At 40.0% G+C, this 144,179-nt stretch overlaps 2 protein-coding genes, 1 non-coding gene and 1 pseudogene across 5 annotated transcripts; 2 read left to right on the top strand and 2 right to left on the bottom strand.

Moving 5' to 3' along the window:
* The first annotated feature begins 16,975 nt into the window (after window positions 1–16,975).
* Window positions 16,976–51,449, top strand: AGGF1 (angiogenic factor with G-patch and FHA domains 1). Of its 2 annotated transcripts, XR_008547951.2 has the most exons (15): window positions 16,976–19,689; window positions 23,131–23,233; window positions 24,255–24,457; window positions 25,269–25,433; window positions 28,239–28,427; window positions 32,541–32,871; window positions 34,360–34,471; window positions 35,139–35,190; window positions 38,908–39,009; window positions 40,168–40,333; window positions 41,734–41,816; window positions 45,836–45,963; window positions 47,923–48,022; window positions 48,990–49,112; window positions 49,289–51,449. XR_008547951.2 is itself a non-coding variant. In XM_526886.8 (14 exons), exons 1-14 carry the CDS (start codon window positions 19,489–19,491, stop codon window positions 49,487–49,489), a joined length of 2,136 nt encoding a protein of 711 aa, XP_526886.2. In that variant the 5' UTR covers window positions 16,976–19,488; the 3' UTR covers window positions 49,490–51,449. The 2 variants fall into 2 exon arrangements, 1 of the variants encoding a protein (XP_526886.2); XM_526886.8 differs by lacking the exon at window positions 48,990–49,112.
* An 8,221-nt stretch (window positions 51,450–59,670) lies between these two features.
* ZBED3 (zinc finger BED-type containing 3) lies at window positions 59,671–73,516 on the bottom strand. Of its 2 annotated transcripts, XM_016953114.4 has the most exons (3): window positions 73,261–73,507; window positions 64,705–64,839; window positions 59,671–64,005 (listed from the first exon to the last, which is right to left on the bottom strand). In XM_016953114.4, exon 3 carries the CDS (start codon window positions 63,986–63,988, stop codon window positions 63,284–63,286), a length of 705 nt encoding a protein of 234 aa, XP_016808603.1. In that variant the 5' UTR covers window positions 63,989–64,005; window positions 64,705–64,839; window positions 73,261–73,507; the 3' UTR covers window positions 59,671–63,283. The 2 variants fall into 2 exon arrangements, with proteins under 2 accessions (XP_016808603.1, XP_016808604.1); XM_016953115.4 differs by lacking the exon at window positions 64,705–64,839 and having other exon boundaries at window positions 73,261–73,516.
* On the bottom strand, window positions 66,545–66,682 carry LOC112209380 (small nucleolar RNA SNORA47). The gene has a single exon (XR_002944114.1). It is a non-coding gene; the product is annotated as a small nucleolar RNA SNORA47 (small nucleolar RNA).
* Window positions 73,517–73,623: 107 nt separating the features above from the next.
* LOC107974697 (high mobility group protein B1-like) lies at window positions 73,624–139,706 on the top strand (annotated as a pseudogene).
* Window positions 139,707–144,179: the final 4,473 nt, after the last annotated feature.

Here is a 144,179-nt window from a genome sequence, read left to right as displayed (position 1 = left end):
CATGTATAGATTCATGTAACTACTATTACAATCAAGATACAAATATGTGTCTTAAATACAATTAAGCATTGAAGTACTTAGCACAAGAGGTTGCACATAGAAGAAACTAGTGAAATGTTACCTACTAGTATTAATTAGATTAAATCAGATGATGTTGCTTATTCAATGCTTTCCAATTATATGAGTTACTTTGTTGGTTGACATAGACAGTATTTTAGAAGTTAGAAATAAGGCTTTTTGTATTAATCATGTTTAATTTATTTTTTAATTTTTTTATTTTATGAAGCTTTGTCATCTTGGGCCCTTGCTGACCTGAGGAGAAACTGTCCCTCACAGGGCGCAGCTGATTCCTATAGATGGCAAGCAACTTGCCTGTGAGAGCATACCTTTGATATGCAAACCAACCAATCCGGGCCCATACCCCACCCACCTCTTTATATCAGGCTTCTGCAGCCTGGGACACTATCCCCTTCTCCTCAGCCACCCCAGGCCCAGGTACTGGCTAACCAGAGATCACCCTGTAGTTTAGAGCCCGCCGAGATTCTTCAATGTATCCAGTGCGTGCCCAGCCTGCTCAGCTGCTCACCCTTCCTCACCCATTCCTTCCATGGAAACACAATACAAGCTTTTCCCTCCTTCCTTCTCTCTCCTGATCAACTCTGGTGCTTCCCTGTGTGGCTCGCCCCCTATTCTTGGGAGCTGTGAATTTTATTTATTCTTTTTTTTTTTTAAGACAGGGTCTCCCTCTGTCATTCAGGATGGAGTGCAGTGGCACGATAATATCTCACTGTAGTCTTGAATTCTTGGGCTCATGTGATCCTCCTGCCTCAGCCTTTCTAGTAGCTGGAACTGCAGGCACCACTATGTCCAGCTAAATTTTAATTATTATTATTATTATTTATGTAGAGATGGTGTCTCACTAGTTGCCCAGGCTGGTCTCAAAGTCTTAGGCTCAAGTTATCATCCCATCTCAGCCTCCCAAGAGCTGGAATTACAAGTGTGAGCCACTGCACCCCACCACAAGCTGTATTTTCAATGGCAATAGTCTTCTGATCTATTTGTCTCATCCTAACTAAACCAAAACAAAATCCCTGGTACATTAAAAAATATCCTTTGAGCCCCAATTAACTCTCTATTTTGGAAGGATATAAACTAGAACATTCAAAGTGAGCCAAATCTGTCTAACATGGATGTGTGCCTTCCCTCAGACTGAGAGGTCCCAGTTTAGAGCAAAAAATTCATCAAAGAAATAGGTGAAAGAATTTGGCACATGGTAAGTACCCAGGAAATGTTCAGTTCCTGACTTACCATCTCCCTCTTTGACCTTAACTCACAAAGCAAATTTCCATAGCATCAATGTCTACATGAGTAGGAGAGAACCTAATTCTTCTTAGCAAGTGTCCCTCATGAAACAAAAGAGCTTCATGCATGGCCCACTGATGCCTTTGCTTCTGCAAAGAAGACTTCACAGTCAACCTGTTTTCCAGGAAACTCATGCTGGACCTCTTCCTGTGGCAGTCCTCTGACTCAAGAGACTCAAGGTTCCTGGCCTCTGCTATGGGGCAACCTGCAGTCTGACTCACCTTGCAGCCTGCACCTTCCTGAGCCTCATCCTTATCATCCTATTAGACTTCCACTGCCTGCCAACCAGTTTGAGACTTCACTACATGGTGTTGCCAGATCTCACTCCTGCTCTTGAGTGATTCCATCCTGGAGCTTGGATCGGTCCTATCTTATTTCCCTTCTGAATGACCTCTCCATTTCAGCTTTGCTTTTTATGCTGATAACCATTCCTATTCTGGGTTCATAGATGGGCTTCAGGGGGTCAGTGAAGCAATGGGAAAGGTTGTTGAGTTTTTGAAAATTCAACTTACTATGCAAATATGTAGAATGATCATTTTATCCTGCCTTTTTGTGTGTCTCCAAATATATTCTTTACCCTGGTTGCCCATTGGAATTGCCTGGGCAGCTTTTGAAATGTAGTAGGCCATATCTCCAAAGTCCTGCTTCAATAGGTCAAGGTGAAACCACACATTGGTCATTTTAAAAGATTCTCAAGTGAATCCTGTAAGCATTTAAGGTGGAGCTTCATTTTCTTGGCTGGGTAGTGGGGGCGGGTGGGTAACCTCTTAGTCATGTCAAAAATCTCTGAGAGGGATCAAGCTGGAAGAATGGGAACATGTGCTTTTCCACAACCCTTTGGCCACCTCCAGGTCCTCAAATGATATGATCAACCCTGAGATATGCCCATTCAAGTGAGAATATTTGACTTCCTATAAATTGGTAGAGGCTTGCGTGCAGATTCAGTTTAGAATTCTGGGGCAGGACAAATTTGTAGGTATTGTTATAGGCCTCTGTCAAGAGACACATAATATCTGGTTTGCAGATATTGATGATTGATATTTAGGTCCATTAATTTATTAGGGGCTATGAAATGCTGATATTCTAATTCCACCATTCCTTCTTTACTTATCACTTGAAATCTTTCTATAAAGAGAAATTTCCCTTCATCTATCATTTGGTGAGCCAATGGCACGGTTCATATAGGAAGGGAGGATAAATTATACAAGTTACATGTTTTCAAATGAATTGGTTCACCGGTATCATCTGCTGTGATTAATTAAAGCTCCTTTGTCTGCTGTTTTGTAATTATTGTCTTTTGTCTGTGATATAATGCTGTAGCTAACATTATTCAATTTGACAAGTGAGCACAAGATGCAGACACAGCTTCACATACCACTTTTCTCTACATCAGTATGCGTTAATTCCTGAATTATCCAATATTACATTCACATTAGCCATCACTGAAAATGACACCTACAAGGCTGGGCATGATGGCTTACACCTGTAATCCCAGCACTTTTGGAGGCTGAGGTGGGAGGATCGCTTGAGCCCAGGAGTTTGAGACCAGATTGGACAACATAGCAAGACTCCATTTCTAAAAAAATAAAAAATAAAAAAATAAAGTTAGCCAGGCATGGTGGCATTCACCTGTGGTCCCAACTACTAGGTGGGCTGATGTGGGAAGATTGCTTGAGCCCAGAAGTTTGAGGCTGCAGTGAGCCATGATTGCACCACTGCACTCCAGTCTGGGCAACAAAGTAAGACCCCATCTCTAAAAAAAAAAGAAAAAAGAGAATGGCACCTACAAAGTTAATGACACAGAAAGAGTTTAATAAGCATGTGCCTACTTAAACCCCATAAAAACTTGAAGATACTTAGCACGTCTTTGTTCTGTGGTTTTTTTTTTTTTTTAAATAAGGGTCTTCAGAAGGCTATGGATTACTATTTAATTATATTTTAATCTTCCAGCTATTGTATCATCCTAGTTAGAACTGCTAAAGAGCTAAGGATTAACCTGGTTTTTGAAAGTCAGGGTGTAAGCCAGCCTACACGTCTCCCATAAACACGCTTGGTTCTTCAAGTTCCCAGCGAAAGCAACACAGCCATAACACAGGTGAGGTACATTGCTTATCAATATATACAGATTAATTGAAGTAAGAACTGTGCTGTTAAAGAGAAGTACCCAAACACATGTTCTTATAAGTTTATGCAAATAAATTCTCTAACAATTTTATATTGGAATAATATATATATGGCAAAATATACAAACATGCATATTCCCACTGAATCTCTGTGGCTGTCTAGCCACTTGGCAGAAGATCAAACCTCTGCCAGTTTATGAAGCAGATTCTGCATTAAATTAAGGTACTGTCCTGGGCAATAGGGCAAGTGCCCATCTGTAGTAAAAATACAAAAATTAGCCAGGCACAGTGGTGCTTCCCTATGATCCCAGCTACTCAGGAGGCTGAGGTGGTAGGATTGCTTGAGCCTGGGAGGTCGAGGCTGCAGTGAACCAAATTCACACCACTGCACCCCAGCGTGGGTGACAGAGCAAGACCCTGTCTCAAAAAAGAATAATAATAAAATAAGGTATTGATGCTCTCTGTACATTTGGACCTAACAAAGACTCTCTCCTTGACCAAACTTTAGTCAATCTCTCCTGAGCCCTATTCTCAACTAGGCCTCAACGTGCATAGCCCAGTTTTCACAAGAATCCCACAAAGTCAATTTAGAGAGAATCCCCCACCCTCAATATTTGATCGCTGTTGATGTCAATCAAATTCCTCATACCCTACCCTTGATGTCTCATCAGCCTTTCCTGCCCTCAGCAAGAGCCTTGTTTGGCCACTCTAGCAAGAATCCCCCGTCTTTGATTTCTCTTCTTAGTAAATTTCCATCCACCATTACTCCCAACCTGCTCCTTGGCTGTAAATCTCCACTTGTTCTTGTCGTATTCAGTGTTGAACCCAGTCTCTCTCCCCTATTGCAATGGTCTTGACACTTTTACCTATTGCAATAGTTCTGATTAGGATCCTCCTTACCATGTTAATAAGGGTCAGAATGATTTTTTCTCTAACAAACCTGGGCCCAGCCTACTCTATCCAGCACTAATGTCCACCTCCCAGAAGTAAGGGAGTCTTCTTAGGATCCTCTTCTTTGATTACCTGAGGTAGAAGGTGTGGGGGACCAAATCAAAGAGTACACCAGTTTCTCCCAACATTCTTTCCCATTCCTTAGATGAAGAACAAGAAGACATCACATTGCTAGATGCAGTAAAATGGGTACCTAGGAAAACTTCACCAAAGGATTAAAAATAACATAATTACACTATCACAATAATCATTCCACTTACACAATAAAGTTAACTCAAGTGGGGATTCTTAGTTTCATGTTAATTTCCTCCCATAATGCCCCAAGATGGGGACATACTCTTCAGATAAATAGTCCTGCTCCTGGAGCACCCTGAGCATTCCTGGAGCTCCCTGCGCATTCCTGGTACTGGCATTTATCTCACTACATTCAAGTCACCTCTTGTCTGGGCTCCTCCAGGGTAGGGACACCTGGGGTGATGGTGGGAAGGTGGGGAGTTGCTCCTCATAGTTGAACACAGGCCTCTAATTCCATAATCATCTGAAGAACATCAGGCCCAGAATGTGGACCATTAGAAGCTCCAGGCAACATTTTGGCTCTTTAGATAGACAATACCGTGTTAGTCCTTAAACTTGTGCCTGAAACCTTTTGAAAATGTCAATGCTTTATTGCCACCTTCTGGTCAATTGTGTTTTGTGTTACCTCTTCAAGACGTCATTTGGTCTCAGTAAAAAGGATCTGAGAGAAATGAAGTCCCTGTCAGAGCAGAAATCCCACTTCTCCAGCGGTAGCCAACATGGACAGGATGTTATATATCCCTTGAGAAATTTCCCAAGGATGTGAATGCATGTATATGTCACACAAATGAATACTGTTCTGAATCTTGTAGGGTATAAAAGACAGGTCATTATAGCTTACATTTCTACAGGGCTTTGTTTTTAAAAAACAGTTTACAAAGCGCTTTCACATTTGGTCATTATAATAACTTGAGAGGCAAGTAGGATGTATTAATAGAATGATCTGTTGGCCATCCTATAAAAAGACAGGGAACTGTCAATGAACTCTAACTTTCCTTGCAGATTTGTGCTCCTATTAATGTTTTTAAGCTTTCCAGAATGGTTCTATATCTACTTTTTCATTAGCAAGCCCACTTTTGCACTTAAAATGTAATTTAGTTTACAAGAATAATGTACGCATCATATTAAACCATCTATTGTGTAGATAAAACTTTAATAATCAATTAATAACATGTATACATTAATGCCTCATGCTGATGCATAAACCTGAATTTATGGTTCATGATGATGACGATGATGAGACAGTAACATGTGAATTAAGAGCACTGCCTCTGGAAGCAGACTGTCTGAATTTGAATCCCAGCTCTGACTCTTTCTGGCTGTATTATCTTAAGCAAGTTACTTAATCTCTGGACTTCATTTTTGTTCTCTGTGAAATGGAGGTGATGATGATGATGATGGTGATGATGATGATGATACCTATCCCACAAGACTGTTATGATAATTAAATGAGTTAATATCAATACAGTGCTTAAAACAGTGCCTAGCACATAAATAATTATTTTTGAAAAGTAATTAAACCAGCTCCTGGCATGTAGCAAACACTATTTATAAAACAGAACAACAATAATTAATATTCATTGCAAACTTGCTATGTGCTAGGTTCTAAATTTAGAGCTTTCCACACTATTATTTAATCTCCATCTGACATATGAGGAAACCTGAAACACAGAGCGCTTAAGTAACTTGCCTAAAGTCACACAGCTAATGTGGGTAACAGAACTGAGATTTAGTTAACGTGTCTCTGTCTAGAAGTTGTTATTTTACTACATAACACATGTCTGTGTTACAACTAAAGCATTTCACCCATTTATCAAGTTAATTCTGTACTATTTGGAATCCTCTGTAACCCTAATGAGCTACATAAGCATCCAACTTTGTCTTTCTCTTCTAGGGTTTTGGTACACATTCAGATGAATCTTAATTTGTTCATGGCTATTTTATATGCAGACATATTCAATGCCAAATGAAATGCCATGACTATATTTAATAAGTGTATGATGATAATAAAGAAGTTGTTAGGCTTACATTCTGTCCTTGCTCATCAGGAGACTGTTCCAAGAAACTAATCTATAACTTTGGTAATTAAATATTTACTCATCATGATCTCAGATTGAATCCTCATGAACTAACACACGGCGAGAAGTACATATCAATAAACGATGGGATCATGACCAGGATCTTCCTTGAAACAGCAAGAAGGTAAATATGTAGTTGTGGCATTCCAATGTTTCCTTTGAATCATTTTAATTTCCTTTCTTATATTTTTAAATATTTTTATATTATAAGAGAATTGTCAATAACTTGCTCCACCTCAGGGAAAAAAGGGAAGGGAGGAAAGGAGAAGACTCCTACAGAGTTAAATGCTTTCACATTTCTTGATTAATTCAGCACCCTACTCCACCCCCAAGTACAGGTGGGAGATGCTTCCTCACACCCACTCCACTGAGGGTCCAATCTAGGACTCCATCAGTCCTCTCCCTCTCCTTCGGTTCATGAGTGTCTTGGGGTATTATGTGCATTGGGTAGTGAAGCTGGCTCCCCAGCTTCACTAGGGATGAAGTGAGTGTTCCTATGAGTCAGTGGGGGAGGATGCTGGAGGAATGAAGTCCTCGTGGGCACCAAGGGAGGATGGTTACCAGAGTTCCCTGGTGCAGGCAGGGGTGACACTCCCATGAATGAAAGTAGAGCCAACTGCAGCTGATGGCCCAGCTCCCAAGCAGTTCCTGAGCACCAATAGCCCTCATGGTGGTCCCTTATCAGATCTGCCCACCCAGTTCTTCCTGGGCAATGCACTCTCTCTCTTCTTGAACACCTTTTCCTAATGCCCAACCCAGCCCCAAACCCTGTTTCCTCTTTACTGTATCCTCTTGTTTCCTTTTGGTCTTGGAAAAAATTCTTACTTCCTTTAGCTCCTAACCTTCTCTAGGGTACTTCTTGCTTTTCCTCAAACTCTAGTCTTTTGTTCTTTTCTGATAGGCTGATATTCATCAGACTCAGAACCCATTCCTTTCCTTTCAGACAGAATCTAAGGGAAAATGATACTATATTAATTATATGACATAATTGTTATATAACACACACATATATGTATGTATACACACACACACACACACACACACACACACACACACACACAGTGAGAGAGAGAGAGAGCCTTGCTTTGTCACCCAGGCTGGAGTGCAATGGGGTGATCATGGTTCACTGCAGCCTTGACCTCCCAGGCTCGGATGATCCTCCCAAGTAGCTGGGACCACAGGAGTGCAGCACCATACCTGGCTTATTTTTAAAATTTTTTAAATTATTATTTGTCTCCTTATGTTGCCCAGGCTGATTTCAAACTCCTGGGCTCAAGTGATCCTCCTACCTTGGCCTCCCAAAGTGTTGGGATTACAGGCATGAGCCACCATGCCTGGCCAACATATAATTATTGTCGTAATATTTTATAATATTTGGACATTATATTGTTAAATTATTATAATTGTTATAATATTATTATTATTATAACAGTATTCTATAACACTTGTTATAATATTGTAACATGTCATCACCTTATAAACTGTTTTAATATTTATTATATTATTATAATATTGTTATAATGTTATAAACATTAAAATATAAATTTACTTTAAAATCATATACCTAGTTATTATTATATTAAAATGGTTTGAACATTCCTATCTTTCTACTCTAACTTGTGTGAATGTAACTGCTCCAGGGAGATCGTCTGAGTGTGGGGGAATTGTGGAAAGGTTCTGAGCACATTTTGTTTACCTAGTAAGGAGAGGGTGTTTATTTTGTCCTGAAATAGATATTTCAGGTATCTATTTTGATCCTCTGAAAGAAAATTTGCATTGCTTTTTTTTACGTCTAGTTAGTATAACCAAAGAAATTGTTGCAAGACTTCACTTACTCTATTTTCTCTAATAATCTGTAGCATGTTTGTCCTTTAAACATAACTCCCATGACATTCTTAGACTTGTGCTTCTATAGAATAAATTGCATTCAATGGATGATATAGTTCTAATGCTGGTAATCTTATTTTACAATTGCACTTTTTGTGATTTCTTAATTTGTCTGTCTCTCCCACTAGACTTTAAATGACAAGGACCTAAACCTATTTTCACTCAACCTTGTACCCCTCCCTCTTAGAGCCTTGCACCAGGCCTAGCACACAGTTGGTGTTCCACAAATATTTGTTGAACAAATAAACATTTCTCTATTTTGCCTTCAAACCTTCTTGAAGATTTTATCTACACTTTAGAGATAAGCATGAACAAGAATATCGGTAGAACCATATTAAAGATGTAAGTTTGCTGTGCCACAACTCTCTAGGTCTTACCCAGATGACTTAAGGCTTCATCCCACATGACAGTTTCAGTGATTGGTTATAGCCACCTGGGGCAATTGTGTTGAGAAGGATTATGGAGCCAAGCCTGGGCTCAGAGGGAAAGAGCCAAGTACAGAATGGCTATATCCTTGCTGTGTATGTGCTAATCACACCTCACGTTGACATGATCACCCTGCTGAGAGAAGTGGGACCAAGGAATAATCACACATATCCAGGGTTTCACACAACTTTTTTTAGCTCATAAACTCTGTGAGTTCCACAGTCCTACACCACTTCAGACATCTGTCCATAAGTAACTCGGGTCTTCCTGTGCACCTAGTGGTCTTTCAACTTAATTCAGTAGCAGACGCTCAACACTTACTATCATGGGAATGTGTTGGTGGTGCTCAATACACAGGTATTCTGTTCAGTAATCATTTTAAAAATAAATTTTATTTCTAGGATAGTTTTAAGTTAAAAGCAAATTTTACTACTCATTTTGAAAAGTCTGACTCAAATGGTAATCTGCAAATGTAACCAATTGCAATTTGCATCAACCCATGTAGTATATATATCTGTGCATGCACATACACACACAACCAGTTACCCTCTTCTTTCCACTATCATTACAACTTCTTCTGTATATCACTTCTTGGTTAATAGTTGTCAAAGGGGAAGGAGAAAAGCCCAAAACTTCAAAACACACCAGGAGCATTTTTATGTCATACTGGTTGAAAAATATTCACAAACATTTCTTTCTTTCTTTCTTTCTTTTTTTTTTTTTTTGAGATGGAGTCTAACCCTGTCACCAGGCTGGAGTGCAGTGGCGGGATCTCAGCTCACCGCAATCTCCGCCTCCCGGATTCAAGTGCTTCTCCTGCCTCAGCCTCCCGAGTAGCTGGGATTACAGACACGCACCACTACGCCCGGCTAATTTTTGTATTTTTAGTAGAGACGTGGTTTCACAATGTTGGCCAGGATGGTCTGATCTCCTGACCTCGTGATCTGCCCGCCTTGGCCTCCCAAAGTGCTGGGATAACAGGAGTGAGCCACTGTGCCCGGCCCTTGTTTGTTTGTTTGTTTTTGAGACGGAGTTTCGCTCTTGTTGCCCAGGCTGGAGTGCAATGGTGCGATCTTGGCTCATGGCAACTTCCGCCTACCAGGTTCAAGCAATTCTCCTGCTTCTCAAGTAGCTGGGATTACAGGCACGCGGCACCACGCACGGCTAATTTTTGTATTTTTAGTAGCGACGGGGTTTCTCTATGCTGCTCAGGCTGGTCTGCAACTTCCGACCTCAGGTGATCTGCCAACCTCGGCCTCCCAAAGTGCTGAGATTACAGGCGTGAGCCACTGTGCCCAGTCTCACAAACATTTCTTTACCAAATTTCTGGTAAGTTTTAAGATATTAATTGCTGGAGACTTGTCAATTAATACAACTGTCTTGTGTGGCTTTACAATAGGGATACTGAGACATTCATCAGTTTTAGGCGATTTTGTCATTGTGTAAACATTATAGCGTGTACTTACACGAAGACTTACACAAATCTAGGTGGTATAGCCTACTACTACACACCAAGGCTACATGGTATAATCTGTTGCTCCTAAGCTATAAGCCTGTACATCATGTGACTGTACTGAATACTGTGTAAACATAGAAAAGTTAATGCATTGTGCTATGACATTACAGAGGCTACAACATCACTAGGTGATAGGAATTTTTCAGCTCCATTATAGTCTCATGGGATCACTGTCATATATATGGTCCATCATCAACTAAAATGTTATTTGGTGTATGACTGCACTTGACTTCTGGGGAAAAGGTTGGAGGACATAAAACTTTCACTCTGAGCCAACTGATATATTTCTTAACTGAAAGGTTTCCTAGGTCATCCACACAGAGGAAGAACAAAAGATGGTCAGGAAGAACCCTGCATGTTCTCAAATCTTCCACAGCTAATGGAAGTAGCACCAGGAAGCCAGAGGTTCTTAAACTTACTCTTATTTTATCATAATATCAGCAATTATTCCTTCAGTTGGAATTCTCTTAAAGTGTTCCTAGAGGACAGTACAGTAAATGCTTCACCTAAAAGTTAGGTTAGTAAAAATTACTAAGATGTTTAACAAAGTAGAGATGTTTAACAAAGTAGATAAACTACATTAAAAAAGACTATGTCATTTAGGCATTACATTAGGCTGAATGAAATAAAAACCCTGCTATGGTGACTTAATCAAGAGGAAGTTCAGAAACAGGTGGTTCACAGTGACATTAACATCCCAGGATCCTCCCATCCTTCTGGTTTGCTTTCTTTAGGGTGTGGTGTTCATCTCACAGTCAGGAAGTGGCTTCTCCACCTTGAGCATAATGTCCATCTTTCAGGTAGGGAGAAGAAGAAGAAAGAGAAGGGCAAAAACAAAAGACTGAATCTATCTTTTTTAAACAGGTGATATGGTTTGGCTCTGTGTCCCCACCCAAATCTTATCTTGTAGTTCCCATAATTCCCACGTGTTGTGGGAGGGACCTGGTGGGAGATTATTGAATCTGATCGTTTTAAAAATGGGAGTTTTCCTGCACGGTTTCTCTCTTTTGCCTGCTGACATCCATGTAAGATGTGACTTGCTCCTCCTTGCCTCCTCCCATGATTGTGAGGCTTTCCCAGCCACGTGGAACTGTAAGTCCAATTAAACCTCTTTCTATTGTAAATGGCCCAGTCTCTGCTATGTCTTTATCAGCAGTGAGAAAACGGACTAATACAACAGGAAACTATAGCTTTTCCAGAAACCTTGCCTGTAGTCTACTACTTATATACCTCATTGGCCAAAACTTTGACATATGGTCACCTAGCTGCAAACAAGAGTGAGAAATGTAGACTTTAGCTAGGTGCATTGCTACCCAAAACGAAATTCAGGTTCTCTTGTCAGAAAGAGGAAAATATGGCTGTTGGGTTGACAACTAGCGGTGCCTACCACAAAGACACTTTTTAAAATTGCAGCCAGAAAGGGCTTAACTCCCAGGAACCTTGGAGACTGTGAGAAAATGAAATAATTTAATATCTTGAACATAATTATTTACAGCCTCAGGCTCATGTTCAGGTTCAGGCTGAGGGCAAAGATATGACCTTTGCTCCCACCAGCAGGCAATTAGACATAGTTGAGCAAGGGCTAGCTTGAGTGATTTTTAAAGAACTAGGCAGGCACCTTCCTGCTTATGCTGTAGGATACCTGAAAGGCACCAGCAAGCAACGAACAACCTCAGAAGAATTTAACAATGATTGCTGATTTTTGTATTTTGTATCCAATTTTAACACTAAAAAATTCCTGTTGGAATGGGCCAGTTGCATTCAAAAAAGCACAGTTCAAATAGCCAAAAAAACTTTTTAAAATAAAAAATCCAAACTGACTTGGCATTTCTTGAGAACTATTAAAAGGGCACCATTTCGCACTGCCCAGTAACCCTTCTTACATCCCTTATTCTCTCCTCTCCCATTCACTCACGCATTTTGTTGTATCTTACAAAAATATTAATCCATAATGAACTAGAATTTTTAAAAACATCCTCACCACAAAGAGTTTAAGTACTGCTCTAGTATGAACCATTGATTTTGCCTTCTAAAGACCTAGAATTGGTCCAGTGGGACAGACTGTCCTTTGAGAGTTTGAATTCTTATTATTAAGGGAGAGTAGAAGGGAGGAGGACTTGGGAAGATTCGTAACACAGCAATGTTTTAACTCATTATACCATCATAAAAGGAAGGTACAAAATGTAAGAATTTTAGCTGGGGGTGGAGAATAGTGTCTTACTTAGCTTCCTCTGGCTTCCTTTACCATCACTCCAGTGTTTTAATGTTATATCCACCCATTTTTTTCTTGGGCCTCCAGGGGAGGAAACGGGTAATGGTCAATTGACCAAAAGTAATATGGGGCAATAAATCAGAACAATTGAAATGCTATGGTTCCCCCAGATATTCTCCTGTGGCATCAAAAAGTTGAATCAGGTAAGGAAAAGTTGGCTACCCACCATATCCAATATAAATTATGACAGGTGGATATTAATTAAATATAAATTGATGACAGTTTAAAAGAAATCGGATATAAATCAGCTTTTATTGAATTGACAATATTCCTCTGTTGTGGAATATTATAATATCTCAGGCATTTGAACTCCAGCCTGATTAAATTCATAGGCTCCTGGAATGGCTCTAGATCAGATTGAGTATCAATTAGCTATTGCTGCATACTAAACACCCCAAACCTCAGTGGCTTTAAACAACCATCCTTCATTATTTCTCACAAGCCTAGGGGTGATGTGTGGGCTGGCTGATCACCACCACCAGGATTGCTAATGTGTCTGAGGGTTTCCTGAAGTCTCTGCTCTAGCCTGGACTTAGCTGGAGCATCTAAGCTAGGAGAGGTCTGCTCCCTGTATTATTCATCTTTCTCCTGAGACCAGCACACATGCCTGGGTATGTTCTTCTTGTGGCAATGGCAGGAAATCCAGAGGGCAAGCAGAATCACTAAGGCCTTGGGACTTAGGCTTAGATGTGCCACTCTTCTGGCACATCACATCATTCTGCTGACCAAAGCAAATCACATGGCCAAACCAGCTCAAAGGTGAAGGGGAGATTCTTCCCTTTTAGTGAGGAAAACCACAAAATCACATGTCAAAGGATGAGGAAGAAGACCGATAAAGAACTGGGGCCATTCATGCAATTTCCAAAGTGTGATGGTTAATTTTATGTGTCAGCTTGATTGGGCCACAAGATGCTCATTTATCTCCTTCAATATTATTTCTGCTGTGTGTGTGAGGTTGTTTCCAGAAGACATTTGAATTGCCAAACTAGGTAAAGCAGATGGCCCTCCCCAATGTGGATGGGAATTCTCCAACCCACTGAAGGCCTGAATAGAAGAAAAAGACAGAGTAGAGTTGAATTCTTGCTCTGCCTGACTGCTTGAGCTGGAACATTGATCTTCTCCTGCCCTTGGCACTCCTGGTTGTCAGACCTTCAGACTTGGATTGGAATCTATACCATTGGCTCCCTGGCTCTCATGCCTTCAAATGACACCACGGGCTTTCCTAGGTATCCAGCTTGCAGACAACAGATTGTGGGACTTCTCAGCCTCTATAATCACTGAGCCAATTCCTTATGATAAATCATATGACAGCCAGGCACGGTGGCTCACACCTACAATCTCAGCACTTTGGGAGGCCGAGGCAGGTGGATTACCTGAGGTCAGGAGTTTGAGACCAGCCTGACCAACATGGTGAAACCGTGTCTCTACTAAAAATACAAAATTAATTGGGTGTGGTGACAGGTGCCTGTAATCCCAGCTACTCGGGAGGCTGAGGTGGGAGAATTATTTGAACCCGGGAGGCCGAGGTTGCAGTGAGCCGAGATCACACCACCGCATTCCAGCCTGGGAGACAGAGCGAGACTCCATCTCAAAAAACAAAACAAAACAAAATAAATCATATGACACTGAAGTTACAGAAATCACTTTTCTAATTTGAATCATTTTTTTAAAACAGAGAGATTTCACATAAAAATCCTGATTGATTTTTTTTTTTCGAAAAATCAGAAGCTTTGCAACACAGGGTCCACATTCCCATATGTCTCCACAGTTCGCAGGAGCTGAGTAGCAGCTGCCCTGTCCATTCATTTGCTTTATCTCCCTAGCCCTTGGAGCCATTTGAGTTTGCTTTACACAGTAGTAGTTCTACAGCCAGATCTGTTTCTCAAGCTTCAGATAGGCTTCTGCAGTGCTCACTATTTACTGAACACCTCAAATTCAATATAATTAACAAAATCGAAACTAAAGCGTCCCTTCCTCCTCATGCAACATACTCTTCTCCAATAGTCCCTATCTTCCTCGTCCAAGCTAGAAACCTATTCATCACTTTGACTTTTCTTTCCCTCTCTAATATACTTCAGTATACAATTTTATTCACAATAAAACTACGGTGTGTCTAGGAAATAACCTAAGAAAGAATACCCAAGACCTTTCCCGAAACAAGTGTTAAAATTGTACTAAAGTCCAAGAAAAATATTAAGCAAAAATGTATGTGAATTGACTATCTAAATAAAGTTTTATGTTAATTCCCCTAAATAAATCTATACATTCAATGTAATCTTAATAAAAATCCCATTGGATTGTTTGAGGAACTCAACGAACTCATTCTAAAATTTATATGGAAAAATAGAGGTTTATGAATAAGCTGATTTTGAAAAAGAAAAACAAAATAGGGCCTTGCCCTACCAGTTAAGGCATACTAAAGAACCTAAGTGATAAAAACAGAGTGGCTCTGGCATGGGAGCAGACTAATAGACAAGTGGAAAAGAATGGCGAGCTCAGAACTAGGCCCATATATAAAGATGGGAACCTGATGGAAGATGATGGTGGTACTACAAAGCAATGCAAAGGGGATGGTCTTGAGAAAACTAGGTCATGTCTGAATACCCCCAGCTGGAATAGAGAACAAATGTGAAAGTTCAAATTATAAGATCAATAGAAGAAAATATGACTTGGGGTAAGGAAAGTCTTCATGAAACCCTACACTGTAAAGCCAAATAAAATTTTAAAAAGTAAAATAAAATAAAGACTGATTTCACGACATACAAATTAAGAATTCCTGGCTAACAAAGAACACTGGACAAAGCTAACAAATATATGACAAACTGGGAGAAGATATCTGTAATATCTAAAACTGATAAAGAAGGAATACCTTGTTTATATAAAGAACTGCAAAATAACAAGAAAGAAATGGGCAAAAAGATATGGATAGGCAATTCACAGAAAGGAAAGGACATATAGCCATTTCAACATATATACATTTCAACAAATGTATGAGATTCTCTAGTAATCAGAGGAGTATCAATTAAAACAGCAAGGAAATAGCTCATTATATTCATAATGGCAAAAAGTACAAAAATGGTTCATATCATTTATTGGAGAGGATGTGGGAAAAAAACATTACAAAACAAAATCAAATCGTGAAGGGTGTCAAGTAGAATGCTTTTTTAGGGCAGCGCCTCTGCCCACTATGCTAAGTACCTCTTAGATCTGAAAACTAGGTGTGGCAAAGACTGCTATTTACATACTCAACATGAATTTTGCCCTTCTTCCTTACTTGTAGAACCCCTATATTATTAGGAGAATAATGCGTCTAGCTTAGAAAAACACACATATACACATAATTCCCAGCCCCACTTGCAGCAAGGGGTGGCTATTGATAGGTAGACAGGAACCATTGGGTGGGGCTTTGGGAAAGTCCTTTCATCCCTTGCCATCTTGCACCATGGATCGACCTGGAGGCTCTGGAAACATGCTCCGAGAATAGCAGAGCAGAAAGACATACCAAGCCTGGGTCCCTGAAGAACTGTGGAGTCACTGGCCATGGACTGCCCCTCTCTAGGCTTCTGTAATGTAACAGGATAACACCCTAATTTGTTTAATAAGCCACTATAGACCACCTCTGATACTAGCACCTTAATGCAATTCCTGATATTCAAGGCTTTTTCTAAAAAAAAAAGTCATTCTTTTCTAATGGTCAGAGGTAGGATACAGACTGGTATTACAAGGTAAAGATAACTTAGCCTTGAACAGATTAAGACAAATAAGAGGAGCACTGCTTCAAGTAGCAGTTAATAAGCTTATTTATTTATTCTCCAGTTAATTACTAAAAACTGAAATATCATCTTAAAGATACCTTTCAAATGGTATTTATGGAATTTCTTATCCCCTAAAGAAAATAGGTGGAGAAAGTAGAAAATAGCATCTTTTTAAAAGGACTTCAATATGTTCATTAATGGAGTCATAATGCATCAAGGGAAGTCAGAAATTTTTTGCAATACATCTTTTTTTTGCATCACACGGGACATACCATATCTTCTCACTAAACTTCCTTTGATGGCTTAAGATTACTCTTGACATGACAATAAGGTAGAATCTCTATGTTTCCAGATACAGTGCCTTGTGAAGAACTCTTCAGGCCTAAGGAGGAATGTGTACAGGCCCTAGAGAGGGCAGGTCTCTGCTGGAAAGCTCACTGTTTATGAATAATCTAGTGGGCAGTGCACAAGACAAAAATACATACAGAGCCATATTTTAAAATTTAGATTTTATTATTATTTATGTATGGTGAGGCCAACAGATCAGGAGATGGTCTGCTATCAAAAAGACAGTTTATTATTCACCCAGCCCAAGAGGAGGATGCACACCAAGCCACACAAGGCAATGTGGAGAAGCACTAAGGTCCAAAGGAGGCAGAAGGAGTGGGAGGAAACATGGCAAAAAACATTATGTGATTTTTGCAGGAAGGAATGGACAAATCAGGATAAGCAGGTTTAGTTTGCATAATTTCAGTGGGATCTGAGATGTAGGAGTTGTTCCTAGTTGTCTGGTACTTTGCCCTGGAGTGATTAGGGCAGGGGAATATTGGCATGGAGTGTAACAGCCTGATAAAGAAGGTAGATGATAAGTGAGTTGTTTGCTATGTCTAGGAATTAGCTAACCCTTGGAGGGGTTATCTCCCTGGTCAGGAAGACCCCAGATGCCAGAGCATCAAGAATACAAAAAATAAGAAAATATAGTTAATGGAAGTGGCCACTGATCTAAGACACCAAACAGGATTCTCTTGTTCAGCTGTGTTCAGCATTTACGGATACTGCTCTGTGACAGGCACTGTGCTGGGCCCTGAGAGAGGAGCATCTGCATGACACAGCTGCTGACCTCCACAAATCTCAGGCCCAGGACTCTGAGCTCATGATCTAATTCTAAATGACTTTGGCAAAGGAAGGAAGTGTGTTCCAAAGAAGGGCTCATCAGTTTAAATGTTGGCAAACCAATGCCAGGGTCATGCAGACAAAAGACCAAATAAATGCACCAAACCAGAGCATTTTTCTCCCCTTTTCCACAGAATATTGTCTCTCTCTTATTTTCCCACCAGGGATGCTCCTTTTTGCGACTCAGACCTAATGTACTTGCTCTATTTTCCCAGGGGGTCTAAACTCAGGAACCAGAAGAATGACTAAATGAGAAATAAAAGTAAACTTCTGAGCCCCTGAACTGACTGAATAGACCCATTGTTCACTACATAGAAAGCCAGTCATTGAGACAAGGAGTATTGCCAGGGAAGAAGGTTCTATTTGGGTGCTGCAGCCAAGGAGAATAGGAAATCAGTCTCAAATCCATCTCCTCAACCAACTAAAATTAGAGGTTTATATGGCAAGGGAGAAATGTGACTACATGTGAGAAAACAGGAATTAGTGAGCGGTAAGGATGAGGACTTGTTCAACAGGCAGCAGGTGGCTGGTTAGGCAATCATGATGGGTGAGGGGTATGGTGCCTCATTGTCCAGATGCAGTGATCTGGTAAGTTTCAATTCCTTGATACTATCTGGGAGGCCTCATGGTTGGTTTCCCAAGAAAGGAACTCAGATAAGAAAGATGTAACTTTCTGAAGTTTTAAGACTGGGAGGGTAAATTTCCAGGTTTATTCAAAAGAAACCATAAACATCAGTTCTATAGGACAGTTGGGCTGATTTCACACCAACCAGCATTCCTTCCTGATAAGAGACCACCAACCACAGAGAAGTTCTGGCCAATCTACCAGGGACTAACAGTGAGGGTTTTCATGTCCTCTGCTTTGCCATTTGACATCGGAGGGCTGAAAACTTCACACTGGGATCATGCTAACACCACCATTTTTTGAATATGGGTCCCATAGAGAGGCAGGAAGCTTAATTGTGCATGTGCATATTTCTCCTTTCATAAATATTCATGAATCCTCCTACAGCTCATTGAATATATTTGGCCACCCTGCTCAGCATAAATTTCTGTTCCCTTTGTCCTTCCTTCCAAGTGTCTGTTCTCAGCTTCTGACCAGAGGCTATGCTTCCAAGCCTGTCAGAAAGGCCACCCTGCAGGCTGTAACCCTTCATGAGAAATAAAGCCCTTTTCTAAATTTATTAACCTCCTCATTCTTCAGTTGACATAAGTAGAGCATCATAGTCCCCACAAATCATTTCTGGGATACTCTGTTCTTATTTGTAAAACAAGGAGATAGGAAATGCATGCTATACTAAAAGTTTGTTCAAAGAACATCAGCACGTGCAAATGTCTGGGACCACAGGCTGCAAGCCTCCCTATCGCTCTTAGGGCTTCGGTAGCCACATTGCCACAGCTCTCCACGCCCTCAGGTAACGCCCCTCCGCAGGCCGAGACGTCGGCACGTACACCGTCAGGTCTTCCCGCTTTCCGTCGCTTCCTGTTCCGTCTTGGTCCCGCCTGCCGCTGGCGCCGTTGTTTCCGGCTCAACTGGGGAGCTGCTGGAGCTCTTTTGGCCTCTGGTTTTCCGACTGCTTATCCGACGCTCCTCCCTCTGTCTCTGTAGCTGGAGGAGGTAGTTTCCAGGAAAGTTTTCCGGTTTGCAGGCCGCGCACATCGGGCAGGGGCCATCCTCGGTCCCCTTGCTCGCAGCCCCGTTCGGCTACAAGTGAGTTTCAGGGCGTCATGGCCAGGGGCCACCGCGGCCAGCCGGGTGTGAGGCTGCCTTTCGCTGCCCGCGCGCTCCAGTGGTCTCTGGGTCCGCCGGCGTCCGTTTCGGCCTGAACGCAGCCCCTCCGCGGCGACGAGCAGTCTCGCGCCGGAGCTCATGGCCTCGGAGGCGCCGCGGTCGCCGCCGCCGCCCACCTCCCCCGAGCCTGAGCTGGCCCAGCTAAGGCGGAAGGTGGAGAAGTTGGAACGTGAACTGCGGAGCTGCAAGCGGCAGGTGCGGGAGATCGAGAAGCTGCTGCATCACACAGAACGGCTGTACCAGAACGCAGAAAGCAACAACCAGGAGCTCCGCACGCAGGTGCGCGGTCCTCCTCAGCCCCGCGCCCCATCCAGCCCAGGCGAGGCCTTCGAAGCCCCTGATAGCCTCGGAAGGGGTCCCTGGCAGGGGCTCAGAACTACTGTAGAGTACTTGAAGTAAATAAGTAGAAGCTCAGCGCAGTTACAATTCCAAGTACCTTAGGAGCAAACCTGAGTTCAGGTTACTTGATTTAAATCAATGTCTCGCGGCTGGCGTGAATTGAACTTAAGTACTGTGGCTACATTGTCTTCATTCTCACTTGACCTAACATCCCATTGGCAGTAGGCGCATTTACTGTAGATCACATTTGAGTTTATTAAAATGCTGGACTTGAGTCAGAATCCCATCTCTGCTATTCACTGGATGTGTAAACTTATATACCGAGTCTCAGTTCCCCATTAAATGAGAATGATAGCTCACAGTTGTAAAGGTGAAGTAAAACAAACAATTTTACAAACTTTTGAACGCTATACCTGTGTAAGGTTGCTCTTCTGGGCGTTTATCATCTTCGGCTTTCTTGTGGAAGTAGGGACGATATATAACTGCTTTTGTTGGAGACGTTAAGCAGCTTATTTCGTTTCCAAGATAGATAGTAGGGGCAAATGTTAATACTTAAACTGTCACATTAAAAACAACCTTGGCTGGACGCGGTAGCTCACGCCTGTAATCCCAGCACTTTGGGAGGCCGAGGCGGGCAGATCACCAGGTCAGGAGTTCGAGAGCAGTCTGGCCAACATGGTGAAATACAAAATTTAGCCGGGCGTCTCTACTAAATGCAAAAATTAGCGGCGTGGCGGCGGGCACCTGGAATCGCAGCTAGTCGGGAGGCTGAGGCAGGAGAATTGCTTGAACCTAGGTGGTGGAGGTTGCAGTGAGCCGAGATCGTGCCACTACACTCCAGCCAGGGCGACAGAGTGCAACTCTGTCTCAAAATAAAAACCCAAAAACCAAGAGCATAGTATTTTTTTCTACCTTGTTGGCAGGCCCTCTCTGCCAACAGATTATTTCCACATAGTAACTAGTTTTAATTTGACCGTTGTCTAGTCCTTCATAATTTATTGGTGGTTTCCTAAAACCAGTATATAGGCTGAACACTGAAACGTCATCAGACTTCTTTGTTTTGTTACCAAATGGACTATGAAAATAACTGCTGAGTTGCAATGACTTTGTATGACCATTATATGGAGTTCCTGACATGACATTATTGGAAAGTTTTTGTTTAGTCAATTTAAACTCCTACAGTGTGTAATAACTATGCTAGGAAAATACAAATATGGTAAAAAAAAAAACAAACAAACAACAGGGAGAGGTGGCTGGGCGCGGTGGCTCACGCCTGTAATCCTAGCACTTTGGGAGGCCGAGGCGGGCGAATCACGAGGTCAGAAGATCGAGACCATCCTGGCTAACACAGTAAAACCCTGTCTCTACTAAAAATACAAAAAAAATTAGCCGGGCGTGGTGGCGGGCGCCTGTAGTCCCAGCTACAGGCTGAGGCAGGAGAATGGCCTGAACCCGGGAGGCGGAGCTTGCAGTGAGCCGAGATCGCGCCACTGCACTCCAGCCTGGGCGACAAAGCGAGACTCCGTCTCAAAAAAAAAAAAAAAAAAATATGGGGAGACGGGAGCAAAATATGACAGCCTTTTTTACATGACAGCCTTTTGAAAAGCTCCTTTATAATTCTAAATTGTTGAAGTACTGCTTGCATTAGAGATTCTAAAAGAAAACGTTTTTTGCTAATCTTCAGAGAGCCAGCATTTTGGTGTTACTGTTAATTTGATAAATCAGACTAAATGATGGGACTTTGTGAACAGATCCTTTATTTCTTACAGAAAAGAATGTTTTTATGCTAATATTTTGAGAGGTCAGCAATTCTCCCTAAATAATTAGAAAATTTAAGAGCTATCAATTCCCATTCATGTTATCTAATATCATTCAATGTTCACGTGGATTTAGTTATTAAATGTTAATGCCTCTTATAAGCTTTAATACACTTTTAAAAAATAGTAGTTCTGTGACTAAACTGCAGCAGAAGCGAACAGAAGGTAATTGCCTGAGAGGATCATCTGTCCTCTACATGCCTCCATTTTAGTCCAATATTAAAAATTTAATCTCATAGAAAGTCTTGACTCTACTTTGGATAGTGATAACTCCTTACTCTCCTAGTCAGCCTCCCTTGGTTGGGGAGAGGGTGGATTCGATTAACTGTCATTCCAAATTACTGAATGTGTTTTATTTGGAGCAGTTAAAAAGTTTTGCTTGAGAATGGTAACTGGAGAACCATAATATGTATAGGGTTTGTACAAGACCCCAAAATAGCCTTGTGCAAATTACTTTGTCTTGTCTGATATTTTATGTGTAAAATTGGGGTTAGGACAACGAATATTTCAGGTGGTTTTGTGAATTAATGAGATGTTATCTAAAGCATCAAGTATAGTGCCCAGCATGTAGTCGATACTAAGTAATCTAATTCATAGTGATAGGGACAGTAGCCAGAGCCAGGATTTAGGGCAAGGCAATCAGGCTCCTAGGGCGAGGAATTTAATGGGGCACTAATTCCCAGCGATGAACTCTGTACTTGCATGAATCAGAGGAGCGCCTCAAATTTTTCACGATCAGTGTCTTGCTTCCCTCGCTGTAGTTCCTGCCCTAGTATTAGCAACAGATCAGTTTTATCACCTTTCTCTGTTTAAGCTTTATGTATCATTAAATAAATATTTAAAAGCTTGTTTTTTAGTTGGTTTCTTGTGTGTAGTAGACATTGTCTCACATTGAGGTCCTCTCAGGCTGAGGTGTATTGACTGAGGCAGCGTATTGACCGAGGCAGCATGTTACCTGCTTTTGGGCACTTCCACACACTTGTTTCTCTCTGTCCTATGTAGTAGCATCCTTTTAAGGGTATTTTAGTGTGTGAAGTACATGGAGGACAGATGCCCCTCTCAGGCCGTCACCTTCCCTGTTCTCTTCTGCTACAGTTACTTAATTATAGGACTACTGTTTAATGAAAAAATGTATTAAAGCTTGTAAGTGGCATTAACATATTCAGGTGGATAGTTAATTCCCAGTGGAGAATACCAAATGAGTATTAGATAATCCAGTAGGGATGAGACTTTGTAAATTTTGAATTTTTGAATTCTTTAGAACTGACTTTAAAATGTTAACATAAAAGCATTCTTATTTGTTAGAAATAAAGGACCTTGTTCACAAAGTCTCATTATTTAGTTCGATTTTTGGAGGAGATATTTGGACATTTAGTAAGAGAGATTAGGAATAAAAATGTCTTTTAAATGTATAAAGTAAAATAATAATTTTAGCTTTTCTGAAAGGGAAACTTGCTGCTCTTGACATTTCTCTAAAACAATTATTTGTAACGGTAGGAGACTGGTATATATATTATTAGATTGTTACATGATTTCTTTTTCCTAAAGCCTTGTTTTCTCTCAGGTGGAAGAACTCAGTAAAATACTCCAACGTGGGAGAAATGAAGATAATAAAAAGTCTGATGTAGAAGTACAAACAGAGAACCATGCTCCTTGGTCAATCTCAGGTATTTAGCTTATAGTGAGGATATGCTAACACTGTTACATTCAAATCATGCTAATGTTGAGTTTTCTTTTAATTTAAAATAAACAAAGATCAAGGTAAATGAGAATTGTTAATACTGTTGACGTCTCTCCATATGATAATGGTATTTTCGGATAATCAATTTGTTCTTCTGGAGGAAAAAGTAGAAATGTATTGTCATTCCTGTGATTTCTATAATGTTGCTAATGTTTTCAGTGGCACACTCACTGAGTAATTTTTGGCAGGCAGTTAGCCATCTACTTCCGTATCTGCCTTCCTTGTGACCAGGGGCATTTGTTTTCTTGTTGATGTGTTCTAATTAGAATTATGTATAGTATCAGTCTCTCATCCTTGTGGGAATGGTGAGCCCACCACCATGGCCTTATGAATGGCATTATGTTATAAGGCAAAATAGCTGAGATACTGAGTTTTAATATATATGTGTCACAAGAAGAAATCATCTTTCCTATTAAGTTTTGCCTTGCTTCAGTCAGGACATAATTTTTGGCTAAATTGCTAAACATAGCAATAGTGCTAACCTTTCTTATCTGCATGATATGTTTTAAAAAGTCTGCATGGGGAGAGAAATTTGCCAAAAAATAAATCAATCCCTAATTCCTTGCCTTTATTTCATTATCAGTTGATAAGCAACAGTATTAAGGTATCCAGTTGGAAGTTAAGAGTTAAGTTTTTTAAATAGAACACAACCTATCTACAGATTTTTATTTTACTCTTGCTGTAGAAAATGTAACCAACTTACCTTTTTTTTTTTCTTTTTAACTGACAGCTAGGGTCTTGAAGGAGACATTAGAATCAAAGATACACACTTCTGCAGATTTATCTGTGCCATCTGTTTTAATCTTTTAAAATTTGTACAGTTGTAAAAATCATGATTTATTTGAAGTATGTGCTTTTTGTGTTTAAATGCCAGTGTTTTGTAGTTAAGTCCTTTTTATATACATTATTCTAATATGATATGATTTCACTTCATTTTTTTGCTACAGATTATTATTATCAGACGTACTACAATGACGTTAGTCTTCCAAATAAAGTGACTGAACTGTCAGATCAACAAGATCAAGCTATCGAAACTTCTATTTTGAATTCTGAAGACCATTTACAAATAGAAAATGATGCTTACCCTGGTACCGATAGAACAGAAAATGTTAAATATAGACAAGTGGACAATTTTGCCTCAAATTCACAGGTAATAAAATGCTAAACATGAAACTGTTGATGCCCAAGAACCTGTCCTTCTTTGTTGTTATTATGTGGAAAGATAGACTTCTTTGGTCCGTCACAGCATATATAAGGGTTATAAACATTCTTATGTGTAATTATGCAAAGAATGTTGTAGTTTTTCCAAAACCAGAATTAGAACTTCTTCATATATGTAGTGGTTTTCCTACTACATTGTGTTCCAAAATTTTGTGATATACATAAACTAAAACAAAATTTTTCCAGATATTTTGACTGAACAAAAGAACTGTGGACAACAATACCACATTTACACCTAAAAAAATTTTAATGTTCCTTTATGTCAGATACCCTGCCACTGTTCAAATTTCCCTGAATCTATAAATTTGTTTTTATAGTTTGTTTGAATTAGGATCCCTATTGTGTTTGATATATCTCATTTAATCTACAGTTTTCTCCTTCATTTGTCTTTTTGAAATTTTTTTTCCAATTGAACATATAATCATTGAAGAACCTAGATCTTTGTCTTAGCCAATATTTCAGGGTCTGTATTTTGTGGATGGCTTCCCTGTGGCATCATACATTTATTCTCGAATAATTGTCACTCATTTTTAGTGCCTTCAAAACTGGGTCAAAATTGAAGTTACTGACACACTAGTAAATGTTGTAAAAAGTGGTTCAAGTCATAATTGATAGTCATGCTTTTCCATTGTAGAAATTGAAGTGTTACTTAAACATAGTCTCAAGTCTTGAGTTCAGCCAACTTTTTAATTGATATACAGAAGCTTTTGTCTTATTTGGCATGCCTATATCTTTTATAGGAGCCAGCATCTGCATTAGCAACAGAAGATACCTCCTTAGAAGGCTCATCATTAGCTGAAAGTTTGAGAGCTGCAGCAGAAGCAGCTGTATCACAGACTGGATTTAGTTATGATGAAAATACTGGACTGTATTTTGACCACAGCACTGGTTTCTATTATGATTCTGTAAGTATCTCAGACCTTTTTTTTTTTTTTTTGAGACAGAGTCTCCCTCTGTCACCCCGGCTGGAGTGCAGTGGTGTGATCTCAGCTCACTGCAACTTTCACTCCCCAGGTTCAAGTGATTCTTATGTCTCAGCATCCCAAGTAGCTGGGATTACAGGCATGCACCATTACACCCTGCTAATTTTTTGTATTTTTAGTAGAGGCAGGGTTTCGCCATGTCGGCCAGGCTGGTCTCGAATTACATCTCAGACCTTTTAATACTGTATGATACATACTCAGTGCCTGATATCAAATATTAAACCCTAAGCCGAAGTAAGAAAGCAAAAAGCTGCATTTAAAATTATATTTGACTCAAAACTATTTGACAGAAGAATTCTAAAATAGCTTATGATGCTACACTTCTAAGTTTTTAAAATAAGGTTAAGGTTAAAATAAATTTTATTATGATTATTATAGACAATGTTTTGGAGAAGTGTTTATGTATAAAAATAACATACAAAAATACTGGAGCTTTTGTTAATAAAAGCAGATAGTTAACTACATTGTAAATATTTTAGAACCTAAACCAATATTTTTTTCATAGAATTAATAGGGAAGTAAGGTTAATTTTAGGCTTGGGGTGAGAATTTTAAAAATTATATCAAATACTTTATGAATTCATTTTAGGCCACATAAGGAGACTTCTTTCTTGAATTCTTAGTAGTATGTTTATTATTAGCCCGTGTTTTATATCCTGTGCCTTTTAACTATTTCACTTTAAACATTCAGTCTGTTGGCTAGGCATGGTGGCTCACTCCTTGTAATCCTAGCACTTTAGGAGGCTGAGGCAGGTGGATTGCTTGAGTCGAGTGCAAGACCAGCCTGGGCAACACAGTGAGACTCTTTCTATAAAAAATTTTAAAAGTCAGCTGGATGTAGTGGCTCACCCTCTAGTCCCAGCTACTCAGGAGGCTGATGTGGGAGCGTCGCTTGAGCTGGGAAGATGGAGGCTGCAGTGAGCCATGATTGCACCACTGCCCTCCAGACTAGGTGACAGAGTGAGACCCTGTCTCAAAAAACAAGCAAACAAAAATCAATCTGTTAGCAATGAGAACTAGGGAATTAATATGGGATCTAAAATATAATGGACCACTGACTAGGATAGAACCAGAAAATAAAGTTCTTGATTTATAATACAGTGTTATAGCTGTTGAAGTCTAATAATTATATTTCATTGAAGATTTGATGACAATGATAGAACTCAGTCACATACCTCAAACTCAAGAATCTAGTAATGTAATCTGGTTTTCTGAGGAATTATAGAATGTGGTACACAAAAGTGGAGTTGACGTTCATCATTCCTGTTACTGGAACTATTCTTATCTAGAGAACATAAGATAATACTAAATATCTCAATTAACATAAGAGGTGTCATTAGTTTGTCAATCTGCATATGGTAAACTGTAAGTCCTTTGTAAAGAGAGGGTTTTCTTTCATGGGGGTTGCTAATTGACAATGCTAATTAATAACCAGAAAATTAATGTTTAAACACTTATCCAAAGAGAGTAGTTATTTAGTTTCTAGGAAAACAATAGTTTCAAGTAGACATTAGTCTTTGTCAATCTTCTGCCTGTCTTTCTGTATCTTTTCTCTTGACATCAGTTGTTTTGTAAATGGTTAGTACGTTCTGCAGGTTATATTTCTGAGTAAATTAGGAACTTCATTGTGTTGCCATTTTCATTGTGCTAATATTTTAATAAAATTTTTTTTATATTTTGAAAATGTCTATATTTTGGACTGATAAACAGATTTAAAAGGTTTGAATTATAAAAGTTCCATTATTACTAGAAATAAAGAGTGGAAAGCCTCCACTCAGTTTCTTAGTTAAGAGAAAGATGGTGAGAAATCTAAATATTTTTTGTAAGAGATCTGCAAAATGCATGGATTAAAGACAATAAATTGCAAGTGTCAATAGTTAGAAAAATAAATTATTCTTTTTCAGGAAGTTTTAGTTGCTCAATCTCAGTACATTAAAGATGTTTCCGGGTCTGGTCTGCATGGATTTAGGATGTAAATAAAATATAGACTGTTCAATTAAATCTTGGTTTTAGAGTACTGGCCAGTATATCATAAATATGGGTGATTACCTAATTTTATCTTTCTGGTTTTTAAATCTGTAATTTGCCAAATTCATTTTTGCATGGTTGCTTGTAAGTCTTATTTACTATAGAACTGATTAATTAATGGAGACAGTTTATTGATTGCATTTTATAGAATGTTATTTTTTGGTATGCATGAACTTTATTTTCAGAATTTTCTTCACTAATTTTAAGTTATGAACATCAAAAGACAAATCTTTGTTTTATGACATTGAGAGGAGGGTTTAGGGGTTTATACTGCCACACCATTATTGTGCAGTCATTAAGAATCAGGAGTCTAGAATTGCGCTCATATGGTCAGCTTTTTCCTATGCTTGCTTTAGTTTTCATGCCTTTAAAAGTATTATCAATTTTTTTAATGTATTAAGTGGAACCATATGAAATTGCTGTTTATTATAAGTTAAAAGTGGTCAAGTATTGACAATTTTATATGATTAAATTTAATATTTAGATTTACTTGTTTCTCACACTAGGAAAATTAGATCAGTTATTGAATGGTAAAGTATTTTGGAAGATTCAAGCATTTTTTATTGTTATCTTTAATTCATTGTCTTCTGAAAATACTATAGTTGTTCAAAGAAATATTTACCACATTTGAATGTATTTGGCATTTTCGTTGTTTATTTTATCTTACATGAATATAATTTTTTTTTCTTGACTTTCAAAGGAAAATCAACTCTATTATGATCCTTCCACTGGAATTTATTACTATTGTGATGTGGAAAGTGGTCGTTATCAGTTTCATTCTCGAGTAGATTTGCAACCTTATCAGACTTCTAGCACAAAACAAAGTAAAGATAAAAAATTGAAGAAGAAAAGAAAAGATCCAGATTCTTCTGCAACAAATGAGGAAAAGGTAATGTCTTTACAATTTTAAAAATTGACATAATGGTGATAACATGATAATTAAGACAAAATTTTTTATGAAACTGACAATCATTCAATAACTCTGCATTTCAAACATGCCCATTAAGATAACCTAGGAAAGTTTAGATGGAGCAAACATGGACTTTTTCATAAACTCTGTCACTAGAAATAGAAAGCATTTCTTAAAATTTGAAGGAGATAGATTAAGGTCAGATAAAATATCTTGTATATAGTTTGGAAGAAGAATTCAGATCCTCAGTTGATAAGTTGATGTCAATGCACAGTTCATAATAAAAGATAAACGCAGTTTATAGGTAGACATAGATACAGGTTCAACTTTCTTAGTTATGTGGAGCAATTTTTTACTTATTAGGACAATTTTTTTTTTTTTTTTGAGACAGAGTTTCACTCTTGTTGCCCGGGCTGGAATGCAATGGCGTGATCTCAGCTCACTGCAACCTCCGCCTCCCAGGTTCAAGTGATTCTCCTGCCTCAGCCTCCCGAGTAGCTGGGATTACAGGCATGCACCAACACGTCTGGCTAATTTTTTTGTAATCTTAGTAGAGACGGGGCTTCTCCATGTGGTCAGGCTGGTCTCGAACTCCTGACCTCAGCTGATCCTCCTGCCTCTGCCTCCCAAAGTGCTGAGATTACAGGCATGAGCCACCGCACCCGGCCAGGAAAATATTAAAAAAAAAAAAAAAATCCATTGCTGACAACTGTGGAGTGAGATAACATGTTTATTAGGATTAATAGTTTAAATGGCCTGCAAGACAATGGTTAAGAAAGCAATAGTCACATTTAATTTAAAAAAGTATTATGTAGGCTTTCAGATGGTACTTGTAAAGACTAAGGGGAACCCCAAAAATGCTTACGATGATGCAATGTTAAATTGAAAGAAGGAGAATATAAAAAGTTATCAGTGTTCTTTATTTCTACTCTCTAAACAGGTAAGTTTGGTGGTTTATAGGTTATAAAGGAGGCTTGTTTGTTTTATTGATATTTTATGAACTGTGGCAACTATTTGATATCTTACTCTTGAAATTTTATCTCATGGTTTCCTGTCCTGTCCTTTCCTGTCCTATCTCTGTCCTGTCTTGTCCTTCTGTCCTGTCCTGTTCTGTCCTGTTCTGTCCTTCTGTCCTGTCCTGTTCTTTTTTGAGACAGGGTCTTGCTCTGTCACCCAGGTTGAGTGCAGTGGTGCCATCATGGCTCACTGCATCCTCGACTCCTGAGCTCAAGTGATCTGCCTACCTCAGCCTCCCAAAGTGCTGGGATTATAGCCGTGAGCCACTGTGCCAGCCAGTTTTTCTTTTCTTAACCAAAGAAAAATTACTTGATACTAAATTGTAAAGTTCACATAAGGAATTAGGATTCTGTTGGATTTTTTCTGTTCTCTATTTGATTTGTTTCTGTTCTTCTATTTTTTTGTGAACAATACTTAGGAATAGAAGAGTATGTGACTAAAATACTAAAAATCAGTTTTCTGTTTGCTTTCAAGATCTCTGTTTTAATGGCTTGTGCTTGTTACTAGTGGTTTGACTGTTTGAAAGGCTAGGTTGTAGGTCGGGCGTGATGGCTCATGCCTGTAATCCCAGCAATTTGGGAGGCCGAGGCAGGCGGGTTGCCTGAGGTCAGGAGTTCAAGACCAGCCTGGCCAACATGGTGAATCCCTGTCTCTACTAAAAATACAAAAATTAGCCAGGTGTGGTGGCAGATGCCTGTAATCCCAGCTGCTTGGGAGGCTGAGGCAAGAGAATTGCTTGAACCTGGGAGGCGGAGGTTGCAGTGAGCCAAGATCGCACCACCACACTGCAGCCCGGGCAACAGAGCGAGACTCTGTCTCAAAAAAAAAAAAAAAAAGAAGAAGAAGGCTAGGTTGTGAAAGCACCTCTCCCTAACAATAGAAGAAGAAGAATATGTAGGGCTCCTCAAATGGCCTTGCCTGAAAAACTAGAGAATAGAGATGGAAAGCATTCTGTGATATTTTGGTCCAGCCTTGCTCCCATAACTACTCATCTTTGCCATTCTTCTTTGAAAATGTGCGAATTCCAGGACAAGAACTTTTAAGAAAAATCCTGTTGGAATTTTGAGAATTTCCTGAGGATTCTAAAAGGTACCTGTGAGGCCAAGAGAGTATCTTCATCTGTTTTCTTTATTTTTAAAGATATTTTTGAGCCTCACTTTTTGTAGGTTAAGGTTATGTGGAAGGAAGACAGTAGGGGAGATAGGAGTAAATAATTTGAAATATACATATGTGCCTCAGTGCCCATAAATAAGCCCTCCTTTCTTTTCACTTAATGACTATCTAACGTTCTGTACTGGCAAATAGCTTTCCCTGCATATGTTGTTCAGTAAGTAATAAATATACAAGATTGGAAACTGCTTTTTTAAGAGTATGTACAGATAGGGAACTTTTTTGCTATAATTTTATAATGTAAAAGCTCCTCATGGTTTTTCAGCTCCTTGCCCTTGTTCTTGTTCTTGGTGAATTTGTATTGCTAGAAGTGTGTATAATTTATCACACTGTGAATGTTTAGCCAGTCTCCAAGCTGAACTTGTGCTGTTATCAAAGATAGGTATGTGAGGTGGATGGATCATGAGGTCAAGAGATCGAGACCAGTCTGGCCAACATGGTGAAACCCCATCTCTACTAAAAATACAAAAATTACCTGGGTATGGTGGTGCATGCCTGTAGTCCCAGCTACTCGGGAGGTTGAGGCAGTAGAATCTCTTGAACCTGGGAGGTGGAGGTTGGAGTGAGCCGAGATCGCGCCACTGCACTCCAGCCTGGGCGACAGAGCGAGACTCCGTCTCAAAAAAAAAAAAAAAAGAAAAAAGGTGTGTGAGATGCTCTCATATTTTATAAAATAACAGAAGAGCATATGAATTCGCCTCATGTTGCTCTGAGGTAGAAAGAAAAGTGAGAGTGTGTTAGAAACCAAGGGGAAAAAATGGAAAACAATTATTTACTTTTTCTAAGGCTGAAATAATAGATTTGACCATTGTATAACACAGTGACTATTGTTAATAACAATGTGTTGTATTATTGCAAACTGCTGCGAGCAAATTTTAAGTTTCTTACCACAGAAAAATAAGTATTTGAGGTAATGTACATGTTAATTAGCTCAATTTAACCACTGTACATTGTGTACATATTTCAAAACTTCATGTTGTACATGATAAAAATACATCATTTTTGTTAATTAAAAATATATTTGTTCATTTATTATAAGGCATATCAACTATAAATGTACAATAAATAATAAAAGACTTATGCCAGGCAAGTTAAAATTTTGGAATAAGATAGTTAGTTAATTTGTACTTTAAACTTTTATGTATTATCAAGCTGAATCTGAAATACTAAATTTTAGCAAAACTACAATTTTGCTACATATTGAGTACATTTGGATCTTTAAATTCATGTCATAAGTAAAGCTAATTCTGTATTTTATTTGTGTTGACTAGCTAATTGATTACCAGTTTAAAAAGAAAATTTAGAATAGGTATTCTTTAGGCCTGCACTGTCCAGTAAGGTAGCCAGCAGCTCCATGTGGCTGTTGCGCACTTGAAGTTTTGCTAATCCAAACTCAAATGTGCTGTTAAGTGTAAAATACACTCTGGATGTTGCAGACTATGTAAACTATCTCATTAATAATTTTACTTTTTAAATGTGGCTACTAGAAAATGTAAAAGTACAAATATGGTTTGTGTTACATTTTTATTGGACACCATTGGTCTAGGCTATCCCATAGTCCAGGCAGTATGTGATGAGGGCCTGAACTAGGAATGTTAAGACATTGAGAATAGAGAGACAGATTTGGATATATTTTGAGAAAAGTCTGTAGCACTTCATAATTTTATATATGGTTAAGGGGATCTCAGAGATAACTATAGGATTTTTAATTTGGATAATAAGAAGATGGTAATATCATTAACCAAGAAAGGAAATGTGAGAAGGAGAGGGGGAACAGATTGTAACCATTGTTATTTTACTGACATATATCTTCACGAATTCATTGAAACTTGATGTAATGTTATAAGATAGTGATGTTTAAGAGTATTCTCCCCTGTTCCCTCGTATCTACCCACCCTTCTCCAGGATTTGAACTCAGAGGATCAAAAAGCCTTCAGTGTTGAACATACAAGCTGCAATGAGGAAGAAAATTTCGCAAATATGAAAAAGAAGGCCAAAATAGGCATTCATCACAAAAATAGTCCCCCCAAAGTCACTGTTCCAACTAGTGGAAATACTATAGAGTCTCCTCTTCATGAAAACATCTCTAATTCAACATCATTTAAAGATGAGAAAATCATGGAGACTGATAGTGAACCAGAGGAAGGTGAAATTACAGATTCTCAGACTGAGGATAGTTTTGACGAAGACATTACCAGTGAAGGCAATGTAACTGCAGAAGATAGTGAGGATGAAGGTGAGTAAATAATCATTATTTAAGTAAATAGCCCAGTCTGGTAACTATAAAAGAGCAAAACCATTAAAAATGTTAGTGAGTTGTAGTATATCTGCCAGAAAGTAAACATTATTTTAATGATGTTATTGAAAATGTTGTGGGTTGCCACTTGGTTATTCTTAGAGAGTAGGATGTGAATAAATGACTAATACTTAGACCTTCAGAAGGTTTCATTGTATTGAATGGCATAGTCAGTAGAATACAAAGCCAGGTTACCTGGATTCTAATCTTTAAATATAGATTAAGGCTGTTTTAGTGGGTTAGATATTTGTAGTCTACTTTTGTAATTGAGAGAGAAAAACAAGTTGTCTTTAAAAAGTATACATTATGAATTCAGCTACATGGATATTATGGTAAATCTAATTTTTTTTTACTTGAATATATAAAGACATACTTTTAAAACACGGGATTTCATATTACAGTTGGCCTTCTGTATCCATGGGTTCTACTTTAGTGGATTCAAGCAACCTCAGATCAAAAATATTCAGGGAAAAAAATGGATAGCTACATCTGTACGGAACATGTACACACTTTTTTTCTTGTTATTATCCCCTAAATACGGTGTAACTATTTATATAGCATTTACATTGTATTAGGTATAAGTAATCTAGAGATGATTTAAGTTATGCAGAAGGATGCACATAAGTTATATGCGAATACGATACAATTTATATAAGGACTTGAACATCCATAGATTTTGGCATATGAGGAGGGATCTTGGAACTAATCCCCCACAGATACCGAGGGCCAACTGTATAGTATATGAGCTTATTTTGTTCTTTGGTTCTCAATGGCATTTCTCTTGCTTTTTTTTTTTTTTTTTTTGAGACAGAGCCTTGCTCTATTGCCCAGGCTGGAGTGCAGTGGTGCAATCTCGGCTTACTGTAACCTCCGCCTCCTGGGTTCAAGTGATTCTCTTGCCTCAGCCTCCCAAATTGCTGGGACTACAGGCGCATGTGACCACGCACGCCCAGCTAATTTTTGTATTTTTAGTAGAGACAGGGTTTGACCATGTTGGCCAGGGTGGTCTTGAACTCCTGACCTCAGGTGATCCGTCTGCCTCGGCCTCCCAAAGTGCTGGGATTATAGGTGTGGGCCACTGTGCCTGGCCTTTTTTTTTTTTAATGGACTCAATTTTTATAACTTAAAATAATATAAAAATATTTGGAATTTTTTCAGATTCTGAAACCTTAAAAAAGAAAGAGTTGATTATTTGATAACTGTGACAGATGCTAAATATGCAGCAACCTTTATGTGGATCACTTTAATAACAGTGTTAAGCCTTACCCATTGCTATGTATTATACAGCAGAATTTAAGAAGTCTGTTTTAGTCAGAATTAAGATTTTTGACCAACACATTTTTATTTTATGGATGCCTCCTAGTTATCCCTATGAAGTTCTTTTTCATAGGAGTTAAATTAATATTTACTCACTTCTTTCCTTGGCAGATGAAGACAAAATTTGGCCCCCATGTATTAGAGTAATTGTCATTAGATCACCTGTGTTGCAGATAGGATCACTCTTTATCATTACTGCTGTAAACTCTGCTACAATTGGAAGGTAAAATGGTTAATATTATTATATCATTCTTTCAGTTATTTCAGAAAGGCTTTATTAAGAGCATGTATTTTTGTTTGTTTGTTTGTTTGTTTTTTGTTTTTGAGACAGAGTTGTGCTCTGTTGTCCAGGCTGGAGTGCAGTGGCACGATCTCGGCTCATTGCAACCTCCGCCTCCTGGGTTCAAGCAGTTCTCCTGCCTCAGCCTCCTGAGTAGCTGGGATTACAGGCGTGCACCACCATGCCCAGCTGATTTTTGTGTTTTTAGTAGAGACGGGGGTTTCACCATGTTGGCCAGACTGGTCTCGAACTCCTCAAGTGATCCACCCACCTCAGGCTCCCAAAGTGCTAGGATTACAGGCACATAAGCCACCACGCCTGGCCATTATGTTAAGCATTATTCTATGTGCTGTGGATACAAAGAGGACTAATGCAAAATGTCTACCCAAAGGAAGCACAGTCTGGGGGGAAAGAAGACATGAGTAAATAATCACTGTGTGAAAGCACAGGAAATCTAGAGTAGCAGTAAGGAAACTGGATAATCCATAACCAGCAGATTTACTGTTGATAGACATGTATTTTAACATTATCTGTTTTTTAAAATTCTTTCCATGTCACTTTATATAATATGCTTCAAAAATTATTAAAGACACTTTGCTTAACTCTGCAGAGAAAAGGATATGGAACATACTCTCCGAATCCCTGAAGTTGGTGTCAGTAAGGTAAGCTCTTTGATTTATCAAATATAGTCCCCTAGATGTAATTTTTTATATTATTATTACAGTAGAAAGCTTAGGGATTTTTCTCATTTAATAGGAAGGTTAACATGCAGTGTAGTAATGGTAATAAAGGCAGTGCAGATCTGTTTATTCCAGTGCTTGAGAAAATAAAAATTCTTTATCACAATTTGAATAAATAAAATTATGTTTATTTTTAAGAATCTGGACAAGAGTAGAAAGCATATGAAGTCTTAAAGTAGTACCCATTTAATGAATATTTATTGAGTGAAATAAATAGGCTACATTTTATGACCTTTAAAAAATGAATCTTACCTGGCTTCTGGCTACTTTAGTAGGTGGTTACTTTGAGCCGGAGGATTTTACAACCCAAGAATATATCCTATACCACTCAGGGTTCTTGTTTAAAACTTCTCCTAATTGAGCCTCTAATGGTTTCAGGAAAAAGAACAGTTGAGTTTTCAAAACAAATAGAACAGAATTGCAACTCAAGTTATAAGTAGAAAACAACTAAAGGTTTAGCTACTGAGATTCTTTATATATTTTTACTTTTTTTTTTTTTTTTTGAGATAGGATTTCACTCTGTTACCCAGGCTGGAGTACAGTGATGTGATCACGACTCACTGCAGCCTCAACTTCCCGGGTTCAAGCAGTCCTTCTGCCTCAGCCCCGCAGGTAGCTGGGACTACAGGCATACTCTACCATGCCCAGCTAATCTTTATGTATTTCATAGAGATGCAGTTTCACCTGGGTGTTCGCTAGGCTGGTCTCAAACTCCTGGGCTCAAGTAATCCACTTGCCTCTGCCTCCCAAAGTGTTGGGATTACAGGCGTGAGCCACCACGTCTGGCTGAGGCTCTTTATATTTCTCTTTCCTGTACTATGTTTTCTGTGTTTTCTCTCCTCTCTTATGGTTGTTATCTTTTTTCCTGTTTTGCTTTTCTCTTTTTTTGACCTTCCATTGTTCCCATTTTGCTTTTATTTAATGGACTGTAATGTGGACCTAAAGTAGATTTTATGTGATGTTTGTCTTTTTGGAATATAATTTCTCATTTTTAATTTGAAAGTCCATTTACTTTCACTTTCTGGGGACTCATTCAGAAAGAGGAAAAAGTCCTCTTAATTTTAATTCTAAGCAGATTATGTTGCTTTTTTACTTTTTTACTATGACCTTGAGTCTCCTGCCTCCAAAAAAATAAACAACACCTAATCTGTAACTTAAATAGCAAAGAGATCTGAGATCCTTCCCCACCTCCAGTCTAAACTATAGATAGTTCTATGGTGGCTTTTTCTTTTTCTTTCTTTCTTTTTTTTTTTTTTATATAGAGACAGGGTCTTAACTGTGTTGCCCAGGCTGGAATGCAGTGGCACGCACCACAGCCCCTGACACCTCCTGGGCTTAAGTGAGCCTCCTGCCTCAGTTTCCTGAGTAGCTAGCACTATAGGCACACACCACCACACCAGGCTTCTGGTGGCATTTCTGTTTTTTCTTTCGTTTAAACTAACATCTGCTAGTGGGGTGGATAATTTGTTGGTGAAGTCAGTTTGATAGCACATTATAACATGTATCCAAATAGATGAAAAACTTTTAAAAAAGAAGCTTAATGTTAGGGGAAAAAACAAGTATTTGACCACTAGATAGAAGACTTTCTGAGTTTAAAAAATGGTAAAAATTACAAAGGACAAAATGATCTTGCTCTCTATATGTTAAGAAACCAATTTAGAAGGCAGACTCAGACAGGCACAACAAATATGACACAATATACATTATTTATTTTTGAAAAGTTCACGCAAATTTATGTTTTCAAACTCCACTGTGACACCAGTAGATAAATGAGCAAAAGATACATCAGGCAGTTCACAGTAAAGGAAATATCATGGTTAATATATGAAAAACCATTTAGTCTTTCTAGTAATCTAAGAAATACAGATGAAGCCAAGGTGTGAATTTTCATTCATCATGTATTAAATATCACTCCTATTGGGAATGTAATTTAGAACAGCTTTTTGGAATAGGGTTTGGCAGTACAGAAAGACTTATTCTAAACAATCCAGTTGGAAAAAAGTGTACAAAGGACATAAAAAGAAAATTTACAGAAGAGGAAACCCAAATGGCTAATAAATATTAAGAGTTTGGGGGGTTGGGCGTGGTGGCTTATGCTTGTAATCCCAGCACTTTGGGAGGTTAAGGTGGGCAGATCACGAGGTCAGAAGATCGAGACCATCCTGGCTAACACGGTGAAACCCCATCTCTACTAAAAATACAAAAAATTAGCCGGGTGTGGTGGCGGGCGCCTGTAGTCCCAGCTACTCGGGAGGCTGAGGCAGGAGAATGGCATGAACCTGGGAGGTGGAGCTTGCAGTGAGCCGAGATCATGCCACTGCACTCCAGCCTGGGCGACAGAGCGAGATTCCATCTCAAAAAAAAAAAAAAAAAAGAGTTTTGGTAGTAATCCAGGAAATGCAAGTTAAAATCACAATGATAAGGCAATTTCACACCTCTTAGGCTAGCAAAAATTTAAAATTTTGGCAACATCAAGTTTTGGTTTAGTATACATAGAGCAGCAAGAATTCTCACAGACTGCTGGTGGGAATATGAATTGATACAACCACTTTGGAAAACAGTTATGTAGTAAAGTTGAAGATTTGCTTATATTATGATTTACCAATTCCATTCCTAAGTGTGTATTCCAGAGAAACATTTGCATTTTGTACACAAATAGATTGCAGGTACAAGAAGGTTTATAGTAATATTTTTAAAAATAGTAAAACCTTGGAAAAAAACCCTGAATGTCTGTTTTCAGAAGGATGGGTGGATAGATTGTGGTATATCCAACACAATGGATTACCATTCAGCAAAATGAATGAACGACAACTCTATAACTGTATATAACAACTGGATGAACCTCATGACTTAATGTTAAAGAAGCAAAATAAGAGGAATAGATAGAGTGTTATGGAACAAGGAGGGAAAGATTAGTCCTAACTATTGAACATCTTGGAAACTTCTCTGAGAAGTTGGCCTTGAGTGTTTCAAATCACATTTTGTATTAAGAATTTTTGGCCAGGTGTGGTGGCTCATGCTTGTAATCCCAGCACTTTGGGAGGCTGAGGCGGGAGGATCACTTGAGCTCAGGAGTTCGAGACCAGCCTGGGCAACATGGTGAAACCCTGTCTCAACAAAAATTACAAAAATTAACCAGGTATGGTGGCACACGCCTGTGGTCCCAGCTACTCAGGAAGCTGAGGTGGGAGGATCGCTTGAGCCCAGGAGGTCAAGGCTGCAGGAAGCCGTGATCACACCACTGCACTGTAGCCTGGGTGACAGAGCGAGACCCTGTCTCAAAAAAAAAATGTTTTTGATGATATGGACCAAAAAAAAAAAAAAAAGTTTTTAATGATATGTACAAATACTTACATTAGGTCAAAATTTTTCAAATTATAATCTCTAGTACCAAAGGAGAAGAGGTAGGACATATTCTAAATTTTTCATGGTAATTAAAGGTAGAGTTATAGATGACATTTTCTTCTATAGCCTCTGTTTCTACCAGAAGCATATAATAGTTTGTGTTTCGAAAAAAGTATTAAGTATAATAAAATTTAAATTATCAAAGGCTCAAGTTAACATCATCATATCATACAGAAATTGTCCATAGTTTTGAAAAGTGTAATAATTAATAATGGCTTGATTTCACTTTCTAAGTTTCATGCAGAAATTTATTTTGACCATGACTTACAAAGTTATGTCCTTGTGGATCAAGGCAGTCAAAATGGCACAATTGTTAATGGAAAACAGATTCTTCAGGTGAGTGTATATGTGTTAATTTGTTACCTGCACATTATTTTTAAACTGATTTTTTTTTATTTCTGAAGGGCATAATCTTTATCATTTGGTTCAGAGTAGAGTTAAGCCCAAATGTGTTACTTGGGAAGGAATTTCCAGAAAGGCTGAAAAAAGTGTATAATCAGTGGGTACTTACTTGGCTGTTGAGTTTTGACTTCTAATTATGTATCTATGCCTTATTTTCAGTTATGACTCCATTGTAAAGCTATTCGGAATAAGTGTGTAAATGTCTCAATAGCAACTTTGAAGGTCGTCCCTTTTTTTATTGTCTTAATGGAAATGTTACTAAATTGAAAACTGTATTAAAGGCAAAAGCTATGTCTATTCAGTTAACACTTAACATCCTCAGCATGTAGCAAAGTATTTGGCATAAATAAGAAAATATAGGGGCTGGGCGCGATGGTTCTCACGCCTGTAATCCCAGCACTTTGGGAGCCCGAGGCCAATGGATCATCTGAGGTTAGGAGTTCAAGACCAGCCTGGCCACCATGGTGAAACCTCATCTCTACTAAAAATACAAAAATTAGCTGGGCGTGGTGGTGTGTGCCTGTTATCCCAGCTACTTGGGATGCTGAGGCAGGAGAATCGTTTGCACCGGGGAGGTGGAGGTTGCAGTGAGCCGAGATCACACCATTGCACTCCAGCTTGGGCTACAGAGTGAGACTGTCTCAAAAAAAGAAAAAATAATAGGAAGGCGGGAGGCCTTATTCTTAGTCTGTAAGAGTAGAAATGGAAATAAAACTGAGTTATCAAGAGAGAAGAAAAGGGAGATGTGATGCATTTATCCCATTCTCTTAACATTTCATCTTTTTTTATTGTGATGATTATATGTTTTGGTAATAGATTGAAGTCTAGAATTGGATATTTCTGATTGGATAGGGAGACTGGTGGGTTTGACAAGTTGCTCAGTTCAGCTATCTTCATCTCCACTAGTAGTACTTTTTTTATGGGTCATTAAGTTGGGGAAGTGTGTGCATGTGTGTATGTGTATGTGTCTATTTCATTTATAGCTATTTTAAATATATTTTAAAAATTATAATCAGACATTACTTACAATAGATGTAAGGTAACCATAAGTGATTGTTTTGATTTCTGTTTTGTAAAATGTTTCCCCTCTAGCCGAAAACTAAATGTGACCCTTACGTACTTGAGCATGGAGATGAAGTCAAAATTGGAGAAACTGTCTTATCCTTTCACATTCATCCTGGCAGTGATACCTGTGATGGCTGTGAACCAGGGCAGGTTAGAGCCCACCTTCGCCTTGATAAGAAAGATGAATCTTTTGGTATGTGAAACAGATTAAATGTGGCTGTGATAACATTTCTCTTTCATTACCTAAATGTTCTAAAAAATATCAGTCAGCTACTGGCTACATGTCTAATTGATACGATACTGCATTGAGAGATATTTATACAAAGCTATCAGTCTTGTATCCAGTTGATCTAATAATAGATTGAGATATATTTCGTAAATATTACCAAATGAGACTAAGAAATAACATATATTTGGAAGTTGAGACCTAGGCTGATAGATTATAATTGTAGTTGATTTTTCTGTGTAATAATTTAGCTTCATGATATGTAGCATTGGTCTGCTTTCTGACCAGGAAAGAGGTTGATTAGCTCTCTTTCTGCTAATCCAGTTTAGTAGGCTTTTGAGGCAGACTGTAGTGGTAGTCAAATGTACTTAAGAGCAGTTGTAATTGAAAATTGGTAAGAGAGTAGATTTTAAGTGTTCTTACCATACGCAAAAAATGATAAGTACACGAAGTAGTAATGGATATGTTAATGAGGTTGATTTAGCCAGTTAACAGTGTATGCCTACATAAAAAATCATGTTGTATACCATATATACAATTTTTATCAATTAAAATAATTTAAAAAGTAATTATGACTTAAAGTAATAATTTAATAAAGATTGGTTTCCTTTTGACATGTATGTATCGATGTAAAAAAAAGTCATCCACAGTTGAACTCTGTCATATAATATTAACGTAGGAAATAATAAGCCAAGGCATGAAGGGTTATTGATTGATACGTTTTCTGTCCTATTGATAGCTCGTGCTGTATATTGTCTATGTACCATTATTTTTTATTATAATAGCACTGTAGGATATTACTGTTGTGCTTTCAGCCCAGCCATCTAAAGCTCTTAAAATTTAAATAGATGCTTTGAACTAGTAAGAGGTCATCTTTTTTGACATAAATTTTCCCCCTAAATGCCAAGTATGCATGTTCATTGTTTATTTTTTGTTTTCTGATACTAATTTGAAAATGAATATGTTGCATTACACAATAACATGAATTTTGGTTTCTCTGGCTTTTATTTTGCATATGGCTATGTTCCTTTGCAAAATTTACTTAATATTTCTGCATTTGAGATTCTATTACAATAATCATATTGAAAAATCGAGATGTTCATTGTTCATTTTGGTAGCTATACTATAAGATTCCTATTATCTGTAGTTTTTGCTTTACTTCTCAAGTAGGTTTAGTTACCAAAATGCTGAAAGGACATCATCACAACCCAATATCCTTTATATTAATGTTTATTTCAACTTCTGGTTAATTGGAATGGGTTACCAATGGGTTATATTAGTTTTTTATTAATTAAATAACATTAGTTTTAATTTTGTACAGAATCAGATTTAGTGGCTTTTTTTTAACCAAACTTTTTTTCTTTCAGTTGGTCCAACACTAAGTAAGGAGGAAAAAGAGTTGGAAAGAAGAAAAGAATTAAAGAAAATACGAGTAAAATATGGTTTACAGGTGAGGATGTTGAATATTATTTCATTTGTTAAGCTGTATATCGGGTTTTGAGTAAAAAGTCTTTAAATATGCTCAGTACATTTTATATATAAATAGTTGTGTAGTATGATTTCGTGATTTGTATTAGTTTACTGTTCTGGTATTCATAACCTAAAAACTATTGAAGTTGGAGTAGAAAAATGATAATAGCCTACATTTGAATATACATTTCTGGTTTTCAGAAAACTTGCATTAAGATGCCTTGACATAACTAGACATGATAGTGTCTGTAGTTTGTAGTCCCTGGTACTTGGGAGGCTGAGGCAAGAAGATCGCTTTAGATCAGGAGTTCAAGGCTGCAGTGAGCTGTGATCACACTTATGAATAGGCTCTGCACTCCAGCCTGGGCAATATAGCGAGATCTTATCTCTACAAAATGATGCCATTGATTGAACAACATAGTTGGAGAACTAATATGACCTGATGTAAAGACTTATTATAATTAAACTACAGTGATTAAGGTAGTATCATATTGGCATAAAGATAAATGGATGGAACAAAATAATAGTCCAGAAGTAGATCCATGTATATGTGTGGACAATTAATTTTTGATAAAGGTGTGATGGCAGTTTGGTGGAGAAAGAGTGGTCTTTTTTTTTTTTTTTTTTTTTTTTTTGAGACAGAGTCTTACTCTGTCACCCAGGCTGGAGTGCAGTGGCACAATCTCAGCTCACTGCTACCTCTGTCTCCTGGGTTCAAGTGATTCTCCTGCCTCAGCCTGACAAGCAGCTGTGATTGCAGGTGCCCGCCACCACGCCCGGCTAATTTTTGTATTTTTAGTAGAGACAAGGTTCACAGCGTTGGCCAGGCTGGTCTTGAACTCCTGACCTCAGGTGATCTGCCTACCTTCGCCTCCCAAAGTGCTGGGATTACAGGTGCGAGCCACTGTGCCCGGCCAAGAGTGGTCTTTTACAACAAATGGTGGTAGAATAATTGGATGGCCTTACCAAAAAAAAAAACACAGACAAAAAGAATGTTGATCTGTACCTTGAACCATCTATAAAAATGATCCAAAAGTGGATCATAGATATAAAAGTAAAACCTAAAACTTTAAAACTTCTAGAAACTTTTTTTTAAAGGCAAAGATTCTAACACCAAAAGCACAATCCTTAAGAACAAATTGATAATCTGTATTTCTTCAAAATTAAAAATTAATGTTTTTCTAAAGACACTATTAAGAGAATGAAAAGACAAGCCACAGCTGGAGAAAATATTTGCAAATCATGTATCTGGTCAAAGACTTCTATATCTAGAATATACAAAAAACTTTCAAAACTTAATAATAAGAAAACAACTCAGTTAAAAAATGGGACAAAGATTTGAATAGATGCTTCACCAAAGAAGATATGCTGATGGCAAATAAACATCTGAAAAAATGTTCAGTATCATCAGTCTTTAAGGAAATGCAAATTAAAACCACAATGAGATACCACTACACATCTATTAGAATGCCAAAAATTTTCAAAACTGACTATAACAGGTATTGGAAGGGTTGTGGAGGAACTAGAAATCTCATACACTGCTGGTGGGAATGTAAAATGGTACGGTTGCTTTGGTAGTTTCTTAAAAAGTTAAACATACACCTATTTTACAAGTTAGCCATTCTACTCTGAGATATTTACCCAAGATAAATGCAACCATATGTGCATAAAAAGACCAGTAAACAAATGTTCATTGCATTTTTTTTTTGAATAACCAAAAACTGAGAAAAACTCAAATGTCCGTCATATATGGATAAGCAAACTATGGTGTTATCTGTATGGTGAAAATACTACTTAGCAATAAAAAAGCAGGAACTAGTAATATAGGCCACAACCTGGGTGAATCTCAAAATAGTTATGTTGAGTGAAGCCAAATAAAACACGTGTATGTGCTTCCACTTGTGAAACAATTTCACTATTCACTGGTTTCCAACTTGTCTGAGGTCTGTGAGACAGAACACACTCTCATACAAGTTACATGAAGCAAACTTACTACTTACAAATAGTGAGCAAGAGATGACAGAAGCCTAGGATTTATTGGGAAACCAACCCCCAAAGCTCAGAAAGCTGCCTTCTGGGTGAATGGAGTCTCAACTGTGTGTGCCCTACTTGCACAGAAGTTGAGCGACCCTGGAAAGCATCCCACCTTGGGTTATGTACCTCAGGGTCATTTGACGCACTGGGCTAAAATGTTGAAGGACATCCTGTTTCCAGGTGGGGACTGGAACAGAGCCTGGACTGTTTTAGCCAATCCCTCCTTACCTCAGGATGTTGCATTCCCAGCACATTCTGGTTGGTGTTGAGAACTACAAACAAGAAAGTGGGAAGAACTGTTCTGCACCATTTATGTAAACTTCTAGGAAAGCAAACTAATGTATTGTGACAGAAGGAAGATGAGTGATTGCTTAGACAGAAGGGAGGAATGCTACACAGGGAAGGTCTGGAGAGTTGGATTACAAAGAGAGACAAGGACACTTTTGGGAGAGATGGATATGTTTATTGTCTTGCTTATGGTGATAGTTTCATAGGTCCATAAATCTCAAAAGCATCTCATTGTACACTAGGTATGTATGATTTATTTATATTAATTATACCTCAATAAAGTTGTTTTTTAAAAAAGTTACCACTTAATCCTGTAAATAGACCAGGAAGGCAATTAATTAATATTTCTAGTTTACTTTTGAGAAACTAAAGCTTAGTAGCCCAGCTATTAAATTGTAGAGCTAGATATAGAATCTAGGTCTTAAGTATATTTGTGCTAAATTTTTATACTTCAAGAAGATGTGGAAAAAGAAGTTGCTGCCAAAATAACATTTTTTCTGTCAAATTGTATCTTTCGTTGTTGTTGTTGCTGTTTTACTTAGGTAGAGAAATCATAGAAAAAAGCAAGATAGGCCAATTTGGGGGGAAAATAGAAGACATTTAAGGAGAGAATAAAATTATTTTGTCAAAAATTTTAGCTCAATTTCTTTATTGTCTTCTGGAGGAAAAACTTACTAGGATAGATAGTTCTATATTTTTCTTCTCTTTTTAAAAGCAAAATTAATTAAAAGCTTCTGTCGTACCTTCCTTGAGTTGCTCTCCAGTCCCTAGCATCTCTCTGGATGAGTATCATACTTTTTATATAAAGATCAGCAAGTTATAACAAAGGGAAAGGGAAGGCTTCTATGAATGCTGAATTGACTACCCCTTCTTTGTGCCACCACCACACCTTGTGTATACCTTTATTGAACCACTCGTACTGCAACAGGCCAAAGGTTATGCATGTCTTCCCTCTGGCATTCCATTACCTAGCATGGAGCTTGACATACTCTTTTTCTAGGGAATGTTTGTTAAGTGACTAATTAGTCACTTAAATGGAGCTTTATTGAAGCAAAAAACTATTGTTGCCAGGGTAAATGGGTTTTTTAAAAGTCTCTACATTTCTCCCTTCCAAGAAACAGTATCAAACTACTATAGGTCCCTTGGAACTTTTAGTTCCTTAGAGAAAAGGGGAGATAGATTTTTTCCCCCCAAACCCCAGGGATTCTGTATTTTTCTTTGAATACTAGTAGTTCATATGACAAGATGAGAACACAGCATTAAGTCAGAATATACTGTTATTTTCACCATATCATCTTCTTATGTATATGTATGTTGTGGCATAACTTGAAATATAAACATTTTAAAGGGAATAGACTAAAAGTAGCATATCTAATATGACAATTTCTTCATATCTTTTTTTTATAACTTTAATATAAATCAAGTAGAGATGGGGGTCTTGCTATATTGCTCACACTGGTCTCAAACTCCTGACCTCTAGCTATCCTCTTGCCTCAGCTTCCCAAAATGCTAGGATTATAGGCATGAGCCACCTGTAATTTCTTCATATCATAGCTTGTTTTATTTCATTTTTTATAGAGGCCACATTGAATCATATTCGTTAAGTAAGGCACATGTACAGAAATTGTTTTATTTATCAGCTTTCTTTTCCTGAATGAATATTTTGTGTTTATTAAGAATACAGAATACGAAGATGAAAAGACATTGAAGAATCCAAAATATAAAGATAGAGCTGGAAAACGCAGGGAGCAGGTTGGAAGTGAAGGAACTTTCCAAAGAGATGATGCTCCTGCATCTGTTCATTCGTAAGTTTTGAATTACGGTGGCTCGAAACATCCTTTGTTCATAATAACATTCATAGGGTGGTCTGATGTTCAGGGCTATATATCCTGATAGGTGGCCTATTTATTTGTTTATTTATGAGATGGAGTCTTGCTCCGTCGCCCAGGCTGGAGTGCAGTGGTGTGATCTCGGCTCACTGCAACCTCCATCTCCCGGGTTCAAGCGATTCTCCTGCCTCAGCCTCCTGAGTAGCTGGGATTACAGATGCATGCCATCACGCCCAGCTAATTTTTGTGTTTTTAATAGAGACGGGGTTTCACATGTTGTTGGCCAGGCTGGTCTTGAACTCCTGACCTCATGATCCGCCCACCTTGGCCTCCCAAAGTGTTCGGATTACAGGCGTGAGCTACCACGTCTGGCCAATAAGTGGCCTTAAAATTAACGCTTTAACAACAAAATGGAGACACTAAGTCTATTTATACTTTCCACTAATCTTGGAATTCTATTATCCCCTAAAAAATTGCTGAGCAAATACATGAGCACCTGTACTTAAACACACATATATGTATGTTAACAGTCTAGCCACACAGTTGAGTGTATATACTTTTATATGCTAGATATCTAGAAGCCTAGATTGGTAAGAACTTGGTATGGACTGGTATTTTTTAATAATTATTTTAATACTCAAATACTTTTGTTCTTAATGACCCTGAAATATAATTTTTCTTATTTATTTTTCTCTGATTCAGTTTTCTCTTGGCAAAGTAGTTTGGATAAAAATGAAAAAGGTGATTTTTGAGGTTTGTAATATGACCGTATTTCTGCATTTAATCAAATAGTAGCTGCATTTTTTCCTCAGAATATAAATTTTGAGTTTAGTTAAAATTTAAATTTTTCATGTAGAACTGATAACTAATTATAAAGTTTTGATTCAATATCATATTGCATTGACTCTAAGAGTTTTATAGTTACAAATGGCAACTTTTTTTCTTAATGGTGCATAAAATAATGGTGTACCTTAGAGTTGATGGAGTTCGATCCATTACCAACATTTTATTTGATGAAATATAGGATTACAAAGTAGGTACACTAAGCAACATGACATTTTTTTTAAGTTTAATATTTAAAATATAATCTTGGAGAGTATAAAGAGTGCATTCAAATTAAATAAGACAAATTTAAAATAACACACATTGGTTTGACATTGCTTGGTTATTAACTGAAGGGCTAACAGCATATTTTGTGGAACTGAAAAGATAGAACATAAAATACTCTTAAATTAGCAGAGTATAGAATCATAGGACAAAAATGCAAACAGTGATTAAGAAGTTTTATTTCAATTTGAACTTTTTAATATGTAACATGTACAGAAAATTACACAAATTATAAGTATATAGCTCAATGATACATCATAAGATTAACATATTGCAGAATACACATTTCTTGGACAAGAAATAGGAAATTATCAGTAACCCCAGAAGCTTATTCTCCCTGTGCCCCACCTAATCACTGTCCTGCTGTCCTCCCGAAAGGTAATCACCATCCTAACAGCAATAGATTAATTTCACTTATTTTAAAATTTTAATGAAATGGAACAATTCAATATTTATTTTGTGTCTATATTCTTTGTGTTCCACATTATTTTGTTAGGTATGGTTTATTTTTATTGCTGAATAATATTCTACTGTATGACTATACCACAATTTATCCATTTTAATCATTGCCAGACATCTGGATCATTTCTGATTTGTTGCTATTAGATTTGCTGGAAGAACATTGTTGTATGTGTGTTTTGGTGCACATGCACATGCTTTTCTAAGTAGGATATGTACCAGTGGAATTTGTGTGTCTTCAACTTTGTTAGGTAATGCCAAGTGGTTTTCTAAAGTAGTTGTACCAATTACTTTTAATTCATGAATTTATTATAAATGTGACCTAAAAGATCTTTTATAAATCAACTATCATTTTAATATTCCTTAAAGTGAAATTACTGATAGCAACAAAGGTCGGAAGATGTTGGAGAAGATGGGTTGGAAGAAAGGAGAGGGCCTGGGGAAGGATGGTGGAGGAATGAAAACGCCGGTAAGACTTGGATTTTCTTTTATTCATTTATTCCTAGAGCAGACATTTACCGTGTACGTTAATGTGCCAAACGTTGCCTTAAGTGCTAAGAATATAGTAGAAAGCAAAAGGAGACATGATTACTGCCTCTGTGGCATTGACAATTACCAAATATATACATGTGCTTTGTTTTGTGTTTTATATTTTTAGAAAGCCTCTTTTTGAGTTTTTTTTCCTACATTAAAGCTAGGGTAAGAAGTGCTGTTTCCTGAGCCAAAGGTTCTTCTGTGTTTTAGAGTCATTTTTAATAACTGTCATACTGTGCCTGGTACAGAGCACTCAAGAACAATCACAGTGTTAGTTTACAAACAGGTGGATTGTGTATGAGCTGAAAAATCTGTTTGGTTCAAGAATCAGAGCATGTAACATGAAATATAGAGAATAATGTCTGGAAAATGACATAGTGGTTTAATTAATGGTCCCATGGTTCATAGGAGGTTTGGGTTATCTTTCACACAAACCTTAGTAAGTAACCTGACTGTAGAACTTTCTGGATAATGAACTTAGTACCTAAAGAAATAATAGATGGATCAGTGTGAGTATATACCAGCTTTCTCATTTTTTTTGAGGTACAGTGGAAAGAACAAGGATTTTGTAGTCAGACCTAGGTTAGAATATGTGCTCTATCATTTACTAGCTATGTGGCTTTGGGCAAGTTTGGACTTTAGTTTTCTTATGAAAAAATGGGGATAAGAACTCTTTTTCAGGGTTGTCTTGAAGATAAAGCCCCTAAGCATTGTACCTTACATTAGACACTCAGTAAATGGTAGCTTTGAATGTTCTTAAAATATTGAGAAGTGCTTCCCTCCTGTTATGAAAACAATCAGATTCTTTTTATGGTTATTAATGTTTAACCTGCTTGTTCACTTACTTAGGTAAGGATAGGACAGTGGGTTTAAACGTATCCATTGCCTTTATTTCTGGTTAGGGTGGAATGACATACTCTGCAGCATCTAAATGAAATTCGGTGATTGCTGGTTAAGGAGCACTCTATTTTCTGTAAAGTAGGCTGTACTTATTGACAAGGCAAGACAACATAGAAAAACGAATTGTAAGTTCCATGTATAAAGGTATATATATTCCTGTATGTATTTGATGCATCTGACAGGTTTTTCTTTTGCATCAATCTTTAATAAATCAAAAAATTGTAGAGTCCTAAGTTGGACACAGCAGATTTCAATGTGTTTAGACTCTAAAATAAGTCCTCTGCTCAACTTTTGGTAACAGATCCAGCTTCAGCTTCGGCGAACACATGCAGGCTTGGGGACAGGCAAACCATCCTCAATTGAAGATGTTCACCTTCTCCAAAACAAGAACAAAAAAAACTGGGACAAAGCACGAGAGCGGTTTACTGAAAACTTCCCAGAAACTAAGCCTCAAAAAGATGACCCAGGGACCATGCCTTGGGTAAAAGGGACTTTAGAGTGAAGGCTAATCATAGAAAAAAAACTCTAGTTTTTTTAAAAATAGAATTTGGAAACTTATTTTTTTCTCCCCAAAAGAATCAGCAGCACAGGGGAACTATGTCACAGTTTACCTCTTCCTGATTCAGAAATGTGTATGGTTTGCAGCTTTTAAAAACCATTTTTTTAAAACTAATAAATAGTGACTGAACCAATTTAGGCAGTAAATAGACTAAAGTTCACAGGGCACGGATGAGTTTATCAAACTTCGTTATTTTATCTTGTCATTTACAACATCCATATAAGCAACTAGCCATATAAGCAAAATTCATAGAACTACTAATGACTTAAGTGTACATCTGTTCTTGTCTCCATATATTCATGTAAGATGCACAACAAAAGAAACATCAGAAGTTTATAAAAATAAATCTGACTATATGCATCCTCATTTATTCCCTTTAGAACCTAGGTAAAAAATGTTGCGAAAACATGGGTAGTGGCGCATATATTTTGTTATCCTTGAAATAGCCTAAGTAATGTTATTGAAGAACTAATGAACAGGTAACATATTGTAGAAAATTAGTCTTTCATTGTTTTCTTCTGTGAAGAATCTGTTGCTATGTACTATATATTCAGCATTTATATTTGGTTTGTTTCATAGCTAATGAGGTATTTAGATATGAACAACTGAATACATATTGAAATAGTGTGCTGGCTTTTGTAGTTTTGATAAAGACCATTGCAGGCAATGGAACTGTGCCAGAGAAATCTGATTTCTAGTACAAAAGGAATACTTAGCCAGGGCCTCAAGCTCAAGATACTTATTGAAAACATCCTCAATTGCAATAAAAACATTATGACATGAAAAAGAGTGATTTTTTGAACCGGTGATTTAAATGTATTGATCTGCTTTGAATTTTCAAGCAGCCAGAATTTTCTAGTTTAAATTGGCAGAGTTATAACAAAGGAGAGCCTCCAATATTAGACAATTGCAGTGCGGCTTTCTGGGCACAGGTGTCACTGCTCTGCCACCTATCACTATTCTTTTTCTGTTCAGTTTTTCTCTCAGGTGTTTGCTGGGAGATTAACACTGGAACTGACCCTTTTCTGGCAGTGAATGTAAGCTCTAGCTCCCCCATGTACTATAAAGAAATGTCTTCAAGATGTAGAAATAAGGAATATTCTGAAGATAAAAATTATACAGTAGTAAAGATAATTCAGAAAGAAAAAGCTACCTGTTAGAATTTCCAGTCTAAATGGCACAGGGTAGTTACGGAGAAAAGGGGATGGAGAAGGAGAAACTGTGACTAAAGATGAGAGGTATGAACGAGTTGTCAGGTTCCTATGGGCTTAAGCTAGGACAATCAGGCCCTAAACTCCAAATTTGGATAAAATATCTCTTTGCATTCTTCTTGGCCACCTGCATAGTCTGACACATACGTATGTACAATTAGACTTGCAGGCTGCAGGAGTGCCCTGCATTGTTTTCTTTTAATTAGAAATAAAAAGTATTAGTCTAAATGTGGTTCTGGTGCTGGTGCCCTGTATATATGTAACAATATAGGACCCCTCCAAATAGGTTTTGCTTCTGGTGAATCTTGGTCATTGGGTTAGTATATGACTGTCTATAATATTTTCCATTTGTATTATTATATTGGGGAAAACATTTTTTATCATTTTCTATTAAGAAAATGGAAAACTTAAATATGGTGTGAAAATGGAAATGTATGTGATATTTGCATTATTAAACCCCTTTGCAGATCTAAAGTCTCAGGGTTCCACTATTAGTGGTTAAAGTACTGAATAATGTCTGGGTCTATTTCCATCTGTAAAATAAGAATATTTGTCTCACGTGTCTGTCATGAATAGCAAATGAGAAAATGTATATAAAAGCACTTTGTAAATTGTAAAAGTAGTACAGATGTGAGCTTCTATTTGTTTAGAAGCATAAATGTTAATTATATACAGTTTGAATTTTGCATAAATTTTTTGTGTCTAATTTTAAATATTTGTTTAATCACACTACACATTTTCTGAGTAGCGTTTAAGTATGTATTTTAAGTGGAGCTGCAAGTTCTGAATTTTAAGAAATCTAACTTCTAATATTTTTGCCAGAACATAAGCTGGCAAAGTTGAGAACAGAAGAAACTTTCAACATTAGAGTAAAATAGAAATTTTTTCCAGTATTAAATAGAGGAAGCATCCTTATCCTCAAAAAGAGGAACTTTTTTCTGCTTTTGAAACAAGTGTTACTTCTGATGTGTCATTTTTATCCTGCATTTATAGAACGTAATGGTTTACGCAAATCAAAAACCTTCTGACTTTTCATAGAATATTTTTAATTTTTTATGATTTTTATTTATTTATTTTTTTGAGACAGAGTCTTGCTCTGTTGCCCAGACTAGAATGCAGTGGTGCAATCTCAGCTCACTGCAACCTCAACCTCCTGGGTTCAAGCGATTTTCGTGCCTCAGCCTCCCAAGTAGCTGGATTACAGGTGCATGCCAACATGCCTGGCTAATGTTTGTATTTTTAGTAGAGATGGGGTTTCACCATGTTGGCCAGGCTGGACTCCAACTCCTGACCTCAGGTGATCTGTCTGCCTCAGCCTCCCAAAGTGCTGGGATTACAGGCGTGCGTGAGCCACCATGCCTGTCCAAAAGATTATTTCTTAATTTGACATATTTTTAAAGAGCAGGCAAAGAAGATAGAAATCTCAGACAAGGGAAAGCAAGAGACGTTGGAGATTGCATACAAAGGCCATTCTGTAAAGTTGCAGGACAGAGGGATGTCCTTGGCAGGGGGCAAGAAAGCACTTGTGGACCCAAAACTCAAAGGCAGTCTCAGGAACAGTTGAAAGTATTTTCCCCACCATCTTGTTGTAAGTGTGCTTCTTTTAGTAGGGCATAACATATTTCTGCTCTGAATCTTTGATTCAAACATTTCATTTTACTTTTTCAGCCTTTAAAGTGGAAATGCATTTTGATTCTTTAAAATGAGGCAGTGGTTACTTATATTTTTGTGTGTTTCAGGGCCCAGGCTCTCTCTTCTGCTTTTCTGTTTTACTAATCTTAGTGTTGGCTTATGGCCTTGTAGTTGCAAAATGGCTTTTGAAATTTCAGACATCATATTCATACCTAAAGCAAGAAGAAAGAGGAAAGAGCAGAGTGTAGTGTTAGTTCTCTTTTTTTAGGAAAACAACAGCTTACTCAGAAACTGACTTCTTAGGGTCATTAGCCAGAACCAGATAGCATGGCTACCCATAGAAGAGATGCTATAAAAGTGGGTAACAAGATGGTCACATTTGGCTTAAGCCAGTCATGAACCATCACCTGCAGCTGAGAATGTTGCCGTTGGAATGAAATAGGTTCAGTGAACCAAGCAGAAGGGGGCAGTGGATGTTGAATGGGCAGGTAGGTAACTGCCAGATAACGTACTTGTCCATCAGTGGGGACTACAGGGTTGCTTAAATTGTGATGCATCCCTACTATGTAATACTTTCTGGCCATTGAAATGAATAAGATAGAACTATGTATACCCTAGTGTAGAAGAATATCTCACAAAGCAGATTGTAGCAAAGTATATATGGCATAATCCCATTTTTATTTTTAAATTACAAAGGTATGTATTGAGTTGCTGATAACCCAGAGTGAGCAAACTTTCACATTTTATTATTTCTATATTTGAACTTTTAAAAAGTAAACAGGTGTGTGGTTAATGTGTATGTATATACACATTTGTGGTAAGAATTTACCCAGAAGTGGTTAAATTTGTGGTTAAGCCTTCATGGCTCAAACCCAGGCATTTTTCTCACATATATACCCAGTTTCACTTACCATCTATAAACTCATGACTTCTAGGCTGTCTTAGGATATTGATTCTAAGCTTATGACTTACATATCCATCTCAGAGTCACTTTAAATGCAACTCCAAGACTAACTCCATAATCTCCAAACCTAGTCTCTTCTAGTTTACTCTCTCCAGCTGGTAACACCATCCATCCAGTTGTGTGAGCCAGAAGCCTGAGTCAGCCTCTGTTTCACAACCACTAGCTTTTCTCCCCTTTGTCTGTTTCCAATATATTAAATCAGTTCACTGTTACCACTCACCAAAATTATTCTGAGGGCTTCCTAACTGGTCTTCCTGCAGGCATTCTTTCCTCCATCTTCCACACTGCAGACAACTTCCATCTCATCGTCTCCTGTTTGGCTTCCCATTACTTTGAGGCCATAAAACAAACTCCAGGCCCATAAAACCCTAAAGGATCTGGCTACTGCCAGCTTTCCTGGTCTCATCTTTTGTCACTTTCCTACTTGTTCTCTGGGCCCTAGCATGCTGGCCCCTTTTTCAGTTTGTCAAACACAGCTGCCTTCTCTCATCACAGAGCCTCTTAACATTGTATTACATGTATGGAATGCTCTTCCTCCCCCATTTTACATAGTTAATTCTCACATAGTCTTTAGGTCTCTGCTGATTGAATCTTCAGGGATGCCTCCTTTGAAGCCCTGGACTAGATTAATTGCCTTTGATATGTATTTTGAAAAACCATTTCTTTCATTTAGACCACTTAGCTTGGTTCACAGTTACATATTAGTGTGGTTAGTGTAATATTTCTCTGTTTCTCTAGATTGTTAAGTGCCATGTGAGCAGGACCTTGGGTATGCTTACTATTGCATCCCTAGAGCCTAGCACCACATCTGGTTTATACAACCATAGGCACTGAAGCACACAATGGGTAACTGCAAGTGGCTTGATGGAGTCTTATCAAGCTGTGACTGAAGAAACATGGGAACTGAGGCTACATAGAGGATCTACAACAATGGCTTTCAAACTATTTTGATGATGATCTACAATATGAATACAATTTGTATTACAGTTCAGTACACGAGCATGTTCATAGCATATGTAACACAGATTTTGTATACCAGTACTTTGCCATAAGCTCATGTAATACACTCGTTTTCCACATCACTGATTGCATCCACTAAATTGCTTTCATAATGCACTAATGGGCTGTGTCCTACAATCAGATTTTCAAACCTTTTCAAAGAACCCATTGCATTGCCTTAGGAGCTGCAGCTGTGTGAGTCTATGTTTGTGTGATGAGATGGGGAGAGTTTAGGATGCCAAACTGTGGTGACTCCAGTTCTCAGGCTCATTAACTACAATAGGTCTACATTCATCTGATTTGCAGTTCAAGCTTCCAGGTAGGTTTGATTGCATAACAAAGAAGGGGTGAACAAAACCGAGCCTCTTACCTGTAGCCGAAACCGCATATTGTGTTAAGAAATTTACATAATTAAGAAATGAAGGATTTTATCTCTGAGACAATGAGGAATCCACTGAAGGATTTTAAGCAGGAAAGGAACCTCATTAGATTGCTTTATAGCAGAATAACTATGGTTGATTGAAAGGAGGCAGAGTGGTGACTGGAAATCTTGAGTGTAGGTTGACCTCTTTGAGAGTTTGTTCAAATATTTATTGAGCACCCACCAAATGCTGTGCACATCTTGGAAGGCAGGAACCTTCTTTGTCTTATTCACTGCTCTATCTTCAGCACCTAGCACAGGATTGGATGTTTGGGAGGTCCTCAATAAGCATTTGTTTGTGGAATGGATGGAATGCACATTTGTGTTGCGTCTGGCACTGTGCTAGGCCCTTAACATACATTCTTTATTCTGGACACCATTTTATGAATTAGAAAACTGAGGCTTAAGAGGTTTTTATTTTGCTCAAAGTCAAAAAGCCGGTGTGACAGAAGTGGCAGGGCTGAGGTTTCTATCTTGATTCTTTCCATCCCACAGGGATGATTAAGAGCACAGGCTGAAGAGTCTGACCTGAGTTTAAATTAAAATTCTACCACTTCCAAGCTGAGTGACCTTTAAAAATTTATTTGAACCTCTCTACCCAAGTGTCTTCTATGGAGTTTGTAACCGCCCATCGGGTTCGCCTTGCCTGCTGCCCAGATAAAGCCGATTTATCAAGACAGGGGAATTGCAATAGAGAAAGAGTTTAATTCATGCAGAGCTGGCTAAGTGGGAGATGAGTTTTATTACTCAAATTGGTCTCCCTGAAAATGTGGAGACTGGGTTTTTTTTTTAAAGGATAATTTGGCAGATGGGGGCTAGGATAGTGGGGAGTACTGATGGGTTTGGTCGGAGTTGAAATCATAGGGGGTCAAAGTGGGTTCTTCTTGCTGTCTTCTGTTCCTGGGTGAGCCAGGACTGGTTGAGCCAGATTATCAGTCTGGGTGGCTCCAGCTGGTGCATCAGAATGCAGGGTCTGAAAGATATCTCAACCACCAATCTTAGGTTTTACAATAGTGATTTTATCCCTAGGAGCAATTGGAGAGGTTCAAATCTTATGGCCTCTGGTTGCATAACTCCTAAACAATAATTTCTAATCTTGAGGCTAATTTGTTAGTCTTACAAAGGCAGTCTGGTCCCCAAGCAAGAAGGGGGTTTGTTTCAAGAAAGGGTTGTTATCATCTTTGTTTTAAAGTTAAAATATAAACTAAGTTCCTCTAAAAGTTAGTTTGGTCTTTGCCGAGGAATGAACAAGGACCGCGTGGAGGTTAGAAGCAAGACGGAGTCAGTTAGGTCAAATCTCTTTCACTGTCATAATTTTTGCAAAGGTGGTTTCAAGTTTTGGTGAAGATTAAATGAGATAAGGTTTGTGTGGCACTGAGCACACTGTCTGGTGCATAATAAGCCTCCAAATATTAGTGATTATTAGCATTGTTATTATCCATGCTAGCAATACCAAGGACATGGTTGTAGGAGTAGAATCCCAGAGTAGAGATGGTGGTTATGGAAGTCAGGTGGGATGAGGAATGAGGCTAGCAAGTAGTGGATGGGTCATCCTCATTCCACAAGGCAATAGGAGATAGATGTGGACAAGAAGACTGAGTCAGGAGCTGGCTTTCTTAAGTGAATATTGGAGAATGAGGAGGAGATTGTAGACAATAGTGAGAAAGGACAGAAGTTATTGTAGGTGACTCTCATCATCCTTAAAGGAGGAGGAATGGATTCTACATGACTTTGGAAATGGAGTCGTCTGGAGGAATGATAGGGAGATCTAGCCAGGCAACCCTGGCTCTCAGTACTCTATGGGAGCATGAGAGCTACAGGGAGAATTCCAAGAAGTAGATTTCAGATCCCCATATGTAAAAATCTTTCAACAGCATACATTAATTCAGCAAATAGCCATGAAGCACGTAGCATAGGCCAGGCACTGTTCTAGGCACTAGGGATACAACAGTGAATAAAACAGTCAAGGCTCCCTGCCTTCATGGAGCTTACATTTATTTTTAGATAGGATTTAGCAGAATGTAAGGGCCAAGTAATACATGCAGGCCTTGATAGTTCCAGAGAGTATTAATCCAAAATAGTTTCTGTTCATTCCAAAGTCTTAAAGCCAACACTTTAAAGCAAAAATTTGGGTGGAGTGTGTGACGCGGGAAGGATTTGGGGCTTTTTTCTTAATGTTTTCAGACTGTTTCTAAACTAGATCTATTTAGGGGAATCTTATAAACTGTGCTTTCAAAATCTTTTTAGTCATGTGTTTGAGAGTTCTGGGTATGTAGACAACAGACCTCATTGAGGCTGCAGCCCCTTGTTCAATTATGTATCTCCTCTACCTGAGAATAATAACTGCCTGCCCAGACATCTGGGTTCTATGGTTCTAAATCTGAACACCAAGTACAGTCATGTATCACTTAACGATGGGGATATGTTCTGAGAAATGCCTTGGTGGTTATTTCATCACTGTACAAACATCGTAGAGGTACTCACACAAACCAAGATGGTCAGCCTACTGTACACCTAGGCTGTGTGGTATACTGATTGCTCCTAGGCTACAAACCTGTACAGCATTCTGTGGTCTGAATACTGTAGGCAATTCTAACACAGTTAAGTATTCGTATATCAAAACATACCTAAACATAGAAAAAGTACAGTAAAAATACAGTATGGTAATCTTACAGGACCACCATTGTATGTGTGGTATGTCATAGACTGAAATGTTATGTGGTGCATGACTCTACCAAAAAAAATGAAACTGCATTATGCAGTTCATAACTATACAAAAAAAAATGCAACAGGAATCAGGTCCCTGGAAACTGGAAGTGATGGAAAACATGTAAATCAAAAAGTCTTTGGAGGGTGAAGAGCAAACACAGATCAGAAAGTTAATGTGAATAGAGGCAAAGAATATCTGCCTGCTATGTAAGAATGTCTTTTTTTTTTTTTTGAGACAAGGTCTTCCTCTGTTGCCCAGGCTAGAATGCAGTGGCATGGTCATAGCTCACTGCAGCCTCCACCTCCTAGGCTCAAGTGATCCTTCCACCTCAGCCTCCTGAATAGCTGGGATGACAAGAGTGTACTAGCACACCTGGCTAAAAATTTTAATTTTTTGTAGATACAGGGTCTCCCTCTGTTGCCTAGGCTGGTCTTCAACTCCTAGGCTCAAGCGATCCTCCCGCCTTGGCCCTCCCAGTGTGCTGGGATTACAGGCATGAACTACCATGCCCAGTCAAGAATGGCTTTTGGAAATTCTTCCTTTAAAAAACTCACTCTTCATCTATGTTAAAATTCTATGGTATTTCATTGCCCAGCATGCAGAATACAGGGAGAAGCTGGTGGAATATTATCAAATGTATTTAAACATGTGACAACGTTTTACTTAGCTTCCAATTACTAGTAGACTTCAGAGGGCAGAAGGTTGCCAGCCTATTCATCTGGTCATTACTTATCTTGACCAAAAGCCCATGAGAATATATAATGAAAGAATAAAGCTTTCATTACCATTTAATGTTTTTCCTTAAAGCCTCATTTTAATACTGTTAAACCAGATTTCAGAGAATGTCATAATTAAGATTTTTATAAAAAGAAACCTTTAATACTATTTAAACATATAATGACTCCCAGTGCTACCTGAATTCATTCACATCATAAACCAACTAAAATGGGCTTTAATCTGTACGGTGACCATGCTGCCTTTACTTAACCTTAATATACCACTATCAAGACCAATTTATGAGCCACACTAAAATAATTATCATTGTTTTATTATAATCTCACCTTATTAACCAGAAATGTTAATCTGGTTAATCATCTACCATATTCACCAGACTCTGAATAATTGGCAGTTCTTTTAAAAAATCAAATTTATCCTGGAAAGAGGAGTATTTGCCAACTCAATGATGTTTTAAAGAATGTGCTAGGGACTCATGGCCACTCTAAAAGAGGAGTTCCAGAAATGTTGAAGCATTTTGGGAATAACTGTATAGTCTTCCAGGTCTTTTACTTTGAAGAGAGATGACTTAGATGGATAGATTTGTATATACCTTTGGGATTCCTCAGATTACTTTGTAGTCACAAGTCAGATTGAGTTTTGACTGGAGCAGGTCATTTGGCAACTATTTGATAGAAAAATATTAAATAGTATTTATCAGAAAGAGAATGTCTTGGCAGATCTCTGAGGCTTGTGTGTAGGTGTTCTCAGGAATCCTCCCAGGGAACCTGCTCTTGTGGGTTCCTTGGGAATTATTTCAGGTGAGCAGCAGGAGCCCTTAAGGCCGAAGAGACTGAAATGCAGTAAGTAGGCTGGAGTCAGATGACGCGCCACAGCCACCATCTCCTGACAGTGGACAAGTCACTCTCTAGAACCTATTTTCCTAATCTATCAAATGATGGAGTTGGACTGAACAAGGGCTGCATTTCTTTCTAGGATTTTCTGGAAATGGGGATTATATCCATGCTTTCGTTGGAGATTTTATTTTAACTAAGGATGCTGAATGCTGAAGGAGAGGAATTTTGTCTACAAACAAAATTTTTTTATCATAAAAGTAATTCATACTTTGTGTAAAAAATTACAACAATGCAGAAGTGTATAAAGCAGAAAGTAAAAACCTCTTCCCTTAACTCAGCACTCAGGTTAATTGTTCTCTCTCTCCTGAACAGGACATTCAGGCTCGCACTAGCCATCTTTGAGGGAGTAGTTAAGATTCTAAATCTTTTCCTATGTTTTAATGGTTCTTACAGTTGGTGAGATAGAAGAGTAACATTTGTGGAAGTCTTTTTTTTTTCCTTCTAAAAAGGAAATTCAGATCATCTAGCCCAATTTATAAATCCATATGAAGAAGTTAAGTTCCAATACTTGAAAATAACTTAGAGTAATATAAAAATTGCAAAAGACAAAAGAAAATATATTAAAATGTTAATTAATAGCAGTTTTACAGAGGTGACAGGATTTTGGGGTGTTGTTTTTTTCTGTTCTTCTTCCTCGACTGAGGCAATACATTTTGTGTTACTTGTATAATAAAAAAGTAGATTTACATACCAGAATGGTTGATTGGCTTCAAACCAAACAGTCCAATAACTGACGCATTAAATCTTTATTGACTAAACAGCTTAAAAAATTATTACTATTTCCTTGTATTTGTTGTTGTGAATTTTACTCAGAATTAAAGATAAATGATTAGTAATTACAGGAAAACTAACTTGTAAAAATCTTAAAGACATTGAATGGGTTAATGTACTGAGCAGCTACGGAATGCAAGGCACTGTGGGAGTAGGGTGAGTATACTCCCCACAAGGGCTCAGGGTCAGGCAGGGGAGGTGAGATAAAAACCCACAGCCATACACTAGCTGGCCTGTCCTGAGGGTTGTGAGGCACAAAATGCTAGGAGACTAGAGAAGTAAGAAATGTCTTGACATGAGGAGAAATCAAGGAAAGCATGGTTTTAGAACATGTGTGGGATGTTTTTTGTATCGAGACTGAAGAGGCTTTTTAAAGTGGAGGGAAGGCAAACTGAGGCATAGAGATGCCAATACCAGGTCTTGTCAGGAAGAACAGAGTCCAGTTTGGCTGCAGGATAGGGCATATGTAGGGGAGGGGATAAGACTGGCATGGGGGCAGAGGGGGACTTGAATGCCAGGTGACAGAGTCAAAGCTTGCACTCTAATAAGTAGGTGATTGATAGGTGATCTTGGGGGCTTTTGAGCAGGAAGAGTGATATAATAAATCAGCATTGGCTTAGGACAATCCCTTTGGCTTTGGCGAAATTGTGACTCAGGTAAGGGACAGTTGGGGGAGACAAGGATGGGAAGATGCATGATAAATGGGCCCTGAGCTTGGCAGGCAACAGGAAGGCAGTGCAATGTTTTGTAGAAATAGACTTAGCAGAGCAGGCGCCCAGCATTCAGTGAGACCACAGTTCAAACCCCATACAGATTCTTAGCCACTGTATGACTTGAAGGTGATACTAACTCCCCTGAACCTGTCTCATCTACAAAATGGGCATAGTAGCACCTATGTCATAGGGTTGCTTTATGGCAGGTAATCATTCCTGTAAAGCATTTAGCACAGCTCTGATGACACATGGGGAATGCTCAGTAAATATTAATGTCACTAATTCCAGTCAATTCCATTAACTGGAATTAATTAGTTGGAGTTAGGAAGGAAACAGGTGTCAGCTGGGTCGACTGAAGGAAGCAGAGATCTCAGGAAGCAGTACATGGTGGTACAGTGGGAGCATGGCATCTGTGGGGGAGACTGTCTGCAGTGGGACCCCACCTCTATTGCTGGCCAGCTGTGATCTTGTACAGGATACTTAACCCCTTTCTAGCTCAGTTTCTTTAGCTGTAAAGCCAGCGCAGTGTTACCATGGAGCTGGTATGTGAAAGCAATGCATGTTAAGTGTGTAGTATGTGCCTGATACATTGTTAGTGCCCAGTAAATGTTAGTTATCAGGTGAGGGGTGGGATGCGGGGTTGAGTAGATTTGCCTCTTCCACTCATAGAGGCAGGATGTGCAAGGAGGGGTGGAGACATGCAGCAAGGGATTGGGCATGAAGGTTTTCTCCAGGCCCAGGGAGAACACTCGGCCTGGAGATATTCAGGAGTCCCTGGCCCAGAGGAGATTACAACTCTGCAGGGATATGAGCCATGAGTGGAGTGTAGACATAAGCCTAAGGAAGCAGACACTTCCAGAACAGAGGACATTTGCTAAGACAGCTGGCCTGGATGCTTGAAAAAGTATCATGGGAAAATATGTCGGGGTTGTTGTAGACTGAAAGTGACTAGAGTTGAAACCAAAAGAATGTATGAACCTTGATGGGACCTGGTTGTTGTTGTTGTTTTTAAAGACGAACATTCTGGAGACAATTGTTGAATACTGATTAAGGGCTCTGTATTAGAGGCTATAAAGAAGTTACTGTTGATATTTTTAGGCATGATTATCTTAATGTAATCATGTAGAACGGTGTCTTTGTTCTCAGGAAATCTATGTGGTAATACTCAGGGGTTGAAATGTCATTATATGTACACATGCATGGGGTAGAGAGAATAGTAAATCTGCCAAAATGTTAACAACTATTCAATCCAAGTGGAGAGTATGTATCTGAGTATTGATTGTGCTAGCCTTTCAACTTTTTCTGGATGTGTGGAATTTTTCAATATAAAAAAATGAGAAAAAAAAGAGGCCTATGGAAAAACTGGGAACCAGTATGCAACAGGAAAAGGAATTCTTTGAAGGAAAAACAGGATCCACCTACCAAGAGAGCAATTTCAAGGGAGAGATTAAGCAAAATGAAGGCTGCAAATAGATCATCATATTTGGTCACTGAGAGATTGTGGCAGCTTGGAAATAGTCCAGTGAAGCATAGAAAACTGACATGTACCCTAGAACTTATAGTATTTTTATATATATATATATGGGAAAAAAGAAAAGAAAACTGACCCAGAGTGAGGGAGTAAAAACTGGGGAGGAAGGATAGGCAGCCAGGACTTGTTGGCCCTTCTGGGTTAAGTCTTTCTTTTCAGTAAGAAAGGGAGACTGCACATTGCTGAGGAAGAAGAGCCTGGGGGAAAGGGAGGGACTGAGACAGCGAAAGGGGGAATACTACAGGAGGAAAGACCCAGTAAACGTGGGAGAGGAATGGGATGGAAAATGACAGGTAGATGTGGCCTTAAGCGGAGGGATGCTTTCCCCTTCAGCCCAGAGGTGAGGACTATGACGACATGTGGGGAAGAAACCCTCTTCCTAGTGACAAGGGGATGAGGTGATGTCTTGCTAAGGTGGCAGATGTGAGGCCTGAAAGTAGACATATGTGCCACACTTGTCATTAGGTCTGAAGCAAGGGAAGGATGGCCGAGGGGAGACAGAGTGCACCTGGTATTGGTTGAATAATATGGGCCGTAAAAAAGCGGGCTCTGGGACTGCCCCGATGAGGGCTAGAGATGATGCGGGTCTACAGCAGTCATGGAAACTAGAGGGGACGTCCCTCCTCCACCCTTCAGAACTTGGTGTTGGGCAGATTATGCATTAGGAACTCTTTTTTTTTGGGGGGGGGGTAAAAAGCTTTCTCATTTCCACGCACCCTCCACCTTGGGCTGCTGGGTGTATAGGCACATGGTGTGATAAGTCTTTGGTATGGAATGAAGCTCTAACCTTTCAAAGTCACCAGGTTCGGGTTCCCAGCCCTAAGTGGCCATGGCACTGGGTGGTCTGGGTTCACGGGGCTCCTGGAGCTCTCGGGTGTCCCGTGTGCCACCCCAATTCCTTGCGTGCATGCCCACGAAAGGCCGCCCAGGCACCCCCGGTGACCCCATGGAAGTGAGTTTTGGTTCTGCTCTGGCTTCGAAGTGCTTCTCAAGCTGAAGCCTTAGGGTGTGGAAGATCCTACAGTTAGCTGGAGCTTCCGAGTGAGTAGCGGCTGCGGGCCTGGCTTCGGTTACGGCTTCGGTCCCAGCGGGGTCTGAAGGCATTGGCATTGGACGGAGAAGCGCTGTCCTGGGGTGGGGAAGTGGCCACACCCCTACAGGAGGACCTTTGTGATGACGCAGCCGTCCCTGTCACCCTCGGGGTCGTCCTTGAGCGGCGGCGGCGCAGCGGGGGCCCAGCCCAGGGCGCCCTCACGGCGGCTCACCTCCCGCAGCCGCGCCTGCAGCGCCTCCCGCTCGGCCTGCAGTTCCCGGCGCGCCTGGGCCGCGGCGCGCTCCTCCTCCTGCAGCGCCCTCCGCCTCCGCTCCAGGGCGCGCTCGCCCTGCTCCACGGCCGCCTCGCGCCGCTCCAGCTCCCGCTCCCGCCGGCTGCCGCGCACGGCCAGCGCGCCCATCTGTTCCAGCAGGCGCGCCCAGTCGCCCTCGGGGGCCGCAGCGGGACCGGGCGGCGGCGGGCAGGGCGCGGCAGGTGGGGAGCTCCGGGCGCCGCTGCTCTCCAGCTCCCGCCGGTGCGCGCTCCTCAGGTGCCTCCACAACGCCGAGGTCCCCGCGTGGAAGCCCGGGCCGCGGCCCACCTGCTCCCCGCACAGACGGCAGGTGGCCCAGTGGCCCGACGGATGCCCGGGGCGCCCCGGCGCCAGGTGGAAGTAGCCCCAGGCCTCGGAGTATGGCGCCCCCAGGCGGCCGGGAGGCGTCGGCGTCGGCGCCGGCCCCAGTCCCGGACACTGACCGCCCCGCGCCGCCGCGTCGTCCAGCCCGCGGGCCTGGTCCATGGTGCAGGCCGGCTCGCTACTCCTCATTCTGCGGCGCCCGCACGCTGGGGAGCAGGGGAAGAATAATAATGAGTGTTAGGATCACGCACACAGCTCCTAGACTACAGTTAGCCTAAGAAACCATGCTGCCCTCCATTTTCTTACCGATAAAAAGCCTATAGTGTGTGTAGATAGTCTAAGTTTCTTTCTAATTAATCTTCAGTATTAAGTGTTGATTCCTCAGAAAAAACTGTTAAAAATATCTAGCCATTCCTATACTAGGAATCCTCTTTGAAATCAAGTGGGTCCCCAGTCAACAAGTATTTATACTAATAGCGGGAAGCTAAGCTGCTTGAACGGAAAGAACTAGCTAACTCCGTGCTGTGTCTGTATTAGCTTTAACTAGTCTCTGCTTTCTTAACAATAACAACAACAACAATAAAAAAAGGTACTGTCTTCAGAATAACAGCTAGGCTCCCTTATGCAGTCTTCTCTGGGTGCTGCACAGCACACTTGAGCAATGACCAGAAAAGACAGCTTTGGGAATGAAAATTTTGTTTCTTAAACTTAAGGAGTGGAAGAGCCAGTGGTGAACAGCCTTTTAAAAAGCTTTCAAAGACTGTATGTTTTTCAAGATAAAAATATGTTTTTGTGATTATAAAAACAATCTACTTATGAGAAAATCGGCAGTACTGAAAGCAATGCTTTTAAGATATGCACATTTAGGAAATAGCAATATCCAAAGCAGCATTCTAAATTTTTACCTTTAAATTAGACAGTGGGTAATTTCCCAAGGATTCTGGGGTCCCTGTCATTGCCTCAGGGTTTCCAACCATCTCAGGTGGGTAGGAACAATGCATGCAACACGATTCCTGAGTTCTGAAGAACCATCAGCAGTGCTAGGAGTAAATTCAGAGGACAGGCAGGCCAGTGAAAGAAATGCATTCAAACCACCTTAAAGACAGATACTAGAAATACTGAGCAGCGCCATGCCCTGGTTCACTTTTTCTAACCCTTTCATAGATACCCAAGGCATAAAACAAATAAAATTAGTTTTCTTTATTGTTTGTGCTAACTAAAAGATCCCCTCTACATATTTGCAAGATACAAAGTTTGCTCAATACTTTTAATTAAGGAAGAAAAAGAAATAAAATAACGTCTTGCTTTGTTCAACACAAAATCTGTTAAAAGGATCCAAACATAATGCAATGTCATTGCACAGTCTTTTTTATTAGGAAACTAATTCACTACTGCAATAACCTATTAAAGAAAAGGGAATACAGAAAAAGGTGAAGTTTATTCGTTAGGAAATAAGTTCACAAAGGACCAAATGTGTGATTCTAGATAAATTTGCTTTGAAAGTTGAAAAACAATGAGAAGAAAACACATGACAGACTTCTTGAGCTCTTCTGAGAACTTAGGGAGAAAATCAAGGGCAAGGTGAGACCCAGGCACAGTGAGATCAATGCTGCTCATACTGTCAGATTTTGAACCAGCAGCCATGGAGATGACAAAGTTCCAGAATCTTTCTTGTTAAACACAACTGGGAAAAACTGAAGACAAAGATGAGAATAGGAAAAATCAGCTGCTATAGTTACAGTAGCATTTAGTGTAAACTATGAATTCAGTTGCTAATAGTCTTGTTGCAGACGCACTGTACTTTTCTAAACCTAAGTATTCTTTTTCCCACCAAGCAAGTCCACTCCGGATCAGGTATGACATTTAACATATCATTTTTTTAAAAGGATAACAAATATACCAGAATCATCAAAAAAGACAAGTACCATGCGTCTTCTAACAAAGAAATGGCTATTTACATATCTTCTGATACACAGGCATTGATTTAAATATGGTCACTTATGATAAAGAGCAATTAGCATAGAAAATCTTTAGAAATTAAAGGCTACATTTTCCCCCAAGAGATGTATTACATTGCTAAAGTCTCAAAAGTGGGAGAAAGTAGGATGAGGAGTTACAGACCACCTTCAAGAATAGTGTTTTTATGGCCAGTAAATATTATGGTTATATAACATTATGGTTGCTAAACAGAGTAAGATTTAAGTGTTATAAACATTTTTAATTATCTAACTTTACCTAAAATTTTTCCTATACTTTTTTCTTTTTTAAAATTTCTATTTCCTTCTATATTGAATCTGATCTTTCCTGAGGTCCTTTTTTATTACTGGACAAACACAAAAGTGCAGAGACTATTATAATGAATCTTTACGACTAATTTACTTTATAAATTAAAAGGGATGTAAACGTTTCCTATAACATCAAGAGTATTGCTTTGCATTCTGATATGCTTTCTTGAGCCAAAGCTTGGAAACTGCACATAAACCCGCAGATTCTCTTACTTGTGCCAAAGTCTGAGAGTCATCCTTACTGATGTGCCCCTGATAGTGCCAGAGGTGACCGATTACTGTCATGCTTTTTACCTCTCTGGGTTTCCTTAAAAACTGGAATGCCCAGAGGGAGTGTCGCACAGGTGAATGCCATCTGTTAGGAGTTAAAGTGGGCACAAGGGTGAGAAGCACTGACTTTGATGTCTTAATCCCTTTGACCTAGTGGAAGCCTCATCTGAGCCAGGGACAGGCTGCATCACAAATGTCGGCCAGCACAGCGCTGCCCCTCCAAGGGTGGCAAGGGGACATCCTCTGCCTGGGCAGCCCTTCGATTTTGGAGGTCTTAACCGGTGGAAGGCAGCACGGGGCAAAACTGCCTCACCTTCTCAGTCCTCCACATCATGCGGCTATATTCTAGCTCAATACAATCCTCAGTCTCATTATCTGCTGAGTGACCAGCAGTCTATGGCCACAGGCCGTAACAGCCTGGTTAGCTGAGCAAACTATCACAAGGACAGAAAACCAAACACCGCATGTTCTCATTCATAGGTGGGAATTGAGCAATGAGAACACGTGGACACAGGGTGGGGAACATCACACACTGGGGCCTGTCGTGGGGTGGCGTGGGAGGGATAGCATTAGGAGATATACCTAATGTAAATGACGAGTTAACGGGTGCAGCACACCAACATGGCACATGTATACATATGTAACAAACCTGCACGTTGTGCACATGTACCCTAGAACTTAAAGTATAAACAAAAAACAAAAAACTCGAGTGCATTTCAGCTGCCCCTGCAATGTGGAGGGAGAGAAACCTCTTCAGACACTTCAGCCACAACCGTAACACACAAAGAGCTCTTCAAACACAATAAAAAGACAAAAAGACCGACAGAAAAACAGACGAGAAATATGAGTAGGCAAATGACCTAACAGCAAACTCCACTGGCCAGGAAATTTATGAAAAGGTGCACAACATCACTTATATTCAGGGAAATGCTATTAAAGTAGCAATAAGGTATCATTTTACATCCATCACACCAAGAAACATTAAGAGGTCTAACAGCCAAAGTTACAAGGGAGGTAGAGAAAAGGCACACTCCTCAATTACTAGTGAAGATGGGATGGATTTCAGGAAAGCATTCTGGCCATTTCTTTTCTTTCTTTCTTTTTTTTTTTTTTTTTAAATTTTTTTTAAGACAGGGTCTTGCTCTGTCACCCAGGCTGGAGTGCAGTGGCACAATCATGGCTCACTGCAACCTCTGCTTCCCAGGCTCAAGAAGTGATCCTCCCACCTCAGCCTCCAAAGTAGCTGGGACTACAGGTGCATGCCACCATGCTTGGCTAATTTTTGTATTTTTTGTAGAGACAGGGTCTCTGTTGCCCAGGCTGGTCTTTCTTGAACACCTGGGCTCAAGTGATACACCTGCCTCGGCCTCCCAAAGTGCGGGGATTACAGTCGTGAGCATACCCAATGAGAATGCATATCATTAATTCTGTGGTTAGCTAATAAGAAGAAAATGAAAAGTAAGAGATCCCTCAATTTTTCCTTGAACATTTTTTAAAACTAACACAAAGGTGCCAATGAATTTGAGTATTTTGCTTACATCCATCCACTCCATCCAACTCTCATTCAAATGCTCATTGTGCACCTGCTAAGGTCAGGTGCGTGCTTTCTGCCAAGCATTCCAAGAGGAATGTCACATAGTCTCTGCCCTCAGGAAGTGTACGGTCTGGTTGGGAAAGAGATGCTTCCAACAATTCTGATACCTGTGTGATAGGGCCAGCTGCAATTTCTATATTAATTAAAAATAGAGGCTGGGCTCGGTGGCTCACGCCTGTAATCCCAACACTTTGGGAGTTCCAAGCAGGTGGATCACCTGAGGTCAGGAGTTCGAGACCAGCTTGGCCAACATGGTGAAACCCTGTCTCTACTAAAAATACAAAAATTAGCTGGGCATGGTGGCGGGTGCCTATAATCCCAGCTACTTGGGAGGCTGAGGCAGGAGAATGGCTTGATCCTGGGAGGTGGAGATTGCAGTGAGCCGAGATAGCACCATTGCATTCCAGCCCGGGTGACAACAGCAAAATGCTGTATTGAAAAAAAAAAAAAAAAAAGATAACCTGAGATTCTACTCCTGGGCATCTCTTCTATAGAACTATCAGCACCAATAAACACAGTCTTGTATCAGAGATGTTCATGTAGAATGACATCAGAATCTACATCAGAATCATGTAGAATGACAAGAAACTGGAAGCAAGGGAATGCCTACCACCAGGAAAATGGCTGAGTATATAACATATGTTCATACCAGGGAATATTATACAGCCATTAAAGAGGAATAGGATGAAGTTCTGTTCAGTGTCTTACAAGGATATCTGGAGGAACTGTTCAGGGAGAAAAGAGAGATGCAGAAGAGTGTATAATATGATCCCACTATTATTAAGTAATATACATATCTGTAGAGGCGATATATAGCTATAGATGAAGAAAAATAAGGAGATACTATGGTTGAGGCAATGGTAACTGATGTGCAAGGAGGGAGAAGGGGAAGAGGTAAACACAAAAGTAAAAGCAATGAGGTACTCAGAAAGCACGCATGTGATCACGTGTATACATTCAGGGAAAGTGTGTATATCACAGGATCTCTACGTAAATAAAAAATAATTTTATAAAACAACCCTTGGGCCTGGGTGTGGTGGCTCACACCTGTAATCCCAGCCCTTTGGGAGGCCAAGGCAGGTAGATCACCTGAGGTCAGGAGTTCAAGACCAGCCTGGCCAACATGGTGAAACCCCGTCTCTACTAAAAATACAAAAAATTAGCTGGGCGCGGTGGCGGGTGCCTGTCGTCCCAGCTACTCGGGAGGCTGAGGCAGGAGAATCGCTTGAACCTGGGAGGCGGAGGTTGCAGTGAGCCGAGATTGCACGATTGCACTCCAGCCTGGGTAATAAGAGCGAAACTCCGTCTCAGAAAAACAAAAAACAAAAACAAGAAAGCAAAACAACCCTTGGCTCCTCAAGCATGTGAGCTCAGGCAGGGCCAGCCCAGCCTTAACTGTGGAGGCTGGTGGGACAGTCCCATGGGGAAGCCCACTGCTGCGCCGCTTGGAGGAGGAAACCCAGCATGTGAGGCTGCTCATTGTCACGTGGTTTGCTGTGCTCTGCAGAAGGAGATTCTGTGTTCACACCCAGGATGTCATGGAAAAGGAGCTCATCCCATTCATCTCCCTGGCACAGGGTAGACACTTGGGGGATGCTGCATTAAGTGAAACGAACCTGACTCTGTTTCTTTAGCCCCCGCCCACCCGAGTCTCAATCTTCCCATCTGTCAAGAGAAATAATAAGATTATTTGCCTCTAAACAGGTGGCTGAGATCATAGATAGTGCAAATGATGTCACTGTTGGACTCTCCGGTGTTATATAAATTTAAGACATGAACAATAAAGAAACTACCGATATTTACTGCTCAGACATGCCCACGTTAAGATTTTAATGGCTAAAAGGCAGTTGTTTTTCCCTCTGACATTATGTTATTCAACAGAGTAAGTAGTCTAAGTTGGAGGAATCCCCTTGGGAATTGACTACAAAGAGCAAATAAAAAAGAGTAACAGATCCAAGACCCTTACCCCTTAAATTTATTTTCACTTCCTAAATTGAACTTCATGCAAAATAGGTTATTTATCACTAGGGTAAAATAAGATAATGGGGAGGTTTAATTAGCCAAAGCCCTGTGATAACGCATTTCTTCCTTACCAAATACCCAATGAGAATGCATATCATTAATTCTGTGGTTAGCTAATAAGAAAATGAAAAAAGCTCCCTTAATTTTTCCTTGAAAAAATTTTTAAACTAACACAAAGATGCCGATGAATGAGTATTTTGCTTACATCCATCCACTCCATCCAACTCTCATTCAAATGCTCATTGTGCACCTGCTAAGGTCAGGTGCGTGCTTTCTGCCAAGCATTCCAAGAGGAACGTCACATAGTCTCTGCCCTCAGGAAGCGTACGGTCTGGTTGGGAAAGAGATGCTTCCAACAATAATTCTGATACCTGTGTGATATGGTTTGGCTGTGTCCCCACCCAAATCTCATCTTGAATCCTACTCCCATAATTCCCACGTGTTGTGGGATGGAACTGGTGAGAGATAATTGAATCACGGGCACGGTTTCTCCCATACTGTTCTCGTGCTAGTGAATAAATCTCACGAGATCTGATGGTTTTATAAACGAGAAGCCCTTTTCGCTTGACCCTCATTATAGCTCATGCCGCAGCCAGGTAAGAAGTGCCTTTCGCCTTCCGCCTTCCGCCATGACTGTTAGGCCTCCCTAGCCATGTGGAACTTTAAGTCCATTAAACCTCTTTCTTTTATAAATTGCCCAGTCTTGGGTATGTCTTTATCAGCAGCGCGAAAACAGATTACTAACACACTGTGGTAAAGGTGAAATCAGTGCTCGCTCCTTCGGGTGAATTCCGTCACATAATCTCCACTGGGGAAGGGGTGGGCGTGGGCAGCTCCTGGGAGCTGATGTCTTAGGGGCCCTAACACAAAAGTTCATGCAGTTCAGCATCCCTTCCCCTCCCATGCCCCACAGGGCACAAACGCATTGTTGTCCATCACCAAAACACATTACCCTTAGTACTCGACTCTAATGAAGTTCCAGTTCCTCAGTTGTATAACGAGGCTTCCAAGCTCCTATTTTAAAAGAAAGTTTCTTGAAGCTAAATAAAAGCACTGCTAACATGAAATTAACAGTGGAAATTTTTGAGTGTAATTTCAGGGTGAAAAAAACTGAAAAGACAAATGTAGATTTTAGATATTTCAAGGAAGGAGAGAGAGTAGTGTTGCTGGTACCATGCCTCTGCACTTGCTATAGCTGAGTTTCATTTGAGTATCCATTATTTGGAAGGAGTTCTTAAATCTAAGCCTGTGGAAGACAATAAATTCACATTAATTATCTCTCCATTTGACTCAATTTCTGAAGAAGTTCTATCCTTCTGATGAACTATCAGATTAAATCCCAGATTCCTCAGTATGATGTCCCTGAATACCAATATAAAGAATAAAGGAAGAGATCAAAACCTGGATGAATAATCTGTATAAATATGGGCATATACACAAGGTATGACTATAATATTGAGACTCATCCTATAAAGCACCTACAAAAGTTAATTGTATTATTTTATACTTAAGCTTGTGCACATAAAAAATATTTGGCAGGCTAAAGGCCAAAGAACCAGGCACTGTTCTCAAAAGGACATAGCAGATTAATTACACCTCTATTTGTCCTTCCATACTCAAGGCTACTTACTGTAGTTGGGTTAACCAGGCAGAGTTTAAATCAATATATGTTGGTTGAGCCTGGATCTTAGATGAGAAATTCACACTAACGTGAAATTCACACAGACATATGTGGAAACACTAAAAACATTTTCTTTTACTTCATCCACCAGTGACTTTAATGAAAGCAGAGCATAATAATTAATACAAGTAATTAGAGTTGACAACTGAAGTGTCAAGAAAACCACAGTTCATCTGTTATCCGTCCATCTCTGTTGAAATATTAGTTTACTGCCATATATTAATCTATTTATAAACAGATCCAGACAATTAGAAAAATTAGTCTGGAATCACCAGTCTGAAGGCTTAGCTGAAGTTAAAAGACAAGTAAAAATGCCTCCAAACTGTAAAACCTGAGTTGGGGAATAAATGGTAAAATGTGTAAAAATTTAGAAAAAGGTTATATGTGGACTGTAAAAAATACACTGGACTCACAGGTAATTAAGGGGTGAATCAGAGTTGTTTCCTAAATGGCATAAGCCAAACTCTTAGATATTTCTACCATTAGCTAAAAGGCAGAGAAGCACTCTCTCTCTCTATTAATGCACTTTTAAAAATGAAAATTGTGAAGTGTTCTGCCCTTAAAGTGGACCTTTATTTCAGGCCTGCATTACTTTGCTTAATAGATATGGTCCTAAAGATTAAGGTGGTGATCCATTTTATCTTGTAAAAATGCATAATTTAATCTGAGTTATAGGAATTTAAAGCTGCCCTACTTTGAAGGCCTTTGTGACTCAAAGATTTTTTTAATTTAATTTTTAAATTGAGAATTACCTGGCTTGGGCTTTTGGTCTTTTTATAATACGTATTGCTGTCTACTTTTTTTTTTTTATTATTATTCTTGGCTGCCTCAAGCTATTCTTGCCTCCAAAAGGTGTCAGCATTATGAATAAAAACAGCAGAAAATAATTACCCTAATTAGGTCAATGTATTAAGCTGTTTCTACAACTGTTTCTCTTAAACACCTTATCTTTGTAGTCTTGGCTAATTAGAAATTCGACTAGTGGTAAGTATTTATTTTTTTCCTTCAAGGGGGTTTTTGCTTTGCTAAGCCTCGGGCATTTGGTTAGTGCAAGAAATCACGGAAACTGCTCCAGCGGACTCCGAAAGGAGCGGAAAATTCTTTTGTTTGGGGGCCATGAGGGGTGGGGGAGGGGTGGGGATTCTGGTGTAAGCTTTTGGCTTGCATTCGCTTTCTCCCTCCGAAAGTGGGCGACATCAAGCAAGTCCCAATTACAGAAAGAGCCCACTGCAGGGCGCCCAGCCACTTGCCCAGTGAAAAGACTGTAATCAGACAACTTTAATAAAGGGAGAGCAGGAGAGTGGTGACGAATTTCCACATTCCGAACAAGCTTGTCGAAAGGGGAGTGCAGGGAAGGAGCAAGAATGAGGCACTGGAAGACGGTGAGCGGGGCCTTGCCACAGAATCCCGGGCCCTTGCCACAGAATCCCGGGCCCACCTGCTTTCTCACAGTCGCGACAGCCGGCCCGGAGAAGGGCAGCCCAGCGAAGGGCACGCCCCGCGCGGGTGCCAGGGAGGCCGGCAGGGGCGTCCGCGGTCGCTGCTCACCTGCGCTCCCCGCTGCCCGGCCCAGCCCGCCTCGCCACCGAGTCTGGAAGCCCACACTCACCCCTTTACCCGGGAAACGCGGCCGGAGCCGGCGGCGGGTCGGGAGTCCGGGATGGTAGATCCCCCTCCAGGCGCCTCGCTGACATTTTGTCCCGGACGGAAAACCTCCGCGCGTGCCCCTTAAAGACACAGCGCTGCATTCACATGTCTGCGGGGAAAGGGGGGCCGTCACGTGTGGCCTTCGCCCGAAAGCGGTAGGGGAGTCGCTCTGAAACCGCCAAGGATCGCGAGCGACAGATTTGTGTTGGCCAGGGTTTTAAGATGACGCAATAGCTGAGTGTGGTTGAAATGTAACTATTCTTTTACAACTTTGCATTAACCTTCCAAGACCTGAATTCCCGGGCCTGAGTCTCAGAGCGCGGTTTGCATCCTTGCAGGCTGTAGGCGCATGATGTCACAAGTTATTGGAAGAAATCCCTCCAACCTAGGTTGGGACAGATGAAGGCGGCGCTTATTGGTGTTCACCAAAACACCAGCATGGTGTACCAGCTTTGGCTAGATGATGCTCAGGTAACGAACAACCCCTGCAACTCAGTGGCTTAAAGGTCCATTTGTCAAGCGAATTACTGTGGCTGCAGGGAGCTTTGGCAGTACTCCACCAGTTTTCTTCACTCCAGGCTGAAAGGTCAACTTTTCTGGGCCATGCTCCCTGCTGGGCTGGTAAACCAACTTTGAGGGAGAAGGGGGAAGTCCAGATTTGTAGTGTTTGCTATTTCTATGATGTAAATACTCCCACAATGGCCGATTTCAAGCTACAAACAGTCCAACAAGTGGCTTGCCAAGTTCCTGGAAATTTAACAATTAGCTCCTGTACATGACTGGCACAAGCTGCTTTCCAAACTCACATTCCGCATGCCTCAGTTCTGCTCACTTTCTATTGGTCAAAACTTGCTATCAGTGGGTGGGGAAGTGTACCCCTCTCTTAAGGAAGCCTTGCAAGTCTTGTGACAATGAAACAGGAGAGTTCCCTGATTTCCTCCCGGCCCCCGCCCTCCCGCCGCCCTTTGCAGGACATGCAACAGGGGTGTGGCTCGTGTGTTCGGTCTCTGCCCTGCTGAAACCCCTTATGGGAGGTGGAGCATGCGGACGGACGGGTGCAGGAGCCAGGGTGCAAAAGCTGGGGCGCTGGGCTTCCAGCCCCACGGCAGTGTCCAGGGGCAGGATCCCGTGATTCCCGGAGCCCAAATGGGCGTGTGTTACAGTGTGTTCTTTTAGCCTTACCATCAGCTGACGGCTTAAGTGTTAACCAGCTCAATAGACCCTCTGCCTTTTTGCAAGCGCAGAGGGTCAGTGTGACAGTTTCTGTATCTCAGCTCTTGTCTCACCTCCCAGAAGAATCAGGTCACACATGGACTTGAAGGATGGTGAATGCCGGGGTGGGGGCGGGAGTAGAGGAGTTGGGGGAAGGTTGGGGGTGTTTATTACGTGGTAGGGGTGGCACTCAGTAGGATGGATGGGGAGCTGGAAAGGGGGTGGAGTAGGGAGATGATCTTCCCCTGGAGTTTAACCGTCCAGCGGTGGATTCTCTGACTGTCCCCAGCTGAACTCCACCCAACATTCCTTCTCTTTTCTCTTTATCTGCGGCTCTTCTGCTCTTCTGCTCTTCTGTTCATCTGCTCATCTTTTGCTGCTGGAGCCTGGTGTCTGGAGTTTATACGGGTACAGGATAGGGGGTCATGGAGGGCCAAAAGGTAACTTTTGGGCACAAGAACAGGAATGACTCTCTTCATTTAGGGCCATGGGTTTCCAGGCTTGAGGGTGGGGCCTTTGCCAGGGAACGGCCTTATTCTACCCAGTAGTTCCCTGCCTACTGTCCCTATCAACAATAAGTGAGCTGAATAATACCTTTAAAAGAAGAACAAGAAATAACTGGGTACAATAATACAATCCACCATTCCAATAATGGTTTTGGAGGAAGAAACTGGTTGGGTGTCTTTAAAGGCAGAGGTCCCCAACCCCGGGCCATGAACCAGTACCCTTTGTACCCTGTTAGGAACCTGGTGGCACAGCAGGAGTTGAGTAAGGGGCAAGCAAATGAGGGAAGCTTCATCTGTATTTACATCTGCTCCCCATGACTAGCATTGCCGCCTGAGCTCCACCTCCTGTCACATCAGCTGGGGCATTAGATTCTCATAGGAGCACAATTGTGAACTGTGCACATTCAAGGGATCTAGGTTGTGTGCCCCTTGTGAGAATCTAATGATGATCTGTCACTATCTCCTGTCACCCCCAGATGGGCCTGTCTAATTGCAGGAAAACAAACTCAGGGCTCCCACTGATTCTACATTACGGTGAGTTGTATAACTATTTCATTATATATTACAATGTAATAATAATAGAAATAAAGTGCACAATAAATATGATGCACTTGAATCATCCCAAACCTATTCCCCACCCCTGTCCATGGAAAAATTGTCTTCCACGAAACCAGTCCCTGGTGCCAAAAAGGTTGGGGATTGCTGTTCAAAGGGATAATTTTGCAATGTGAAGGCCAACTATTAGGTTACTACTTTTCTTCTGGCCCAAAGGACACTTACAGCTACGGACATCTGATAAAAAGAAAAGTAATGAGTACACTGTTGGTGGGAATGTATATCCATACACCCATTATGGAAAACAGTATGGCGGCTTCTCAGAAAACTAAAGATAGAACTATCATATGATCCATCAATTCCACCACTGGTTATTTATCCAAAGGAAAGGAAATCAGTGTATCAAAGGGATTCTTGTACTCCCGTTTATAGCCACACTATTCACAATAGCCAAGATACAAAATCAACCAAAGTCTATCAACAGATCAGTAAAGAAAATGTGATATATATACACAATGGAACACTATTCAGCCATAAAAAAGAATGAAATCCTGTCATTTGCAGCAACATGCAGGGAACTAGAGGCCATCTTGTTAAGTGAAATAAATCAGACACAGAAAGGCAAAAATCACATGTTCACACTCATATGTGGGAGCTAAAGAAGTTGATCTCATGGAGGTAGAGAGCAGAAGGGTGTAGAGGTGGGGGAGTGAAGACAGGTTGGTGAATGGGTACAAGCAAACAGATAAGATGGAATCAGTTCTAGTTTTTGATAACACGGAAGGGTGACTGTATTTCCAAAGAGAAGATTTTTTTCTTTGTTTTCTTTTTTTTTTGAGACGGAGTCTTGCTCTGTCGCCCAGGCTGGAGTGCAGTGGCGCGATCTCGGCTCACTGCAAGCTCCGCCTCCCGGGAGCTTGTGTGGAGCTAGTGTTTTTATTCATGCCATTCTCCTGCCTCAGCCTTCTGAGTAGCTGGGACTAAGGGAACTACAGGCGCCCGCCACCACACCCACTAATTTTTTTGTATTTTTAGTAGAGACGGGGTTTCACTGTGTTAGCCAGTATGGTCTCGATCTCCTGACCTCGTGATACACCCGCCTCAACCTCCCAAAGTGCTGGGATTACAGGCGTGAGCCACCGCACCCAGCCGAAGAGAAGATTTTTTTCTTTGAGTTTGACTTTAATTTCTAAGATTCCACATATATATGAGATCATGCAGTATTTGTCTTTCTGTGTCTGGCTTATTTCACTTAGCATACTCTTCTCTAAGACATCCATGTTGTTGCAAATGGTAAGAGTTCCTTTTTCTTTAAGGCTGAATAATATCCGTGTGTGTGTGTGTGTGTATGTGTGAATACACACCACAGTTTCTTTTTTTATTCATCAGTTGATGGACACTTAGATTGTTACCATATCTTTTGGCTTCTGTAAATAATGCTGCAATTAACATGGGACTGCAGATACTTCTTGGAGATAGTGTTTTTATTTCTTTTAGAAATATATCCAATAGTTGTATTAGTGGATCATATAGTAGTTCTATTTTTAATTTTTTGAGGAACCTCTCTATACTATTTTCAATAATGGCTGCACCAATTGACATTTCCACCAATAGGGTACAAGCATCCCCTTTTCTCTAATCCTCACCAATACTTGCTGTCTTTTGACTTTTTGATAATAGTCATCTTAACAGGTGTGAGGTGATGTCATTTTGACTTGCAATTTCTCTGCTAATTAGTGATGTCGAGTAGAAGAGAAGATTTAAAATGTTCCCAATACAAAGAAATGATAAATGTTCAAGGTGATGGGTATCCTGATAACCCTGACGATCATTACACATTGTATGCATGCATCAAAATATCACATGCACCCCATAAATATGTACAAATATTTCGTATCAATAAAAAAATGAAAAAGAAAAGTAACTAGTATAAATGGCCAGGTGCAGTGGCTCACGCCTGTAATCCCAGCATTTTGGGAGGCCCAGGCGAGTGGATCACCTGAGGTCAGGAGTTCAAGACCAGCCTGACCAACATGGTGAAACCCCATCTCTACTAGAAAAATACAAAAATTAGCCAGGTGTGGTCATGGGTCCCTATAAGCCCAGCTACCTGGGAGCCTGAGGCGGGAGAATTGCTTGAACCCGGAGGCGGAGGTTGCAGCGAGCCGAGATCGTGCAACTGCACTCCAGACTGGGCGACAGAGTGAGACTCTGTCTGAAAAATAATAATAAAATAAAATAAATAAATAAAAAAGAAAAGTAACTAGTATAAACAAATCAGGTTAAAGTCATCTCTAATTCATGTTTCAATATTTGAACAATTTTTTACAGTTTATTGTATCTGGTAATTCTTTTAAGAAGAAGCTTTATTGCTTTGAGTGTCTAAAAGAATCCATTTAACTTTAAACTGACCACGTAATGAGATACATGATATTTTCATTAGTTCATAGAGGAGTTTTTAGTAAGTGCTGGTTATGGGCAAAGCACCATCTTAAGCCTAAGCAGGAGTCTGGAGACTATTCCTGCCCTCAAGAGGATTACACTCCAGTATGACAGTAAGACATATGCAACTCTAAGAAGAAAGTGAAAAATTATATAAGAGGAAATATTCAAGTGCCATAATAAATTGAGAATGGCTACATATTTTTGAAAGTGGCAGCATTTAATCAAGGCTTGAAAAAGAGTAGGATTTGGATTCCTGGCATTATATGTTTATTATCTTAACAAGATGTATTTTTTATTTATTTTTAAAGTCAGATAAAAGGAGCTTAGCTTTTTTGTGAGTCAGTGCTTAAATTTTCTTAAATTTTGTGAGTCAATGCTTAAATTTAATAATTTTCTAAATTCTTAAATTTTCGTGTAATCAGAAATCTCTTTCTTGTGTTAAATTTAAAATCAAACTACAAAATATGTCTCAAATATCTAATAACTTTTCTTCTTTGCCCTACATCCTTTGTTCAAGTTTCAGCAAAAAAAACAACCTTCAGTTCTTGCTTTCTTGGTAGTGGCAGTTCCCCTAACTTTCATCACGCGTGTAACCATAAATAAATAACATTTAATTTTCACAGGAGGATCTCATTTCTGTACCCTGCCCTGGAAGTTGGCAAAATGTAAGGACCTGCATTTCATTGGAAATACAGAATATTTACTCTCCCTATTCTCTTCAGAAATTACAGCCTTGAAATCTGCTATCAGAAACCCACTTTGAGGCTGGGCCCAGTGCAGCGGCTCACACCTGTAATCCCAGCACTTTGGGAGGCCAAAGCAGGCGGATTACTTGAGCCCAGGAGTTCGAGACCAGCCTGGACGACATGGTGAAATCACCTCTTAAAAAAAAATACAAAAATCACCCCAGCATGGTAGCACACATCTGTGGTCCCAGCTACTCAGGAGGCTGAGGTGGGAGCATTGTTTGAGCTCAGGAGGTGAAGGCTGCAGTGAGCCCTGATCACATACACCAATACACTCCAGCCTGGGTGATGGAGTGAGATCCTGTCTCAAAACCAAACCCAGTTTGAGAAAAATATTTATCAAGATTGTCTCAAAGACATGCAATTATGGAGCTGTGTCCTTTGGACCACACTGTTCTGGTGCATCCCAGATGTGCTTTTGGTCTGTAGGTTTCTTTCTTGGGCTGTTTTTATCTTGTTTTTGGTATAAGAGTAATGCTAGCCTCATAAAGTGAGTTGGCAAGTGCTTTTTTCTATTTTTGAAAGAGTTTGTGAAGAATCGCTATTAATTTTTCTTTAAATGTTTGGTAGATTCAACAATGAAGCCATCTGGACCCAGGCTTTGATTTATGCATAGGTGGTTGATTACTAATTCAATGTCTTCATTTATTATATGTCTGTTCAGATTGTTTCTTCTTGAGTCAGTTCTGGTAGTTTGTATTTTTTCCAGGAATTTGTTGGTTTCATCAACATGATCTAAGGTGTTGGTATATACTTTTTCATAGTATAGTATTTTTTATACTTTTTTTTATTTCTATAAGGTTGATGGTAATGTCCCCTCTTTCCTTTCTGGTTCTTGGATGTGCTTTTACTAAACTTTGTTTATTCTGTTCTTCTGCACAGCTGATCTGAGCACAGTGGTTTTGGCACCCAATGAGTAGAAACTTTGCTCAACGAAAATTTTTCAGTGAGAATCGTGTGAGCTGACCCAGTTGAGATGTCTTTGGTGTTGGGCATTGTTTGTGCTATTCATCGTTTTTCCTTTTCAGTTAGGGCTCAAACAAGATGAATCTCTGTGGTAATGCCAACTACCTTCAGCAAGGCACCTTGTAGGAAACAGATGCATAAACTTCATTATCAGATTTAGTGTCATGATGTCATCTGCTACAGCTATCTACTGCATCCCACAGTGTTTTCTCTGTAGGATCTAGAGGAGACCTTTGTCTGATCTCTCGGTGTCATGAAAAGCTCTGCATGCCCTGAACAAATGGGACCTTTTAATCCCACTGTGGATTATGTCTCCTGCTTTGGCCACCGGGAGGGCTGAGTCCAATGTTGAATATCTACTCTATCAGTTTCCTAGAGCTGCCACAACAAAGTATCACAAACAGATTGGCTTAAAACAACAGGTGTTCATTCTTCCATAGTCCTGGAGGTTTGGTTAGAAGTCAAAATTAAGGTGTCAGCTGGGCTATGTTACCTTCGGAACCTGTAGGGAAGAATATGAGGGGACTTCAAAAAGGTTGTGGAAAAATGGAATTAAAAGATAAAAATGAGAAATATACGTTTTATTTCTCAACATAAACTCCATTAAGTTCAAGACACTTTTCTAAGTGATGACACCAGCCATCTAGTCCATTCCCAGCATCCTGGGAATTTAGCCATGTCAATGCAGTCTTTCTTACATCATTAACTGAAGAAAAATGGGTACACTTTACACACTTTTTTTGAGAGGGAGTCTCACTCTGCCACTCAGGCTGGTGTGCAGTTGTGTAATCATGGCTCACTACAGCCTCGACCTCCTGGGTTCAAGCAATCCTCCCACTTCAGCCTCTCAAGTAGCAGAGACAGGCAGGCACCACCATGCCTGGTTAATTTTGTATTTTGTGTAGGGACAGAGTCTCACCATGTTGCCCAGGCTGGTCTTGAACTCCTGGGCTCAAGTGATCCTCTCATCTTGGCTTCTCAAAGTCTTGGGATTATAAGCATGAGCCACTATGCCTGCCATTTTTAAAAAATATTAGTGTCTTAGTCCATTTTGCATTGCTATCTGAAAGGAGGTTTATTTGACTCTCAGTTCTGCAGGCTGTACAAGTGGCATGGCATCAGCATCTGCTTCTGGTGAGGACCTCAGGAAGCTTCCACTCATGATAAAAGGGGAAGGGGAGCAGACATCATAGCAAGAGAAGAGGAAAGAGAGAGTAGAGGGAGGCACCAGACTCTTTTTAACAACCAGATCTGGAGGGAAGTAAGAGTGAGAACTCATACCCCCCAGGTAGGGCTTTAATCTATTTTTGAGGGATCTGCCCCCATGACTCACATACCTCCCATTATGCCCCACCTGCAACATTGGGAATCAAACTTCAGCGTGAGACTTGGAGGGGACAGATATTCAAACTATATCAATTAGAAAAAAAAGAAGTCAGACAGAGCCACGTCAGCTCTGTAAGGTGGATGCCTAAAGATTTTCTATGAAACTCTCAAAAAATTGCCCTTGTTTGATGAGAGGAATGAGCAAGAGCATTATTGTGGTAGAGAAATACTCTCTCTGGTGAAGCTTTCCCAGGTGTTTTTTTTTTTGCTAAAGCTTTGGTTAACTTTCTCAAGACACTCTCATAATAAGCAGATGTCATTGTTGTTTGGCCCCTCAGAAAGTCAACAGGTGAAATGCCTTGAGCATCCCCAAAAATTGTTGCCAGGAACTTTGGTCTTGACTGGTCTGCTTTTGCTTTGGTAAAGCCATGTTTCATCTCCTGTTCCAATTCTTCAAAGAAATGACCCCATTGTTTATTCTGCTCTTCTGCACAGTTGATCTGAGCACAGTGGTTTTGGCACCCATTGAGTAGAAACTTTGCTCAACGAAAATTTTTCAGTGAGAATCGTGTGAGCTGACTCAGTTGAGATGTCTTTGGTGTTGGGCATTGTTTGTGTTATTCATCGTTGTTCCTTTTCAGTTAGGGCTCAAAGAAGATGAATTTTTTTCTTGCAAATCGACATAGATGACCTACCGTGATAGGCTTCATCTTCAACATTGTCTCATCCCTTCTTAAACTTATCCATTTGTAAACATCTAATTTCTTTGGGGCATTGTCCCCATAAACTTTCTTTAAAGCATTGATGATTTTACCATTCTTCTCCCCAAGCTTCACCACAAATTTGAGGTTGATTCTTGCTTTAGCCGACTTCATATTGCTCTGATATGGACTCTTTTCAAACTGAAGTCTTATCCTTCTTCATGCCTCAAACTAGACCCTATTCAGACATGTTATACAAGTTAGTACCAGCTTATTGGTGTGGAAAAGCATTGAAATCCTTGCATAATTTTTTCATGATACACATTTTTTTTTGAGATGGAGTCTCACTGTGTTGTGCAGGCTGGAGTGTGGTGGTGTGATCTCTGCTCACTGTAGCCTCAGCCTCCAGGTTCCAGCAATTCTCCCACCTCAGCCTCCCCAGTAGCTGGGACTACAGGCGCACGCTACCACACCCAGCGAATTTTTGTATTTTTATTAGAGACAGGGTTTTGCTTTGTTGGCAGGCTGGTCTTGAACTTCTGACCTCAAGTGATCTGCCTGCCTCGGCCTCCCAAAGTGCTGGGATTACAGGCATGAGCCACCACGCTGGGCATGATACACATTATTGATGATCTTTTTTGAAGTACCCTTTGTACTTCCTTACCTTTCCCTAGCTTCTGGTGGTGGTTGGCTGTCTTAGCCCATTTCCTGCCTACTATAACAGAACACCTGAGACTGGGTAATTTATAATGAACAGGCATTTATTAGCTCATAGTTCTGGAGGCTGGTAAGTTCCCTATCAAGATGCCAGCAATGGGTGAGAGCATTCTGGTTTCATCATCACATGGCAGAAGGCAAGGGGTAGGAGGAGAAACTCCCTTCATCAAGCCCTTTATAATTACATTAATCTATTAATGAGGGTAGGGCTCTCATGACTGAAACATTTCCCCACTGGGCTCTTCCTCTCAGCACATTGGGGACTATGTTTCAACATGAGTTTTGGAGGGGACAAAAACATTCAAACCGTAGCACCAGCAGTACCTCGTGTTCCTCAGTTTGCAGTTACATCCCTCCAATCGCTGCCTCTGTCACCACATGGCATTGTTCCTGGGTGTCTATGTCCAAATTTCCCCCTTCTTATAAGGATACCGGTTATATTGGATTAGGACCCACCCTAATGGGTGTCTTAACATGATTACATCTGCAAACACCTTATTTCCAGGTAAGGTCACACTCACAAGTACCCAGAGTTAGGACTTCAACACATCTTTTGCAGGGACACAGTTCAACTCAAAGCACCTACAAGTGTCACATGGTCAACTTCTCTGTGTGCTAATATTACCCTTCTTATTTCATCTTTTATTTTTCTCTATTTTCCTTTTGTCCCTATTACCTAGATTACTTAGTTTTTCCTTAATTATATACATCTTTGGCTGGGTTTGAAAGGAAGAAGACAGAAAGGAAGGGAAGGAAGAAGAGAAGGAGGGAGGAAAAGAGAGAAGGCGAAGGAGGAAGAAAAGCCTGCCCCCTAAAATTAGACATGAAACCAGGGGAACAGAGTTGCTGGAATGGGGAGCCACGGTGGGAGAGACTGACTGGGAAAGTGTTTTTGCTGTGGGCTTCATCAGAACCTCAGAATTACTTTTTTTGAGGGGATGGATGCAGTGACTAGCAGCTGCTTGAAGCTTAGCTGATCTAGGAAAAATTGGAAGATAGTTTGATGAATTGAGAATTAGGAGAGTAAAGGTATCGTCCAGCTACTTTTATATGATTATTAGTAGACACAATATGGATTGAAGTTTTGTGGTAATAGGAAGCTTATACAGTGTTGAAGACTCATGTATCCTAGCTGTTGTGGACACAGACCCATAAATCATTGATTTACTGCATGCAATTTATTCTGGAGGACAGTATCTCATGTTTGCAGGGTATCATCCTCCAAATGGCACTTTAGCTGAAACTTTAATAGGCTATTCCAATTGTCTATCAGACTAGCTGTTTGTGGAGATTATATATATATATATATATATATATATACATACACATATGACCAGCTAAAGCTACTGTATAAACCAACATTTCCTTTTCCACCTGTTCGTCATCTTAACCCATCACAGGTAAGAGTCTTAATCCTAATACTACAGCACACCAAGGGTTACCATCACCCCACTTACCACTAGAAATGAGGTCCTTGTTACTGTTTGGTGGGTGAATGATCCCGTACCAGAATTCTATCCTGAGGTTTGTAGGTTCAGACCTACAAGTAGCTACAAGTAGCTTCTATTTTCTAGGGCCACTCTCTACATGCTTTCTTAGTTTGGATTTCCCTAAATGCAATGGCTAAGACAAGGCCTAGGATGCAGATAATTTGAGGGCTGACTGCAGGAAGCAGGTCTAAGGGAGCAAGGAGAGTAATGGAAGAAACGTATGTCAAAATAAAGAGGCTTTGCTTTTCTAACTATAAATGATTGTGTGTCTTTCAAATAATGTCTTCATTTTATACTGATGATGATTGTAACAAAACCCATTCCCACATGGTGAATTGTTTTTAATGTTCACCTTTAGGCTTTTTCAGACCCACCTTCCTCTTTTTTTTTTTTTTAAAAGAAGATCTTGTTCTGTCACCCAGACTGGGATGCAGTGTCATAATCATGGCTCACTTCAGCCTCAAACTCCTGCGTGCCAGTGATTCTCCCACCTCAGCCTCCCAAGCAGCTGGGACTGCAGGCACATGCCACTATACCCACCTAATTTATCTATCTTTTGTTTTTTTGAAGGTAGAGACAGGGTCTCACTATGTTTCCCAGGCTGGTCTCAAACTCCTGGTGTCAAGTGATCCTTCCACCTCAGTCTCCCAAAATGCTGGGATTAAAGGTGTGAACCACTGTGCTGGGCCACTTCTACCCCATTGTTTAACTTAACATTGTCTTAATCTGTTTTGTGCTGCTATAACAGAAAACCAGAGACTGGGTAATTAATAAAAAGAAGAAATTGATCTGGCCTACAGTTCTGGAGCCTTGGAAGTCCGAGATCAAGGGGCTGCATCTGGTGAGAGGCTTTTTGCATTATCCCATGGCAGAGGCAGAAGGGCAAGAAAGAATGAGAGAGGGAGAGGGGGAGAGAGAGACAGAAAGAGAGAGAGCAAGAAAGAGAGAGAGACACAGCGAGGGAGAGTGCACTAAATTTGCTTTTAGGGCAAACCCACTCCCACAATTAATCCATTCAAGAAGAGTCTGCAGTCACCTCTTAAAGGTCTCACCTGTCAACACTGTTGCTTTGGGGAATTAAGTTTCCAACACATAAATTTTGGGGACACATTCAAACCATAGCCACATCTTCTGCCATTTATTATTAGAAAAACATTAATGTATACTTTATGTTTATTTTGTTGGTTGGCTTTTGGCTTGGATACTTATGAAATTTTTAAAACTTATCTTTGAGACTGGAAATTTTTACTGTAATTATATATGTGAAGTCTCTTTTTGCTTGAAACATAGTGCGCTAAGCTTGGAGTTTATCCTGAGGTAGTTTTAGGCAAGAGAGTTACATGGTGAGAACTATGTTTTAAATATACCACCTCAGGCAAGTATGAGGGATGTGTTTGGAAAAAGTACAGACTAGAGCTGAGTAGACCAGTTGGACTGTTGGAATATTGTAGGCCAGAACTGAGATATTTTTAAGATTCAGCCTGTTCAATATGTAGCAGGAAGTAATAAACAAGAGAATAGATGGGAGATGGAGTTGGTAAGAAGTAACTCCAATGTGGTCTGCGGTTCCCATGTCTCACTGCTGTGTGTTACTGGCCTCAGTGTACTTGAGGAACCTGAGCTGCTGTGCAGAGGACAGCATTGCTGGGGCATGCGACTCTAGGGAGTAGTGCTCCCCAGGGTGACCTTTTCTTTTCTTTTTTTTTCTTTGTGAGACGGAGTCTTACTCTGTCACCCAGGCTGGAGTGCAGTGATGCGATCTCAGCTCACTGCAACCTCCGCCTCCCAGGTTCAAGCGATTCCTGTCTCAGCCTCCCGAGTAGCTGGGACTATAGGTGCACATCACCACACCCAGCTAATTTTTGTACTTTTAGTAGAAACGGGGTTTCACCATATTTGTCAGGCTGGTCTTGAACTCCTGACCTCTGGTGATCCACCTGCCTCAGCCTCCCAAAGTGCGGGGATTACAGGCGTGAGCCACAACGCCCGGCCCGGGGTGACCTTTTCTATGTCACTGGAATGAGAGGAAAATACTGGTTGCAGAAAGAAATGGCTATTTTCCTATGGAAATCCTCAGCAAGGCATTTGATACTGATTTCTATTTCTCAGAACTGTTAGGAAGAACTGGTACAGAGATTTATCCCAGAATTTCAACTCCTTTTCAGGATTCATTAATCTACCACCCTGTATTGTTTTGTTGTGGTTTATGTACATCTATTCACCATAAACTACTACTACTACTGCCTAAGAATGGAGGAGGCTGGCAGGGGATCCAGGCAGGACTCACTCACTGCCATCTCATGTTTTTCCTCTCCTAGGGTTCTAGGATGCCTCATAAAGGCCCATAGTGTACTTTCTGTCTACTTCACTTAGCTCCGCATTTGCAATGTCTGTTAACATGCATACAGTTGAATGGATGGCCAGGGTCAAAGCTATCTGCTGTGAGACACAATGAGAAATGCTTTTGTGTAAAGGTAGGAGTACTTTTATTTACTGCTACATCATACAGGGAAGGTGGGGAGGAAATAAAAAGAAAGAAAGGAAAGAAAAGGCAAACCAATATGACCAACAGTGGTACAGGCCTTCTTGTTCTTACCTCTCTATCAGGGTCCCTAAATGAGGCTTATACTTGGAAAAGCAAAAGACAGATCCGGTGGGAGGGGATATGGAAAAGACCTGGGAGGCAACCCTTGTACAGAGAGCCTTGTCTCCAGGGAGCACTGCTCCACTGGTGCACTTGTTCAAAGAGCTGGTAGGCTGGGGGTCGGGCTCCCTCCTGCTTGTTTAAAGGGTGGTATGACTGGTTAGAGTGGACATCTGGAGGCTTATCCCACCGTGATTTCAGGGGTCTCACTCTCCAAGTATAGTCAGGGTTGATGTGACCTGACCCTGGTGTTCAGACATCCACACAAGTTTCAGAAGTGTTTGCAAACTTTTTGCCAAAGGAAAAATAAACTTGCACAGGAGAGCTGGTTTAGCTGTTTTCTGAGATAATTATAAAAAACAATAGTAAGCCCCAACTCCCAATCATCTAAAAATTTTTTTTTCCTTTTTTTTTTTTTTCTTGAGACAAGGTCTCACTCTGTTGCTCAGGCTGGAGTGCCATGGCATAATCATAGCCCATTGCAGCCTCATCCTCCTGGGCTCAAGTGATCTTCCTGCCTCAGCCTCCCTAGTAGCTGGGACCACAGGCACGCATCACCATGCCTGCCTGTTTTTTGTTTTGTTTTTTTTTTGGTAGAGATGGGGTCATGCCATGTTGCCCAGGCTGGTCTTGAACTCCTGGGCTCAAGCTATCCTCCTGCCTCAGTCTCCCAAAGTGATGGGATTACAGGAGTGAGCCACTGCACCAGGTCAATTTTTTTCTTTTGCATTTCTTTTGCAATAGGAGAAAAGCAAACCATATCTGAGTATGTGTGGCTTGGAGGCACAAGCAGATCTAGGGTATATCGCTCTGTCCTCAGAGAAACTATCAGCATGCTGTTGCTTTTGGTGTTGGCTGGCACTACTCAGGATGATCCAGCTTGCCTGCTTGGATTTATGATTCAGTTAATCCAAAATCCTCCTCTCTGCCCAACCAAACCTCCTACTCATTCACTGAGTCATCACCCTTATGAAAACTACTTAGATTGCACTATGTTAGAAGGATCTCTCCCTCACCTAAGTTTCTCTTGTCCTCCAAGCTAGTATCTTGCATCTGACACGTTGTTTCTTAGAAGCTAGCCTGCTTTCACAGCTCAACTAGAATGATCTCGGTGGCAGGAATGAGAGCTCATACATTTCCCCCATAAAGCCTAGCACAATGCTGGGCAAAGTATTCAGTGAATACTTGGAGTGATTGAAAACTTGCCACTAAAAACATATACTGTGTAGGTACTTACATGAGGTGCTTAGGGTAGTCAAATTTATAGAAATAAAAAGCAGAATGGTAGCTGCCAGAGGCTGCGGGGTAGGGGAGAGATGGGGAGTCATTGTTTAAGAGGTACAGACTTTCTGTTTGTGAAGATGAAAATGTTCTGGAGATGCATGGTGGTGATGGTTGCACAACAATATGAACGTACTTAATGCCACCAAATTGTCCACCTAAAAAGGTAAATTTTATTTTATGTATATTTTGCCACAATAAAGTTTAAATTTTTAAAAAGCCTATACTGTAGAAATTTGAGGCTCTTCCCTAAGTCCACCCTCAGCTGCCCTCCCTGGTGCCCATGTGCAGAATCCATATCGTGTGCGAGTGAAATGTCCAGTTGGATGGCCGTGCCGGCCAGGCCCCAGATACTGGGCTCAGCTTCCCACCTGGCAGCTCCATTTTTGTTTTGAAAATGGGGTCATTTGCACCAGGCTTTCAGTTTAGATTTTTTTTTGTAGTTCCTGTCTGCACAAGAATTGTTAGGAAAGAGTCCAGATCTAGAGCAAGCAAGGTTATAGTTTCCCTAGGGTAATGGAGAAAAGCTTAGTGATGGTGAGATTTCTTGACATCTCACAGCCTCCAATTTAGTTTGGTTTTGTTTTTCATCTGTAAAATGAAGATTTCAATAGTCCCTACCTCCTTAGGTTGTTGTGGGGATTAAATGAAGTGAGTTGCATCAAATACCTTGCAGAGTACCTGAGGCAGGGCAGGAGCTAGGAAGCGTTGTTCATTATTTATCAATGGCAGCTGAGAATTCTTGGATTCTGTGACTCCAGCTTGGGTTCCAGAAGGACAGAAGCAGCCCACAGGGCTCCTGACACAGTGCCTTGTCTATGACGTGTGATCCTATGTGTAACAGAACCCTTGGGAGGCACCAGGTTGGTGGCTGGGGAAACAATCTGGTCTAGAGCGTCAGGGGTTTTTTGGTCAGACTTTCCCCACTCAGCCAGAAACCCAGCTGCCAGCCACACCCAGGCTCCTGTGTTCCCTGCGGTGCTCTCTTTCTTTAGTTCACATTAGAAAAATCTTGAGAAAGGACTTGAAGAGACCTGCTTGGCTGGCTTTCTCACCTGCGTGGCCAAGATGCCAGCGCTCACTTGACCACGTGGTCAGAGTAGGTCGGGCAGCTTTCCATGTGAAGAGGAGTGGTGGGCAAAGAAAAATGAAGCATCCACCCCTCACTGAACTGCATGCCCTGGCCAAGCCAGAGAAAAGGCAGCCATGGCCCCACCGCCATCTTGCTCTTCAGTGACGAATGCCCTATGCACCATGATATCTGTTTGCAAAGAAAAGATGCCTTATGTTCCTTCTTTTGAAAGGGAGTCAAGCACATTGATCTTAAGGCTTTCCAAGTTAGCATCTAAAATTATTTGACCTTGGTTTAATAGGGAGAAATTGATCAGGTTGTGGAAACGAAAAATGAAAACGCTTAATGAAAAATACTTGAAATAAATTCAAGGCCATATTAACATTTAATTTACACTTCCTCCCAGAAGCTATTTTTACATTCCTATTTACTAGTATGATATGCAGTAGTTATTTTTCTCCGTGACTCAACACGATGGGATATTTTTTTCCTTTCTTCAAATACCTCTCAATTCGGATATGACACAGAGTTCCCATTTTCCCCATAAATTACATATTTATAGCACACAGGAATAGCAGGAATGCTGTATGTCTCTTAAAAGTACTTATGTATTTGAATTATAGAGAAAATGACTTGATGGGAGTCTGAACTTTGGGCACTCTTGATGTAGCTGGAGCAGAGAGGGGAACAGAACTCTGTGTTCCAGGCCCAGGCACTGTCTGTTCTGAACATGAGCCTGCCACTGCCAACTGTGTGCATGTGGGGAAGGGTGATGAGGGAAGGATGGGCATGAGCAACCAGGATCAAAGGTCATGTGGTGGTGAGAACATAGCTTGGACATCCTGCATCTTGGATTCTGTTCTGCTGTGTACTAGCTCTGAAAGCTTGAGACAGCTTCTTAGCCTTTCTGGTCCTTTTGCTTTTTCCTCTGTAAGCTGGCATAACAGAAGGAGTTACACTTAGAGTTATGATAAAGATTTGAATAAGGTAATGCATGGAAAGCTTCCACACTAGTGTTTTCATTGAGAGAGTCATCAACAAAAAAAAAATGCTTGTCATTCTAGAGAGTTCTAAAGCAAGACAAGTGTCTTCTGTTCCTTTCACCCTTCTTCCCCCTCCCTTTGGAAGCCTGGTGGCTGAGGACAGCTAAGTTCTTTACTTGGGAGGAAGTACCCTTCCTTCCCCACAGAAAGCTAAGTGGGATCCAAGAGTCAAGGGAGCATAGAGCAGGCCCCTTTAGCCTACCTCTATCCCAGGCTTCCCGTAGAGGTTTATGTGGGGCCTATTGCTCTTCCACACAGTAAGGAACCACATGAAGGCTTGGGAGCTGAAGTACATGTTTGCCGGGAGGGAGCTCAGTATAGTAGATGTTCCCTTTATAACCCTGCACCCAGTGTGACAATGGGCAGTGCTATGGTTTGAATGTTTGCGTCTATTCAAAATTCATACTGAAACTAAATCCTCAATGCAATAATAGTATTAAGAGGTGGGACTTTTAGGAGGTAATTAAGTCATAAGGCTCCTTCCTGGTGAATGGGATTAAGGCCTTTATAAAAGAGGCTTCTCGGGGTCTTCATCTTTTTTTCCCCTTCTGCCTTCTGCCATGTGAGGACTCAATGATCACCCGCTCCAGAGGATGCAGCAAAAAGGCGACATCTTGGAAGCAGAGACCAGCTCTCACCAGACACTGAATCTGCTGGCTCCCTGATCTTGGACTTCCCATGGTCCAGAACTCTGAGAAATAAATTTCTATTGTTTATAATATACTCAGTCTGTGGTATTTTGTTATAGGAGCAGGAATGGACTGAGAGAAAAGCAGCTAGTTGAGGATTTGAGAATTTGGGTGTTTTTTTGGTTTTTGGTTTTGGTTTAAGTGAACCTTTTTGCAATACATTTTAGACATTTTATGTACAATAAAATGCTTCCATTTTAAATATGCATTTGAGTAGACTTTAGAAAATGTATACAACCATGTAAACACCTTAATCAAGACACAGAATGTTTTCATAACCCTCAAAATTTCTCTTGTATCCAGTTGCAGTAAATCTCCCCTTCTCCCCACCCCCAGGTGACTCCTAATCTGCTTTCTATCAGTTTAGAAAAGTTTCCATTTTCTTTTTTTTTTTTTTTTATTATACTTTAAGTTTTAGGGTACATGTGCACATTGTGCAGGTTAGTTACATATGTATACATGTGCCATGCTGGTGCACTGCACCCACTAACTCGTCATCTAGCATTAGGTATATCTCCCAATGCTATCCCTCCCCCCTCCCCACCACAGTCCCCAGAGTGTGATATTCCCCTTCCTGTGTCCGTGTGATCTCATTGTTCAATTCCCACCTATGAGTGAGAATATGCGGTGTTTGGTTTTTTGTTCTTGCGATAGTTTACTGAGAATGATGGTTTCCAGTTTCATCCATGTCCCTACAAAGGACATGAACTCATCATTTTTTATGGCTGCATAGTATTCCATGGTGTATATGTGCCACATTTTCTTAATCCAGTCTATCATTGTTGGACATTTGGGTTGGTTCCAAGTCTTTGCTATTGTGAATAATGCCGCAATAAACATACGTGTGCATGTGTCTTTATAGCAGCATGATTTATAGTCATTTGGGTATATACCCAGTAATGGGATGGCTGGGTCAAATGGTATTTCTAGTTCTAGATCCCTGAGGAATCGCCATACTGACTTCCACAATGGTTGAACTAGTTTACAGTCCCACCAACAGTGTAAAAGTGTTCCTATTTCTCCACATCCTCTCCAGCACCTGTTGTTTCCTGACTTTTTAATGATTGCCATTCTAACTGGTGTGAGATGATATCTCATAGTGGTTTTGATTTGCATTTCTCTGATGGCCAGTGATGATGAGCATTTTTTCATGTGTTTTTTGGCTGCATAAATGTCTTCTTTTGAGAAGTGTCTGTTCATGTCCCTCGCCCACTTTTTGATGGGGTTGTTTGTTTTCTTCTTGTAAATTTGTTTGAGTTCATTGTAGATTCTGGATATTAGCCCTTTGTCAGATGAGTAGGTTGTGAAAATTTTCTCCCATGTTGTAGGTTGCCTGTTCACTCTGATGGTAGTTTCTTTTGCTGTGCAGAAGCTCTTTAGTTTAATTAGATCCCATTTGTCAATTTTGTCTTTTGTTGCCATTGCTTTTGGTGTTTTGGACATGAAGTCCTTGCCCACGCTTATGTCCTGAATGGTAATGCCTAGGTTTTCTTCTAGGGTTTTTATGGTTTTAGGTCTAACGTTTAAATCTTTAATCCATCTTGAATTGATTTTTGTATAAGGTGTAAGGAAGGGATCCAGTTTCAGCTTTCTACATATGGCTAGCCAGTTTTCCCAGCACCATTTATTAAATAGGGAATCCTTTCCCCATTGCTTGTTTTTCTCAGGTTTGTCAAAGATCAGATAGTTGTAGGTAAGTGGCGTTATTTCTGAGGGCTCTGTTCTGTTCCATTGATCTATATCTCTGTTTTGGTACCAGTACCATGCTGTTTTGGTTACTGTAGCCTTGTAGTATAGTTTGAAGTCAGGTAGTGTGATGCCTCCAGCTTTGTTCTTTTGGCTTAGGATTGACTTGGCGATGCGGGCTCTTTTTTGGTTCCATATGAACTTGAAAGTAGTTTTTTCCAATTCTGTGAAGAAAGTCATTGGTAGCTTGATGGGGATGGCATTGAATCTGTAAATTACCTTGGGCAGTATGGCCATTTTCACGATATTGATTCTTCCTACCCATGAGCATGGAATGTTCTTCCATTTGTTTGTATCCTCTTTTATTTCCTTGAGCAGTGGTTTGTAGTTCTCCTTGAAGAGGTCCTTCACATCCCTTGTAAGTTGGATTCCTAGGTATTTTATTCTCTTTGAAGCAATTGTGAATGGGAGTTCACTCATGATTTGGCTCTCTGTTTTTCTGTTGTTGGTGTATAGGAATGCTTGTGATTTTTGTACATTGATTTTGTATCCTGAGACTTTGCTGAAGTTGCTTATCAGCTTAAGGAGATTTTGGGCTGAGACGATGGGGTTTTCTAGATAAACAATCATGTCGTCTGCAAACAGGGACAATTTGACTTCCTCTTTTCCTAATTGTATACCCTTTATTTCCTTCTCCTGCCTGATTGCCCTGGCCAGAACTTCCAACACTATGTTGAATAGGAGTGGTGAGAGAGGGCATCCCTGTCTTGTGCCAGTTTTCAAAGGGAATGCTTCCAGTTTTTGCCCATTCAGTATGATATTGGCTGTGGGTTTGTCATAGATAGCTCTTATTATTTTGAAATACGTCCCATCAATACCTAATTTATTGAGAGTTTTTAGCATGAAGGGTTGTTGAATTTTGTCAAAGGCTTTTTCTGCATCTATTGAGATAATCATGTGGTTTTTGTCTTTGGCTCTGTTTATATGCTGGATTACATTTATTGATTTGCGTATATTGAACCAGCCTTGCATCCCAGGGATGAAGCCCACTTGATCATGGTGGATAAGCTTTTTGATGTGCTGCTGGATTCGGTTTGCCAGTATTTTATTGAGGATTTTTGCATCAATGTTCATCAAGGATATTGGTCTAAAATTCTCTTTTTTGGTTGTGTCTCTGCCCGGCTTTGGTATCAGAATGATGCTGGCCTCATAAAATGAGTTAGGGAGGATTCCCTCTTTTTCTATTGATTGGAATAGTTTCAGAAGGAATGGTACCAGTTCCTCCTTGTACCTCTGGTAGAATTCGGCTGTGAATCCATCTGGTCCTGGACTCTTTTTGGTTGGTAAACTATTGATTATTGCCACAATTTCAGCTCCTGTTATTGGTCTATTCAGAGATTCAACTTCTTCCTGGTTTAGTCTTGGGAGAGTGTATGTGTTGAGGAATGTATCCATTTCTTCTAGATTTTCTAGTTTATTTGTGTAGAGGTGTTTGTAGTATTCTCTGATGGTAGTTTGTATTTCTGTGGGATCGGTGGTGATATCCCCTTTATCATTTTTTATTGTGTCTATTTGATTCTTCTCTCTTTTTTTCTTTATTAGTCTTGCTAGTGGTCTATCAATTTTGTTGATCCTTTCAAAAAACCAGCTCCTGGATTCATTGATTTTTTGAAGGGTTTTTTGTGTCTCTATGTCCTTCAGTTCTGCTCGGATTTTAGTTATTTCTTGCCTTCTGCTAGCTTTTGAATGTGTTTGCTCTTGGTTTTCTAGTTCTTTTAATTGTGATGTTAGGGTGTCAATTTTGGATCTTTCCTGCTTTCTCTTGTGGGCATTTAGTGCTATAAATTTCCCTCTACACACTGCTTTGAATGCGTCCCAGAGATTCTGGTATGTTGTGTCTTTGTTCTCGTTGGTTTCAAAGAACATCTTTATTTCTGCCTTCATTTTGTTATGTACCCAGTAGTCATTCAGGAGCAGGTTGTTCAGTTTCCATGTAGCTGAGCGGCTTTGAGTGAGATTCTTAATCCTGAGTTCTAGTTTGATTGCACTGTGGTCTGAGAGATAGTTTGTTATAATTTCTGTTCTTTTACATTTGCTGAGGAGAGCTTTACTTCCAAGTATGTGGTCAATTTTGGAATAGGTGTGGTGTGGTGCTGAAAAAAATGTATATTCTGTTGATTTGGGGTGGAGAGTTCTGTAGATGTCTATTAGGTCTGCTTGGTGCAGAGCAGAGTTCAATTCCTGGGTATCCTTGTTGGCTTTCTGTCTGGTTGATCTGTCTAATGTTGACAGTGGGGTGTTAAAGTCTCCCATTATTAATGTGTGGGAGTCTAAGTCTCTTTGTAGGTCACTCAGGACTTGCTTTATGAATCTGAGTGCTCCTGTATTGGGTGCATATATATTTAGGATAGTTAGCTCCTCTTGTTGAATTGATCCCTTTACCATTATGTAATGGCCTTCTTTGTCTCTTTTGATCTTTGTTGGTTTAAAGTCTGTTTTATCAGAGACTAGGATTGCAACCCCTGCCTTTTTTTGTTTTCCATTTGCTCGGTAGATCTTCCTCCATCCTTTTATTTTGAGCCTATGTGTGTCTCTGCACGTGAGATGGGTTTCCTGATTACAGCACACTGATGGGTCTTGACTCTTTATCCAACTTGCCAGTCTGTGTCTTTTAATTGGAGAATTTAGTCCATTTACATTTAAAGTTAATATTGTTATGTGTGAATTTGATCGTGTCATTATGATGTTAGCTGGTGATTTTGCTCGTTAGTTGATGCAGTTTCTTCCTAGTCTCGATGGTCTTTACATTTTGTCATGATTTTGCAGCGGCTGGTACCGGTTGTTCCTTTCCATGTTTAGCGCTTCCTTCAGGAGCTCTTTTAGGGCAGGCCTGGTGGTGACAAAATCGGTCAGCATTTGCTTGTCTGTAAAGTATTTTATTTCTCCTTCACTTATGAAGCTTAGTTTGGCTGGATATGAAATTCTGGGTTGAAAATTCTTTTCTTTAAGAATGTTGAATATTGGCCCCCACTCTCTTCTGGCTTGTAGGGTTTCTGCCGAGAGATCCGCTGTTAGTCTGATAGGCTTCCCTTTGAGGGTAACCCGACCTTTCTCTCTGACTGCCCTTAACATTTTTTCCTTCATTTCAACTTTGGTGAATCTGACAATTATGTGTCTTGGAGTTGCTCTTCTCGAGGAGTATCTTTGTGGCGTTCTCTGTATTTCCTGAATCTGAACGTTGGCCTGCCTTGCTAGATTGGGGAAGTTCTCCTGGATAATATCCTGCAGAGTGTTTTCCAACTTGGCTCCATTCTCCGCATCACTTTCAGGTACACCAATCAGACGTAGATTTGGTCTTTTCACATAGTCCCATATTTCTTGGAGGCTTTGCTCATTTCTTTTTATTCTTTTTTCTCTAAACTTCCCTTCTTGCTTCATTTCATTCATTTCATCTTCCATTGCTGATACCCTTTCTTCCAGTTGATCGCATCGGCTCCTGAGGCTTCTGCATTCTTCACGTAGTTCTCGAGCCTTGGTTTTCAGCTCCATCAGCTCCTTTAAGCACTTCTCTGTATTGGTTATTCTAGTTATACATTCGTCTAAATTTTTTTCAAAGTTTTCAACTTCTTTGCCTTTGGTTTGAATATCCTCCCGTAGCTCAGAGTAATTTGATCGTCTGAAGCCTTCTTCTCTCAGCTCGTCAAAATCATTCTCCATCCAGCTTTGTTCCGTTGCTGGTGAGGAACTGCGTTCCTTTGGAGGAGGAGAGGCACTCTGCGTTTTAGAGTTTCCAGTTTTTCTGTTCTGTTTTTTCCCCATCTTTGTGGTTTTATCTACTGTTGGTCTTTGATGATGGTGATGTACAGATGGGTTTTTGGTGTGGATGTCCTTTCTGTTTGTTAGTTTTCCTTCTAACAGACAGGACCCTCAGCTGCAGGTCTGTTGGAATACCCTGCCGTGTGAGGTGTCAGTGTGCCCCTGCTGGGGGGTGCCTCCCAGTTAGGCTGCTCGGGGGTCAGGGGTCAGGGACCCACTTGAGGAGGCAGTCTGCCCGTTCTCAGATCTCCAGCTGCGTGCTGGGAGAACCACTGCTCTCTTCAAAGCTGTCAGACAGGGACATTTAAGTCTGCAGAGGTTACTGCTGTCTTTTTGTTTGTCTGTGCCCTGCCCCCAGAGGTGGAGCCTACAGAGGCAGGCAGGCCTCCTTGAGCTGTGGTGGGCTCCACCCAGTTCGAGCTTCCCGGCTGCTTTGTTTACCTAAGCAAGCCTGGGCAATGGCGGGCGCCCCTCCCCCAGCCTCGCTGCCGCCTTGCAGCTTGATCCCAGACCGCTGTGCTAGCAATCAGCGAGATTCCATGGGCGTAGGATCCTCCGAGCCAGGTGTGGGATATAGTCTCGTGGTGCGCCGTTTTTTAAGCCGGTCTGAAAAGCGCAATATTCGGGTGGGAGTGACCCGATTTTCCAGGTGCGTCCGTCACCCCTTTCTTTGACTCGGAAAGGGAACTCCCTGACCCCTTGCGCTTCCCAGGTGAGGCAGTGCCTCGCCCTGCTTCGGCTCGCGCACGGTGCGCGCACCCACTGGCCTGCGCCCACTGTCTGGCACTCCCTAGTGAGATGAACCCGGTACCTCAGATGGAAATGCAGAAATCACCCGTCTTCTGCGTCACTCACGCTGGGAGCTGTAGACCGGAGCTGTTCCTATTCGGCCATCTTGGCTCCTCCCCTGAAAAGTTTCCATTTTCTAGAATTTTGTATAGAGGGAATGAGTCAGACTTTCATGTATCATAATGCTTTTGAGATTCATCCATACTGTTGCATGTATCGGTGGATTCTTCCTTTTCCTTGCTAAGTTTCATTCTGTTATATAGATATACTGCAATTTATTGATCAATTCTCTGTTAATGGACATTTGGATTGTTTCTAGTTTTGGTGTATTTTGTATAAACCGACAGTTCCTGACTTATGATGGTTCAACTTTAAGGTAATGCGAAAACAATACACATTCAGTAGAATTCATACTTCAAGTACCCATACAACCATTCTGTTTTTCACTTTCAGTACATTGCTTAATAAATTATGTGAGATATTCAACACTTTATTATAAAATAGGCTTTTGTTCGATGATTTTGCCTAGCCGTAAGCTAATTTAAATGTTCTGAGCACATTTAATGTAGGTTAAGGTAAGCTATGATGTCTGGTAGGTTAGGTATAGTAAATGCACTTTTGATTTATGATATTTTCAACTTACGATGGCTTTATTGGGTCATAACTCCATTGTAAGTAAGCCAAGGAGCATCTGTATATTAAAAAGCTGCTATGAACATCTGTATACAAGTCTTTTTGTAAATGCATGTTCTGATTTCTTTCAGATAAATACCTGGAGTGGGATTGCTAGATCACATGGTAAATATGTATTTAAATTTATGAGAAACTGCCAAAGTATTTTCCAAAGTAATAGTAACATTTTACACTCCTACCAGGACTGTCTGAGAGTTCCAGGTGCTCCACATCCTTACTGACACTTAGTATTGCCTGTCTCTTTAATTTTGGTTGTTCTAGTGAGTGTGAAATGGTATCTTGGTTTAGTTTTAATGTGCATTTTCCTAATGCCTAATGGAATTTTCCTTCACCTAATGGCTAATGAGGTTGGGGTCTTTCCATGTGCTTATTAGTCATTCATATACCTCCTTTAGCAAAGGGTCTTTTCAATTATCTTGCTTATATTTAATTGGTCTGCCTTCACAGTTGAGTTGTATTAGTTCTTTATATATTCAACGTACAAGTCCTTTGTTAGATATATGTTTGCAAATATTTTTTTCCCATTCTGTGGTTTCTCTTTCATCTTCCTAATGGTGTTTTTCAATGAGCAAAAATTAATTTTATAAAAGCTTAGTTTACCAATTATGTTTTTAATAGTTTGTTGGTCTTATGCTCTATTCAATAAATATTTGCCTACACTAAAGTTGCCAAGATTTTCTCCTAGGTTTTCTTCTAGGAGTTTTATAGTTTTTACTTTTACATGTTGTCTATTATATAATTTGAGTTCATTGTTGAGTATGGTGTGAGGCAAGGGCCAATACTTATATCTTTTGCAATGAATGTCCTAGCACCATTTGCTGAAGCACCCCTTTTCCCCCATTGAAATGGCTTGGCACAAAAATCACTTGACCATACATGTGTGGGTCTATTTCTGGACTGTCTCTGCCACATTGATCGCATATCTATCTTTTTGCCATTATCACATCTTGATTGCTATAGTTTTATAGAAAGTATTAAAATTGCTTTGGTTATCTAAATCATTTTAATTTCTATATAGAGTTTAGAATCAGCTTGTCAAGTTTTTTTTAAAAATCTGCTGGATTTTTGACAGGGATTATGTTCAATCTGTGAGCCAATTTGGGGAGAATCTCCATCTTAACAATACTGAATCTTCAGATCCATGAACATGATTTGTACCTCCATTTATTTAGGTCTTATTTAATTTTTAGCAATGTTTTATAGTTTTCAGTGTACAGATCTTACATAAATTTTGTTATATTTACCCCAAACTATGTCATATTTTTTGACGGCATTGTAAATGAAATTGTATTTTTTATTTTATTTTATTTTTTATTTATTTATTTTAATTATTATACTTTAAGTTCTAGGGTACATGTGCACAACGTGCAGGTTTGTTACATATGTATACATGTGCCATGTTGGTGTGCTGCACCCATTAAGTCGTCATTTACATTAGGTATATCTCCTAATGCTATCCCTCCCCTCTCCCCCTACCCTACGACAGCCCCCAGTGTGTGATATTCCCCTTCCTATGTCCAAGTGTTCTCATTGTTCAGTTCCTACCTATGAGTGAGAACATGCAGTGTTTGGTTTTCTGTCCTTGCGATAGTTTGCTGAGAATGATGGTTTCCAGCTTCATCCATGTCCCTACAAAGGACATGAACTCATCCTTTTTTATGGCTGCATAGTATTCCTTGGTGTATATGTGCCACATTTTCTTAATCCAGTCTATCTTATTTTATTTTTCAAATGTCCATTGCTGGTATATAGTAATATAATTGAGTTTATACATTCACCTTGTATCATATGACCTTGCTAAATTCAACTTTTTCATTCTAGTAGCTTTTTCTCCTCCGTAGATTCCTTAGGATTTTCCAACATAAAAATGTTATGTGTGAAAAAGATAGTTTTATTTTTTTTTTGTCTAATATCTGTGCCTTTTCTTTATTTTTCATGCCTTTTTTGCAATGGTTAGAACTTCTAGTACAATATCGAATAGAACTGATGAGAGAGGGTATCCCTGCCTGTTCACCATCTTAGGGAGAGGTATTCAATCTTTCCCTGTTAAGTATGATAGTTAGCTATAGGCTCTTTGTAGTTGTCCTAAAACGTAGTCTGCTTTTAATTATTATCATGGTCTGGCAATTCTAAACAAAGCCAATGATAAAATACTTATCACTCCTAAAATATCTTTTGCTGGTCTGAGTTCCAAATAATTGCTGAAATTACTTCTGACTTTGATTAATATATATCTAACCTTCAAATTTACATATTTGTATCAATTATCCTTTGGTAATTGTATTCTATATGGAAGTTAATTAAGAGAATTCCCAATTATACAGGGAATTCTTATTCCCCTCCCCCTCCCACCACTACCCCATACACTGACCCAGCAGCATGCTTTCTTTGGAGAAGAATTTGTAACAGATCGCAGTCATTCTAGCTTCCTTCAGGGGTAGTTTGTGCCTCCAACTCCTGGGATGCATATATTCCTGCATTTACACTGCAGAGTCCAAAGAAACAGTTATAGCACTGGGATTGCAAAGATGAAGAAACAGAACCTCACTTGCTTCAATTCTATCATCTATATGATTCCTTGGAGTTTTTGGTTTTGTGTTTAGAATTTAAAACAGTGAAACTGTGAGGTATAATATTTTTGTTTGGTAAGGGCAAATTTTTATTCATATGTGAAATATTTTGAGTGATATTCTTAAAATTGACATTCATTTTAAATTCTATTCTTGTTATTTATTATTTAATTGTAACACTGTTCATTTCTTTGACAGGCCATTATATAGGTCTAAGGTTTTTTCCCTTTAAAAATATATTAATGCAGGCCAGGCACGTGGCTCATGCCCTTAATCCCAGCTCTTTGGAAGGCCGAAGCAGGCAGATCACTTAAGGCCAGGATTTGAGACCAGCCTGGGCAACATGGCGAAACCCCATTTCTATTAAAAATACAAAAATCAGCCGGGCATGGTGGCGCGCGCCTCTAGTCCCAGTATTTAGGAGGTCTAGGCATGAGAATCACTTAAACTCTGGAGGTGGAGGTTGCAGTGAGCCGAGATTGCGCCACTGCACTTCAGCCTGGGCAACAAAGCGAGACTCTGTCTCAAAATATACATATATATAAATGCAATGAAAAAATATCAATAGTCATTTTTGCATATTTGTGCTATAATATCTTATTTTTTATTTTTTACTTTTTGTAAAGTAAAAAATATTTATCTGCACCACATTCAACAAAAGATAATTTTTGTTGTCAGCATTGCTTTTTTGGTTATTGTTATGATTCATTTCAGTTCATGATTATTTGTGACAATAATTTTAGTATAGAGAAGACACATTTGCTCCAGGGGTTGGTATGTTGCTTCTGCCATTGGTAAGATGGAGCCTGTGCAGGTCCAGCCCCAGGCAATTGTCAGCCCACTGACCATCCTACAAGTCAGATAGAGTGGGGTTTGGTTGGTTGCCTCTGATTATTTGTCTTCTAGGGACTATTTTGAGTTTTGTTCTGAGGCAAAGGCACAGATAAAACAGACAGATTAATGATGCATAGCCATGAAATGATTTTGCAAAGTTCTATCAGAAAACCCTGCACTGAGAGTCAGGACTCTGCCCTGTCACCACATTATCTGCTTTCTATCCCTTGGGGTTGAATGAGACAATCTTGATTTCTTCTGGTCCTGAAATTCAATGAGTCTGTTATCCCACTATGAAATATAAAGGGTTATTATTACTCTTGTTTTTGTTGTTTGTATTAATGAACAAAGAAGAGGCTCTGGAAACTTTGACCAATGGGGCAGAAGGACAGCAAGACAGTTAAATATTTAAAAATGTTCTAAAGTAAAATTCGAGAGTCTTGTCCTCAGCTGTTTGAATTGGGCTTACTGTCACTGGCTGTGACCTTATACCTCATTCCCAAGGCTATGGGATCTTTATTAAGTTAAATTGCAGAGGGCAGACTGCAGTGGTGGCTAACCAATGCTATATCTGCCCTTCAGCTCAAGCCCATCTCTACCTGGGAATTTTCGGTGTGCTCAGACAGCAGAGAGAGAGACCCATGCCCAATGTTGTCCTGTTGCTGGCAAAGCCAGGTACAACACCAGAGGTGAGAGCTCTGTGTTCATGGATCAACTGCATCAGAATCATGGAATGCTTCCAAAGCTAGTGAATCTAAAGGCAGGGCCCAGGAATCTGCCATAAACATGTTTACATGATGATTAGTATCATGCATTCTGAAGTCTGAGCACCATTCATATAGAAGAATGGCCAAGAGAGTGAGGATTTTAAAATGATTCAAAGCTGATACAATAGAAATGAATCACTAAAACATATTTTACTGCCTTTGTATTTCAGTTTTTTTTTTTTTTTTTTGAGACGGAGTCTCACTCTGTCATCCAGGCTGGAGTGCAGTGGAGTGATCTTGACTCACTGCAACCTCCGCCTCCTGGGTTCAAGTGATCCTCCTACCTCAGCCTCCCAAATAGCTGGGATTACAAGCATGCACCACCATGCCCCAGTAAGTTTTGTTTTTGTTTTTGTTTTAAGTAGATATGGAGTTTTACCGTGTTGACCAGGCTGGTCTTGAACTCCTGACCTCAAGTAATCTGCCTCCCCAAATTGCTGGGATTACAGGTGTGAGCCACCGTGTCCGGCCTCACAATATCTTTAATTATTAAATGGCCAGCGCTTTTTTTTCCTCCAAACTTGTCATTCTGCAAAATCAGGAGATGTCATTTTAAGTTGCATCAAGTACTGTGAGATAGATATGACTGATATGACAAATTATAAGGTGACATTCATCACATGGAATCCATGGCCTGAATGAAAGGTTAGGAAAACTATGGGTTTCTAATGAGAAAGTCAAGTTTAATTAATTATCCTCTGAATAGATTTGCACTGGAGGTTTGGCAGCTGAAGCTTAATAGCTAATTACAAGGGCTGCCAGTGAATAGTGGGTAATCTGCATCCCCAATTTCATGTTGGAGATATCATAATTGCTGTATATCACAGGACAGCAAGGCAGAGCAAATAGATACAAGCTGCAGCTTTCTAGAGGAATTCCATGATGCTGCTCTGAGAGTTGGAGAAAAGGTCCCAGTTGTCAACCACAGACTGCGATGAAGTCAGCAGTTTCAAGTAATGCAGTATGTACCCAATTGCCTTTGAATCATGGAACCAGAAAGACTACCGCATGGCCTCTAGCTGATCCCCTTCCACTAGGCCATTGATGCATCCAGTTATTTCAGACTATACCATTTCCCCCTATCCTTCCAAACCTATCTGCTATTCAGCCAGTTTCCTTTAGTAGTTAGATATCAGGCAGGGTTCCTGCAATTCACCATATCGAAAGAATTTGGCAAAATTCAACACCCCTTCATGATAAAATGTTACAATCAATCTTGAATAGAAGAGGACTCAACTTGAGAAAGGGCATCTACAAAATATTTACGGGTAACATTGTACTTAATGCTACGAAACAATGTTTTCCCCTAATGTCAAAAAATCACTTTGGTTGCAGAATGAAGAATGGCTTGTGGAGAGATGGGTAAAAGTCAATGATATAATTGCATCTAGGAAGTTATGGCAATAGTTCAGGTGAAGATGACAGCTTAGACTTGGATGGCAGCAATAGAAATGAGAGGTATTTAGGAAGATGGGGCTCATTCACAGATTGGGGATTATTCACAAATTGAGGGAGAGATCCAAATATAACTGCTAGGTATTAGCTTACTCGGCTGGATGGATGGTGCTGCCATTCATTGGGCAGAAAAATCAGGATGATTTTCTCTATACCATGGCCCCCAAAAGTCAATTAGAAAAGTCTGATATCTGTGGAAGATATCCATATTCAAAATGGAGGTGAGGTATTTTCAAGTACATGAAACTGTGTTTACATACACAGGGCTCCCTGACTGCAGAAAGCAATTGAGGGAAAAAGCAGGTCTTATGAAATAAATTACTGGGAAGACATGCCAATACTGAAATACTGGAGAAGAGGGGAGAATTGTATATTTCAAGGTGCTTTACAACAAGCTCTTTAACATATTATCTGATTTAAGTATGACCACATCCATGTGAGGTAGAATTTTTCTGATACCTGTTTTTAGATGATGATTGGAGTCCCAATTTATTAAGTGATTTGTCCAAAACTATTCAATGGTGAAAGGTTTTTAAGTGTAAATCTCCTGATTGCAGTGTCCCTAATCTTTTCAATGCTACAGTAAAAGTTAATTTCAGCTAAGAAGAGAGTCATTGGAAGGAATTCAGGTCTGCAGACTGGGTCCTCTCTAATAGGCTATTTCTCTTTTCTCCCACCCAGCTAAATCCTACTCATCCTTCGAGACTCTGTTCAGATTGTTCATCTCCTGTAAATCTTTTGCACCCATTCCTACTTACTGATTACTTCCATTTAAAAAAAAATTAAATTATATGTTGTTTAATGTAATATGTTAAAATAGTATAATTTCAACATGCTATCAATATAAAAATGATACTTCACATTTTTCTGTACCAAATATTTGAAACCCAGCACATATTTTATATTTACAATGAATCATAATTGGAAGTAGGCTCATTTCCAGTGCTTAGTGGCTAGTGGCTACTGTACTGGACAGCACAGGTTTACAATCTAACCTTCAGTGTGATACTCACCTTAAAATGTACAAAAAGAGGTGCATAATAGTTGATCCAAAATTAAATAATGCTCTGTTAAAATGGGAAGTGAAAGACAAAATATCTTAGCATTTGGACATTATCTGATTACCAAGAGACATTTTACTGTGATTGAAGAGTGGCTAAGCAAATCTTTTTGACATCATTTTTACAAACACATTGCAGACTGGTTTTCTCTTTCCATTATCTCGTTGAAAGTCTGTCTGGGCACCTAGTTATTTTGTTCTATTTCTCCACTTAACAGTTGTTCATTCTGACCTATCTCAAAATAATAAGAGCTATTTGTGACAAACCTACAGCCAATATCATACTGAACGGGCAAAAACTGGAAGCATTCTCTTTGAAACCAAGACAAGGATGCCCTCTCTCACTACTTCTATTCAACATAGTCTTGGAAGTTCTGGCTAAGGCAATCAGGCAAGAGGAAGAAATAAAGTGTATTCAACTGGAAAAGAGGAAGTCAAATTGTCCCTGTTTGCAGATGACATGATTGTATATTTAGAAAGCCCCATCATCTCAGCCCAAAATCTCCTTAAGCTGATAAGCAACTTCAGCAAAGTCTCAGGATACAAAATCAATATGCAAAAATCACAAGCATTCCTATACACCAATAATAGACAAACAGAGAGCCAAATCATCAGTGCCCTCCCATTCACGATTGCTTCAAAGAGAATAAAATACCTAGGAATCCAACTTAAAAAGGATGTGACGGACTTCTTCAAGGAGAACTACAAACCACTGCTCAATGAAATAAAAGAGGACACAAACAAATGGAAGAATATTCAATGCTCATGGATAGGAAGAATCAATATCATGAAAATGGCCATACTGCCCAAGGTAATTTATAGATTCAATGCTATCCCCATCAAACCACCACTGACTTTCTTCACAGAATTGGAAAAAACTACTTTAAAGTTCATATGGAACCAAAAAAGAGCCTGCATTGCCAAGACAATCCTAAGCAAAAAGAACAAACCTGGAGGCATCATGCTACCTGACTATACTACAAGGCTACAGTAACCAAAAGAGCATGGTACTGGTACCAAAACAGATATATAGACCAATGGAACAGAACAGAGGCCTCAGAAGTAACACCACACATCTACAACCATCTGACCTTTGACAAACCTGACAAAAACAAGCAATGGGGAAAGGATTCCCTGTTTAATAAATGGTGCTGGGAAAACTGGCTAGCCTTATGTAGAAAGGTGAAACTGGATCCCTTCCTTACACTGTATACAAAAATTAACTCAAGATGGATTAACGACTTAATATAAGACCTAAAACCATAAAAACCCTAGAAGAAAACCTAGGCAATACCATTTAGGACGTAGGCATGGGCAAAGACTTCATGACTACAACACCAAAAGCAATGGCAACAAAAGCCAAAATAGACAAATGGAATCTAATTAAACTAAAGAGCTTCTGCACAGCAAAAGAAACTATCATTAGAGTGAACAAGCAACCTACAGAATGGGAAAAAATTTTTGCAATCTACCCATCTGCCAAAGGGCTAATATCCAGAATCTACAAAGAACTTAAACAAATTTATAAGAGAAAAACAAAGAACCCCATCAAAAAATGGGCAAAGGATATGAACAGACACTTCTCAAAAGAAGACATTTATGCAGCCAACAGACACATGAAAAAACGCTCATCATCAGTGGTCATCAGATAAATGCAAATCAAAACCATAGTGAGATACCATCACACCAGTTAGAATGGCGGTCATTAAAAAGTCAGGAAACAACAGATGCTGGAGAGGATGTGGAGAAATAGGAATGCTTTTACACTGTTGGTGGGAGTGTAAATTAGTTCAACCATTGTGGAAGACAGTGTGGTGATTCCTTAAGGATCTAGAACTAGAAATACCATTTGACCCAGCAATTCCATTACTGGGTATATACCCAAAGGATTATAAATCATGCTACTATGAAGACACATGCACACATATGTTTATTGCAGCACTATTCACAATAGCAAAGACTTGGAACCAACCCCGATGTCCATCAATGATAGATTGGATTAAGAAAATGTGGCACATATACACCATGGAATACTATGCAGCCATAAAAAAGGATGAGTTCATGTCCTTTGCAGGGACATGGATGAAGCTGGAAACCATCATTCTCAGCAAACTATCACAAGGACAGAAAACCAAACACCGCATGTTCTCACTCATAGGTGGGAGTTGAACAATGAAAACACATGGACACAGGGCAGGGAACATCACACACCAGGGCCTGTTGAGGGGTTGGGGGGGTGGGGGAGGGATAGCATTAGGAGATATACCTCATGTAAATTATGAGTTGATGGGTGCAGCATATCAACATGGCACATGTATACCTATGTAACAAACCTGCACGTTGTGCACATGTACGCTAGAACTGAAAGTATATTAAAAAAAAGATTTAAACATTTTAAAATCTATAATAGACGAGAGGAAAGTTAAAAAAATAAAATCCAAGTGAAATTAAATTCTAGAAGATTAATGTTGCCAGTTATATTTTGATGACAACAATAAACATAATGCAATTTTGTTAACTTATTGCTTTAAAATGCAAGTTGATAACCAACAATGGTACCATTTAAGCACAGGTAACTAACTACTTGTGTTTGAGTTTCCTGAGAGACAATCTGAATTGCAATAATGAAGAGGCACTTAACTCATTAAAGTTTTTTAGTCTCTTAAATAACATTAAAATTGTCTCAGAGTCTCTAGTATATTTAACAATTATATAAAGAAAAAAAATAGTTGTTCATTCTGCCATTCAGTAAATACCTGCTGACACCTTATTGGCCAAATGTGCCAGATGCAGGGATGTGAAATATACCCCATGTCTGCTTTCAAAAAGCTTCCAAAGTAGTGATAAAGAGAAAGAGGGTGAAAAACATGGGAAAACATATCTTTGTGTTTTATTTGATGATTATCATTCTGTGTCTATTATTTGTTTGAATATTAGTTTACCCCCATTTCTTTAACTGGAGTGAGAGGAATGGACTATATCTTCTTATTCTTTTTATCTTCTTGGGACCTAGGAGAATGCCTTAATAAATACGTGTGGAATCCACTGCAATGGATGAATAAATGTGTGTTATTTTCTAGAACAGAGGTCCCTACAAAGCATACTAGGAATATAAAGAAACATTTCATCTTTCTGATGGAGAATAGAAAGGAATATAAGGCAGAGGGGACATATGGTCCAGGCCTTGAAGGACTTGACACAATTGAAAAAGCTGATAAGAAGGAAGTTTGAGGAAAAGAGTGAATAGGAGTTTTCAGATGAGAAAGTCTGGGAGTAGAAGTACATCACTTATGGTGGGTACTTTCTGAACGTTTGCTTAATAAATACACAAATAGGTAAAAGAAAGAACCTGAAGGACCTGAGGATGATCTACTTTGTGGAATTAGAAATGGAGGGAGTGAAGGGGTGGTGGCACAGCAGAAGGAACATGGGAAAAAGTGACAGCCACGAGTCGGCCGTTGCCATTGTTAACATTTGAAAGCAAAACAAGACAACAGCAACCACCCTGTTGACGCTGGAGGTACAGTATTGTGTCCTGTTCTCTTAGCTTTGGGATAATGCCTATTGTATCCATCTGAGAACTTAATGATTCCATAATCTCTCATTAAGGTGAACAATTTCATTCAAGAAGGTTTATGGGCAGAGTGAAAAATAAGAAACCTAGCAGAGTGACATGCTTTTATTTTACTGTAATGCATATAAAGGAAGACAAATATGCCAATAATACCCTTCTAATTCGATAGAACGGTCTCACAAGAACTTGTGCTATTTAGAAAAAGAGATACAGCAATGATGAACTTGTTCCCTGGGCAAATTACCAAGTAAGACAATCAAAGACACAGATTTTCATAGGTTTTGTTTCCAGGAAGACAGCAGTTTCCAAAGTCTTCGGAGTCTGAGAAGACCAAGTTCTTCTATATGTGTATATATATATATATATATATATATATATATATATATATATATATTTTTTTTTTTTTTTTTTTTTTTTTTTTTTTTTTGAGACAGAGTCTCACTCTTTCACCCAGGCTGGAGTGCAGTGGCACAATCTCGGCTCACCGCAACCTCCACCTCCCGGGTTCAAACAATTCTCCTGCCTCAGCCTCCCGAGTAGCTGGAATTACCAGCATGTGCCACCACACCCGGCTAACTCTTGTATTTTTACAGAAATACAAAAGAGATGGAGTTTCACCATGTCGTCCAGTCTGGTCTTGAACTCCTGACCTCAAGTGATGCGCCCGCCTTGACCTCCCAAAGTGCTGGGATTACAGGCGTAAGCCACCACGCCCAGCCTCTCAAATTATATTTCTAAGGACACAGTTTTAATAGAGACAACAAACTTAAAACTGTTAGAAATTTTCACCTGCCTCTATATTGTAAAGTAAAATTGATATTCCTTAAAAGTTCCAAGTTGAGAGCAAATGTAAGCCTGTACAGCCCAATTTTTCCAGAAACAGAAACTAAGAAAGTAATAGGATTTTACTAAATACTAGTGAAAAAAAGAGCATAGTATTAATCTTCCACATAAACAAGGTCACATGCAAACATGAGCAAACCCTCAAAGTTGTACTGTTTGTGTTTCTTTATGGAACTCTTCTCTAGGTAACGTATCCGACACTCCAACCCTCTTCAATTCCCCCATCACAATCCTGAGAAAAGCATTTCTCCTCTCACCACCACTGCCAGAGTAAGTGCCCTTTCCCCCCAGGCTCTCAGCCAGTCCAGCTTTACTTCTACACGCGGTTTCCACCTGGCTCATTTCTGCCTCTGGCCTTTGGTTCAGCTTTCCCTGCTTGGGGCACATACCCCATTCCCTTTAGTTCTTTCACGATTCTGAGCTCTTATAGAAATCACCTTTCATCTAGATTGTTTGCCTTTGAACCCTCTAGGCCTTGCTAAGGGGCGGGTAGAGGTTGGAATGAGAGCAGAGGGGCCAAAAAGTTCTGGTAGTCTGTTTTTCAGGGCAAGCGCTCTGTCTCTGGAAATGGTAACAAGAGCCACATTAAACAGAAAGGCTTCCTTTCATGGATGTTTCTGTTATATATACGCATTTTTTTTCAATCGGAGAGAAGAAGTGTGCTTCCCCTGGCATTCAGTCATGTTCAGGATGAGGAAGTCACACAAACAGGGAACCTAGGTTTTATGTGAACTCGCTGATTGAGACTGACAATGCCTGGTACTTGGATAGGACACCATCTTTACCTTTACCATGAGGACAGGGTCTCACTGTCACCCCAACCACTTGCCTGATAGTATGGTTCCTGGGTGCTGGGGGACAGGGTAAGGAGTGGAGAGGTGTTTAGGGGGAGGAATACGGTTAGGAATCTTTTGTGTGCTGGCAGGAAACCTGGGTCCACCAGTTCCGGAGATCCTTGTTTACTATATACCAGACAGCGAGGCTGGTGATGATCTGGAAGATGTTTATTCAGAAGCCAGCAGCCAAAAGGGGTGGACAGAGCCAGAGGCAGGAAGTAAGAAAAGGTGACCTGAGAGCAGGAAGAGCAATGGAGTCATATAAATCACATACTGTCTTGTACTGCGATTGAAATATGCATCCATTCATTTATACATTCATTTTTTTTCAACCAATAGTTATTGAATGCCTGTGTATTCACATTATTGAATGTGAATGCAATGCATCTTTTTAAGGTGGTAGTTCTTTTTGTTTTTTGTTTTTTTTGGTGGTGGTGGTTGTTTTTTGAGATGGAGTTTCGCTCTGTCCCCCAGGCTGGAGTGCAGTGGTGCAATCTCGGCTCACTGAAAGCTCCACCTCCCGGGTTCAAGCAATTCTTCTGCCTCAGCCTCCTGAGTAGCTGGGATTACAGGCATGCACTACCATACCCGGCTAATTTTTTAAAAATTTGTTTTATTTTTAGTAGAGATGGGGTTTCACCATGTTGGCCAGGCTGGTCTCAAACTCCTGATCTAAAGTGATCCTCCTGCCTCAGCCTCCCAAAGTGCTGGTATTACTGGCGTGAGCCACCATGCCTAGCCTAAGGTTTTGGTTTTGTATCTAAGTTTAGAAGCATCTAAATTTTAAGTTTTATTGTTGTTGTTGTTGTTGCAGGAAAACACAGATCCTGGTGCCGAACATGAGGACAGGACAGGCTGAAGGAGAAAGTGGAAGGAGGGGAGCTTCTCTCTCAGCCTCATCCTCCTGGGCCTGGATGCTGGAGAGTCATGAGGTGCTTCAGAGTACTCTGGGTGAGGAGGGAAAGATGGTGCCCACCACATGGAGGCCAGCCTAGGTCTTGTATGAAACCCGTGAGGTATGAAGGAGTAATTTTTCTTTCTAAGCCATTTCTCTGCTTATTTCTCAGATCAGTGCCCTTTATGTTTGAACTTGGTGTGAATGACCATCTTAGTGATTCTTACTGCAATGACAATAGGGAGTTAAATGACATAAGATTCTTTTTTATGGTAAAGGATATAAAAATGTATCTGCATGTGGTCAGTGTAGAATATTCCCAGCCAGAGGTGCAGTTTTCTGGATCCCTTCCACAGACATTGTGTGGAAGCACACCTATTAACCGATAAGGGGCGAAATTTCACCAGAATAGAGAAGCATCCTCTTTGCCCTTTTCACACGGGTGGGGATGAGGTTAGGGGTGGGGTTATACCTTCTTTGCTCACCCAGCTGCTTCTATATATCTTAGCCTGGATATGCCTAAACTTAAGCCAAAACAAAAACTCATAGACAGGTAGTTTATTTGCAAAATGATACTAGGGATCAGGAGTAAGGAATGAGAGTAAAGCAGGGGAGGAAGAAAAGCCACTGCAAGCATGCGCTGTCAACAGAGGAAGGACCAACAAGCACATGATAGGTCTCAGTGTTACTAGTCACCAGAATTCAAATGAAAACCACCACGAGATACCTACTAGATGCCTATTAGAATGGCTACATTAAAAAGACTGCAGCAACAAATGTTGGTGAGGGTGTGGAACAGTCAGAGCTCTCATCAATTGTTGGTAGGGGTGTAAATTGGTACAACTTTGGAAAGGTCTGGCACTTTCTTAAAAAACTAAACACACACCTTCTATGACCCAGCAATTTCATTCCTAGATATTTGCCCAGCAGAAATGAAAATATCTGTATATAAACAGACTTGTTTAAGAATGTTCATGGCCTGGCGCGGTGGCTCACGCCTGTAATCCCAGCACTTTGGGAGGCTGAGGCGGGCGGATCACGAGGTCAGGAGATTGAGACCATCCTGGCTAACATGGTGAAACCCCGTCTCTACTAAAAATACAAAAAATTAGCTGGGCGTGGTGCAGGCGCCTGTAGTCTCAGCTACTTGGGAGGCTGAGGCAGGAGAATGGCGTGAACCCAGGAGGTGGAGCTTGCAGTGAGCAGAGATCGTGCCACTGCACTCCAGCCTGGGTGACAGTGCGAGACTCTGTCTCAAAAAAAAAAAAAAAAAAAATGTTCACAGCAAGCAGCATTATGTGTTATAGTCAGAAACTGGAAACAGGCCAGGCACAGTGGCTCATGCCTGTAATCCTAGCACTTTGAGAACCTCAGGTAGGAGGATCGCTTGAGGCCAGGAGTTCGAGACCAGCCTGGGGAACATAGCAAGACCCTGTCTTCACAAAAAATAAAGACATTAGCCAGGCATGGTGGCACACATCTGTAGTCCTAGCTACTTAGGAAGCTGAGGTGGGAGGATCACTTGAGCCCAGGAGTTCAAGGCTGCAGTGAGCTATAATCACCCACCCTGGGTGATACAGTAAGACCTTGTTTCTAAACAAAACAAAACAAAAACTGGAAACAGCCCATTAACAGAAGAATGGATAAAAAAACTGTGGTATGTTCATGCAATGGAATATTGCCCAGCCGTAAAAAGGAATAGAGTATTGATATAGTAATATGGGTAAATATTAAAGCATGCTGGGTGAAAAAAGCCTTACACAAAATAATATGGTATTTTCCTATTTAAAGTTCTAGAATAGGCAGAACTAATCTGCAATGAAGAAAAATCAAAATAGTGATCTGTGCAGATGTGGGCGTACAAGTAGGAGTTGACAGAGAGCAGGCATGAGGGAATGTTCCTCTACATCTTCAAAGGAGTTTGGGTTACACATGTCAATGTACTTTTCAAAACTTACTGAATGGTACACTTACAATTGTTCATTTTATTGAATATAAATTTTGCCTTAAAAGAAAAACATCATAAATGAATACTGAAGTTTAGTTAATGATATGCATGCTGAAGTGTTAAGGGTGAATTATACTGTTATCTGAAAAGTACTTTGAAGTGCATTAAAAATAAAATAGAATAGTAGATGGATAGAACAATAGATAAATGGATATACGTATGATAAAAGAAATAGAATAAGATATTAGTTGTACAATCTAGATAGGGATATATGGGTTTTGACTGTAGCATTCTTTCAACTTCTCTGTATGCATGAACATTTTTATAATAAAAAGTGAGGTAAAAACAAAAACACATGATCACATTGGCTACAACTGAGCAACTGTTGTACAAGCCTGTCAGGACCGTTGAGGAGTTTTCTGAAATCTACTTCAGAACCTAACACCTGAGTGGTGGAAGGGAAAACATTTATCTGTTGGCTTCTTTCTCCTTGTGTCAGTGCTTAAAGCCCTCTTGCAGGTGCCCTGCACCTTAGAGAATTCCCAGGGTAGGGAGCTAGAGTACACAGCATGCATGGGCTGATGTGGGATGCTTCAGATTGCACCTGTGTGTAGCTGGTCAAAGCCTATGCAGAACCAAGAGTCAAACAAGAGGATGGAAAGTGCTCCAGAAGTATTGTGTTAGTTAGCCATTACTGCATAACAGATTACCCTCCAAACTTAGTGTCTTACAACAAACGAACAGCTATTCTCCACAATTCTTGTGGGTCAGGAATTCAGGAGTCACTTAGGTGGCTGGTTGTAGCTCAGGGTCTGCCATGACATTATATTCAATATTTCAAGCCAAGGCTGCATTTATCTGAAAACTTGATGGGGGCTGAAAGATCCACTTTCAAGGTGGTGCATTACATGGCCCTTGGCAGGAGGCTCCAGTGTCCCTGCCACACGGGCCTCACAATAGGTCTGCTGAGTGTCCTTGTAACATGGCACATGGCATCCCCCAGAGTGAGTGATTATGGGGGGAGGAAAAAGTCACAATGTCTTTTATGACCTGGTTTTGGAAATCACCCGCTGTCACTTCCACCACCTTTTATTACTTAGAAGTGAATCACTAGGTACGTTTCACACTCAAGGAGAAGGGAATTAGGCTTCCTTTTTTTTTGAGACAGAGTCTCGCTCTGTTGCCCAGGCTGGAGTGCAGTGGCACGATCTTGGCTCACTGCAACCTCCACCTCCCAGGTTCAAGCAATTCTTCTGTCTCAGCCTCCCGAGTAGCTGGGACTACAGGTGTGCGCCACCACGCCCGGCTAATTTTTGTATTTTTAGTAGAGACGGGGTTTCACCATATTGGCCAGGCTGGTCTTGAACTCCTGACCTCGTGATCCACCCGCCTCGGCCTCCCAGAATGCTAGGATTACAGGTGTGAGCTACCGCTTCCAGCCTAGCCTTCACTTTTTGAAGGAAGGAACATCAAAGAAGTTGAGAACATGTTTGGAAACCACAACAGATTTCCATTATGTTTCACCTTTGCACTTCTTAGGACTTTTGTGCTCTGCATTAAGTGCAGTCTGCCCAGAGTCTTCTTCTAGATAGTGGCTAGCTCCAAATCCTACAAACACTAAATACAGGAAGGTGAATAGAACAAGTTACATTCCCTGCTGATGCAACAGGTTCCAAATCCATAAATAGTACTTGTCATCTCCATTTTCCACCATTTGCTCTAGATTTCCCTTAACCTTAGCCAATTATTTGGCTGATGTAGGTTGCTTTCCTGATGGCTGACTCAAAACTTTACCTCTGAGGGGTCTGAGCCTTTAGTTGACCTTGTAAAGTCATGATCACTGCGATTGCCCATCCACCATCACCAGTCATGGAATCATCAATAGATGTCCCTGTGAATCTTCTATGTCCTAGACACAGTCCTTCCTGCACACATAATGTAACAGCAGCCTTAGCTCTTCATGGTAATCAGAGTCGATTACTCTTTTCAGCATAGGAACACCTCTTTTTTCTTGCTGGTCTACTGCCATGAGGAACCCAAAATTCAAAAACAATAATCACACTTTAAGGTGAATGGAAGCGCTATCATTTCTGCTAGTGCGTACATTCACCCACCTGAAAGTGGGACAATTAATTCAGCAGAACCTAGGCTCATTTGATGGGAAATGCACAACACTTTTAAGTGGATCATGAGAAGTGATGGTGAGGGGGCAATCCTACTTCTACCTCATGTTTCCTGGACCAATGTTGCTAGACACTGGGAACATAGCACCATGTATCAGCTATTGTTTTAGCACATACATACAATATTTTGGAGGACAGTGTCATTACCAACAGGTCGTTCTACCTGAGCCTGAGCTGACACTAAAAATCCTTTTCAAAAACTTCTGCTTTCAATCATGAAGGAGTAAGCCAGCCTGCAATTACATTTTGAAAGTAAGCAACTAGAAAACTAAACAAAATGTAGGAAAAAAACTATTTTAAGACATCGGATAAGAGTCCAACGAGATTGTGATCCCCATGAAAAGGAAACGAAAGGGGCAAAATACACCCTGGTGTAGGCTTTCTGCCTGCAGGTAGCTCCAAGATTGTGATTCAGGGAGATGAAATTATACAGAGTGTTGTCATTGAATTAAACAGAGATTATAGTTCAAGAAGACCAAGGTAGCTATGATTTATAAGGCAGAGCACCTGTCTAAGTCCATTTTCTGTTGTTATAACCAAATACCTGAGACTACTTAGTTTATCATGAAGAGAAATCTATTTCTCACAGTTCTGAAGGCTGAAAGTCCAAGGTTGAGGGGGTGCATCTGGAGGGCCTTCCTATTGGTAGGCAATCTCTGCAGAGTCCGAGGTGGTGTAGGGCATAGAGAAGGAGCTAAGCATGCTAGCTTAGCTCCTCACGAAGCCACTCATGATGTCCCACACTCGTGACTTTATCTCATTCTAATGACCTCCAAAGGTGCCGCCTCTCAAATACTATAGTTGAATTCCCTCCCCCCCCCCCCCCCCGCTTAATATTGTTACATTGGGGATTAAGTTTCAACATGAGTTTCAGAGGGGACAAACACTCAAACCATAGCATTACTTGAGAGGAGAGCTCTCAAGAAATCTTTGGCTGGGTGCAGTGGCTCACACCTGTAATCCCAGCACTTTGGGAGGCTGAGGTGGGTGGATCGCTTCAGCCCAGGAATTTGAGACCAGCCTGGGTAACATGGCGACATCCTGTCTCTACAAAAAATACAAAAAATTAGCTGGGTGTGGTGGTGCACACCTGTGGTCCCAGCTACTTGGGAGGTTGAGGGGGAGGATCACCTGAGCCTGGGGAGGCAGAGGTTGCAGTGAACCATGATGGTGCCACTGCACTCCAGCCTGGGCAACGGTGAGACTCTTGATTCTTTGCCTGAACACCAAACTAGTCAGGAATAGGATGAAATCCCATAGGACTGGACAAGAACAACTTTCAAGGAAAGAATAGTTCTGTGTAAGCTGTAAGACAAATAACCAATAACCAGAGTTCACACAGAGCTGGGAATCATTTGAGTTCCCTCTAGTCAGAGTAAACAGACCTTGGTGAATACACACGACATTCAGTAAAAATCCTGGAAAGGCAACAGTTTGAAGTGGGGCTAAATTATTTCTCAAATAAATGCTACTCTAGAACACACTAAAAGAGCCTAGAACATACCTCAAAAGGATCAAACTAATCTGCAAGTAAAAGTCCAACAGAAAAGATTCAACACTCTTCAAAGAAATACAGAATTTCAGCACCCAACAATGTAAACTTTACAATATCTAGAATCTAATCTGAAATTAATAGACATATGAAGAAAAAGAAAATATGAAGAACAGTCAAGAGAAAAATTGGTCACAAGACTCAGACCCAGAAACAACAGAGACTATGGAATTATCAGACAAGAAGGTTAATATAGCTATTGGAAATATGTTGGCTAGGCCTGGTGGTTCACACCTGTAATACCAGCTCTTTGGGAGGCTGAGGCGGGTGGATTGCTTGAGCCCAGGAGCTCAAGACCATCCTGGGCAATGTGAAAATCCATCTCTACACGAAATACAAAAAAATTATTCATGTGTGGTGGTGCACACCTGTATCCCAGCTACTTGGGAGGCTATGATGGGAGGATCGCCTGAGCTGAGGAGGTTGAGGCTGTAGTGAGCTGAGATTGTGCCACTCACTCCAGCCTGGGTGACAGAGTGAGACACTGTCTCAAAAAAAAAAAAAAAAAAAAAGAAAGAAAGAAAGAAATATGTTTCTTATATAAAGAGATGAAAGGACGTGAAAGTTATAAGAAATAGAAGATTTATAAAGGACTAAACTCAAGCTTTTAGTGATAAAAATACAACATCCAAAATTGAAAATACACTGGATAGATATAATAGCAGATTAGACACTGCAGAAGAAAAGAACAGTGAACATAATGACACAGGAAAAGAAGCTACCGAAAGTGAAGCACAGAGAAAAAATGGAGAAACAGCACATCAGTGAGCTGGAGAACAATATCATGTGTGCATCTGAAGTAAAAGAAGGAAAGGAAAAAGGAGGGAGAAAAATGTTTGAAGAATTAATAGTAAAAGAAATTTCTAAATTCTTCACACCTGTTAGGATTTTCACGTTGTTTTGTTTCACTTTTGAGCAAAAAGAGACAGGGTCTTGCTCTGTCACCCAAGCTGGAATGCAGTGGCACTCATAGCTCACTGCAGCCTCAAACTCCTGGGCTGGCTTCAGTGATTCTTCCACCTCAGCCTCTGGGGTAGCTGGGACTACAGGCGTGCACCGCCATGCCAGCTAAATTCTTTTAATTTTTTTTTGTAGGGATACATTCTTTCTATGTTGTCCAGGCTGGTCTCAAACTCCTGGCCTCAAATGATTCCCCCGCCTTGGCCTCCCGAAGTGCTTGGATTACCACGCCCCACTGTTTTCTTTAAAAAGGAAAATAACAGTTGTTGGCAAGAATGTAGAGAAATTGGAACTCTTGTGCATTGCTGGTGGGAATATAAAATTGTGCAGCTGCAATGGAAAGCAGTTTGGTGGTTCTTCAAAAAGTTAAACAGAGAATTACCATATGATTTAGCAATTCCACTCCTAAGTATATGCCCCAAAGAATTAAAGAATTAAAAGCAGAGACTCAAATAGATACTTGTACACCAACGTCCACGGAAGTGTTAATTTGCAAAAGCCAAAAGGCATAAACAATTCAAATGTCAAAACAGACGAATGGATGTATACACATACAATGGAATATTATTCATCTTTTTAAAGACAAGAAATTTGGGTATCTCCTACATCATCCTTTCAAGGATGAACCTTGAAAACATTATGCTAACTAAACTAACCACAAAAGGAAAAATATTGTATGATTCCATTAATATGAATTACTTACAACAAACAAATTCATGGAGACAGAAAGTAAAATAGAGGTTTCCAGGGTCTGGGGGAATAGTAGATTGGGAAGTTATTGTTTAATGAGAACAGAGTTTCAGTTTAGGGTGATAAAAAAAATTCTGGAGATGGATGGTGGGAATGGTTGCATGACAGTGAGAATATACTTAGTGCCACTCAACTGTACACTTAAAATGGCAAATTTTATGTTCTGTATATTTTACCACAATAAAATTAAATCTCTTAAAAGTTAGTTACAGCCGGGCTCAGTGGCTCACGCCTGTGATCCTAGCACTTTGGGAGGCTGAGGTGGGCGGATCACGAGGTCAGGAGATCGAGACCATCCTGGCTAACACGGTGAAACCCCGTCTCTACTAAAACTACAAAAAATTAGCCAGGCATGGTGGTGGACACCTTTAGTCCCAGCTACTCAGGAGGCTGAGGCAGAAGAATAGCTTGAACTGGGAGGCGGAGGCTGCAGTGAACTGAGATTGTGCCACTACATTCCAGCCTGGGCGACAGAGCAAGGCTCTTTCTCAAAAAAAAAAAAAAAGTTAGTTACTACTGTTCAAGAATAAATTGTGCCTTATTTGCCAATATACGTCATTTGAGGAGGATGACGAAAATTGAAGAGCTTGATGGAATTCAGTTTTGAAAAGTGGGATCTATCTGTGTTTCCTACAAACTTTATTTTTTTTGAGACAGGGTCTCTTTCTGTCACCCAGGCTGGAGTGCAGTGGCACAATTACAGCTCATTGCAGCCTTAGTCTCCTGGGCTCAGGTGATTCTCCCACCTCAGCCTCCCGAGTAGCTGGGACTACAGGTGTGTGCCACCATGCCTGGCTCTTTTAAAATTTGTTGTCAGGGTCTCTCCATGTTACCTAGGTGGTATTGAACTCCTGAGCTCAAGCAATCCTATCTGCCTTGGCCTCCAAAAATGTTGGGACAGCACCCGGCCCTACAAACTTTTAAGAAGATAAATGCTTGTAGAAATTTAACTACATTTTGCTTCTATGAATTCCTGATGAAAACTTTCTGAAATCTGTCATAAATACATAATCAAAAGAAAAAATAAATATCTTTAATATTTTCAAATCCCTGAGCTTTCTGACTCCTTCCTTAGTGCTATGGCAAGCTCCAGTCCAGGCAAGTTGCAGCTTCTGGACTTTATTTATTATAGGCCACTATTTTGTCCAAGCCTCAAGAAATCACTCTTGCAGTGTATTGCTACAGGTATCCTTGCCAGGACACTGAGTTTTCTGATCAAGGAAGGGTGCTCCCAGGTCAATAAATTCACCGTTATCCAGCTTTCTATTCCACTCACCCACCCTAGTGCAACATCCTCAAGATCCACTTTCACAAGCTTATCCAGGTTCCTGCCTGTATACATTACCCAGGTGAATGGTTTGGCTCTGTGTCCCCACCCAAATCTCATCTCGAATTGTAATCCCCATGTGCTGAGGGTGGGGCCTGTAATCCCCATGTGTTGAGGGAGGGAGGTGATTGGATTATGGGGGAGGTTTCCCCCATGCTGTTCTCGTGATAATGAGTGGGTTCTCACGAGATCTGATGATTTTATAAGCATCCAGCATTTCCCCTGCTTACACTTCTCACTCCCGCCACCCTGTGAAGGTCTTTGCTTCCTCTTTGCCTTCCACCATGATTGTAAGTTTCCTGAGGCCTCTGCAGCTATGCAGAACTGTGAGTCAGTTAAACCTCTTTCTTTTATAAATTACCCAGTCTTAGGTATTTCTTTATAGCAGTGTGAGAACAGTCTAATACCCCAGGTCCTTCAGTTTCTTTAGTAAACTATTTCCTACTGCAGCAGGGTTACATTTCCCCACCTGCTTGAGCCAAAACCTGACTCCAGTTATCATGGAGTCAGTTAATTGGAGATGGAAGGAGACCTTGAGGAAGACAGACATCACTTTGCAAAGCAAGATTCAGGTGAGGTATTTTCAGGGTCTCCTGGCAAGATGAGGCTGATGTCCCCAGCAAGGAGAAGAAGGCTGGCTTTGCTCTCCTAGAGGATGAAAATTAATCTAGTGACTCAATATTCTCAGACTTGTCTATCCTATCCCAGCTCTTAAGATTTTAAGCTTTTCCTATCAGGGTTCTAACTTTGAAATAGGAGACCTGTGAAGGCTTGGCGTTCTGTCTCCTCTATGACTTTGTCACCTGTTGTCTTAATCTTCAAGACAGTATTCCCTGTGCCTGCAGGAGATCAAATTCTTTTAACCATTGCTCTATTTCACTGTGGGCTTGAGTTGATAGTTGTCTAACATGACCCTGTCATTTTCTTATTTTGAGACTTTCAAAGCAGTTAACAAAAGCCAGTGAATTCCCCATTCCTTTACAATTATAATTGCCTCCACATTGTTCAAGGACCATAGTTACCACTTGACCCAGAGCCTCTCCCTTCCACCTGTACCTCATCCCAATCCACCACAGGTGAGAACCTTAATTGTGTTGCTGCTGGATCTGCACTTACCACTCAAGCTGTGATGCGAATGATGAGAAAAACGTTCTTCTCTTACAGTGACCGTCCTGGCTACCTGCAAAGTATGCTTAGAATTCTAGATTCCTTTGAAGTCTGGGTAAAGATCTCCCAAGGGCTGGCTGATGGGGACATGGGGATTCTTAATCCTGTTCACCTACAACATGCCATCCAAAGGGAACCTCAGAAGTAGTAATTGCCCACCTTTATGGGTTGTGCATGCATGACTGCCAAGCAGCTTTCCACAGGCATCACAGACTCTGGTGTCAGACAAGCCTTGGAGCAAAAGCTACAGATCCAGTGCCTGGGCTGAGGCAAGGTCAGGTTATGCCTGTGTGGAACTGCTTGCCTACACCAGTGACTGGGGTAAGTGGCCAGGCCAAAAGGATGTGAAATGGTGCTCAAGAGTTCTGGTCCCCTGGAGGCCCTGACTGGAGCCAAGTGTCAGCACACGAAACATCATCAGCTCATTCTGGAGCATTTACTTTAACTCAAGTATTAATAAATAAATTGGAAGTCAATTCATAGATGCATCGGACCAGAACTAGGTCAAAGTCTATTTGCCTAATCAATGCCCTGGCTACCCTTTTGTCTGTGTGGTTGTACGGGGTTTGGTTTGAGTCTGAGGACCATGATCACAAGTCCATTTCTCAGTGGACTAAACAAGAAACCAGGCTAAAGATTCCCAGACTTATTAATGTCCTTCCCTTTACCCAGATATTAGCTTGATGACAATTTCATTCATCAACCTAGGTTTGAACATAGTTTTCAGTGTCCAAATTCTTTCTGGATAGTTTATTTCTCTGTTCAGTTATTAGGTCTGTAATCTTTTGTATGATCTGTGTCCACATAAAAAATTACCAACATTTTCCCAACTAGTTTAGTAGTGAAAGTACCATCTAATTTAAAAAAAATCTTCAGGGTGGGGGAAAAGGAGGACAGATGTGATTATTAGACTGTCATCATGGGTCTCTACTTGTTTTAAAAAGTTGTAGCTACCTGATGATTTTTTCAAAAGATTTTATTATGAAAAATTTTAAACATCCACAAAGTAGAAATAATAAAATAATAAATCCCCGTGTACCCATCAGCCAGCCCTTGGGAGATCTTTACCGAGACTCCAGAGGGATCTAGAATTCTAAGCATACTTTGCAGGTAGCCAGGATGGTCACTGTAAGAGAATGGTTTTTCTCGTCATTCCTGTCACATATTGAATGAGTGATCACATTTCTACCTTAGAAATGGATTACTTCCCCTCTGGTGGGTTTGTTTGCTCAGGTTCCCTTTAACCAGAGGGTATCAGGGCCGGGGCCAGGCATGAGGCAAGATCTAGCTGTGCCCACCGGAGGGAGCAGCGTCCTCCTGTTTCACAGTAATTTGCTGTGGATTGGCCCTGATACTTGTCAAGAGTTTTATTTAGCTCTGTTCTTCTCTTTCTGTTGGAATATCATTCATTTTTCTTGGACTGTGGGATGCGGTCCATGACCTTCACACTAGCTCTGGCATTACTGTCTGTAGTGTTTCGCAGTAAATGAATTGGCATAACGTCACCCACCCTACCTCTACACTGTTTGACGCGCACATTTCCATCAGTCTAGGCTGCTCACTGTTTTCCATCTCGGCTCTGGGAAGCCAGAAAAAAATTGGTTTGAAATTGAATTTTTAAAGTATGTTTTTCTAATGAAACTCCTAGATGGCCTTGATTGTGTTTCCAGATCTCCTGTCATCTCGATTCTGTTTTCACACAGAGATGCAGTTGTTTTTCACAGTCTGGAGCATAGAAAAAATGTGGACTGCACTCTATGCTGATCAGAACCTATATAGACCTCTGGATTTTATTTTGGGCACTGCATTTGAAAGGATATAATGGCAAACTGGAGTGGGGCAGGGGTGAGGGAGGGGAACTAACAGATAGGTCTGAGCAATATCTGTTGAACAATTAACCATGTAGAAAAGAAGACCCAGGGGAGGCAGAGTAGCTATCTGCAAAAGTTATGTTGAAATAGAGCTGTGATTGGTGTGGGGAAGTTAGAGAAAGCAAATTTCAGCTTATTATAAGGTTAGATTAGAAACATCCAATAGACTGACTCATAAAGACGTTAGTTCTCCTTCCTGGGAGTCAGATAAATGCCAGGTAACATCTCTCAGGAATATACTTCGGGGCGGGGAGGGGAGTTCCTCATAATAGAAAACCCATCTAGAACACTTATTTTCTTCCAAGTACTCTTCTAAGCACCTTTCCCTTATTATTTATTTAACCCTCATGACAACCTTATGAAATAGGCACTTCAGATCCACAGCTTTTATTTGAAAACCTTAGGACAAAATTCTTAATTTTTTGGATTTTAGAAAGGTATATGACACATACACCTTATGGTAGAAAACACCCCCATGGGGCTGTTCTCCATAATCAAATACATTAATATTTATACAGTGAGGCATGTGAATTTTTGCATTAAATGGAATACTTTTACATGAGTTGGGTTACGTTTTGTTGCCAAATGAGTTCAGATCATCTCTTCCCACCAAAAAATTTTGAAATAATTTTAGGTTTTTGCATTCTGAATTGTAGAAAAGAGATTATGGACACATATTGCTATTCCCAGTTTACTCATGAAGAAACTGAGGCAGAGAGATTAAGTAGCTTGCTCAAAGTCATATGACTTCCACCCAGGCAGAAATCAGGTTTGAGCCCTGCTCTTAAGCACTGTGTGGACTGCCTCTCCCTGTGCTCTTCTGCCTCCTCTCTTTGAGGGGTTGGGCTTAGTTACCTGAAATGTCTCTAACCTTGAGCCTTCGATTCCCTGACCTCTGACTTCAGCCAGCCTCACTGGTTCCAGAGCGATACTCAGAGCTGTTCTCAGATACCAGACTGGAATAAATGAGAGACATCTGGAGAAAGGAGACCTCTTCCTATCCCAACAGGACTGTGTTTCACGGGAGGCATTTTAGTGTTGTTGTTCCCCAATGGCTAGGCAGAGGCAGACAAAGAGAACATTGTGTATCATCATAATTTGTCTTCAATGACCTTTCTTTTTGTGTCATTCACCACCACCTGTTCCTCAAAACACCACCATGTGAACCCCAAGCCCAATGGCTCAGGCTTGCCCTCTTTCCACCCACGTTCCAGGATGGATTTTTCCAGGAACAGGACTAATGACTCTTAACTTTTCTTCTACCATCTAGAGATGGATTATAAGGTAGCAACCCAAGAAAATGGGTTTGGACATTCAAATACTTGAGTTTAAGTTCAGATGTGCAAACTTGGGCAAAGCCATTTAACCTCATTCATCAACTTGTCAAATAGGAAAGATAATACTTACCCGGGATGAATTCCAGTTTTGGTGAGCTTGACATTTTCACTATTTGTTGGAGCCTTCTTTAAGCAAAAGAATAAAAATTTATGATATGAATTGGGTACAAAATTGTGCGTTTATTTAGAAACAATTCTCTTGTTCACATAAGGGGAAATATGATGCATTAGGAGTTGAAGTGATCTTAACAAAAGGCTTTTTTTGGGTATAATTTACAAAATTATACAACCATGTAAACTTATTGATAGGGCCCCTTTCCAGAGTTAGAAAGGGGTTCATTCAACAAACAGTCCTGCAACTTAGAATTCATTAACAGCAAGGTAAATTTGCTTCTGTATCAAACTCACAGAGTTGTAAGAATTGAATCACAAGATTAAATATATGCAAATGTGTTTTGTAATCATCAAACACGGTGCATAATTATTTTGATGCCTACAACTAAGCAAAAATATTTGTACCTAGAACAAAGCAAAAATATTTATTCAATAAATGATAAAATAGATGAAATTTGCTCTCACCAAAGTAGTATACAAGCTAATTGTATTACATTTCCCTAGGCCTGAAAAAATTTATCAGAGTAATATATGTACATATCTTTACACAACAGTCCAATATTGATAAAAGATTTGCAACCAAATAGAACAACCCCATGTCCCACCCCTCATATTTTCTAATTCCACTTTCCAGACTCAATACATTTCCTCCATATTGCTAACTAATATGTGCTATATTGTTTTTCCTGATTTATCAACTTTGAATATTGTCTGGTGACTTTCTATTATGGCATTATTCACTTTCTTCTTCCCATTCTCTCAATATAGTTATAGGACAGTTCTTCTTATAATATGAAATATTGTTTATGGCTGAACAAAATAGTGGGCTATGATTTTACTTCCTTCCACATACCTCTAAATAATTGTGTTATTTTTCATTTGCTTAGTTTTCCATTTTACCTATACTTGGGTTTTCCCACTGTCTACAATAGCATTTTATGTATCTTTCCACTCAGTCAAATTCCCCACACTGCAGAGAGCCATGGAGCCCTCCATCCCTCTGCTCCAGACTAGTCTTGCTGTTTTCTGTGCAACAATACGGAACTTCATGTGCTGTCATGCTGGAAATTTCCATCATCTCTCTCCTAAACTGGATTTCCTATGTTTTCTATCTTCCTCTGTTTTGGTTGCATCTTTTTGGTGGTTCTGATTCTCCAGTAGCTTCTAAGGAAATGTCTATGGGAGGTACACTAACTGAGACTCTACATGTGCATGTCTCAAAATATCTTTATTCTAGCCTTATAATTAACTGATAGTTTAGACGGATATGGAATTCTAGGTTTAAAACAATTTCACTCAGAATTTGGAAGGCATTTCATTGTCTTCTAGCTTCTGATATTGCTCTAGAGAAGTTCTGCCATTCTCATTCACAATCCTTTGTATCTGATGACTTTTCCTCTTTGGAGATGACCTATGATTCCACAATAACATGTGGTAGGTTAGATTATTATTCAAAATATTCACTTTTCTCCCTCACCCTGACTTACTTTGGCTAGTGGGATATTAGCAAGTATGTTGCAAGTAGGGGCTTGAAAAACACTTGTGCGGTTGGGCTTGTTTTCTTAGGCTTATGCCATCAGAAGCACAGAACAGGCTGATGACTAGCCCACTGGTTCTAGAAGGAGGATGAGTAACACATGGAGCAAAGCCAAACCCTCCTAGCCAAGCTCCGCCTGAATCAGCAGAGCTGCACAGTGGAGCCCAGCTTGGATCTGCCAACACTCAGCTGATTCATAGATCAATGACAATAAATGACTGTTATTTTAAGCCACTGAATTTTTGGATGTTTGTCATATAACATTTTGTGGCAATAGCTTTTGGTATCAGAAATTAGTATCTAATTGGTATTAGAAATTGATATTTGTAGTGGGGTATAGGCACAAGAAAACAAAAAAATAAGTGGCATTGGTTTGGAGGCTGGATGATGGGCACAAGAAAACTGTTATAGGAGGCTGGAAAGAAAATGGTAATCTGTGTTTTGCAGGGATGAGACATTTTCTAAAACTGTCACCTTTGGTAACTTGGAAGTTAGCATATGTACCTAAAAATATTTGGATTTGTGCTGAGAAGTCTTCATGCACAATGATAAAAGTGTGAGCTAGTTGTATTTAGCTGCATATAATAGGTACTAGAGATGAGTTCAGAAAAGAACCAGCCAGGTTTCAAGGAACATGTAGGTGGAATACAGGGAGCCCAAGAATTCTGGGACTTGCTGAGTTGGAAAATAAACTTTTGCATCTCCAATATAGTTGGAAAGTCAGCTATATTGGGCCTTCTGTCCTGGAAGTTTCCACAGTTCATCCTCACAGGGTTAGATACCTCTCCTGGCTTTAGATTTGCCTTTCCTTGCCACAGAGCTTCAGCAAGCCCCACTACCTGGGGCTGATCTGTAGTCATGGAAGCACACACAGCATAATATTGACCAGAGGATCACTTCATAGCAAAGGAGGCTTGGGAATAGGACAATGACCATGGGATCCACTGGTCATATCAGATACTGTATCACCTAGATGGAGCCAGCCTCATAAAGCATTGGAATGGTTACTAAAGGCATAGCTGAAGCTCCAGCTGGAGGCAATGCTCTGAAAGAACAGGGTACCATCCTGCAGGATGCACTGTATACATTAAACTGGGGTTCTCCATATGGTGCTATGTCCTCAACAGGAAGAATACATGGGTCTGAGAACCAAGAAGTGGAAGCAGGAGTGGACCCACTTATCATTTCCAATGACCTCCTGGGGAACTTTGTGCTTCTTGTCTCTACAACTCTGGGCTCTATGAGATTAGAGGTTTTGGTCCTCAAATGAGGTGCAGCTTGGCAGGAGACACAGCAAGTGTCCCATTGAACTATATACTATGGCTGCCACCAGGGCATTTTGGACTCTTTCTGTGAAGAGACCAGCAGGTGAAAAGAAGAAATCATTGACTTCCATCAGCAGAAAGAGGTGAGGCTGCCTGTACACAATGGGACAGGGAGGAAGGAATGTGTATGGATCCCAGGTGATCCCTGTGGTCAAGTTTTTCTGTAGTCTTGCCCAATCTGTGATGTGATTGCCAACAGCTAAGACCTTCTGGAATAAAGATAATGAAGATAATAAAGAGGGGGAGGGGAATTTAGACTGGATAGTGCAGGTAGGAGAAGATGACTATGGGTTGCGATCTCAAGACAAATGGCGGCACTAGGGGCTATAGTTCCTCCCATTAACTTCTCTCTTCTAAGTATTTCCTCAAGAAGAGGGCCCACAGGAGCCATAGGGAACTGGATCTATGGAGGACAAGAAATGGACTGTGGCAGTCCTGGAGGTACACTGCTTAGATGTCCCTTTAAGATAGTCGGCCATGGAAAGCATAGCTGAGTGACAGCTACGTAGAGGCCATACTTCCCTTCGACTGCTCCCAGCTGATCACTGAATAAGATGAGGACAGTAGAGCCACTTGTGCCTACCTGATGTGAGGCTACTCTAATGAACAGCCTTTGCCTCAGACACTAACACTCCTTTGTTCTGGCTGGACACAGTGTCACAGTTTCTCAGAACTGTGCTGCGGCCTGAAGCTTTTCCTAGGCAGGACTTTCTTTCCTCTCTTCTTTCCCAGGTAGCAGACCTGCATTATATTCTTCTGCTCTGCATTCCTTTATCCTTCACAGGCATTTCTCCCAATAAATCTCTTGACTACCTAATCTCATCTTGACATCTAAGAGGATCCAAAATGACATAAATGCCACAGCATTTCTAATTGAAATAATAATATGACTTAGTATGGTTTGAATTCATTGTGCTGGACACTTGGGAGACCCTTTCAGTTGAGGGACTCAAGACTTTCAGCCAGAGGAATTTTTTTTTTTTTTTTGAGACGGAGTCTCACTGTGGCCCAGGCTGGAGTGCAGTGGTGTGATCTCGGCTCATTGCAGCCTCCGCCTCCAGAGTTCAAGCAATTATCCTGCCTCAGTCTCCTGAGTAGCTGGGATTACAGGCACGCGCCACCATGCCCAGCTAATTTTTGTATTTTTAGTAGAGATGGGATTTCACCATGTTGGTTGGGCTGGTCTCGAGCTCCTGACCTCGTGATCCACCCGCCTCAGCCTCCCAAAGTGTTGGGATTACAGGCATGAGCCACCGTGCCTGGCTGGAATTTTTTTTTTTAATAGAGACAGGATCTTGCTATGTTGAAAAGGCTGGTCTTGAACTTCTGGCCTGCAACGGTCCCTCACCCACACCTCAGCTTCTCAAAGTGCTGGGATAACAGGCATGAGCATTGGCAAATTTGAGGTGACTGGCCTCAAATTTCTCTTTCTGGAACTCCTATTAGTTGGATGTTGACCCCCAGGATCAAGCTTCTAATTTTCCTATCTTTTCTCCTCTATCGCCCACATCTTTGTCTTTCAGTTCTGTTTTCTAAAAGACTTCCTCAACTTTATCATTCAACTTTTCTAGCAACTTTTAAAACTTCAGCTTTCTTACTCTTAATTTCCAAGAGCTCTTTCTTATTTTCCAGTTACTTGTTTTCTATATTATTCTGTTTTCCCTTCATGAATGCACTTTCTCTTCTTATCTAAGGATGTTATTTCTAGTTTTGTCTTTGAAGTGTTTATTTATTCCCTACCTTGTCTCTACTTCCTCTAAGTAGCCTTTTCTGTTTTGTTTTTGTTTTTTTTTTTTTGTTTGGTTTGACTTTTGTGTCTGTCTTTCACGTAAGGAAACTTTTTCAAATGTCTACTGATTTTTGACTATCTGTTCTTATTTGAGAGTGAAGCACTGGCCAGCTAAATGACAAATCTGTGGGCTTGGGAGGGTTTTAAAAGCACTTATCTAAACATCTAGTAATACAGGTCCAAGGACATTTATGAAGAAAAGGAGACTGAATATTTAAAATAGGTACCATCCTTGGAAATTTTGAGTCTGGGGGTGACCTCTCCTCAGCCTCCTCTTGTCCTGAAAACTGTCACCCTCCTTGGTTCCACTGCAGTGTGTATGGCAGTAAGCTGGCTTTGTCAGTGGGAGAAACTCAGATGTCAATATCTGTTAGAATTCTCTCTGGAGAACTGATGTCTGGAGAGAAGAATCTTCCAGTCTCCCTCTTGAAGGGTATAAGCCTAGCTGCTGGCATTTTTGTAGCTGAGATGAGGAGAACATTTGCATCATTCAATATTTTTACTCTGGATTCCAACCCCCATCATATACTAGAAACCTCTGGTTCAGTTTTTCCTCCAAAAATATTTGTAAGGAAGGGTTTTCATCACTTTTTTTGGGCTATGGGTGAGGACTATATGTTTATTAAATAGATTTTGAACAAATCTCTCTATTTTTATCAGTTGCCTCACCCCAACTAGTGCTCAAAGCCTGGGCACTAGTTTGAGAGTTCGTACAGGACAAAATCAGTTTGCTTCTTGGTGATTTCATTCTCTGCAGGTTCTTACATGTCACCTTTCTCTATTCCGCTAAGGCCAGAGTCCTCTAGTTGCTTTCTGTCATCATGTATTGTGATGTGCGCTTCTGTTTCTCATCTTTTTGCTGACAGGGGAAAGGAGAGATAAGGTCTTTTCTCCATCATCTTAAGCTGAAAGTCTTCCAGGTTATTTTCATGTTAAAAGAGAGCATGCCTAATTCATAGCTAGCTTGTGCAGAACACCCCAGGAGAGACTGGCTTAGCAGGGCTGGGAGGACCCACAGGGGTGAACAAATGCAGCTGGATTGAAAGACAAGAGCAGAAAGCATGACTGAGCTGGGAAAGAGCTCTTTTCCAAATGGCCTATTCAAAAATGGGATGGGAACTGCAATTGGGTTGAGGTGCACTCAGTCAACTATAGAAGAAGAAACAGATATGAGATGCTCTGGCCAAGGCAGAGTCAAGGTGGACGCAGTTTATTTGAACTCCTGTCCAAGCTATTCTAGTGGCCATGTCAGATCCGCCTTGATGCCATCTGTTCTCAGTGTCTTCACGCAAAGTAAGAAGCACAAGCAGTGGAATTCCAGTGTCAGCAAGTGGCCCTCTGTGTACCCTGCAGAAAAAGGCTCCCTACGGAAACTTAAAGTCACACCTTTGCTCCAGCTAAGAGCTCCACTTTGCCCTCATATTTTGTGGATCTTGTCCAACTTGAGCGTTTTTCACCTGAAGGATTAAAATAGGGTGTGGTTTATGTGGGGGTAAAATGGCTACAGATTGATCATCATTAAAGCCAAGGAGAGACTTTTTTTCATTAAAGCAAAGGGGAGACTTCAAAGTCTGAGAAAGGCAAGGAGGACACCAAATCTACAGACTAACCATAGCAAAAGCACAGACATGCTGCCCACCCAGAAGCACTGGAAATAAGCATGGTTGCCAAGGTAGCTGGAAAGACCCTTTCTATTAGGTTGGTACAAAAGTAATTGCGGTTTTTGCTATTAAAAGTAATACTTAAAAAAAGTAATAGCTTCCCTACTCCCCTTGGACTTCCCATGATAATAGTGACACAATTTTTAAAACTATTTATCTGAACATCTAGTAATACAAGTCCAAGGGCATTTATGAGGAGAAGGAGACAAGTGAATATTTGAAATAGATATTGTCCTTGGAAATTTGGAGTCCGGGGGTGGCTTCTCTTCAGCCCCCTCCCATCCTGAAAACACATGGATGGTTTCTTGTCCCCACCCTTCCCTACACCTTCCCTCTGGCCCTGCTTTTAGGTCTTAAATGGATTAAATTTTTGGGACAGGTGACACTTTTCCCTCTTGTCCCTCAGGGTGGTTTTTCTGTTGTTTTTGTTTTTGCTTTCTCCCATAGCTTGTATATTTCAAGTATAAAAATTATGTGAGGATTATCAGCCTGGAAGCCCTTTCCAGAGCTGAGTATTTCCAGAACAGAAGTAAGCAGGCTTCTTTCATTCTAAAGTCTACCGTGATTTTTAACAGGATTTCCTTATTTCCTATCAGTTTGTTTATCAAAGACTCCAGCATGGAGTTTATTTAGGAAAAACAAATGACTTTTTAGGTTCCACTACTTGGCTGAGAGGAATTCATGTTTTAGGAAGCCCCAGATGGGAAAGCCTTGTTGTTTTCTTCTTTTAAATGATCTGCATTTTCAATTTTTTTCTACTTGCTTTTATTTCCCACAATCCAGACTCGCCTTTTCTACTTTGCCTATCCAACGATCTAAAACACTATGTAAAGATATAGATAAGTCTTGTTGATTCTTTTAAACATTAGCCATAATCCAAAAAAGAAAAAAGTCTTAGGACTATAGTCCTAACAGCACAAATTTTAACCCTGACCAAAGCAATTTCTATTTTAATTTAGATTATTTGAGCTGAATATGCAGGGCGAAGTGGTCATGGGTAAAACTAACCATTAGTTACCTCAAGCTTGCAACAATGGCAAAGAAATGTCAAGCCATTAATTAAAATGACTCCCACGGCCCCTCCTGGAATCAAGTCGTTCCCAGTTAGTCAACATGTGTCACAATCTGTGTAAAAGGGCAGAACACGCTATACCCCAGCACATTAAGTTAGAACACAGAGGTCTTGGGTCACTGCCGGAGTAACTTGTCTGTGGCATGATAGTTGCTAAGCGAAACAGAGCATTCTCTGCAGGGAGCCCCCCTGAACTGAGGCTCCTTCTCTTCCCCTTTATGTCTTGCTAGGCCAGCAGGAGCCAGGCCGTGGCCTGCTGACTGCATCTGCCAGATGACTACCAATGTGTGAGTAAACCCATTCTCAAGACCAAGAGAACCTCTCAGCTGAACCAGGCCCAGGTTGCTCACCCACTGAACTGCCAGTTAAATAAATGGTGGTTGTTTTAATCCACTAAATGCTGGGATGGTTTGTTATACAGCAGTAGGTATCAATACAGTGTACTTGTCAATCTAGGAATTCCTGTCTTGTCAAATCTGAGAAAATTCTCAGTCACTGTCACTTCAAATATTACTTCTTTCCCATTTTCTATTCACTCATTCCAAAACTCCTAGTGGATGTCTTTTCTGTCATTTCTGGTTCTGTCTTTTGTGATCTTAAACTTTCATTCATTGTTTTTCCATTTTTACTTCTGTGTTACATTTTGAGTCATTTCCTTAGTTCCAGTTTGCTTATTTTCTATTCAACCATTAAATATTTCTATTTAGTTTTAAGTTTCAGTGGCTAAAAGTTTCATTTATAAAAGAACTATTTGGTTATTTTCTAAATCTGCATTTTGTTTTTACATGTTTTTCTGTTTTTTAATTTGTATTTTCCTTTGCCCTTGTAAATCATTTAAAATGTACTTATTTTATAATCATCTGTGGCTTGATCTGTTTCTTTACTTCTTGGGCATTACTTTTTCTGTTAATTTCATGATCTGACCCTCAAGGTGGTTTCCTCCTATGGTTTGTAATTTTTATTATGAGCTTATTTTCAGCAGGGATTTCTCCCCTCTGGTGAAGATCTGTATGCCTTGGGTTATGTGATTGTCACTTCACTATGCCTGCAAGTTTGCTTCTGATGGCGTCCTACTGATATCACCAACTCTCAACCAGCTCTAATGTTTCTTGGTATTTCTGCCCACAGTGAAAATTCAGAGCTCATTTCAATGCATGGCATGGGCTTGGCTTCAAGTTTTTCTGTATGATCTTTTTTTAAATTTATTTTTATTTTTTTAAACCTGTAGCCCAAGGACATGGGAGCTTTTTTTCCTGATTTGTTTTTGCCAACACTGTAGCCCTCAGGAACTCAGATTTTGCAAAGTGCTCAATTCCAGTTGCCTTCCTTACTCACACCAGAGACAACATTTTATTGGCCTGCAAGGGTGTTAAAATCCCAAAGGTGTTAAAATCCCCAGATCTCCAGGGCCTATCATTGGTCCAAACCCTGCAGAGGCTGCAGTGACATTAGCCCCTACTTACTGCCCAGCCTCTGAGCTCCCTCTTTGTTTCTAGAATCTGGGGATTTCCCTTTCTCTCTGTCTAGAGATTGTTGTGCTGGACCCCTATTGACTCCAATAGGAATGGCACCAGGTTCAAGAGGCCAAAGAAGAGACCTGGAGCCAGCAAATGAGACATAAAATTTGATTTGGGGGAACTTATGTACAGGGATGGACTAGTGGCAGTGGGCTGGATAAGAGAACCACAACTGCTTTCCAAAAGCCTGCAGTTTATACAGCACCTTCACTTAGCACCCTCTCTCCAGCAACATCCACATGGCAACCCCCATTTCCTAGGCTAAGTTATTGCTGTCAGATGTGTTTGCCATACAGGCTGCTGTACAGAGTATGCTTAAGTTATTGCTGTCAGGTACATCCACCATATATATACATACACATGTACGTATATATACACATACATCTATGTGTGTGTGTACATATTTGTACTCATATACATGTGTATATATAGATATATAAAAAAATTTTCTCTGTGTTTCTCTGTAACAGTAACTGAAGAGGGAATTCTTCTATATAATCTCAGTCCACTATATTGCTAGAAGTTCTCTTCTCTATACTTTTGAGATATGAATTTTACCTTTCAATATTCTAAAATTATAACAAAGCTATAAATTTTGGGAATTGGTATATGTTTGTTTTTAGAAAAATTGTTAGAAACATAATAGCAATGGGATGCTTTAACGTGCTACCTTGAACCTTTACCAAATCAAGAGAGTAAAAATTAAGCACAAAAGAGGGATCTAATACTATAAACAAGGTAGATTTAATACATATGTATCAAACATAGTAACCTAGAAGCAATGAATATACATTTTCTGGTGCTCATTTAACATTAACGACCTTCAAGAAGGCTTTAAACAGCAACAGATAGAGTTGAGTTGCTTTGGCCTATTGCTAAAGGCATCTAACCCACCTGCTTTGTGGGAGGTCATCTGCTTTGAATCTCAGCTGTATCCAAGTCAGATTTAAACTCTATGGGGCATTGGAATTGTCCTCTGAATCATCTCCAACTCTGCAGGATACATAATAGCACCACTTTGTTGTTCTGGAATTTAAAGACAGGGTCTTATTCAACTTTGGCTATTTTTGTGCAGTCCATGGATCCTTGAAACAGGACATTCTACTTTACCAATATCTGACTCATAGAAGACCTATCTATATACCTACCAGGTGGCTACTACCCAGTAACTCCTACCGCCAATACATTTGTTTTGAAAACCTTAGCTTATTGCAATGTTGCTTATAATTATGAAACCTTAGAAACAACTGAAATGCGTATCAAAGAGAGAATTTATAAATAAAATGTAACATATTCACGTTCTATTTTGATATGAATTACCGTAATATTCTATTAGGATATGAATTGTTATAATGGCCATTAGAAGGAATGGATTGTTCCCATATATAACATAATATATCCATGTATAAAGTATTTATATAATACCAACACATAACATAATGTAAAGAAAAGAGATTCATGGAATAAAATGTGCATGTCATTGATATAAATTTTAAAAACACAGAAATAATACACTGTATTGTTTAAGACTATATATGTATGTAAAATTATTACCAGTGGACTGATTTGGATATACACTAAATTCATGCTACTTGCTTCTGGAGGTTGCAGTGAAGAACTGGAACTGTGTCTGGGCATGTCACTTTTATCTGTTTTATTTAGTTCATTTTTTATAAACAATCCTTGAGGCAAATATGAGCTGTTAATAAATGCCAATTAGTCTTTTTGCATATTGGTTGCATTTCTCTTTTTTACAACTTTATTGAGTATAATTGATGTACACTAAACCGCACATATTTAAAGTACACAATGTGATAAGTTTTGACAAGTGTATGTACCCATGGAATCTTTACCACAATCAACATTTGTTTCCTCCAACAGTTTTCTCAGGCCCTTTTGTAATCCATTTTTTCCTTAAACAATTTGTTTTCTATCACTATAGATTAGTTTTATATAAATGGCATCCTACAGTATGTACTCTTCTGGTGGCAGGGGGTTGTCTATCTGCCTTAATTCAGTAATTTCTCAAGATAAAAACAATTTTAAAAATCTCGGAACTGCTGAAAACAATCTGGGGTATATAATCTGTGATTCAGAAAGGGGGAAAGGAGGGAATCTGTGGAAAGCAGGTACCATTTGGGATAGATTCCCAAGCAGGAAGAATAAGCACACTTATTATAATGGCTTCCACATTCCCCAAATTATTCCCTTCATGTAATCTTTTTTTTTTTTAAATTTTGTGGCAGTGCCTGAAACTGCACAGATGAGAGTCTTTTGGATAAGTAAGCTACTCATTTAAAAACAGACGCTTTGCTCAGAATTTACTCAATGGCAGCTGGTTCAAGGAGAAGCTTGTCATCCTAACCCTCTCCCAAACTTAGCTTCATTAAGGAAATGTGTGTTTGGATCATAAGAGACAGGAGCTAAGATGTATTGAGGCATGGAGAGGTGGGGACTGTGGGAAGATCTGAGTGAGGCAGCACCCTAGGAGACTTCGGGGAACCCTAGGATATCGGGAACCAGAACCCAAGGAGGTGGGGAGGGCCAGAAAAGAATGTGAGAAGACACCCAAAGTTAATAGCCATCCCTTTCCTAATGTTCCCTATGTGCGGCTCCCTGATGAGAAACTGGAAGAAGAGATTCCCATCGTCTTGCGTCTTCTATTCTCAACATCGGAGAACTCCTATTCTTGAAATTCAACCTGATATCATTATTGCTCTGTGGATTAAACTGGCTCTTGTTTGCTAGGCTCAGAGTCCAAATACAACATATAACATTGTTTTTATGGAAAAATGTGCCCAAATACCAAATAATTGATCTACAAAGAAAGTTTTGAAATGTAACCTGTTATACGCCAGGGATTTCTTACATGTGTAAATCTTTGTAACAATGAGCTATGTTATAATGGAAATATTTTCACAGATATAATTCTTAATCTATAGCCAATATCAGTCATTAAAACATACTGTTCAGTCTTGGGGCCCATAAGTGGAAGATGTTATGGAGAAATTGGAAAGGAGCCAGGGGAGACAAAGTAACTGATGAAAGGTTTTGAAAAATAGCCCTTTAGGGAAATGTCTACATTCATTCAGAGGAGAGAGGTGTATCAGTCTTCAAACTATAAAACGATGTTACATTATTGACATCAAGTCTTTTTTCTTCTTGTTCACAGAGGGCAATATTAGAGGAAATTAGTTTAAACAGCAGCAGAGGGGATTTAGGCTAGTCAGATGTCCCCAGCTTGAAGATGAGAGGTGCATTCTCAAGCTCCCAAGCCTCAATCTCATAAGGGAGTGGTCCTTCTTGAGGGATTTTTTTTTTTTTTTTTTTTTTTTTTTTTTTAGCGCTCTGATCAGTGGCAGTCCAAGTTCACACAGCCCTGGTCTGCTTGAAGTTGTTTGCATACATCAGTATTTGGGAAACTAAGTTCTGTCCAAGAACAGAAAATGTTTCCTGGCTACATGGAGGGTAAAGCAAACGTGAAGTTGCCTCATACGAGAAGAATCCAGACATGAGAAATCTCAGCCTTTGGTCCATTATTTTGTAAATCTGCTCAAAAGAGCATGGATTCACAAGAGAAGTGTCCAGGAGGAGGGTGGTGTCAGCCCCACTGCTCTGTGGGGCAGTAGGACCACATCTCAGGCACTGGGTCGAGGTCTTGGCAGTCAGGATGTCTCCAGGGGCTGTTGAGAAATTGGAGTGCCTCCAGAGGGGAGCAATGGGGACAGAAGAATCTGGAAACTGGGTCAAAGAAGGAGCAGTTGAATGAACAACGTGTGTTGGCCTGAAGAAGATAAGTTGCAGCGGGGACAAGAAGCTGTTTTCAAAGATTTGAAGTGCTGTCAGGTGGAAGAGCAGTGAAAATTGTGTGGCTCCAAACGGTAAATACAGGACCAATGAGTACGAGTCACAGGGACGGTGTCCGATGAAAAGAAGGAAGCATTTTATAATCATTAAAGATGTTCAAAGTAGGTGGTGATACTTGGTTATATAGGAAATGTTTGTATGAAGACTAGATATATATAAAAATGTTGGAGGAAGAATTTTTGAGCTTTTTTTTTTGTCTCACCAAGCAAATGAAACTTTTTGGAGAGAGATGACCTAGCAAAAGATTTTTTCTCTTGGTGATCAGGAAAGGCAGTCTTTGCAGCCCGAACCACTAGAGGGAGTCAGGGCAGCAGCGTTGCAAGGCCGCCGTCCATTCTCTTCACCGAAGCAGCAACTGATAGCCAGGCCTGGCTCTCAGGTCCTAAGTTCCCCTGATTTCAATATCACCCCCATGAATCTTTCTGGAATGTTTACATCTGATTAAATTCTTCAATGTCTGAGAGGCCTCTGTGTGTAGAGAGGCACAATCACTGCTATTTGTAGTCTGCTTACATCTTTATTAATTATTTAATAAACAGTATTCTCCTAAAAATTCAAATACTCCCTAAATGACTAAAAATGAAAACTTATGCATTTAACAAATGTGACATTTTCCAAATATCTAAATATTAGTTTATAAACTAATTGATTATCCTAAATATATGTAATATACAGTGTATAATATATATATACTTCTAAAATCACAAATATCCTATATCTAAGTCTTTTAAATGCTACAAATGCCTTAAAAGCAGAAACACACAAATGAATCATCACAATGATACATATACAAAGTGATGAAATATAGCTAAAAATATTTCCAAGCAAAGTGTTGAAGGTACCACCTGGTTTCTTCTTGGTGCTTATAGTAAAATGCAAGAGGAGAGCGATAAATCGAGGGAAGAACTGTTAAACAAAAAGGAATCAAGGATGATTCTGAAAATTCTCAGTCTCTCCAGATGGCAAAAGATGTTAAAATTAAGAAATCACTTTTGAGCTTGTGGCATAGAGATAAGTCCTGGCCTAGAGAAAAAGCTAAGTAGTGATTGTACAAGCTTTTGTTAAAATCTCAGGAAGATTAAGGGATCAGAGTAGTATTCAGTCATACAAAGGGCCCTCTCCAGAGATTAATGGTGTATCTCACAGAACCTCTCAAATAATAGGACCTTTTGGAAGCTTAATTGAGTTATCTTTCAACCATCTCAGCAGGAACTCAAGGTAGAAGGGGGCCTAGCTCAAAAAGAACCTTGGATGTGGCCTTTGTGTAAAGGGAAATTTACTGGAGACCCACAAAGTATTTAAGAAAAGTATTTCAGCAAAAACACTGCCAACTTAAACTGAAAGGGACAGAAAGAGTACCAAATGAAAGGAGGCTGTTAGATCTCCAAAATTCTACTGGCAGGAAGCAGAATGATAAAACTACTCAGCTGCAAACATGTGCTACTTTTCATGAAAAAAGGAAAGATGACTCAGAGGGTGGAACCAAGAGCTATGGTGAATTATTCCCAGCCCTTGAAATCTAATCAAAGAATTCTGACTGAAGTTTGCTAGGCTGGGTTTTCAAACTACTTTGGACTGTAACTCCTTTTTATCTTCCATTGCCCACCTCTCCTTCTCTTTTTAACTAGAAATGTCTATAACTATTTTACTATATTCATTCCTTCATTGTGCATTAGGAGCAAGACGATTTGTCTTTAGTTTTATAGATTGAGAGGAACTACGCTCAAGGAGCCTCATGCATACCTGGACCTGATTTAAATGATGAGATGCTGGACTTCAAGCAGATGCTGTAATGATATGAGGTTCTCAGGGACCTTGGGAAATAGTAAATGTATTTTGCGTGTGAGAGGGACACAAATCATTGGAGGCCAAAAGGGTGAACTGAGGACAGATTCTAGGGTAGCTCCCACAATCCCCACCTCCTGGTTTCACCCTTGTGGGATCTTGCCATGAGTGTGGATGGAACCTGTGATTTGCTTCTAACTAGTAGAATTTGGCAAAAAATGATGAGATATATGTGATTATGTTTACATGATTATATTATATACGATTCTGAGTACATTGAGCTGCATAGAGAGAGCACGGGGGCAAGTGAGAGCCAGGTGGGCACTGGAAAGCTCTGTGCCTCACTGAGGAAAAATAACTAAACATGGGCAAAAGAGATCCATGGAACCTGAGAGGCAAAGTGTTATTATATGCATTCTTTGGCAAACTTGTCAGGAGGCGCATAAGAAGAAGCACCCAGATGGTTCAGTCAACTTCTCAGTTTTCTAGGAAGTGCTCAGAGAGGTGCAAGACCATGTCTGCTAAAGAGAAAGGGAAACTTGAAGACATGGCAAAGGCGAACAAGGCTCGTTATGAAAGACAGATGAAAACCTATATCCCTCCTAAAGATCCCCTTTAGGACAAAAAAGTAGTTCAAGGATCCCAATGCACCCAAGAGGCATTCTTTGGCTGTTTTCTTGTTCTGTTCTGAGTATTGCCCGAAAATCAAAGGAGAACATCCTGGCCTATCCATTGGTGAGTTGTAAAGAAATTGGAAGAGATGTGGAAGGGCACTGCCTCAGATGATAAGCAGCCTTATGAAAAGAAGGCTGTGAAGCTGAAGGAAAAATATGAAAAGGATATTGCCTCATACTGAGCTAAAGGAAAGCCTGATGCAGCAAAAAAGGGAGTTGTCAAGGCTGAAAAAAGCAAAAAAAGGAAGAAGAGGAAGATGAAGATGATGATGATAATGAGTAAGTTGGTTCTAGCACAGTTTTTTTTCTTGTCTAGAAAGCATTTAAACCCCCTGTTTACAACTCCTTTTAAAGAAAGACATTGAGATGTAAGGCTGTGTAACATTTGTTTTTAAACTGCACAGTGTCTTTTTTGTATAGTTAACACACTACTGAATGTGGCTTTAGATAGCCCTGTCCTGGTGTATTTTCAATGGGCACTAACCTTGCCTGATACAGTATGGGGGTTGTAAACTGGCAAGGAAATTTAAAGGAGGTTCTTCTTAGTGCACAGCACAAATTAGTTATACATGGGGATGGTAGATTTTTTATTTTCACTTGTCTCTGATGCAGCTTATAGGAAATAATTGTTGTTTTGTTAACTGAATACCACTCTGTAATTGCAAAAAAAAAAGTGGCAGCTGTTTTGTTGACATTCTGAATTCTGAATGCTTCTAAGTAAATACAATTTTTTATTAGTAAAAAAATGTTCTAATCCATCTTTCCAGGAGATTCTCTCTCCCTTGCTGTCTTTGAAAAAGCAAGTTGCCATGTGAAGAGGGCCATATAGCATAGGAGCTGAAGGCAGCCTCCAACTGACGGCAAGAAAATGAGGTCCTCAATCTGACAACCTGCAAGAAACTGAATGTTCTAAAAGCCACATGAGCTTGGGAGCAGATCTGACCCCAGCCAAATCTCTGAAGTCCACAGGCAGGAAATGAAGATCAGAAAAAGGCTATTGTCTCATGAATATGAGTCAGACTCCACAGAAGCTGGAGTCCTTCATTATGGAGCTAAACACATACACCTGGCTTAGGAGTCAGAAAAACTGAAAGAGAATTCAGGGAAGTAGAGAAATTGCAAGCCCAGATGCTGCTTCATACCAAAGAAGCAAGTCAGCAGATCAGCAACAATGTGTATCAGTTCCAAAATGACTTACACAGGTACCAAGACAAGACATTATATACACTTACATAGTCAAATACTTTAAAACTGTTAACAAACTTGCTACAATTGTCTCATTTGTCTTTTAACCTTAATATCACAGATCAAGTTTGTAATCTCAAAAGTTCACCCTGGCTGCTGTGTGGAGTATTCTCTTATCTGCTCATATTACACTGTGCTTATTCATTCATCAGTTAATGGAAATTTGGGTTGTTTCCTGATTTTGACTGTAATGAATAATGTTGCTGTAAACATTCATGTACAGTTTTGTGTGGACATGCTGTTCTTTCTCTTGGGTAGGTTCCTATGAGTGGAATCACTAGATTGTATGGTAAATGTATGTTTAACTTTTAAAGAAACTGTCAAACTGTTTTCTAACATGAACGGGCAATTTTACGTTCTTATCAACAATATATGATGGTTTCAATTTTCCCACATCCTCACCAACATTTGGTATTGTCTCTCTTTTACATCTTAACTATTTTAGTGGGGATGTAGTGATATCTTATCGTGGTTTTAATTTGTGTCTCCCTAATGACTAATGATATTGTGCATCTTTGCATATGCTTGTTAGCCATTTATGTACATTCTTTAGTGAAATGGCTATTCAAATCTTTTGCCCATTTAAAAATCGAGTTGTTTTTCTTATTATTCAGTTGTAAGAGTTTTTTCTTTATTCTGTGCAAAAGTCCTTTATCAAGTCTAGGATTTTTGAATATTTTCTCAGCCTAGAGCTTGTTTTTCAACATTTTTTTCTTAATGATCTTTTGAAGTGCAAAAGTTTGATTTTGATGAAGTCTAATGTATCACTTCTTCCTTTAACTGTCATGATTTTTGCGTCATATCTAAGAACTCTTTACCCAACTCAAAGTTACCAATGTATTTTCTTCCAGAAGTTTTGTAGTTTTAACTCTTCTATATAGGCCTGTGATCCATTTTTAATTCATTTTTTGCATATGATATGAGAGAAGGGCCTAAGTTCATATTCGTACATGTGGATGTACAATAGTTCCAGGATCACTTGCTGAGAAAAGACTATCCTTTCCCCGTTGATTTTTTTGGCACTTTTGTCAAAAATCAATTGACCATAAATGCAAGCGTTTATATCTGAACTCTCAGTTCTTCTCCATTCATCTCTAAGGATATGTCTATGCTTACATCAATATCACAGTGTATTCATGTGGCTTTGTAGTAAATTTTGAAATTGGGTGATAGAAGTCTTTCAATTTTGTTCTTAGTTTTCAGAATAGTTTTGGCTGTACTTTGCATTTTGATACAAATTTTAGGATGTGTGTGTGAAGTTTTACAAAAATGCTTGCTGGAGTTTTGATAGGAATTGTGTTGAACCTATAGATCTATTTGAGGGGGGAATTGCCATCTTGACAAGCTTGAGTCTTCCAATCCATGGACAGGGAATGTCTCCATTTATTTAAAGCTTCATTAATTTTTCTTAGTAATGTTTCACAATTTTTAGCGTACAAGTCTTAAACTTTTATTACATTTATTTCTGTTTATTCTTTTTGAGGCTTTGTGAATAGAATTTTTTTAATTTTATTTTTTGGGCTTGACATTGCTGATATATACAAATACAATAGATTTTTAAAATACTGATCTTAGATCCTGCAGCTTTGCTAAACTCTTCGATTAGTTCTAGACATTTTGTGTATAGATTCCTTGATGTTTTCTATACACAAGATTATGCCATCTGCAAATAGAAGCAGTTTTAATTCTTCCTTTACTCTCAGTCTGCTTTTAATGAGCTATTATGTCTTCTGTTCTGTATTGGTCAAACCCTCACCTGGATCACAGTATTTATTACTGACCATCACAGTTTCCTTGAGGAAATGAAAAAAATTAAAAAGATAAAGTAACTATTACCATAATCCCTACATTCAGACACAATATTCATGAGCATGTGGGGTAAATTCTTCCAGACACTCTTGCTAGAGGACGTGTAGCAGAGCTTATGATGCACTGAGCCACATCCTCCAGCCACCAGATTCCAGTGTAGCTGTGGTGAACCTTGCCTTGCACTTTACCAGTGTCCATATAAGCTCATATCACAGTGTCTTTCTGTTTTGCTTTCTGGAGGTCAGGGAAGCCTGCTGAGCTATATGTAGACCCTACCCATATTTTCAAGGTAATACTCCTTAGTTGATAGAAGCCCTCAGTCGATGGGAACAGGATTTCATGGATTAATGCCCCAGCTCCCCCATCCTGCAGGATATAGAATGTGTGACTATCCAAGATGCTTGCAACATGGTTTCTCAGAGTTCCCAATGGAATTGAATCCCAGCTGCATACAACTGTAACCCACTCATTTATTAACTTTTCTCCCTTCCTCTTTCCCTTCACTTCTGTTTCCTAAGACTACTTCCCTCTAAATGATCTGCACCCAAGTCCTTGTCTCAAGGTCTTCTAGAGAAACCCAAACTAAGGCAGTTTGTCAAGGGACAAACTAGGGTACATCCTCGAAACAGTCATTAGGAGAGTGAGAGGTCCTGCAATGATGTAATATAAAAGCAGTGAAAATAGCTGAGAAAATTAGAAAAAGAGAAAACTTACAGGAATAATCATAGTCATCTTTAAATACCTGCAAAGTAATCAGATATAAGAGGACCAAAGGAGACACTGGTTTTAACTGAGCACCTTCCAGGTTATATACTAGCTACTATGAAGTGTATTTATTCCATCCTTACAGCAACCCAGAGGCAATGAGAACTACCCTTATTTTTCAAATAAGAAAACGAAGACACAGATGATTAAGGAATTTGCCAAGGTCCAAAGCTAGCAGGTATTGGAACTAGGATTCAAATCCAAGCCTGTCTGCCCCCTAACCTGTGTCTTGCTGCTGTGTGTTTTGCTTTGAAGGGCAAAACAGAGACCAGCAGGTAGACATTCTAAATCCATAGAATTGTGTTTATATGAATGCAGTGTGTGGCAGAGATTGTCTAGATGTTCATCAATGCTGTTTTCTCTGTTCTGTTTCTGGACATACAGGAACACTTCATGTCCTAGCCTCCTTTATAAGTAGATTGGGGCCATGTAACAGGGTTCCGGCAAATGGGAATGTGCAGATGTGATATATGATGCTCCTGATTCATTCATTCTGTCTCTTTCTCTCTCTCCCTCTCAGCTAGCTGAAAGCAGAGAACCCAGCAGAGGATTCTGGGAAGGTCCTGGGGGATGGCAGAGCCAGCAGAGAGAGGGTATGGATCCACCAGGCATAGGATGGAACAGAGCACTATTGACCACAGTGAACTGGGGCATGGGCAATCAATAAACATATATTAGATTAAGCTATTGAGACTCAGGGATTTTTATACAACTGACATTCCCTAAGAAGCCATGATCTTCCTGTCTCAGGAGGTGCATAAGCAGTGGTTGAATGTTCAACAGTCAAGAATGTTATAAAAAGAGGTTCCTGGGAGAGTGGACCTGATGGCCAGCAAAAATCATAGCTCACATTTATTGAGTTATTATGGCTCAGGCATGTGCACATATTCTTTTATTTAAATCTACAATATGCTTTATCATGCTCATTTTATACATGAGGAACACAAGGCATGGAGAGGTTAGATAACATGCCTAAGATCATGAAGCAAGCAAGGGGGAGAAAAGATACCCTTCTCACTCCTTCCAGACATCTCACTTCACCACCACTCCCCACTGTCTCTAAAGCAAAAGTTATTTGAAGGCTTAGGGACTGGTTTGGTATTATCCATGCAGGGCAGTTTGTTTTGTTTTTCTTTTAAAATTTCAGCCTATGCTTAAAAGATTTCATGTAAAAATTCTGTTTTCTAGTTTCTCTTGAAAATTAAGAAGATCTGGTAAAACTGGGCTTGAAGACCATTATGGTAACAGGCTGCTGAAGCTGAGGAGAGGGCCCCTTCAGATGGGCATAAGCACTGCTCCCCCTCCCCAACCCCCCTTTTAGGTTACTATCAGACTCTGGAAGCTTCTGAATGTGTGAACCCTGAAAGAGTCCATCTAAAGCTAAGTTCTCCCCAGGGGTAGAGCCCAATGCTGGG

This window comes from Pan troglodytes, chromosome 4 (genome assembly GCF_028858775.2).
Source record: "Pan troglodytes isolate AG18354 chromosome 4, NHGRI_mPanTro3-v2.0_pri, whole genome shotgun sequence".
Classification (NCBI taxonomy): Eukaryota; Metazoa; Chordata; class Mammalia; order Primates; family Hominidae; genus Pan; species Pan troglodytes.
This window is presented reverse-complemented; position numbering and strand designations above follow the sequence as displayed.

Bases quoted from the DNA above. Each gene is read 5' to 3' on its own strand.
- AGGF1 (XM_526886.8), top strand. From the start codon at position 19,489: ATGGCCTCGGAGGCGCCGCGGTCGCCGCCGCCGCCCACCTCCCCCGAG. The intron at 24,458-25,268 runs GTAATAAAATGC...TATCTTTTATAG, and splicing joins ATTTTGCCTCAAATTCACAG to GAGCCAGCATCTGCATTAGC. The intron at 40,334-41,733 runs GTATGTGAAACA...TTTTTCTTTCAG, and splicing joins TAAGAAAGATGAATCTTTTG to TTGGTCCAACACTAAGTAAG.
- ZBED3 (XM_016953115.4), bottom strand. From the start codon at position 63,988: ATGAGGAGTAGCGAGCCGGCCTGCACCATGGACCAGGCCCGCGGGCTG.